The following is a 143,755-nucleotide window of genomic DNA, read 5'->3' on the forward strand; positions in this document are numbered from 1 at the left end:
CTAAGTAAATGGCTCACAATCACAAGCCTAGTAAGTAAAAAAAAAAAAATTCTCACTCTGAGTTTTCTAGCCGCTTGCCCTTATCGCCAGCCCACTGCGTCTCCTATCTTCCTGTGCACGCAGTTTCTGTGCATTGGCCAGAACAGGTCTGTCTTTATCAAAGAAAGAATTATCCACCATGGCTTAAACACACCCCTGGTCCCCGGTGATCCTCTCACTTCACAGAAACGCCAGCCAAACTGTACCCAGATCCTGTGCAGACAGAAAGCGTGTGGAAACAGAACACCACAGGCCAGCGACACACAGATACTTTTTTAAAACGCGTGTTTGTGAATAAACACGTCAACATCTCTTCTTCCAGCAGCCCTAGACTTGCTCCCAGTGAAAACTACAGCTCTGGGAGCATTGAATTTCAGGATCACGAGGCATTGCTCAGGGGCGAATGAAATAAATAGGGAGACATTTTGCTTTCCACACACAAAGGAGAGAAACAGACAAGAGGGCTTGGCCCAGGTGTGCGCGTCTCCATCCTGTGCTCCCTCCACCCACCAAAGTGTCAAAGGGTGTAAATATGTTCAAGAGTCTTGATACATGGAGCAGAATCATGCTGTCAATTATACTTCACTAGGAAGCTGATTCCTGGCATAAGGCACATACCCTATTCTGAAGGTATCTGAAACTTTTCCACAATAAAACATGAATATCTGAGGAAACGTAGTAACATTGTTACCCATGCCCAGCCTAAGGATTAAAACGTTAAGGGTGAAATGCGGTATAGAGGAAAGGTAACTTAGGGGGTCTGGGGGCGTAGCTTACCCATCTCAGGCTTCTGTGCAGAACGCCCCAAACCGAGTCTCCTTTCATACACGCAGCCTGCATCTGGAACAGCTGCAAGAAAAGCGCTACTGACTTCCCTGGTCCAGTATCCAGGGAATAAGAATCCGTGGTATCCATGGTATCCTTGATACCATTGCAGGAGGCATGAGTTTGATCCCTATTTGGGGAACTAAGATATCCCTGCTGTGCAGTGCTGCCAAAAAATAAATTAAAAAAAGAAAAGAAAATCACTGTGTTCAGAAACAAGCCAAGTTACAGATAAAGCAAGGAGATGACGTTTTAAAAATGATAGAAAGGCTGAAAGAGAAGAGATCGTTAATAACTCTAGAGAGTTAAGAAGAACTCTAGAGGATGCAACAGGAAGACGAAACAGGGATAAGAAAGTGAGGAGAAGAGAGAGGAGAGACTAGACTAGAGGAGAGAAATCACGGGCAACTATTTAAAAGCAGAGAGACGACAAACACTTAATGACTTACATTTTGGTAGTGATCACGACCAACGGGCATGCCAATTTAAATAAAAATATCTCAATAACACCTTAATGCTGAAGGCTTGACTGGACGTTAAACAGCAACTCTAATAGTGTCTCTGGATAATCATGGAAATTGAGAATAGGCTGTGGTTCTCAACCTGAAGTGCCCCTCCGAATCTCCTGAAGAGCTTTCATGAAATATAGATACCCAGTCTCCCTCTTAACCATTACACTAGAATCCCCGGGAGTAGACATGAACATTGATAGTCTCTGACAACAAAAGTATCTTTTTTTTTAATTTATCATGGCTTTTTGGCATCAATTTTTATTTTTGGCCATGCTCCATGGCATGTGGGAATTTAATTCTCTGACCAGAAATCAAACCCATGCCCCTTGGGAAGGGAAGTGCACTGTCCTAGCCACTGGACCTCCAGGGAAATCCCAGTATTCTTTTTTTTTTAAATAGATTTCACTTTATTTAAAAATTTTAAATCTGTTTATTATTTATCTGGCTGCATCGGGTCTTAGTTAAGTGGCACGTGGGATCTTTCCTTACTGTGCACAGACTCCCTAGCTGCGGCCCATGAGCTTCATTGCTCCATGGCACGTGGGATCTTAGTTCCCCAACCAGGGATCAAACCCACGTCCCCCAAATTGCAAGGCAGTTTCTTAACCACTGAACCACCAAGGAAGGCCCCCCAGTATTCTCTTTAAGATCCCCAGGTATAGCCAGGGTCGAGGACCACTGACACGTGGCAGTGATCCTTAAAGTCGATGCTGGACGACCAGTGTCACCGTTACCGGGGAACTTCTTAGAATGCAGTCTCAGGCCTCACCCCAGACTTACCGAATCAGAGATGTGGGCACAGGGCCCAGTAATCCAAGTCTTAACAAGACTCTGGGATATGTTAAAGTTTGAGAAAACCACTGTCTATGGGATGCAGTGGGGGCAGGGTTCACCTGCAACTCAGAAGCAGCCACAGCTGTATCCCCAAGTATCCTTCCTGGTGAGCAGAAGTTATGTTCTCATCAGCATTTAATGAGAATTCTTACTACTAAATATTTTTACATGTAATTTTTGGCAGTTTAATAGGCAAAAGAAAAATTGTCTCACGACTGAACATTAGTCCTATGTTCATGGCTAACATAAACCTTACATGTAAAAGTTCAAACTGATTTCTTTGATTTTAGTCTAAAACAGAGTGACTAGCCAGTTACTCTCTAGTGAAGGCAAACGCTCTGAATAGATGCAAGGGGGTAACAGCTCTATGAAGCATAAAGATGGTGTTCTAGTTACCAACTTTCAGCCCAATAATAATGAACATACACAATATCATTTCTTCATAGTCCCTATTTTTTTAAAAAAGAGAAAGGGAACCACTCTCAAAAAAAAAAAAAAAAAAATTAAGGGAGAGAAAACTAAGAGGAAATTCCTCAAATTAAACAAGCTTAAATATTGGCAGTATGTGGACTAACACACACGCAAAATGTGATATATATTTCCTGAAACTGTTAGTCAAGTGGAAGGAATCATGTTTCTGTATTTTCTTAAATAGAATTTGCCAAAGCCTGGGTGGTCCATAAGTTTAAAATAATAACAATTTGTTCTCCAATCTGGCCTCATTTAGCTTCCTTTTTCACTTTAACATCTTGAATTTCTCCCAGTGCTCAGTTTGCAATTCACTCAACGACAACAACAAAAAAAGGCTAAAAGCAAACATACTTAGAAAAAAAAAAAAAAGGCAAAATAAAACAATAGCTTCAAGTTTGGGCTCAACTAACAAATAAATTATTTATACAGAAAAAATATATCTTCTCATTTCAACAGGTTGTTGTTATTCCTGCTTACCTAGACTATTTCCTTCCTCTTTCTATTGTACTCTGCTGTAATAATAATTTTCTTAATGCAAAACTCAGAAGCACTCAATAACCTATCCCTGACTGCCACCCCATGTGGTGCAGACAAGATGTTTAGCAGAGACAGGCCACAGGGAATCAGTTCTCGGAAAGCTACACAAGAGAGGAACGCGATCATCTTCAAAAGTGTGAGGGATCTCTGGGGAGACCAAAGGCCAGCACCAGCTGTGGGTGGAGAGGCGTGCAGAGGCAGAGGAACAGGTGAGCGAGTGCTGTTCGTTTCTGCTCAGCCTCTCCGATTTCGTTTGACCATGGCTCACCCCGTTAGGACTCAGGAGCTACATACACAGCAAGAGCCCACGTGGCGGGGGAGGCTGGACAGCCGCCCTGAGCACCCGCTCCTCCCAGCTGCCTCGCCAGCCTGCATCAGAGATGTTAGATCACATCTGAGGGAACCGTCTTCTCCCTTTAAAACTTCAAAGGAGAACCCTCACCTGCGGAGTGCTTAGTTGGAGAGACGGGCAACAGAGGAGCGGTGGTCTGCAGTTCCAGCATCAAGGACTCTCTCCCTGGGGCTCACCTTCTAACCTCTTCTTAAAGTCAAAAGGAAGCCGTAAACCAGAGCCTGAGCCTTGATGTCTCATTCTGGTCTGATAAGTCTAGGGGAACATGGGTTCGCAACCTAAATAACCAAGGTTAGAACCACTATAAAAGGAAAACTGCAAACTGTACAATGTAGATCATATCAAGCAGAAATGCTAGAATAGGCAGATTAAGAATTTAAAATAAGCAACAACCAATGTTGCCAAAAAGATACTGGTAACATGAAGCAGGGGAAAAGTTAAAAAAAAAAAAAAGAGAGAGAGAGAGCCAAATGGAAGGATTAACTATAAAAAAAGAAATAATACTTAAAGAAAGAATAGTAGACGGGATAAATAGCAAGCTGAATGCAGCTAAACTGCAAAACCAAGAGACCAGACTGAGGAAATCTCCTGGGAGGCAGAAAAAATAGGATAAAGAAACAAATATGTAAATAAAAAGTTAAGCATGGAAGATAGAAAGCAGACAGGCTGATATACTGAAAATAGGAACACAGGAGAGATAGTTAAAAGGAGGGGAGGGGATATTTAAGGAAATAATAAAAATAAATAGCCCTGAAGTAAAGAAAGATGAAAGAACGCAGACGGAAGCAATTGGGTGCCAAATAAGAGAGATTAAGAACTCAGAAACAATATTGGGAAATTTAAGCACATAAAAGATAGAAAATTCTAAGCGCTTCCAGAGGGAAAGAACATCTTCTATGAAGCTACAAGAATCAGATTTCTTAACAGCAATACTAGAGCGAAAGATTTGGAGATTCTCCAGACATTCTGTTGTTGACTTCTAATTTAACTCCACTGTGGTCTGAAACACACTTTATATGATGTGAATCTTTTAAAATGGGTTGAGACTTGTTTTATGGCTCAAATTGTGGTCTATCTTGAATAGACACTTTACCCAAGAAGATATATAGATGGCAGATAAGCACATGAAAAGATGCTCAACACAATTAGTCTTTAGGGAAATGCAAAATAAAACCATAATGAAATGCCTCCACATACGAACCATACCAAGTGTTGCCAAGCATATAGAGAACTGGAAATCTCATGGACTGCTGATTGGTTCAGGAACTTTAGAAAGCAGTTCAGCAGTTTCTTAAAAAGTTCAACATACATCTTCCATCTGACCCAGCCATTCCACCCCAATGTATTATCCAAAGAAAAAGAAAATACATATCCATACAAAGGCTTGTTGAGTGTTCTCAGCAAACTTATTGGTAATAGCCCCAAAGGCAAACAATCCAAATATCCTAATTTAATCCTAATTTAAATTAACAAGGGAGTGGATAAACAAAGTACATTTATAGAACGGAACACTACCCAGCAATACAAAAGAATAAACTATTGATACACAAAATAACATAAATAAACCTCAAAACAAATGCTAAATGAGACAAACAGAACAAGGTCATAGTATTAGATTTATATTAAATCCTAAAAATGCAGCTAATCTACAGTGATAAAAAGCAAGCAAGTGAGACGGGGAAGAAGGGCTGGAAGAAATGACAGCAGGATTACAAAACAGCAGGAGAAAACTTTTGGGGGAGACGAATATACTCGTTATTGTGATATTATCATGATTATAGTAATGATCTCATGACTATATACATGTGCTAAGACTTATTAAAATGTACACTTTGAATACATGCAGTTTCCTGTATGTCTTTGTTGCTGGTTTTCAGTCACTAACGCGTGTCTGACTCTTTGCAACCCCATGCATGGACCGCAGCACACCAGGCCTCCCTGTCCCTCACTGTCTCCCAGCGTTTGCCCAAGTTCATGTCCATTGAATTGGTGATGCTATCCAATCATCTCATTCTCTGTTGCCCCCTTCTCATTTTGCCTTCAATCTTTCCCAGCATCAGGGTCTTTTCCAATGATTTGGCTCTTTGCATCAGGTGGCCAAAGTATTGGAGCTTCAGCTTAAGCATCAGTCCTTCCAATGAGTATTTAAGGTTGATTTCCTTTAGGATTGACTGGTTTGGTCTCCTTGCTGCCCAATGGACTCTAAGAGTCTTCTCCAACACCACAGTTCAAAAGCATTAATTCTTTGGTGCTCAGCCTTCTTTATGGTCCAGCTCTAACATCCATACATGACTACTGGAAAAACCATAACTTCGACTATACAGACCTTTGCTGGCAAAGTGACGTCTTTGCTTTTTAATACTCTGTCTAGTTTTAGGTTTTTTCCAAAGAAGCAATCATCTTCATGGCTGTAGTCACCACCTGCAGTGATTTTGGAGCCCAAGAAGAGAGAATTTGTGACTGTTTCCATTGTTTCCCCATCTATTTGCCATGAAGTGATGGAACCAGATGCCATGATCTTAGATTTTTGTATGTTGAGCTTTAAGCCAGCTATTTCACTCTTTCCTTTCACCTTCATCAAGAGGCTCTGTTGTTCCTCTTCACTTTCTGCCATTAAGTGATATCATCTGCATGTCTGAGGTCATTGATATTTCTCCCATCAATCTTGATTCCAGCTTGTGACTTACCCAGCTTGGTATTCCTCATGATGTACTCTGCATATAAGTTTTAAAAAGGGTGACAACACGTAGCCTTGTTGTACTCCTTTCCCAATATTGAACCAGTCCGTTGGTCAATGTCCATTCTAACTGTTGCTTCTTGACCTGCATACAGGTTTCTCAGGAGACAGGTAAGATGGTCTGGTATTCCCATCTCTTTAGGAATGTTCCACAGTTGGTTGTGATCCACACAGTCAAAGGCTTTAGCATAGTCAATGAAACAGAAGTAGATGTTTTTCTGGAATTCCCTTGCTCTCTCTATGATCCAAAGAATGTTGGCAATTTGATCTCTGGTTTCCCTGCCTTTTCTAAATCCAGCTGTACATCTGGAAGTTCTCGATTCAGGAAATACTGAAGCCTAACTTAAAGGATACTGTGCATTACCTTACTAGCATGGGAAGTGAGTGCAACTGTCTCGTAGTTTGAACATTCTTTAGCACTGTCCTTTGGAATTGGGATGAAAATTGACCTTTTCAGTCCTGTGGCCACTACTGGGTTTTCCAAATTTCCTGACATATTGAGTGCAGCACTTTCACAGCATCATCTTTTAGGATTTTTAAATACCTCAGCTGGAATTCCATCACTTCCACTAACATTGTTGGTAGTAATGCTTCCTAAGGCCCACTTGACTTCACACTCCAGGATGTCTGGCTCTGGGTGAGTGACCACACCATCGTGGTTATCTGGGTCATTAAGAGCTTTTTTATACAGTTCTCTGTGTATTCTTGCCTCCTCTTCTTAATCTCTTCTGCCTCTGTTAGGTCCTTACCTGTCCTTTATCATGCCCATCCTTGTATGATATGCTCCTTTGACATCTCCAATTTTCTTGAAGAGATCTCTAGTCTTTCCCATCCTATTGTTTTCCTCTATTTCTTTGCATTGTTCATGGAAGAAGGCCTTCTTACCTCTCCTTGCTATTTTCTGGAACTCTGTATTCCGTTGGGTGCATCTTTCCCTTTCTCCTAGCTTTTTGCAAGGTGTCCTGTATGTCTACTATACCTCAGTTCAGCTGTTAAAATGAAAAAATAAAAGTTACCAGAAGTTAAAATTTAGTCTGAAAAAAAAGATATATGAAACACAGACCCCAATTTTTTACTTTTAAAAAATGAGCTAAAAGTGGGGGGAGGGGTGAGCTGGAAGACTGGGACTGACCTATATACTCTACTGATACTGTGCATAAAATAGGTAACTAATGAGAACCTCTGTGTAGCTCAGGGAACCCTACTCAGTGCTCTGTGACGACCTAAATAGGAAGGAAATCCAAAACAGAGGGGTATACGTATCCTTATAGCTGATTCACTTTGCTATACAGCAGAAACCAACATAACACTGCAAAACAACTGTACTCCAATAAAAATAAAGAAAAATTTTAAAGGAGCAAAGAAAAGAAAGTTTAAAATAAAAATACATATTTATAGTAATCCAGAACTAAAACCCTAGATAATATCAATCCAGTGGTGGATAGGAGAAGCCAAAGGGAGATGAGTTGACATCCATCAGGTGGAGTCCAGTCAGGACGCAGAAACGCACCGCTGTTGCTAACAGTGAGAGCAGAACATGATCAAGGAGTTGGTAGCCAGGTTGTAAAGAACTGGAAAGTCAAAAAGGGAAACATTACCACGACCCCAAGCCTTCTTTTTCCCAGCAGTGGAATTGTGCCAGTAGCAACAGTTGACCCTGGTTTGCAGGGCTCCCGACATCCCCTGGCCCCCACTCTCCCCACTGCCCCCTGATTCCAACCTCACCTCGACTTCCCAAGAGTAACACCCCCCACTCAGAGCTCTCAGTTCCACTCTGCAGGGCTCCGCCTCCAAATTTCTAGATTTTAATAATTTCCATCTCCTCAAATATTTTCAGAAATATTGGGGAATTATAAACACCACTTGTTGAAGAAATAATTAAGAAATTTTCACTGATTTTTTAAGCAAGATAATAGCAGTGAAGTTATGTTTCCCCCTCAAAAGTCTTTATCTTTTAAAGATTCATACTGAAATATTTACAGTTGAAATAATATTATGTCTGTTATTTTTCTCAAAATAATCTGGCAGGAGGGATTGCTAAGGAGATGCAACTATAGATAAAGTAAGATAAGTAATCACTAATCACTAATTGATTATTATTACAAATGGATGATGCATAGGAGTTTGTTGACATTTGAAATCTTCCACAATGAAGGGTATTTTAAAAAGCTTAAACACAATAGTATTTACATCATGAAAACACATTCAAAAAAGTATGACTATCTAGTGCGTTAGCATGGTTGCCGTTGCTGGGAGTGGGGATAAAAGGAAATAAAAATGAATGAATGAAGCACAAGAGTCTAGCCCAGACCAATGATCAAACTTTGCCATAAACTAAGGATTACAATTGGCTCAACTTTAGTACAATATAAGACAAAACAAAGTCCCAAGTCTTTAGACAGGCATTTTAGGTCTTCTAGATTTGGATTTGACCTACTTTTAAAACATTTTTTATCATTCACCTTCAAAATCTAACATCCCGTCAAAATGGAACGTTCACTTGGATCACGAGCAGCCAGTTCTCTCACATGATGTAGTTCCTAATGCTCCTACTGCCTCCAACTCTGTGTCTGCATCCCAGTCTCTATATAACAATTTGTCACTGGCCCTTCAAAGTCTAGCCCATATAACAGTGCCACTGATGCCTCGCCAGTGACCCTTTCTTCCAATGGAGAAAAATCTACATATAAAACAAAACAGAAACAAAAAACAGCACTTTATCAGAATTTTGCTTAAATAATTATCCTGTTCTAATTTGTACTAGAGGGCTTGGGTTTTTTGTTTGTGTTTTAATTTACTGTAGCTCTAAAGATCCAGTTCTTCACAGTGTAGTATCCTAGGAAACGTACCAGTTGTATTCATCTCTGTATCCCATGCTTAGCCCTGTGTCTCGAATATTGCCAAGTGTCTCCTGAATGATCAGTGAGGGAAGAGGACAGAAAGGGTTGGAGGGAAGAAAAGAAAGGTTGAAATGAATGAATGAACTGTGTTATCTCAAGGAAGAAAACTGATTAAAAAAAAAAAATCCAAACTCACTTAAAACTGTGGGAATGATTTTTTAGGAAAAGTCATCACTTTTGTAACTGTTACTTCTCAGTTGTCCAGAGCTTCCTTTTTTTAAAAGCATGTGAGCACATATATCAAATGGGATAAAAGAAAGAAAGACGCACGGTAAACACGGAAAAACATGTTCAGACGCCGTTTTGTTAGGACACTGTCCCACTTTTATGCCCGAAACAAGGGCAGCAACATGGAAGGCAGATTTCAATCCGTTGCGTTTTGAGGAGAGGTGTGCTTCCCTGGACTTACCCTACCTCCCGAAGCTGATAGACTTAGCAAGAGGCAAAAACAGGCAGGAGGACAAAGAAAACTCAGTCTTCTTACCGGTGGTGGCATAGAGAGCTGCGCAAGACTGAAGGCGGGAGGAGAAGGGACGACAGAGGATGAGATGGTTGGACAGCATCACCGACTCGATGGACATGAGTTTGAGCAAGCTCCAGGAGTTGGTGATGGACAGGGAAGCCTGTCGTGCTGCAGTCCATGGGGTTGCAGAGTCGGACACGACTGAACTGAACTGACAGTCTGGAGCTGTCATCCCCTGCCTTATTTTCGTAGGTCTGTGGCTTTGGACAAGTCATTCAACCTCCGATTCTCTGGGTTCTCTGATTTTACAGTGGGGCATCACTATTGTCGTCCCCATTGTTCTTGCTGACTGTCTTTTCTGAATTTTCTTGTAAATGACTTGATGCCTTTGGGGGGGACAGGAGGCTGCTGCAGCGTTTCCTTGTTAAGAAGGAAGGAGACTAGTCTCTGGAAGGAGGGTGGGCAAAAAGGAGGGATGCAGACCCCAGGTGGCAATGAGGTAAGGAGGCGTGGGCAGGAGCTCCCCTAAACGGCTTGGTGACCACCTGGCTTCCAGCAGAGCTGGGCGCCGGGGACATCTCAACCTCCACAATGGGATGTCACCAAAATTCCGATGACTGCACGTTGCCAGCGACAGCATCCTGGGACTTTCCTCTCTCTGCAGACCTGGGAAGGCTCTGGAGAGGGTCCCTGATGCCGGAGGATGCAGAAGCCGGGGCCCAGACAGACCTGGAGAGAGAGCTGAGTCCGTCCCAGAGACAGGAGAGGGGCGGCTTCTAAGCCTGGTTGTTCGGTGCCTCTTCCAGGGCTCTAGAAACACTAGTGGAAGTGTGAGGGGTGTGGCAGAGGCTGAGGTCAACCAGTCACATTCTGGGGCAAAGAATCATGACAAATTGGATATTAAAAATTAATATCACACTACATATAAAATTAATATTACAATTAATATTCACACACTGCTATCTATAAAATAGGTAACTAATAAGGACCTACTGTATAACACAGGAGAAACTGCTTAGTACTCTGTAGACCGTACATGGGAAAAGAATCTTATAAAAGAGTGGCTGTATGTATACATATAACTGATTCATTTTCCTGTACACCTGAAACTAACACAAATTGTAATCAATTATTCTCCAATACAATTTTTTAATTAATGACATTTCATTTTATACCCCAGGTGATTGAAAGCAAGACTTGCTGCCAAAATCACCATGTACGTCATGCCATATTTTGCCAGTTCTAAGATGCCATTACATTTGACCCTTGACTAAGGATGGGATTAGAGGCACTGACCCTTTTCACAGTTTCACAGTTGAGAACCCATGTATAACTTATAGTGAACTCTCCATACTATTTAAAAGGAGTAACTTTCAATAATAAGGTGATAATTCTTACTCAAAAGGTAGGGTGAGACTACGTATTGTGGTTTTTTTTGGAAAAGCTTTCTAACTGCTTTATTTGACCATTAAAAGTTGCTAAAATTTTATCTATTTAGTCTCCAAGTAAATGTAGATGTACCTTAAACCAATTATTTAACTAACATTTTATTGGAAGCAAAACACTATGGGGTTATATAAATAAGAATTTAAAATGAGATGTAGCCCAGATACTGTAGACGATTAATACTAAAACAGATGTATTAGGACTTCCCTGGAGTAGCAGTAGATAGGAATCTGCTTGCCAATGCAGGGGACACAGGTTTGATCCCTGGTCCAGGAAGATCCCACATGCCTCAGAGCAGCTAAACCTGTGCACCACAGCTGCAGAGCCCAAGCGCTGGATCTAATGAAGCCTGAGTGCCTAGAGCCTGTGCTCAGACAGAAGAGGAGCCACATCAATGAGAAACTCGCACACAGCGACAGAGAGTAGCGCCTGCTTGCTGAACCTAGAGAAAGCCTGCACAAAGCAATGAAGACCCAGCACAGCCAAAAATAAATAAATAAAATAATTTTTTTTTAATCATAAAGAGGATATATGAAATGGTGAGAAGATAATTGCTATCATATGTATAGAAGGAGTCAAACTTTGGTTAATTGGAGGATAGGAGGAAAACAGAACTCTTTTCACAAAACAATTGATATTTTATTATGGCTTACTCCAGGTAATATGAAAATAATAAAATAAGAGTTCCTTAAAATTTATGGTTATAGCAGATATAGAAATATTTCCTTATAGTTGCTATTTACTCTTAAAAGCTATACTATGCGTATGTAATAAAAATAAATGCATTTCCTACTATTACTCATCACTTCTATCAAAGGTTAATAGTTATATTATTCTAGAATCATCAGTATACAAGTTTTTCAGAATCAGTTTATAAATATCTTGTTTTAAACATCACTATCTCATAGGGGTTTTTCTGAGGCCATCTCCCATCTTCACTATGTCCTCCTCTCCTTATTCCTTGCCATAGCACTCTTTTACTGTCATGAGGGTGTTAGCTGCTCAGTTGTGTCTAACTCTTAGTGACCCCAGGGACAACAGCTCCTCTGTTTGTGGAATACTCCAGGCATGAATACTGGGGTTGTCATTCCCTCCTCCAGGGGATCTTCCCAACCCACTGATCAAACTCGAGTCCCCTGCATTGCAGGCAGATTCTTTACTGTCTGAGCCACCAGGGAAGCCCATAATTTAAAGATACGCATTAACTCATACATCTCTTAACACCACTTTCTTTCTACCCAACCTGGCTGTAAATGGAGAGAGAACTACCCTGCCTTTTGTTTACTTCTTTGTCCTAGCACCTAGCACAGTACAGGGCACCCAGTAGACAATTAATAACTACTCATTCGATCTCTTTCTATTTCCCCACCACCCTAACCTTACTCCTTTTCCTGCCTCTTTCCCTTAAAAAAAAAAAAAAATTATTGAAGTACAGTTGATTTACAACATTTTATTTCAAATGTAGAGCAAAGTAATTCAGAATATATTCTTTTTCAGATTCTTTGCACTGGAAAGTGTTGCCATTTCCTTCTCCATTTTCCCATATAGATTATTACAAATTATTGAGTAGAGTTCCATGTGCTATATAGTAGGTCCTTGTTGGTTATCTATCTTACATACAGTGGTGTCACTCCCAAATTCCTACTGTATCCCTCTATCTCGTTTTAGCACTCAACACTTCTGAGCTCCTCCGTTAACCCCTGCAAAGTGTTCACCAACCTCTGGAACTAGGAGACCATCTCTGAGAAGCAGAAGTTAAAGAGAGCTGCCCTTAAGGATGGTGCCACCATCCCAAGACAGGAGAAGGAACATAGAAATGCTACAGAACATGGGGATGGGATGGGGAAAAAAAGACCTTTGACTCCAACACCCACAGGGCCAACAGCTGACTCTGAAGGAGAGCCCTGGGCCCCTTGCCTTTGATCCCCTTTGCCCTGGGAAAGAGCAGGGGTGTCCAGAGAGCTGAAGGGGAGAAGCAAGGCAGTAAATACCTGGATTTGAATTTGAATTCTGCCGTTTACTTGATTAGTTCAGTTCAGTCGCTCAGTCGTGTCCGACTCTTTGCGACCCCATGAATCACAGCATGCCAGGCCTCCCTGTCCATCACCAACCCCCGGAGTTCACTCAGACTCACGTCCATCGAGTCAGTGATGCCATCCAGCCATCTCATCCTCTGTCGTCCCCTTCTCCTCCTGCCCCCAATCCCTCCCAGCATCACAGTCTTTCCCAATGAGTCAACTCTTCCCATGAGGTGGCCAAAGTACTGGAGTTTCAGCTTTAGCATCATTCCTTCCAAAGAACACCCAGGGCTCATCTCCTTCAGAATGGACTGGTTGGATCTCCTTGCAGTCCAAGGGACTCTCAAGAGTCTTCTCCAACACCACAGTTCAAAAGCATCAATTCTTCGGCACTCAGCTTTCTTCACAGTCCAACTCTCACATCCATACATGACCACTGGAAAAACCATAGCCTTGACTAGACGGACCTTTGTTGGCAAAGTAATGTCTCTGCTTTTCAGTATGCTATCTAGGTTGGTCATAACTTTCCTTATTTGATAGGTAACTTTTAAATATGCTTAAATCCTTAAAGATTGCTTTTTCCAACTGCCACGTGGAGTTCATATTGCTGGGCCCCACATGATGGTCATGAGAATTAAATGAAAGGATGCTTAAGAGTTTGAACACAGTCACGCGCACAAACTATGGCCTCAGTGAATGCAGTGTAGCCTCCATAGTTATTGGATCCTGGCCTTGAATTAGATGAATCAGCTTCTTGCATCTTTTCCAGTCTTATAGAATGAATCACCTACCTGGTATCTTCCCAATGAGATACCGTATCTTAAATATGCACAACTATAGCTTTGGTTTGTTTTTATGTTAACAATAGACACTACTCAAAGAGATCCTGTTCTGCTCCTCCTCTGCCTTACATGCAGCCAGTGTGAATACTGAGACACTGCAAGCTTTCTCACAAGGTAAAGGATGTCCATCTTACTCTCTGTGCTTGAGATTGGCTTGGGAGGCCCCTCGAAATACCTCAAATATCGTTTTAGAAATAAGATGGTAAATAGGCCCATATCTTTTATTCATACAGGCACTCCTCTTTTTATTACAGTTTGAAGATGTTGCATTTTTCACAAATTGAAGGTTTGTGGCAACCCCACATCAAGCAAGCCTATTCATGCCATTTCTTCAGTACCATTTGCTCACTTCATGTCTCTACATCTCATTTTTTAAAATTCTTTCAATAGCTTACACTATTTCATTACTATTCTGTTTATTATAATGATTCATGATCAGTGATCTTCAATATTACTACTAAAACCTGCTTAAGGCTCAGATGGTGGTTACCTTTTTTAGAAATAGAGTATTTTTTAACTTAAAACTTTACATTTTTTAAGACATAGCGCTGTTGCTCTTAATAGACTACAGCATAATGTAAATGTAACTTTTATATGCAGTGGGAAACCAAAATATTCATATGACTCACTGTGTTGATATTTGCTTTATTGTGGTGCTCTGAACCAGACCCACTCCTAATCTTTCAGAGGTCTGCCTGTAGTACCTGCAGAGAATCTTCTTCTGTAGAAAATTTTTTTGAGGCCCTTTCATGTAGGTTATGCTGGCACCCCACTCCAGTACTCTTGCCTGGAAAATCCCATGGATGGAGGAGCCTGGTAGGCTGCAGTTCATGGGGTTGCTAAGAGTCGGACGTGACTGAGCGACTTCACTTTCACTTTTCACTTTCATGCACTGGAGAAGGCAATGGCAACCCACTCCAGTGTTCTTGCCTGGAGAATCCCAGGGATGGGGGAGCCTGGTGGGCTGCCGTCTGTGGGGTCACACAGAGTCGGACACCACTGAAGCGACTTAGCAGCAGCAGCAGCAGCCTCATATTATACACCAATTTTTATTCCCTTCCTCTGTGACTCTGGATTGCAATACTAAGGCGATTACTAAACTACAAGCCTCAGAGGAAACAAAACATAATAGTCATTTTTTTTATATATATTTCAACAGTCTTCTTTCTAAATACGGCCAAAAGAAACTCAGCTTTCCTTAATCATGCAATAACATGTTACCTGAATTAATGTTAACAGACTTTAAAAAATTGAAGTAAATATTTGAAGGCTTACGTTGGCATTTCTTTTTACCTTTTAAATAAACTACCATATAATCATCTGAATGTAAAACAGCCCCACAATGATATAAACTAGCCATAACTTGAAAACAAAAAACTCAGAGACCTCAGAACATATTACCCTAGTTAAAATGGGGTGAACTGAATCTCCTTTTTACAACTATAAAATACAAATATGGATAAAAGAGAAAACTCTTGCTTGGAGTTCCATCTTGAAGAAGCACAATGTATGTTTGTTTCTTATGAGGGAAAAAAAACCAGGATTTATAAACAAACGGGCATAATATAATATGGATTAAATTATTTGTTTCTTACAAATGTGACATCTTCAAATGTACCAAATAGCTGAAAAATGGAACTATTTGTACATTTCCCTCTGGTTTTACAGTTTAGGTGCCTCCAACACCCAGGGAAAGGAATTTTCTTTCTTGTGGTCTCAGTGCAGCCAATGCCATTAATTTAAGGCAATGCCATTAATGATCATTTTCAACCCAAGTAAATTAAAAAAAAACCTTGACCCATGTAATGTGTTGAGTCAATTTAATGAAACTCAAATCAAATATTCTTTAATGTTTTGACACTATTTTGACATACTTAAATCTCACCATAAATCTTTCATAAATACTTTAGGTTTTAGCAACCGTTTAAATACTACGCTTCTAAGATCTAGAGATTCATAACAAACTATCAAAGGTAACTAAAGCATCTGTCTTTCAATAGCAATTACAATGATTATCTCATTTTGAAGAAATTTAAGAAGGAAACTATATGCCCTACCTGAAGGAAAAGGGAGGAAAAAAACTCTACTTCAACTAAGAGAGTTCAGCCCTAGCAGGTATGTGCATGCTAAATTGCTTCAGTCGTGTCCAACTCTTTGACCCCATGGACTGTAGCCCCTCAGGCTCTTCTGTCCATGGGATTCTCCAGGCAAGAATACTGGAGTGAGTTGCCATGGCCTCCTCCAGGGGAGCTTCCCGACCCAGGGATGGAACCCACGTCTGTAACGTCTCCTAATACTGGCAGGCGGGTTCTTTCCCACTAGCACCGCCCGGGAAGCCCCGGCAGGAGCAAAGGAACATTCTCTAGAGCTGGCAGCTTCTTTGGCCTGCAAAATCACAGGACTGGTAGTTAAATCATTTGTAAAACTAACCACAAGAAGATCTAGCATACATAAATCATCACAGTAACAATTACTGCTCTCTATTGCTTTCTTCAAAATGGCACCTAAAAATCATCACATCTATTCTCCTGTTTATTGTCTGTCTTCTCCACCTAGAAGGAAAGTTCATGAGAACAGAAATGTGGTCCTTCCCATTCATCCAAAGTCCCCAGTACCATGAGCAGGACCTGCATAGAGTGAGTACCTAGTAAATATTTGTTAAATAACCAAGCACACACATCCGACAGGCAGAACATTGCCTCCATGGTATAACTATGTATCACCTAAACATCTAAAGTTCTTTGCAGCCCAGATCAACACTGGTGCTCATTTCAGAGCTACTTTGTGGGCATATTTAATTCATGTTCTTAAATATTAAAGGATATCTGTAAAAGATTTCTTAGGCATTTGTTTTGCACAGTGAAAAGAAGACAGCACCTAAATTTAACTTCAGTTGGAATCTTACCTTCAAGGACAAATTCTCACACCCGAGGTTTTAGCTCTTGCTATCACCCCTGCAACTTTTTTTTAAACCTTTTACTTTGTATTGGAGTATAGCCAATTAACAATGCTGCGATAGTTTCAGATGGACAGCAAAGGTGACTCAGTCATACATAAACATACATCCATTCTCCCCCAAACGCCCCTCCCATCCAGGCTGCCGCAAAGCACTGAGCAGAGTTCCATGTTGCTTGTTACTGTAGTTCCTTGTTGCTTATCCATTTAAATCTAGCCGTGGGGACACAGGTTTGACCCCTGGTCTTGGAGGATCCCACGTGCTGCAAATATTGAGCCTGTTGTCTAGAGCCGGTGCCCCGCAACAAGAGAGCACATCCCATTGAAAAGGCACCGCAAGGAGGAAGTAGCCCCCACCCACCGCGACCGCCCAAAGCCCACGTGCAGCAGTGAAGAGCCAGCGCAGCCAGAAATAGTTAATTCTCACCCTTGCATTTTACTTACGACTCAGAAAACCTACTGAATTTCCCCCAACACACACATCTGCAACTACAGGACCAAGACCCGCCTGACCTTTCCCTGTACATGAAAATGGCTCGTGAGCTCTCACACAAGTTACATTTGGTTTTCCTCCGCAGGATAAAGGGCCTGGTCTATGTGCTTGAGAGACATCTCTGGACAGAGAAATTTATTTCCTGTACCGTGAGTTTTAGTGAATAGTACTGAAAAGGAGTGGCCTGTTTTATACTCATGGGTTTACTTTAAGGAGCATACTTATTGAATATTTTCCTTTAAAAAGAAATCATTTCTTGAGGGTCTTCTAGCGGTTTCCACGGTACGGTTATCTCTCATCCAGTCTTTCTCCCTATCTTCCTCCAGCAGCACATGACTGAAGGAATTCCTCAAATACCCAAAAGTCCTGGACAAAGAAATTAAAATACACAGAGAGAGAAAACAGAAATGTACAAAAACTAAAGACGTCAAGTTTAAGAGTTTCTTTTGTCTACTCTTGAGTCAGTAAAGATGATTATCTGGTTCTGAAAGTCTCTACCATATGAAATGAAGGCATCACTCTTGGGGCAAGAAAGGTCCTGAATGTTCTGTCAAAAGACCCAGGTTTAAGTGCAAGTTCTATCATTGAACGTTTCTCCAGCTCAGTCTCCCCATCTCTAAAAGGAAGTCATATTACAATTCTACAGGATTATATAATCTGGTGAAAAGGAGGGCTTACATATTAAGACAGCCTACGTCAGCCTGCAGGTGGGAGGTCAGGTGAGGGTACAGTTAGGACAGTCTTTGGGGAATGATGGGCTGAATCTGGGCGGTCAAGCCATCACCTGATGGAGAGAGATGATGATGTCACCAGCTGCCCCTGGCCGGCAGCTTCTCTACGCAGAGAAGAAAGCTATTTCCTGGACCAGCCTTCCTTTTGCATTTGTTCTTGAAAGACAATTGCTTGAGAACATTTTGGTTGTTTTTCTTCCCCTTCTTCTATTTACTTACTTTTGTTTTTTTCCCTGTTGATTGGGGATATTTTGAAAAGGGAGGATAGGAGGAAGCTATCTGCTAAACTTCAAAGCTATCTTCCTTTAAATTAATTTTTATTGAGTATAGTTGATTTACAATGTTGCATCCATTTCTGCTGCACCAAATATACACAGTAGATTTTTATTAGTTGTCTGTTTTGTATCTGGCAGTGTGTATGTATCAGTCCCAATCTCCTACTCTGTCCCTCCCCCTGCTGAACTTCAAGTCTTGAAGCACAGGGTTAGTGCAGAAACATTCGAGAGTCAACGTCCACTGGCAGGTGCTGGCAGAGCTGGAGCAGTGATTAAGTGTTCCCAGCCTGGCCTTATGCTAGTGGTGCCACTTTGGGGCAACATAGGTAACCTCTCAGCCTCAGTATCCTCCTTGTAAAATTGCCCAACTCCACAGGGGGTGATTGAAGAACCAAATGAGATATCAAACATATATGAAAGCTACGCTGTCATACACAAATATGAGTAATTAGTAGTGCTTGTTCTTAGAACTTGGAGAAGGCAGTGGCACCCCACTCCAGTACTCTTGCCTGGAAAATCCCATGGATGGAGGAGCCTGGTAGGCTGCAGACCATGGGGTTGCGAAGAGTCAGACATGACTGAGCGACTTCACTTTCACTTTTCACTTCCATGCATTGGAGAAGGAAATAGCAACCCACTCCAGTGTTCTTGCCTGGAGAATCCCAGGAACGGGGGAGCCTGGTGAGCTGCCATCTATGGGGTCGCACAGAGTCGGACACGACTGAAGCGACTTAGCAGCAGCAGTTCTTAGAACTAGTGGGGCATAGAGAGAAAATGATGACTGAGCAGCTTAAATTTGTAAAACAAAGCAAGGCCATCTACTATAAGTTCTGTGAATCAGGAATCCACACAGTTAAGAACATTCAATAAAATGGTTGATGGGAAGCCCTGATTGCAGGTTAGGTATATGAGACACGCTCATTCCCTCACCCGCTTAACGCCCCCCTTTCTTCTGTCAAAGCACTTGGTAGGCCATAAAGGCCGATTCAAAATGTAGGTATTACTGTTTACTCAGTTTTGTTTTTAGCAGTGTGAGGAATGAACTTGGACTTTGAAGGCAAACGGGCCTGGTATCAAACCCTGGTTTTGCTGTTTCCTTGCTGTTTCTAGGTGTGGCCTTTGAGGATGGAATAATCTGTGAGCCTCAGCCTCCTCTTCTGTGAAATGGGCTCTTACCTACAGAAGTTGTTCCCAAACTTTTTTATGACATTGAAAATTGAAACTGTTAGTCACTCGGTTGCTTCCAGCTCTTTGCAACCCCATGGACTGTAGCCCACCAGGCTCCTCTGTCCAAGGAATTCTCCAGGCAAGAACACTGGAGTGAGTCGCCATTCCCTTCTCCCGGGTGGGGGATGGGGGAAGTCTTCCCGAACCAGGGATCAAACCTGGGTCTTCTGCATTGCAGACAGATTCTTTGCCATCTGAGCCACCAGGCCACCTTGAAAAGGAGAATATTCTTACTGCAAAGGATGCTGCCACCCACAGTGAGATGTGAACGGACCAGGAGGCTCTGATCACCCAGATCAGGTCCTGCTTTATTTGGCTTTTGGGGGAGGAATAAATGTGAAGCAGGGAGGGGCTGCCCATCCCAAGTGGTGCTTCATGACAACTCATTTTGTGAACTCACTGGCCCACGCTGCCACAAGCTGTGACCTGCCCTCCTTGACATCCTTACAACATCCCCACCCGCCACCACGCAGGCAGCTGCTGGGTAGCAAACCGATCTCCACTTTGTCCAGGCTTCTTCTTGGGGAGAAATATGGTAGAAGAAGCCCATGGAGGTTTGACTGAATTACCCTTCCCAAAAACACACTAGAAGAAATCATAAAACCTTAAAAATGAAACTGTCAGAGAGGCAACTTTCAGTGGCCACTGGAGAGCTTTGAATCCCAGTGTTTACAGGCTGTTGTTACTCAAAAGCCCAGTATCTGTCGGCCTTTCCAGAAAAGAAGCATCCAGGGCTTGGAAGATGCTTTGTGAACTCACTGGTCCTTGAATACAATAGCGCTGGTCCTCTGGAAATTCCTCCCCTGCCTTGGCTGATAAAAAAGAAATAACCATTTCAAGAGCCTCTACCTAATACGTGTCAGATGTTTTGCATGTTATTTTCAATCTTTACAATCAATCAGCAAACTATTGCCCAGGGTTAAATGTGGGCAGAGCTGGGATTCCAATTTTCAAACTGAAATTTCTTCCAGAATGCTGTCAGGCTGCAACCAGCAGGCCTCAAAGTCCTGAAGGCCAACTTCGAAACCGAAGAAAGAGCCTAGAGTCAGCAACGGAGACATCAATGGTGTAATGAATGGGGGAGCTCGCACGTGGGAAGCAAGGTCCTGGAGCAACACCCCCCCCCGCCACGTGGCAGTCTTTGATGGGGGTGGAGGGTGGGAGTAGGAAGGGTATGTGTGCTGCGGCGGGCTACCGGTTATAGAGGAATTGGTGTCAGCTTGAGGTGGCTCAGATGGTAAAGCGTCTGCCTACAATGTCAGAGACCGGGGTTCAATCTCTGGGTTGGGAGGATCTCCTGGAGAAGGAAACGGCAACCCACTCCAGTATTCTTGCCTGGAAAATCCCATGGACAGAGGAGACTGGTAGGCTACAGTCCATGGGGTCGCAATGAGTCGGACACGACTGAGCGACTTCACTTTCCTTTCACTTTGACTCATAGATTACCAGGGAAACAAGCAGAGAGGCACACCCCTCCACTGGCCTTCTGATAAACTATCATGATGGAGATGTTCTAATCTAAAGTTAGGACAATCCCTAGCTGGGGAGGCAAGTATGTAGGAAGTCAGTCCTGTGAGTATGGTGTAGGTGGAGTAGGCGCTGGTGGAGCAGGGGTGGACACGAAGCAAGGGAACAGCCGTCCTGGGGACATCCTGGTGCTAGAAGAGTGGTTGAGACGCCACACTTCTGCTGCAAGGGGCAAGGGTTCGATTCCTGGTCTCTAAGATCCCGCATGCTGCACGGTGTGGCCAAAAGCTTTATTTAAAAAAAGAGAAAAGTACCTTTGTATCTTGGGTGGCCAGATCACACATGTACCATACTTCCTGTCTAGTAGGAACAGAGCTTTTAAGGGAGCTAATGAGTTTCCATTCTTTAAAACTGAATTTTCAAGAAATCTAGACAGGGGATTAAGAACACTGCAGTTTAATGTTAATATTGGTACAGGTATATCTCTCATCTCACACAAACAGAAAATAAGATGGTATGGGGAGTAGACCGGAGTTAGAGCAGTTAGAAGCCACGAGGAAACCAGAAACAGGATAAAAGTAAGGGCCCTACCCTCTCCCTCCTACGGTAAGTTCCATAAGGGCATTACAGACCAAGAATGTACTAAGACAGTTGTACATATCTGTGTTCATGGTAACTGCAAATAAAGATACTAACCTTTGTATATACTCAGTTTGTCTCAACTAACCATTCTGATGAACTTAGAAACCCTCGCAAAGATTTAAGGAAAAGCACCCATGCAATGCTCAGGATTAATCCTGAGCCACATAGACCACGGTTTCTCACTGCTGACATTTTGAGCTGGATGATTGTGTGGGGCCGCCCTGTGCACTTATAGGATAAGTTGCATTTTATTTTTTAAAAAACACTTATTTATTTGGCTATTCCAGGTCTTCATTGCTGCATGTGAGAACTTTAGTTAGAGCATGTGGGATCTAAACCCCTGACCAGGGGTTGAAATTGGTCCCCCTGCATTGGGAGCATGAAGTCCTAGCCACTGGACCATCAAGAAGTCTCAGATAAGGTACATCTTAGATGAGTTGATTCTCCCCCACCAAAGGTACCTATTACGTTTTAGCCTAAGTACCTCAATGAATGGCAGGGGTATTGTGCATGGAAAAATACCTTCAGGAAGAAAAATTACATTATTCCTTTTTTTTTTCCTGTTAGGAATTGATCTTATCAAAGCAAAATTGCTCAATATTTAGTACAATTGCCTTTTTCTGTATGTGTAATTATGGTTAGCGCCTTTTCACATCACGTCATCCACAAATGATGGCTTGCTGTGTGACAAAGGTGAATTATCTGATGTCATTTAACCTAGAATGAAGTTTGCATTTATCTGTGTGAACCAGTGTAAGTGAAATGGGAAGAAAAGGGTGTAGACTAACATTACAGATCTTTAAAAGGGTAAATCATGCTTAAAAGGCCTTACACTCCTTTTGACAATGGGCCTACTTTGACCACAACAATTATCCATTCCAGCTATTGTGAAATAGTTTATACTCCATGTGACAAGCACTGTTTTTTGGCTTTGTTTTTGGCTTTGATTTAAACTCAAGGTCCCATAATTTATAACAATAGTTAGAACATTTGGAATAAAAACCACTGGTTAACGTCAACCGTCTCCAATTTCTGAAGGAAGGAAACCGATTTCCAGTAAGAGATCAGCCGACTGCACACTCCTTCCCAGCTTCCTGGCTCTCTCATCCCCATGTTCCTCTTTCTTTCTTACAGGCAAGGGCTCATTTAGAGCTCACCACTGGAGATCATTCTCAGTAAGATCCGCTCTAATGAGGGGATACCCCAAACAAGAGTAGCGGTGCAGCAACCCTGAGAGGGCGGTGGCCCAAATCCTGGAAATCTCTGCCCCCTCCCAAAAATAGTTGGAATAGTTCTCCCACTCATTAGCATATGAAATTACCCGGCCTGTAAAAACTAACCATGCCCCATTTCACAGCCGCATTCACCCTCTGAAATGGCCCACACTCTGTCTGTGGCGTGTGCTTCTCACTGAATCTGAATAAATCCACTTCTTACCTATCACTTTGTCTCTCACTGAATTCTTTCTGCAATGAGACATCAAGAACCTGAGCTTCATTTGGTCCTAAAACCAGGTACCACGGGTTTTGGCTGGGTTTGAGTCCCAGCACATGGGTTCAAGTCCCAGTCTGTGGTAAAAGGTTTCAGTTTCTCATGCCCACATCTTTAACCTCACCCCTGCTAACTCCTATCCACCTTCTTTACACACCCATGCTTTCCCAGCTTAATAGAGGCCTTCCCTTTACTGAGCAGATCTTTTGTAACTCTACATGAAAAAGAACATGTTTATATATATATATATATTCATATAAACTAGGGGTTGGCTTTTAAAAACCAAGTTAAAAGGTTTTTTTTCTTAAAATAACAATTGTGTATCTCAGCATCCTGTGTTAGAAATACTACACAATACAAAAAGATCTGCACTTTTTTCAACTAATTTAGTACTACTGACACCCGAGCTGTTTAGGTTGGAAAGGAAACCACATTTCCTCCAGATTCTCACTGAAACAGGTGAAGAGTGAGGAGATGGGTGGTCTCTGATGATGACACTGCTTTGCTTAGATCCACGCAGAAGGTTACCCCCTGAGCTAGGGTGAAGCCCGGTAGCTTCTTTTGGCTACTGTTCTTCTATCTTAAGGCTTAGGGACCTTCTTCAACATCATCAATTCAAATGCTGAACACGCAGCTGTGGGGAAAAATCCTTTCCACATCATTTGCATCATGTACGCTGAAGTTAACAGCACTGTGTGTTTATTTTCTACCAATAATTAAAAAGGAAGAAAATCTTAAGCTCCTCAGTGGCAGACCAGAGGTCTTTTGGGGAGAGGTGTGTCAAAACAGGAAGGCTGTGGTGGTATCAAGACCCAAGAAGAGTCCCACGGAAGGAAGCCCTCAGCTTCAGGCAGGATTCAAGGTGCAGCAGGAAGTGCACAGGCTTTGAAATTCACACTGCAGCTCAGCTCTGCATAGCAACGACCTGTTCACTGGATCTCTGCAGCTTCATCCAAGAACAAGGAAACAACCAGCGCTGTTCCATAGGCTTCCAGATCAAAGAGCTTGGTATAAGGCAGGCCTAAAGAGGAAGGTGTTGACGACAGAGGATGAGATGGTTAGAAGGCATCACCGACTCGATGGACATGACTTGAGCAAGCTCCGGGAGTTGGTGATGGAAAGGGAGGCCTGGCAGGCTGCAGTCCATAGGGTCACAAACAGTCCAACACGACTGAGCGACTGGACTGAGCTGAAATGGCACCACCCGAGAGACCATCTGGCGGATGCTCAGGCCAAACGGAGCAGTAAGGCCTGGACAGGTCACCTGCAAACGACTTGAGGCTTAGAGGCCCCTAAGTACGGCCCTCTGCTTCCCGCATTGCCTCACTCAAGGCCAGCTGCGGGTTCTCCGCGGAGCTGCTGACTCAGGGGAAACCCAGAGCGATCTGGCTCCAGGGAAACACTATATATTTTTTCTCTTTGCCCGGAGGCCGGAAAACCGAAGAGACTGCAAGGGTAGCGGCTACACCCGCGGCCCCCACCGCCTCTGGGGCGGGAGCGGCGGAGCGCACTCCGACCCCACGCAGGCTCTCCCAGGTTGACCCCGGGGACCGAGCCGGCACGAAGTGCTGAGTCACGGGGAGGCGGTGCCGCGCGCGGGGGCGGGCCGCGGTCACGTGCCGGGGGCCGGACCACAACAACGGCGCGGCGTGCAGCGCCCGCGCCGCCTCCCCGCGCGACCCGCCGGCCCTCGGAGCCTGCGCAGAGCGCCACCCCGCCGCGCCCGGCTCCGGCGCCCGGGTTTTCCCCGCGGCCCTGGGGGCGCGGCTTGCCGCTGGCCCCGGCGCCTGCAGGGCCGGATGAGATGTTCGTAGAGTCACCGGGTTCTGGCCCAGTGGGTCTCTCTCTCTTCTGTAGAACTGACCCTGAATCCGCCTTTGGTGAAGGCTGATTGTGCAGGCTACAAGCGCCTTCCTTTCGTCCTAGCCATCGTTAAAGTCCTGAACGTTCTGTGTGGGGCTGTCCGCTGAGAACCCACTCCCAGAAGTCGAAACCCAACCGTGGTGCAATCTACGGAACAAACTCAAGAAGTAAACCAAAAAATGCAAAACACTAATAGAGGGGAGTGAGTGTTGTTAAATATGGCTTCCCTTGGCCTTTACAAGGCATCCTGGAGGTCAATTAATTTAAGTAATACAAGATATTGAAAATATTACTGTTGCAACATGTAATCAAAATAAAACTACTGAGATATTTATGTCCTTCGTGTGTGTCCTTGAATCTGGTATGTGTCTTACCCTCACAACGCATCTCCAGTCCACTAAATTTTCTTTGGAAATACTTGCTCTGTATTTAGAGTTTACAAAATTAACAGATGAAAAAGTGGATTTCACACTCCCAATCTGTTCCAAATTTACTTAGAAGTTTTCCAGTAGCCACATGGAACATCAATTTAAAATTTTCTATTTTAGTGAATTAAAATCAAAGTAAAATTCAGTTTCTCCAATTAGCCACATTTCAAGTGCTCAGCCACATGTGGCTAATGGCTATTGTACTGAACAATGCCAGGGTATGCATATGTGAGATGAGATTATTAGAATTACAAAATGATCCTTTGGATGCCTGGCTTGGATGAGAAACAGTGACCAATACTATCTCTTCCTCCCCATCCCACACCACTTTCCTTCCATTTACACCAAGCACTTTTTTTAGAGCTAAAGATACAAGAGGCCTGAAATCAACTCTATCCCAGAGGAAGTCACTATCTAGCATGGAAATATTTTTTAAGCAATTCTATCATGATGTGGAGAAGGCAATGGCACCCCACTCCAGTACTCTTGCCTGGAAAATCCCATGGACCGAGGAGCCTGATGGGCTGCAGTCCCTGGGGTCGCTAAGAGTCGGACATGACTGAGTGACTTCACTTTCACTTTTCACTTTCATGCATTGGAGAAGGAAATAGCAATCCACTCCAGTGTTCTTGCCTGGAGAATCCCAGCACCGGGGAGCCTGGTGGACTGCTGTCTATGGGGTCGCACAGAGTCGGACACGACTGAAGTGACTTAGCAGCAGCAGCAGCATCATGATGTAGAAACAGTGATACGTACAAATGCAACCCAAATACAGAGAAGAGTAACTGGGACCCAAGGAATGAATAGGATTGTGTCAAATGGAGAATTCCAACCAGAGAAAAACAACAGAAAGTCAGAACCACACAGGTCTTGTGATTGGTGGGGAGGGTACAAGGAAGATTGGGCTATGGACAAAGTAGAATGAGGCTTGATTTTTATCCCAGCTGTTGAAACAGATGATTGAAACATTATCTTCTGAGCTTCAAATATCCTCACATCCCCACTCACACTACACACACACACACACACACACACACACACACACACACACCCCTACGGACATTACAGCCAGACCTTGGGTTTCCATGTCCCCAGACCCTGAGATGGGCAAGTCCAATATGAAGGGTGGGGAGAAGAGACCCCTATGGTCATTTATCCATTTGATAATCAGTAAGTGTTTGGTTCAGTTCAGTTCAGTTGCTCAGTAGTCTCCCATTCTTTGTGACTCCACGGACTGCAGCATGCCAGGCCTCCCTGCCATCACCAACTCCCGGAGTTTACTCAAACTCATGTCCATTGAGTCGGTGATGCCATCCAACCATCTCATCCTCTGTCGTCCCCTTCTCCTCCCACCTTCAGTCTTTCCCAGCATCAGGGTCTTTTCAAATGAGTCAGTTCTTCGCATCAAGTGACCAAAGTATTGGAGTTTCAGCTTCAGCATCAGTCCTTCCAATGAATATTCAGGACTGATTTCCTTTAGGATGGACTGGTTGGATCTCCTTGGAGTCCAAGGGACTCTCAAGAGTCTTCTCCAACACCACAGTTCAAAAGCATAAATTCTTCAGCACTCAGCTTTCTTTATAGTCCACTCTTACATCCATACGTGACTACTGGAAAAACCTTAGCTTTGACTAGGTGGACCTTTGTCAGCAAAGTAATGTCTCTGCTTTTTAATATGCTGTCTAGGTTGGTCATAACTTTTCTTGCAAGGAGCAAGCATCTTCTTGCAAGGAGCAAGCATCTTTTAATTTCATGGCTGCAGTCACCATCTGCAGTGATTTTGGAGCCCCCCAAAATAAAGTCTCTGTTTCCATTGTTTCCCCATCTATTTGCCATGAAGTGATGGGACCAGATGCCATGATCTTAGTTTTCTGAATATTGAGTTTTAAGTCAACTTTTTCACTCTCCTCTTTCACTTTCATCAAGAGGCTCTTTAGTTCTTCTTCACTTTCTGCCATAAGGGTGGTGTCATCTGCATATCTGAGGTTATTGATATTTCTCCCGGCAATCTTGATTCCAGCTAGTGCTTCATCGAGTCCAACATTTCTCATGATATACTCAACACAGAAGTTAAATAAGCAGGGTGACAATATACAGCCTTGATGTACCCCTTTCGGAATTTGTAACCAGTCTGTTGTTCCATGTCCAGTTCTAACTGTTGCTTCTTGACCTGCATACAGGTTTCTCAGGAGGCAGGTCAGGCGGTCTGGTATTCCCATCTCTTGAAGACTTTTCCACAGTTTGTTGTAATCCACACAGTGCTCACTAAATGTTGGCTGTGGGGTAAGGGAAGCTGGCACAGTAAGCACACACTTTCTGGTCTCAATACGTGTATGACCTAGCTGCTGTCACTTTCAGCCTCATCTGTCATCTTATCGCTCTGTTAACACATTATTTGAACAGTTATTTGGGGGCGAGGTACCTCGTTCCTTCCCTTTCCCATGATCGGGCCAACTCAAGAAGTTTCTAATATCTTCCACCTCCATGGTAAGCTCACAGGAACGTCATTTTAATCGCTTGATGGGTGAATTACAACCCTTTGGTTGCAATGAATGGTTTCTGTGCCATCCAAAGAACCTATGTCATCAAATAGAGACTACACAAATACTTAATTAAATGTTTACGTCTTAAAGCCTATAGACAAATTTTATTGCCACACCATAATGCTCTCACCCTGTTTTTATAAGTGTGAGGCCTTTCTCACCTAAAAAATAATCTGGTGGGTTCTTCATTAGCTCGAATAATCAACTTTCTTCCCCAACTCAGTTTCTCTTTTCGGATTTCAAAAAAATGAATTTCACAGAGATCATTTGCCTAAAGCTAGGCGGACTCCGCCCTAACCACGCCTCCGCACGCCTACCCCGGGCCCCTGAGTCTCCGCAGCGCTCGGCCCCGCCCCTCACCGGCCCCGCCTCTTTCCCCGCCCCTTCCGCAGTCTATAAAATCCGGAGCGGCCTCTCGTTCCCGGGAGCGGCCGGCCGGCGGACGGGAGCACTGGGCATGCTCGGCGGCGCAGGTTTTGGTCACAAGTAGGAAGGAGCTAGTGCACGACACCGGCAAAGAGAAGCGCCAGCCGCCGCCGCCTCGGAGCAGGAGCGGTGCGGGAGCCGGAGTGGGCGAGGGGTCGGGCGGAGGGCCAGCCAGCCAGCCCGGCCTCGGGGTCGCCGCTGCCATCCGCGCGGTGCGCCCGACCCCTGGATCGGTCCCCGGGGCGGCGAGGACCCCGCGCTTGGGAGCCGGAGGGGACCGGACCCTCCCTCCCCGGCTGGGGCCCGAGGGCGCCTCCCCCCCGCCACACCCCACCCCGGGGCTGAGCCGCCGCCGCCTTCGGCGGGCAGCTGAGCGTCCGACCCGCGCCGCGCGCCCCGAGCCCGGAGCGGCCGCCGCCGGCCCCGAGGGCGGAGAGAGGGGGCGGCCATGGGGCTGCTGTCCCAGGGCTCGCCGCTGAGCTGGGAGGAGACCCAGCGCCACGCCGACCACGTGCGGCGGCACGGGATCCTCCAGTTCCTGCACATCTACCACGCCGTCAAGGACCGGCACAAGGACGTGCTCAAGTGGGGCGATGAGGTGAGCGCCCGGCCCCCCGCGCCCCTTTGTTCGGCGAGGCCCCGGCCCCCTCGGTCCGCGCCCTGCGCCGCGCTGCCCCGAGGGTCCCCCCGCGCCCGCGGGCGCCCGGCGCTGTCCAGGGCCCTGCCTGCTCGGAGCCTCTGTCCGGACTTCTCTCTCCCATTCATTCATTTGGGGTTCCTCTTCATTGAGCAAACGCGGAGCAGGCGCTGGGAAGGCGTGAGCGTGCCAGAGTGTGACACCGGGTGCCTGGAGGAGTTTTCAGGCTGGGGTGTCTGCCGCCGCCGCCTATTGACGGCGTCCCCGTCCCGTCTCAAAATGCCACTAACGTGAAAGGGACTAGGTTGGTTTCAGAAGGCCGGTTGCTTTTTGGAATCAGGTCTAAAGGATTTCACTTCGGCCGCACCTCATCCAGGTGCCTTTTAAGCCTCCAGCTTCTCATCAACCACCCCTCGACCACAACTTTATAGGTGTAAATTAAAACAAATTATGGGAACTCGGAGAGCTTCAAAATTAAGATTTGTTAGTGCCTTTCCATGGCCCAGATTTAGCCTGTAAACTTTCCGAATCCATGTGTGCGCTTCCAGGTGAAATGCCTCTAGATTCTCAGTGTTGAACCATTATTGGAAGGATCTGGAAAGCACTGCCTGCTGTTAAGAGTCTTTTCTGCCAGAGCTTTCTGTGCCTTCCTTGGCTTCCTGTTTTTAAGAACCACTTGTATATACCATTCGAATCAAGTGACTTCTCAAAAGGTCCATCTGTTTTTCGTGTTTTATGGTCCATGGCTTGCTCAGGTGTAAATTATTTATCTTCTCGGCAGCGTTATCACTCTTGACCTAAGTGTCAGGGTGCTGCTCCGCCAGCTCCAGGTCTGTCTCCTTGTAAAAAGTTTTTCTATGATCGGAAAATGCCTCTCCCTCTCAGTAGTTGAAGGAATTGTGCTCTTGTAAGCTAGAAAAGTAACTTGACTTGTAACTCATATTTCTACTGTATGGTTTGCCGTACTTTATTGGACAGAAGAGGGGTACAGTATGTATTTGGTGATAATTCTTCAGTTTTAGTCTAAAGCTCCTTGGTTTTGTTTTTAACAACATCCGACATTTTATGTACTTGTATATTGTGTATATTTATGATCTATTCTTGTGTTCCCTCTAGATTTTTTTTTTCTCTCCCACACCTCCCTTTCCTTTTCCCCCAGGAACAAACCAGTGTCCTTAGCAATGAGGACTGTTTAACAGAAACCATGGATTAGAAAAGTTATCTTAGATTTAAGAAATAACCCACTGACCATTGATTATTACTTTAAATCGTGCTTCAGTCATGTCTGGGTAGAGTGTAGGATTTTCACAGAGAAATTCCTGCCTGCCAGTACTGATACTATCAGTCCAGTTGGGAAATGGGCAGCCTGACCCTAGGGGAGACTTGAGGTTGTGTAGACTTCTCAGGTCCTGAAGGGAAAAGCCGCACTCTTCCTCCTCCTGGAATGGCACGGACTGGCCCCTTAGTCTGCCCCAGGTTGGTCCTCTCTTCTCTCCTTGACCTGGGGCATTCAGATGCTGATTCTCCATTGTGGTACCTCTGCGTTTCTGGGCAGAGAGGAGATGTGACTTGGGGGTTGCCGGGGTGGGGCAGGGGAGTGCGGGATCTCATACCTAAGTATTTGCTGGTGTTTGTGTAGCTCTGGCATTATGTAAAGGTCATCACTGTTATGTTACCAAAAATTACTTTTCAAACTGGAGATCATGGTCCATTAGTAGGTTGAGACATAAATGTAGAAGATTTTAGGAATCTTGATGTTTTTAGAGCAGATTTTTTTTGTCCCAAAGGATACATGACCGTTTCGAGGGTGGTTGAATCCACAGATGCTGAATGGAAGGCTAACTGTGGGCCTTGAGCATCTGTGGATTGTGGTGTTTGGTGGGTCCTGGAACCAGCCCCTCATGGATACTGAGGGATGACTGTGTATTCATTTATGTATTGTGTATTTTATGGTCTTTCCTCCTCCGCTAGATTTTTGTCTCTCCAAGACTGTAAAAAATGAAGAGTAGGATGAAGAGTACCGGTTTATCATACATAGCAAGGATATTATGTCAAACCTGAATAATTTGAGTGTGTGGGGGGTGGTATGTTGGGTGCCTGTATTGCAGTAAGTTATTACTCTGGTTGCAGCTAAGGAGTTTGGAAGTCAGGGTCCCACACCGATTGTGGCAGACCTCTGTGTGAGGTGGGGTACTCAGCAGGACAGAAGTTAACACTGATCCTTGCACTTGGTGGGAGCTCCCTGTCACAACCCCTGAGTAACGTCTGCAGGCAGGGTCAGCCCACAAGTGAGCTTGTCTGTATGCAGAAGCCTAGACAACCACCAAGAATCAGGCCGGGCAGATAAAAGTGGGGAAGGGTGTGGTGGGGGCTGTGGCCCCGGAGATGCAGGTTGGCCCCACCAGACAGAAAGGGGTGTTTGGGACATGATACGTTGGGCTGTGTTGGTGTGATACCAAATTCTGCTCTTTCTGGAGGTTTTGGTGTTGTGCTTACAGGACCATGGACTTGGATTAAAAAAAAGATAAAAGGAGTCTAAACCCATGGTTGGAAGGCGAACCTGCCATCTTGGAAATGCCTGGCGCTAGGGCAGGGTTTGGTGGTGTTTATCAGGAAGAACTTGCACTTGGAGCTGCCCTTGTGTTGTATTCCAAGGCCTGCCAATGGCCTGTGTGGTTGTGATGTGAGCCTCAGTTTTCTCCTTTGGAACAAGAGAGAGTTGCTGCTCTTTGAAATCCCCTTGGGCATAGCTCATCTTTAGACTGAAGAGAGAGAAGGCTGGCACCAGTCACTGGCCAAAGGGGTTGTATCGTGCAGGTGTATGTGCTGGCTTTTTGGAGCTCAGAAGTGTTTTCCCGTGAGAACCTTACAACAGGCAGACTCCCAGGTCAGCTTACAGCTACAGGTTTCGCCTTGAGTGTGGCAGGTCCCAGCCCCAGCCACCAGTGATCCCGCTGTTTCTGGAGGGAATCGAAGTTTTAACTCCCAGGTATAGAGAAGATGCATCATGCAGGCCCAGGATGGGGGTCTGGGGAAGTTGAGATGGGTGTTCCTGGGGGCCCTGATGTCCGTTAAGCCTTCTTTTATGCAAAAAAAAAAAAATAAGCACTTCTCTCTCCACAGCCCACACACAACGTTTAGTTTAGGTACAGATTTTGTTTATAACTTGGAGTATGCACGTTAAAAGACAAACCTAGGAAGTTTATAAAAGCTGCACATGTTGCAGTAAACACGACTCCAATATCCCTCCAGCGTCAGCTACCTGCCAGCCTTTTCACCTACTTAGTGGCACAGGCATTATCAGAATTGAAATCTGTCTGACTCCAGGGACCTTTCTTAAACACATTATACCAGGTTTTGGATTATTTACAGTGTATGAGATTTCATCAAATTTCTTCAAACTCTCCTGGTTAGAGAGGTATCAGAAAAACGTTTTAAAGGGAGCATATGTTTTTCTGAGTGTTTTTTTTTTTTGACCCAATATTACAGTGGCTTTCAAAGGAAAGAAGGTCAGTTGTCCTCTAATTAGCAGATATAAGTACATGTGAACTTTTAAGAGGAAAATACATCTTTAATATTTATGAGTGCGTTGGTATCATGCATAAAACCATGAGAAGGATTTATAAAGGGCTGGCATATCACTCATTGAACTTCGAATTACTGTGTAGGTTGAGGATGCTTACATGACTAATTAGAAAATGCATAGCTTGTTAATAAGCTTATAATTTCATAGCAAAAATAACATCCTGAATTATAAATCTAGAATGGACAAAAGCATAGTCATTTGAGTCTAATCGAAGGTTCTGTGTAGCTTTGGACAAGTTGTTTAACCTCTCTTAACCTCAGTTTTGTCATCTATAAAATGGAGAGAGTAATTCCTTCGTTATAGAGTTAGTAAGATTAAATGAGATAATGTTGGTGAAGTGGCTTACAAGTCAGTGCCCAGTCTTTTAAGTAAGACTCATAAATGGTAGCTTAAGATATGTGCTTGGAAATGTTTAAATATCCAAGATACCATTCATTTAAAATGTCTCATTTAGGAACAACGGTTGCCGAGTCCGTGTGTTGGCAGGTCGGACCCCACCCCCTCACCCCAGAGGGGCGCGGAGTGTTGGGGGCTAAATTATTTAAAAAAATAAAATAAAATAAAATGTCTCATTTAAATAGCCATGGTCTTTGGGGAATGAGGCATTCCATTTTTGTAGGTTTTTAACTGAAATTTGCTGTTCACATATAATGGTGTTCCATTAGCTTAGTTAGTCATGGTTTATTGTATTTCTTAACTGCATTTCAGAATTTAAATTGTATTCTTTCTTTATTTTTTTTAATCTCAGTTTTATTTATTTATTTACTTTACAACCAGTATTGTATTGGTTTTGCCATACATTGACTTGACTCTGCCACGGGTGTACATGTGTTCCACATCCTGAACCCACCTCCCTCCCCATCCCATCCCTCTGGGTCATCCCAGTGCACCAGCCCCGAGCACCCTGTCTCATGCATCGAACCTAGACTGGCGATTCATTTCACATATGATAATTTACGTGTTTCAGTGCTATTCTCCCATATCATCCCACCCTTGCCCTCTCCCACAGAGTCCAAAAAACTGTTATATACATCAGTGTCTCTTTTGCTGTCTCACATGCAGGGTTATCGTTACCTTCTTTCTAAATTCCATATATATGCGATAGTATACTGTATTGGTGTTTTTCTTTCTAGCTTACACATTTGAATCAGTTCTAATGAGGTGGATGAAACTGGAGCCTACTATACAGAGTGAAGTAAATTTTTTTTTAATGCATTATTTGACACTGACTTCTTAGAATATGGTTTTGAGCATGAATTCCTCAGAGTCATGCAGAGTCCATCGGCTATCGTGTGTTCTATGCACGTGAAGCGCAGTTGCTGCATCTTTCCCTCTCTCACCATCATCATGGACATTAACAGCCTCTACTGACATTCTAAAGCTCTGCAATGAAATCCAGGGAAAAGAGTGAAACATGGTTGGCGCCTTCTGGTGATTTTTTTTTCCCCCTATAATTACCTTTCTCAACCAAGAGGTTCATTTTTGAAGATTAGAGAACCAGATCACTGACCCTGTGTGTACAGTTGAGGTTTTGAGCTGGATTTGAGCTGCACTGGTCCACTTCATACATGGATTTTTTTTTTTTTTCCCAGTAAATATGTACTAGGTGATCCGGCCCGTAAAGTTAACATGCAGATGTCAGGCTATGGGGAGAGTCGGCATCACTGACCCCCTCCTAGTTCGAGGGTCAATTTCATGTATGTTAGGAACTGAGTTTGTGTGCCTCCTCTGGTGTCCATCTCACTTTGGGATTTTTTCCCCCTTGTTCATTTTGTGTTGTATAGTTTTATGTGGACTTTCTTTTTAAACTAGTTTCATTGAATTATAATTTACATACAATAATACACACCCATTTTAAATGTAGAGCTCAGAGACTTTTAAGAAGTGTATACAGCCAGGTATCTGCTACTGCAGTCAAAATTTTGAAATAAGAAACATGTATATTGTATATAACACTTTCATGCCCTCCAGAAGTTCCCTGTGCCCTTTGCAGACATGTGAGACTCACAACCCCTCAGGTGATTCTGCTGCTTCAGCGCGTCATTGGGAAGCTGCCCTAGAGAATCCCGGCCTTATCTAGATAAAGAAAAGGGAAGTCATTCCAGGCGAGTGAGCAGTGTAATAAAGGAGAGAAGGTGAGCAGCTCTGCGCCTGGTGGTGGCGTCAGCACAGTGAGCGGGCAGGAGGAGCATGCAGAGGGCTTTGGATGCATAGAAGCTTTGCTGTACCTTAAAGGCACGAGGAAAACACAACGGAAGGAAAGATTTATTCCTTCTGTACACCTGGTTCACCTCGAGGATGTTTCCAGACCTCTGAATGAGTTACTAACACCCCATCGTATCCCTGTTGAATTCCTCTCCAGTAAGAGGAATGTCCAGGATAGCATTTCTAGTGGTACCACTTCCAGAGATGTCTAGAAGTGGTGTTAGCAAATGTACTTAACAAGAACTCTGTGGGTAGCTTCATTTTGAAGGAGAAACCTCAGTAAAGTTCAGTGTAAGACCCCATATCTTAAGGAAAGATGGCAGAATATTATTTGCGCCTCTCACACAGAATTTGTGTTTCTGAATGTTTGTTTCGACCCCTGAGGCATTTGAGTGTGTTGTTATATGGGACATTGCTGCTGTTGCATTAACTGGATAGACCATATCCTAATGAGCTTGCTTATTCATAGTCTCTGTTTATACATTTGACCAAATTAGGTGTATTTTAACAGCATTATTTAGATATAGTTGACATAAGCTGCACATATTTAGACTGTTCAGTTTACTAAGTCTTGATACATACATAATGTGTGTATATATAAACACATACACCTGTGAAACCATCACCACCGTCAGCATAAAGAAGATGCATCGTCTCCAGAAGTGTCCTTGTGTCCCTTCATAACTTGCTTTCCATCCGCTTCTGTAGTCAGCTGCTGAGCTGCTTTCTGTCCCCATAGCTCAACTTGCATTTCCTAGTTTTATATTTAGGAAATCACACAGCATGTACTCTTTGGTCTGGCTTCTGTTCTGAGACTCATTTGTGTTGTTGGATGTATCAGTGGCTCAGTCCTTTTCATTCCTGAGTAGTGTTCCACTGTGTGTATACATGACAATTTGTTTATCTTTTCACTGTTGGAATCGTATCCAATTTTTAGCTACCACAAACAAAGCTATGAAAGTAAACATTCAAGTCTTTGTATGGGCTTCTGCCTGCATCTATCTTGTTTATTATGTAGGAGGGATGGACGTTAACTCTTGAAGGAAACTACCAAACTCTTCCGGAGTGATTGTACCGTTGTGCATTCCCATCATCAGAATGTGCTAGTTCCAGTTCAGCCACATTCTTGTCGCCGCTTAATATTAGTCTTAAATTTTAGCCATTCTAATTGACGAGTGGTGGTATTTTATTGTAGTTTTTATTTGCATTTCTCTAAGACCGCTGATGTTGAGTACTTTTCCATGTGCCTATTTGCCATCCCTATTGTTTTTTTTGGTGAAGTGTGTTGAAATAATTTGTCTATTTGAGTTGTTCTCTTATTACTGCATTTTGAGAGGTCTTTGTATTCTGGATGTGGGTCTTATATCAGATACATGCTTTGCACATTTGTGTTCCCAGTCTATTTTCATTCTCTAAATTGTGTCTTTTGAGGAACAGAAGTTGTTGGTTTTGATGAAATCTAATTTGTCCTTTTTTTTTTTTTTTTTTAAGGGTCATGTTTTTGGTCTGGCATCAAGGAAGTCTTTCCTTAGTTTTGCATTTAGGCCTATGAGCCCTTTGGAATTAATTTTTGTGTGTGATGCCGAGTGTGGCCTTTGGAGTTTGGCTGCTTTGCGCAGTGCCCTGGCACCGCCTGTGAAGAGCCCTCTCTCCGCTCCTGAAGCCTTTGCGAGTTCTCACTGGCGGTTGCCTGTGCTTGTATGGTTTCATTTCTGGACTCTGTGCGGTTCATTGCTATTGTTCTTTATGCCAATACCACACTCTTTTTTATTGCTATAATTTATAATAAGTTTTGATACCAAGTAGTGTTAATTCTCCAACTTTGCTCTTTTTCAACTTGTTTTGATTTTTTTCAGGTTCTTTGAATTTCCACATGAATTTAGCACAGCTTGGCAGTTCCTACCCAAAACGAGCCCTGCGGGGATTTTGTCTGTGGTTGCATCAAATTTATTGATCATTTGGGGAGAACTGACATCTTAACAATGATGCTTCCAACCCAGGAACATCTTTTCACTTCTTTGTTTTTCTCTCAGCAGTGTTTTGTGGTTTTCAGTGGACAAGTCTTTCGTGTCTTTTGTCAGATTTATCACTGTTGCATATTTTTTATTGTAAATTGCTTTACTCTTTGAGTTACAATTTCTGATTGTTTGTTGCTAATATATTCCAATAAAATGGATTTTGTGTATTTATATTGTATCCTGCAACCTTGCTAAAACTGTTTTTTGAACATATGGCATACAGTTCTAGTAACTTTTAATGTTTTTGCTAATTCTATCTTTGTCATTTAAGATTCAATTGATTTTTTTTTTTCCTCTTTATTTTCAGTAGGTTCCTCTGCTTCTTTGCATGATTGATAATCTTTGGATGCCAGACGTCATGAATTTTACCTTCTTGGGTGCTTGATATTTGTATTTTCCTAAAAGCTTTGTTCTGAAATATTGTTATTTGGAGATGGTTTGATAGCTCAACCAGTAAAGAATCCACATGCAATGCAGGAGACTTGAGTTCATTCCCTGGGTCAGGAAGATCCCCTGGAGAAGGAAATGGCATCCCACTCTGGTATTCTTGCCTGAAAAATCCAACAGACAGAGGAGCCCGACGGGCCACAGTCCAAAGAGATGCAAAGAGTCGGACACAACTGAGTGACTAAGCACATTTGATCCTTGTAGGTCTTTCTTTTACAATTTGTTGGGTTGAGAAGTCTCAGCTTAGGGCTAGTTATTCCCTTCTGCTGAGGGAAGGCCTTCAGGAGGACTTGCTGCAGTGCCCTGAACTAGGAGTCACTCCGTTCTGGCTTGTGGGAAGGCACCCTGTCCCAGCTTTGGGTCCTCGCCTCTCACGTGTGGGTCAGGTCAGTGCCAAGTCCTTAATGCGGACCCTCTGCAGATCTCCGGGGTTGTCGGCGCAGCTCTCTTCTCATTGGTCCTGGGACCTCTAGTTGATTTGGTTCCCTCAGGCCTTCAGCTCTCCGTCTTCAATTCAGGGAGCCCCCTTCCCCGACAGGCTCTGCTTCACCTCCCCGCCCAGGTCTAGTGCCTCTCTGCAGGCAGGAACCTGGGGCCTTTGTCGGTCTCACTCACTCAAACATTTCCTTTGTATCACAGGTGTACAGTGGGAGGGTACAGTTGATCACTGTTACTCCATCTTGAGCAGAGGTGGGTACAGTTGATCACTGTTACTCCATCTTGAGCAGAGGTGGGTACAGTTGATCACTGTTACTCCATCTTGAGCAGAGGTGGGTACAGTTGATCACTGTTACTCCATCTTGAGCAGAGGTGGGTACAGTTGATCACTGTTACTCCATCTTGAGCAGAGGTGGGTACAGTTGATCACTGTTACTCCATCTTGAGCAGAGGTGGGTACAGTTGATCACTGTTACTCCATCTTGAGCAGAGGTGGGTACAGTTGATCACTGTTACTCCATCTTGAGCAGAGGTGGGAGTCTTTGCTGCATCTTTTTTGTTTTTCCTTCAGCTTTGCTCTCCTTTGTCTATAAATTGTCCAAAAGCTAGCCCTCGTGCTTACATCTCCAGTAACCTCAGTTCAGTTCAGTCACTCAGTTGTGCCCAACTCTTTGCGACCCCATGAATCACAGCACGCCAGGCCTCCCTGTCCATCACCATCTGCCGGAGTTCACTCACACTCACGTCCATCGAGTCGGTAATGCCATCCAGCCATCTCATCCTCTGTCGTCCCCTTCTCCTCCTGCCCCCAATCCCTCCCAGCATCAGGATCTTTTCCAATGAGTCAACTCTTTGCATGAGGTGGCCAAAGTATTGGAGTTTCAGCCTCAGCATCAGTCCTTCCAAAGAACACCCAGGACTAATCTCCTTTAGGATGGACTGGTTGGATCTCCTTGCAGTCCAAGGGACTCTCAAGAGTCTTTTCCAGCATCACAGTTCAAAAGCATCAATTCTTCGGCACTCAGCCTTCTTCACAGTCCAACTCTCACATCCATACATGACCACTGGAAAAACCATAGCCTTGGCTAGATGGACCTTTGTTGGCAAAATAATATCTCTGCTTTTCAATATGCTATCTAGGTTGGTCATAACTTTCCTTCCAAGGAGTAAGCATCTTTTAATTTCATAGCTGCAATCACCATCTGCAGTGATTTTGGAGCTCAAAAAAATAAAGTCTGCCACTGTTTCCACTGTTTCCCCATCTATTTGCCATGAAGTGATGGGACCAGATGCCATGATCTTCGTTTTCTGAATGTTGAGCTTTAAGCCAACTTTTTCACTCTCCTCTTTCACTTTCATCAAGAGGCTTTTTAGTTTCTCTTCACTTTCTGCCATAAGGGTGGTATGATCTGCATATCTGAGGTTATTGATATTTCTCCTGGCAATCTTGATTCCAGCTTGTGCTTCTTCCAGCCCAGCGTTTCTCACGATGTACTCCGCATAGAAGTTAAATAAGCAGGGTGACAATATACAGCCTTGACACACTCCTTTTCCTATTTGGAACCAGTCTGTTGTTCCATGTCCAGCTCTAACTGGTGCTTCCTGACCTGCGTGTATATAGATACAATTCAAAGGAGGAGGGCATGGCAACCCACTTTAGTATCCTCGCCTGGAGAATCCCATGGACAGAGGAGCCTGGTGGGCTGTGGTCCATAAGGTCACAAAGAGTCGGACATGACTAAAGCAACTGACCACAGCACATACAATTTAAAAAAAAAAAAAACCTTTTTGATCTCACTGCATACTTTGTGGCTTCTTAGTTCCCTGACCAGGGATTGAACCTGTGCCCCTACATTGGAAGCAGGGGTCTTAACCACTGGGCCTCCAGGGAAGCCCCTACAATTTCTATCTTTTCAGCTATTTAACTGTTTCAGAAAACAACTCTGCATAACTTACGAAAATCAGGAAATGTGTACAAGAGATGGTAGAATCCATTTCATTTCCTTATCCTGTTACCTTTTTGGGTTTTAGCATTTTTCAAACAACATATTTTACTGGCTCCTGGAAAAAGTAATCTAATTACAAACCCGTTGATATTAGGTTTCTAGAAAGTTTTAATTTCCTTCGTAAACCTCTTTGAGCTTCACAATGGTTCTATTTAAAAAGCAAGATGATATTGCAGAATGTTTCTTTCAGAAAAGCTAAGACTTCAGCTTCACTTCAGTTCAGTTGCTCAGTCGTGTCCGACTCTTTGCGACCCCATGAATCGCAGCACGCCAGGCCTCCCTGTCCATCACCAGCTCCCAGAGTTCACTCAGAGTCACATCCATCGAGTCAGTGATGCCATCCAGCCATCTCATCCTCTGTCGTCCCCTTCTCCTCCTGCCCCCAATCCCTCCCAGCATCAGAGTCTTTTCCAATGAGCTTCACTTAACGTGTGACAAAACACTAATGACTTTATTTCCGTGATGGATGACCTTTATATATTTGTCAAGTGACTGCTGTTTATTACGGACTTCCCGTGGTTGGTCATGGGCTTGAAGAGAGAAACCGAGGAAAGGGAGGCATTCTCTGCCCTGGAAGAGCTCCAGTGGCGTGCCTGTGGGGGGCGGTGGAGGCACAGGGAGGAGGGAGAAGTTTGTTCTCTACATGCAAATCCTGGGAGCCTTAGAGATGGGGGTGGGATGTGGGGCTTCTGGGAGGATCTCAGATGGAGGTGGCAAGGGGGCCAGGGATGGGCGTGTCCAGACGTACAACTGTGAAATTCCTGAAGCTGAGGGTCTCTGCCATGGTGTGGGACCAGAGCAGGGCACGGGGCGTGGGTAGAGGCCGAGGCTGTAGAAGGGCCCCCGCGATGGGCCATGCATTGTACTAGGGTCTGACAATAGGAATGTCAGTCTAGGAATGGTGGTACTCGGAGACGAATCCTGGGTCCCTTCAGAAGTGAACTGAAAGTCGCCCAGTCCTGTTCAACTCTTTTCGACCCCATGGACTATATAGTCCATGCAATTCTCCAGGCCAGAACACTGGAGTGGGTAGCCGTTCCCTTCTCCAGGGGATCTTCCCAACCCAGGGATAGAACCCCGGGTCTCCCTCACTGCAGGCAGATTCTTTACCAGCTGAGCCACCAGGGAAGCCCAGGTCCCTTTGGAGGGGCTGGGAAAATTGCCTGGGAAGGTAACTGGAGGCTGGGAGCTCCCACTGCAGAGGGCGCCTCGTTGCTGCGGAAGGGGAGAGAGTGTCGCCTGGGGTGAGGGCCGGGGGGCTGGTTCCTGGGGAACTGCTTGGGCCTTCTGGGTTGAGACCCTCCAGGTGAAGGAGCCCCATGCTGGTGCAGCAGAGATACTGGGCAGAGGAAGCTGGAGCAACGTCTGGGCGGGCTGTGTGTGTGATGGGGCGGCCGCAGGCCTGCAGACAGGGCTAAAACTGAGGAGGGCGAGGTGCCTGACCCAGAGAGGAAGCCTGGCCAGTGCCCCTGAACCCCGCTGACCCCCACTAGGGACCCGGGCGTGTGTGGGACCCCAAGAAGGACCGCAGGGGCGGTGGGTCACTCTGGGGGCAGGGAGGGCGGCAGGCTTTCAAGGGGATCTGGGGACGGGAACGGAAGTGAGCCCAAATTGGCCGGTTAGGCAGGGACTGGAGGCTTTGGCAGAGACCGATCCCAAACATATTAAGAACTTGGGAAAAGAGCAAGAATTGGTTTCCTGCCAAGATAAATGGCACAAAGCCCATGCGTGTTTTCACAGCTTGTAGGGTCCTTGAAATCTCGATTATGAGTCTCAGAAAGAAACAGAATTGAGCTCAGAAAGCATATGCATTTTGGTCACTGAACTTAGTAGCCAAGGGGATTGTATACTGAAACTGATTTTAAAGGATTGAGTAGTTCAGAACAATGACCCTGAATCGCCGCCTCTTAAAGGCTGAGTTTCTCAGATATTGTTTGAGAAATTAAGGAGTCATAAGCATTAGACGTACATCCAAAAGAACACATCTTCTGTAGGCATCCAGAAAGCTTGGTTACCTGTGTCGGTGTATTTTTGGAGAGTTCCTAGGGCCACGGCTCCACTCTGTTTGGAGAGCTCTCAGTGTTCTTAGATGTTTTTGTCTGCTACGGTTAAGATTTAGTAATTTAACTTATTTCCACAACAAGATTACCAAAGAACCCCCAAACCAGATGTTCGTAATTACGTAGATTTTCACACAAACCCACTGTCTTGTCTCCCATGCCCCAGGCCCGTTTTTCAGTCTTGTGGATTCAGTTAACTTCTTTCTGAACCGTGTGCTGAAGAAGCAGGGTTTTAAAACAAACCCGGAGGCCAGAGCCTCCTCGAACGTTTACATTTTTTTTAATTTAAAAAAGGTTTTTGTTTGAAAGAATATGCTGAGCCCTGGAAGCCTCAGAGCAACCTAGAGAGGTTATTTGGGAGCACTCCCCTCATTTCCCGCTCAAGTGTTCACGTGTTTATACAAGTTGGGCGCTTGGAAGGCGCACCATCCAGCACAGCCTGCAGCAGCACAGCCTGCGGAGCTGCCGCGGCCCAGGCCGCTCTGGCTGGGTGAGAGGGACCCAGCAGTCAGGAATTGCTGGCCTCAGAATGCAAACAGCCGCAGCTAGGAAGCAAGTATGTAGCACAGAGGGCATGCACTTTACTCCTGGAAGCGTGTCCCAAGCCCTCACCCAGAGATCACCCACTTCATATACTGTCCTGCACGCCGGTCATCTCCTTCCTCCGCTCAGGATAAACTACCAAAAACCAGTTGAAGAAGAAGTGAGAAACCAATGCCAAAAGCAGCTTGGAGAAGCAGATCTAGGCGCAGTAGCTGGTGCCTGCTTCCCAGGTCCTTGCTCTGTTATGATCCTCCTTAAAGAAATGAAATTGCCCGGAGTCTGAAGCCTTCGTAAATGGGAGTGTGTTTAGTGTCTTCCTGTTGTAGCACAAGAGGACGTAATCAGCTTTAGGAAGATTTCCACTGATGTATGCATTCAATTTAAGAGATCATGTGCTAGAAGGGGTGAGCCTTGGGTAGCAAGACAATGGATTCGAAAAGAAACTCCCTTCCTGGCAATACAGAGTATGCAATGTCTTGCATTTGAGAGAGAACGAAAAAGAGATGATCCTATACTATGAGAATTTCTGGAAGAGTGCATCTACAGAAACAGTAGTTAAGAGTTGGAAGGGACACGGTTGTTCTTTTCCATATTTTCCAGAGATTAAAACATGTTCCTAATGTCCATGATTATAATATTTGCGAGGAGAGAGGGGAAATTGTGACTGCTCTGGCCAGGCTAACCACCTTCCACAACTTCACCAGGCCCAAGTGTGGGTGGAGCCCTTGGACGTGGGGCCAAGAGGGGTCCTGGTGTTGGGAGCCAGCCAAGGGTCCTCTGAAGAGTGGGCGCTTAACTAGAGCCCCTCCAGAGCCAGCTTCCCAAAGGCCTGCGGCCAGAGCTTGCCAAGCAGATAGCAGAGGAGCTGTCCAGGCCCAGAGAAGCATTAAGGCCAGTGGTCACCTTGGTGCGGCCTGGGGGTGGGGCTGGAGAGGAGGGCTGGGCTGGAGCAGTGCAGGGCTGCGGGGCATGGGTGCTGCCTTCCTCTGAGTTTCAGACCTTGGCAGTGGTTGGGAGGGAAGTGACTTGATCTGTGCCTGCTTTCACAGTGCTAATGGGTGTTGTGCCAGAAGGCTTTCCTTTTACTGAGACCCCGAGTACCGGAAATAAATGCCATGGGTAGCAGCATTAGGGTGAAATTTTCATGATATTCTGCTCTATCTCGAGTCTTTTGGGTAATGTTGATTACAGGCCATTGTGCCCCCCTAAGGACACTTGCAAGACACCGTTCTGCCTCAATGTGTGTGTCCCTGCCCTAAGACTTAGAAAGTAATCACCAGTAATACAGGGGGATACGTGGACTCGCTTCTGCTTTAGGCACTTGACAGGCATGATTCTTTGTAATCCTCACTAGTGACCCCCTGAGGTAGGCGTTATCCTCTTTTTATACAAGAAAAAAATATACAGCTCTTCAGTTCAGTTCCGTCGCTCAGTTGTGTCCGACTCTTTGCGACCCCGTGAATCTCAGCACACCAGGCCTCCCTGTCCATCACCAACTCCCGGAGTCCACCCAAACTCATGTGCATCGAGTCACTGATGCCATCCAGCCATCTCATCCTCTGTCGTCCCCTTCTCCTCCTGCCCCCAATCCCTCCCAGCATCAGAGTCTTTTCCAATGAGTCAACTTTTCGCATGAGGTGGCCAAAGTACTGGAGTTTCAGCTTTAGCATCATTCCTTCCAAAGAAATCCCAGGGCTGATCTCTTTCAGAATGGACTGGTTGGAGCTCCTTGCAGTCCAAGGGACTCTCGAGAGTCTTCTCCAACACCACAGTTCAAAAGCATCAATTCTTGGGCACTCAGCTTTCTTCACAGTCCAACTCTCACATCCATACATGACCACTGGAAAAACCATAGCCTTAACTAGACGGACCTTTTTTGGTTAAGTAACTTAGATTTAAATGAGGTTCCAAGCCAAGAGGAGGCTGGAGGTGGAAGGGAAAGGAGTGGAGTGGGGGTGGGTGATGGAGGAGTGGGCTGCTGTGATGCAGGCCTCGAGCCCCAGGTGCCGGCTGTTCGAGGTGCTGTTGGTTCCCAGATGGCCGGTGATTCCCTCCCAGAGAAATGCCAGTGAGCTTTCAGGTCTGAAATATGGAGAACGTGCAGTCGCTTTCTCTGTCCGCAGGGCGGATGTTAACAGGTTTAGAGATGTGACTGCTGCCTTCTCAGCTAATCTTCTGCTGGGAGCCCAGCCCTGGGAAAAGCGCAGACACAGATGAGCCTCTCTGGGGATCAGGCTGACCTCACCTGAAGGTTATGCCAAGGTGCGGATCTTGGACCCAGGCAGCAGGCCAGCGTCAGCACCCCAAATCAGGAGCTCTGATGTATCTGAGATTGTAACCTTTCCCTGTGAATTCCAGGCTTGGTGGGAAGGGGCTTGGGTTGGCGCATCTCCGTCCCCCAGACTCTGTCTTCAGCAGGTCAGAGCTGCTGGTGGGGCCTGCCGCAGCATCCAGGCACCGCCTCTGTGAGATGCGGTTATGAGAGACCCTCCCTGAGATGGAAGGACTTTCGACTTGGCTCTGGAATCCTGGGGGCTTAGGGGGCCCTCCGAACACAGCAGTGACTTCGGAGCTGGACGTCCTGTTTCAACACCAGCTCTCAGTTTCCTTAGAGAGCATCACCCCTCCCTTTGTCGGGTGGGTTAACCTACCACCAGTTCCTGAGAACGAAACCCCTGAATTTCTCCTATCTCCACGGTGGTCCCTGAACTGGGGCCAAGTTCTTCGCTAAGCACACTCACAGGGGCCCAGAGCCCACCCTCCTGAAGCTCAGAGTTCTCCTGCACCTCGTGGGAGTCCTCCAGGGCCCCTCACTCCTTAAATCCAATAAGTCACCTGTGCCTACTGTCTACAATAAGGGAGAGGATGGTGTTTTTTTTCCCCTTGACTGAGAGGTAACGTCCCCTTTATGAGATTCATCAGTTTTTCCCTTCCTGCCCTTTCCCCAGCTGTGTACTGCAGAGCAGTTGATCCATGGCACCCTCTCTTGTCAGCCACTTGGTGACCAGGACCCTGTTCTCAGGAAAGAGCCAAGGAACTAACTTATCCTCAGAGTCTGGAAGGTTCTAATCTGCAGGTGTTTTGAGATAAATAAGAACTACTTGTATGCTTCCCAGTGGCTCAGATCATAAACAGTCTGCCTGCAATGCAGGAGACCTGGGTTTGACCTGTGGGTTGGGACAATTCCTTGGAGGAGGGCATGGCAACCCACTCTAGTATTTTTGCCTGGAGAATCCCATAGACAGAGGAGCCTGGCAGGCTGCCGTTCATGGGGGAGTTGGACACAACTGAGCGACAAAGTCCAGCAGACAAGAACTATTTATATTTTCAATATTGTTTCTTTAGGAGGAAGTGTCTTCTGGCTTAGGTTTCTAAGTTGCAGAGTACCCCTGTTGATGGCCACAGCAAACATCCCCTTTGATAACTTCACATAATCTGCTGTCTTTTCTGAGTTTAATTTGTAAGAGCAGGCCAGTTGGGTTCTGCTAGTTTGATTCAGAAATAAGGTAGGAGTGCCTTAGTCTGGCCTTTATTTCTTGTTCAGTCGCTCAGTCATATCTGACTCTCTGCAGCCCCATGGACTGCAGCATGCCAGACTTCCCTGTCCTTTACCATCTCCCAGAGTTTACTCAAACTCATGTCCACTGAATCAGTGGTGACATCCAACCATCAGAAAATTAAAACCATATGCCTGACATGTAGTGGCATGGTTAAAAAAAAAAATCAGCCCTTGTCAGTTCAGAGGCCCAGAAGGTAGAGGTCTCACAGCATTTGTAGAACAAGAAAGAGCCAATCTGCATGCAGGATTCCCTTTGAACCAGCAGCAATGCATCAATAAGTGTGTCCAAATATAATTCCAGGAGGTGAGTTCTCCCGAGCTTAAGTCCAGAGCTGTGTAGTACCACTTGCTGCAGTAATCGAATTGTTTGCAATATCCAGTTAGGAACTTGGGAACTGAAATTTTTATTTAATTTTAAATCCAGGAAGTCACACCTGCCTAGTGTCTCCAATAAAGGAGAGGATTCCCCCCCCCCCCCCCGCCCATTTACTGAAAGGTCTCGTTGTCCCCTTTCTGAGATCCATCACAGTTTTCCCTGCTCTCTCCTGAATCTTAAAAGTTTTTTCACCAAGGCCTCTTATCTTAATCTTGGCCTGGGAAGAATTTGTTTTGGTAGTGATTCAAGGAAGTAACTTTACCTAATCGTATAGGAAATTCGTCACTTTGCACAGTGTTATATTTGAGATTAACATTTTATAAATAAAGAGCCTCCTGCTTTGTTAGCTGAAGTCCACGTCTAGGACACGCCAGCGGAAGGCCAGGCCAAGGTCACTTTATTTTGTGTAAACTTCCCTGGTGTGCACCCCGTGTCATCTGTGGTATGAAACGGCATTTCATAGTAGGGAAAAAGTTAAAATATAACAGATATTCTAAGAGTTTGATGTAACTTTATTTTTGGCCCGTGTGTGTTTTTTTTTTTTCCTATTGAAGTATAGTTGATTTACCATGTTGTGTTTCGGGCGTACAGCAGAGTGGTTCAGTTATATGTACATATATATACACACATATATGTACAGACATACACACACATTCATATATGTATGTTTTCTGCAGATTCTTTTCCCTTAGAGGTTATCACAAAATACTGAGTTTAGTTCCCTGATGTAACTTTAGAGTGAGCTACTGAAACGTTTCCTTTTGGGGAAAATAGGGCGGTTTTTAAAAGAACATCTCCACAGTTACAGTCTAAAATATCACCGTTTACAGGTGGTTCCTGGACTTGTGGCGGTCAGCGCAGGTCCATCCGCCGTTTCAAGCGCGGCTGTTTGGATCTTGCCGCACTGGTCTCCGCTGTTTCACTGCAGGTGATTCTGAAGCCAAGTAGCATCACCGTGGCAGGCACGTCCTTGGGTGCTCCAGGCTTGGGTGTCATGCTCGATGTGAAAATGGGTGCCATCCAGCTGGATGGTCAAAAGTGCTCAAAAACATCGGTCATTAATATTTGCTGTGTGAGGGAACCGTCTTCTGGTCTCTCGCTTTAAAGCAGTTTAGGATCTAGAGGCGGGCCTACGTGACATGGTCCCCTGGGGGGTGCGCCCAGTTTATCTGTATCTCTGGGCAGCCCGCCAGGTGATTACACTGCAGTCAGGGTAGCTGTCAGGCGGGGGGCTGTATTTATGAGGACCTCCTCCTTTGCCTGGCCAACCCCTTGCCCCAGGAAGCCTTCTGATCCCCAAGGCGGAACCAGACCCTCCTGTTAGCACAGGCCCAGCTCTGACAGTCATCCTGAGCTGCTGCCCAGACCGTTTAGCTCCCTTGGGTTGTTGACTGTCATTCCAGGCCCTGCGTGAGCTGAGAGCAGGAGTCATCCGCCTGGCTCTGCACCGGCATTGCTCCCAGCACTTGGGGAAGATAGGACTTGAGTCAAAGGACTTGCAGGGCGTGCTGCGGGACACTGCGTTTCGGCACTTGAGGGTCATCGGCCACTTACAGCCTGACCACAGGATGGCTTCGGGTTTGTTCAGGAGATCAGTGTAAGGAGAAAACCAGGTTTCTTAGAAATAACAGGTGGTTCCAGTAGGAGTCAAGAGTACTCCCTGCCTGGGCAGGTGAATGGGAGGAGCTGGCCCTAAATCCTGAATTGTGAATGTCAGTAAGGTGGCTGCAGCCCACTCCTCCTGGGCTAAGTCCCCCCACCCTGCCCTCCTGGGCACAGGTGTATAGCGGTGGAGTCCTCCCAGTGCCGGGGAAGCACTTAGGACCTCATTGTCCCCAAGGACGTGGTGATGGGTTCCCTCTCTTGAGAGGTTGGGCACATGATCTGTTAGATACTTAGAGAGGTGGCCCAGGGACCTTTGTGTAACTTTGTTTCAAAGAGATTTGAACATTCCTTTTTTCTAATGTACACAGAAATTGACAGGAACTTTCTCAAAGTACTGTCTCCCTAAATAGGGAATTGCCTATGGCTGATTCTGAGTCTTAATAGATCTAGATTCTAAATCAAGCACTGTTTTCATCTCTGGGAAGCAGAAATTTAAAACTTAATATTTTATAAAACATCTAGTCTTTCCTCAAATTCTGAGCTTCCTGAAACCTTTACCTTCATGGTAGAGTATCAAAATGCCTTAAAAAAAAAAAAAAAAAAGAATGTTCAAATTTTAAACTAGTTAGTGCTATTGAATGACTTGAATTCTAAAAATGTCAGCATTTTAATATTACGTTAACAGTACTGTTAACTTGAGCTTTAATGCCACAAGTATGTCACTGTCTGTGTTCGGCACTGACTTACATCACCCTCAATTAAAGCTCTTTATTTTTATTGGCCTAATTTCAGGTGAACACACAGCACCTCCTGCTTGTGCAGACCTGCGTTGAATGGCTGGAAGGCTCCCGTGTCCAGGTCCTTCCTAGCAACCCTCTATCGTTAGTAAACCATGTAATAGTCTTTTGAATGTGCCTTTGTCTTTGATTCAGCAGCTCAGAAGTATTAGTGACTTTTATCCTAGTGGGATAGCATTTAGTCTTTTAGCAATAGAAACTTAAAGGATTTTAACTTTATTTGTAGAAAAAGTAGCGCACGTTTTAAGTAGAGCATCTCAAAACCTACTTGGGCGTTTCTGTTGGGCCTGTCCTCCTTGCATTTAAAGAGACAACTGATGGGCACCAAATAGTAGTGCCTTAAATTATTTGCAGGGAGTTGTAATCTGGTCAGAGAACAGATGGCTATTTCTGCTCCTTGCAAATGATATGCTACTCGTGCAAATTTGAATCAGTCACTCTGCCCATTTATAATGCTCCTTGGGTGTCTGCATCTAGAGCCGTGTTGTGTGCCGTGCACGTAGAGAGACACTGCACCACGCCAGCTCGGGTGCTATTTGAAGCTAGCAGGCGGAGCCAGTCCTTAGAATCGTGTTGTGTGCAGAAGGGCCTCGACATCCTGTTTCGTTTTCCCTTTGATTTTGTCTTTTCCTCTCATCCTTTGTATGTAAATAGCAAGTTTAGGATGGGGACAAAAATCCAGAAATAATCAACTCCTTGTGGCTCTGGGTATTTTATATTGGAAACGAAGTCTTCTAATGTGTCACTTTTTGTAACTGAACCAAACTCCCTTACAGTTCTAGATTGGCGCCTAAAGAACGAGTTGTTTATTTGAGGGCTTGTGTGAACTAGATTGGAGAAGGCAATGGCACCCCAACTAGATTGGAGAAGACAATGGAACCCCACTCCAGTACTCTAGCCTGGAAAATCCCATGGACGGAGGAGCCTGGTGGGCTGCAGTCCATGGGGTCGCAAAGAGTTGGACACAACTGAGCAACTTCACTTTCACTTTTCCCTTTCATGCATTGGAGGAGGAAATGGCACCCCACTCCAGTGTTCTTGCCTGGAGAATCCCGGGGACGGGGGAGCCTGGTAGGCTGCCATCTATGGGGTCGAACAGAGTCGGACACGATTGAAGTGACTTAGCAGCAGCAGCAGCATGAACTAGAATTGGAGATAAACGTAAATATATTGGGATGGAGGAAGGGGTAAATAAGTTAACAAAAAGCTGGGAGGCTAAAGAAGCCTTTTGAGCCATAATTGAGAGACATGGAGGAGGTTGTAGGGGATAATTCAGAAAGCCTTAAATTTGAGTTTATAAAATGTTCAGGGAATTCTAGGCCTTCTAACTGAACTTAGATTTTATCCCCAAAATAAGTAAATTTTATCCAGAAGTTTCCCTTCTTCTTGTAAGTATTCTGTGTTTCTGTTTCACTTGCTTAATGAGATCATGGGTGATTATTTTTTAATTAGGGTTTGGTCTGTTAGCATTTTAAATGCCACCCATTTGGCTGATATTTAAAACTCAAACTGAGTCTGAGCTTTCTATTCTCTTGCCCTACCCAAACTTCTGGGCCAAGCGTGATTCTGAAAACAAGATTTCAATTATTTCAAAATCAGGAAACTAACAAAAGTAATTGCAATATAGGTTGTATAAATTGGTACCAACGTTCTTGCTCATTTTGATAAATAGACAGACAGTGGGAACCCAGTCAGCAGGGGAGTATCTCTTCATCTCTGTTTCCGGAAGAAGCATGTTTTCTCGTTAAGAAGATAACTTCACCCCAACAGATGGTGCAAGGCAGATGTGTTGGAACCAGTGATCGAAGGAGGAGGATTCCTTCTACGCGGGACGGGGGGATCTGGGGGGCTCAGAATGCAGCATAGAGCAATGGCAATCTGAGCTGGGCCTAAAGAGGCAAGCTAACCCATCAGTGTAGATCTCCACCTAGAACTGTGTGAGCTCCGCTTCTATGATGTAACATCAGGCCTACTTCATAAAGTGGAGGTATAATCCAGTCTGAGAGATTTGTAGCCAGTATTAGAACCTTTCCCTGCCTCACAGCTTACAGCAGTTCTTTCAGAAGGCTTATCCCTATCCTTATCCAAGATTGAAATCCTCTGTGGTCCTAGCAACAAGTTGTGCTGGGCCTTGAGACCAGGCAGGCTGGGGTTCACATCGCTGCTGACACTCGCTGCCCTGGGCGGTCCACTCAGCCTCTTTGTCCATCTGCAAAGTGGGTGATCGTGCCTACGGGGCGTGGTGGGTAAGACGAGGATCCAGAGGTTCCTAGCAGACCACTGCTCATTGTGCTTGTTTAAAGGTGAAGTTGTTTCTCATACTTACGATATTTTCATATCTCCCCCGTGAGACCTAACAAAGTTTCCTGTTCCATCAGGCTTTAGCTTTTCAGGAGTACTGAATCTGTAGGTGTTACCTGAAAACTTGTAAATGTTGGGAGCAATTCCAGATTCTGCCGCCTGCAGCTTCCTGGCATTTGAACATTGAGTGATTGTACAGGTGCAGATCTCACGTTTCTGGTTCGTGTATGTAAATCAAGCCATCTTACTCATTTTTTTTGAACTAAAGAAATTCGTGATAGAGAACCAAGAGTAGGGACTTGAACTCATCAATAAGACAGCTGTCTCGATCCCCCCAGGCTGCTGTAACAGATACCACAAACTGGGTGGCTTAAGCAACAGACATTTATTTCTCACAGTTCTGGAGGTCAGACAGTCCAGGGTCAAAAATGCTGGTAGTTTTGGTTCTGGGTGAGGGCCCTCTTCCTGGCTTACAGTCAGACGCCTTCTCGCTTTGTCCTCGAGTGGGGGAGAGAACTCATCTTCCTCATCTCTTCTTAGAGGGTCACAAGTCCCATCAAAGGGCCCCACTTTGCTGACCTAGGTACACCCCCACCCCCACAAGGCCTCAGTTCTAAATGCAGTCCAATCGGGGTAAAGGGCCTCAACATATGGTTGGGGGTGCGGGACACCAACATTCAGTCCATAACAGCAACTAATAAAAGTTAAAGTTTATTTCTTGTTGTCATTCAAGCCTGTTGTCAAGCTCTTTCCCAATGGTTACTAACATTTTTACCCTTTTGTATTTTTTAGCTGAAGGGCCAAACAGTCTCTTGAAAGTCTCTGATACGGATGTCTGACTCAGGCACCTTGCAAGGCTGGGGAGGCAGGTCCGTGTGAATTAGGCACAGACCAGAGCCCCCGTCCAGGGGGAGCAGCCCACCCCCGCCCCAGGCCTGCTGCTGGGCTTCCCGGCTTTGGTTTGTTTTTAAGGCTGTGATCTGGATTTACATGCAGAATGTCAGGTGGATAAGGCAGATAATGGGTGCCTTGTTGCTTGCCTCTTTTATGATAAGCCAGACAAAGTAATTCCGGAGAGCCGGCTGCCTCGTGGCACAGGTCTGGGGCCTTGTGCAAAGGGTGCTCTCACATGTTTCCCTGAACGATCCAGCTCCAATCTTTTCACTTACGTATGGACGCTGTGTGTCTTACTTTAACCGTAAAGAGTGGTTCACAACCTTCAGGATTAATACCAGCTCTCATGACTTACAGCACACAATTTCAGGGAAAACAAAAGCAGGTTCTATTTATACTCAGCCCAGAAAAGTCTTACTTTGGTATTTCACTCTTGATTTTTATCAGAATTCCACCAGGTATTGTTATAAATGCACTAGCACACCTTGAATTGTAAATTCTGTGTCGGTTCAGAGTGGGGAAGTGGCCTTAATCTACTCTTGAAAAACCGAAACAAAATTGCCGGGCGTCTTCCCTGGCAGTCCAATGGCAAAGACCCCATGCTCCCAAGCAGGGGCCAGGGTTCGATCCTGGTCAGGGAACTAGATCCCACGTGCCCCAACTAAACGCTCGCATGCGGCAGCTAAAGATCCCACCTGCCACAACTAAGGCCCAGTGCAGCCAAATAACTAATAAATACTAAAAAGTGAAAGTAATGACATGTGTATTTTTAAAAAAGAAATTGCCAAAACTCTTAGGCTAACACTTCCATATCGATGTGTTTGATTATGATTTAACAGTCCACTAGCAGGGCTTACAGTGGGATGATTAAGTAACCTCCCAGTGAGGAAGGGTCATCTACCTTGATGAGTATGCCCAGGTAACCCCTTTCATAAATTTATAGTAAGCCCACTGAGGAAATACATTGTAAAACGCGACTGCTGCTTGGAGCCACGATTTACAGAATCTTATTTTCAAAACTTCTCTCTCAAAGTACCGTTTGTCAGAGTGGGCGTGTTGACCTTTCTAGAAGGGACTACGTCAAACGGGAGAAGACAGACTTGAGTGAGAGCTCTGGTCCTCCTGCCAGACCACTGTTGGCCGCTCTCTCCGGGTGTCGCGTCATACAGCACCATCGTGTAAGCCACGGTGACTCCTGGCTCCCGTGACCCTTCCCAACCTCCCTGCTTCTCTCTCTCTCGAAGGTCACATCAAGCTCGAGTCTGGATGGAGGAGTGTTCATCTTTCTCTCCTTTATTCTCAATAGGTGGAGTACATGTTGGTGTCTTTTGATCATGAAAAGAAAAAAGCCCAACTGGTCCTGTCTGGAGAGGAACTTCTTGAAACTCTGCAAGAAAAGGGGGAAAGGACGAACCCAAAGTAAGCTGATGGACTGGGGGCTTGTTTTTGAGTTTCTGAAACTGTTAGGACCATCGGAGTGACATCTTTCCTCCCATTTACAGGAGACCAGGGATCCCAGCAGTTTAAGGCTCAGGCTCTGGTTCCCAGTTGCCTGGGTTCAAATCTTGCTCCCTCTACTCAATAGCTGAGCACCCTTAGGTGAGGGGCTTAGCTTCTCTGTGCCTCAGTTTCCTCTTCTGTAAATCAGGGGTGCCTCTTAGGGTGCTGACACTCTAAATACATTATTGAGCACTTGGAAGAGTAAATGCCACATAAAGTCTGTTTACTATTTAAATATTTTTTTAAAAAAAATTGGCAACGTGTTCCCAAGATCGCAAACCATGGTGCCAGAGAAAACTTGCAGATGGATTTTGTTTGGCTAGAAAGATATTTTTTTTTTAATATTTCTTTATTTCAGTAGACAGAGGTGAAGGGGGCATGTTCATTTTTCTGCCCACTAAATTTTGGGAGGCTGGGTTTGCGTTTGGAGCCCAGCGTTAAACTGAAGGAGCCTTCAGCCCTCACACCCTTCCCCGCAGAGTGGACGGGCTTGTTTGTCTTGGACAGTGCATGCCCTGCGTGCAGCTCAGTTATTTATAAATATTTTGGACCCAGCACTTGTAACCCTTACACAGTTAACACAGCTATGGAAGATTAACAGGCTCTGGGAACCGTAAAGCATTCTTGGCTTCTTGTATACCCAGTGTTTTGTAAATTTTTGGAAGCCGCTTTTTCAAAACTGAAAAGGGAGCAGCCTGCAGCAGAAGAATAAGAGGGACCTGAAACCTTTTCTCCTTTGCAGCCATCCAACCCTTTGGAGACCAGAATATGGGAGCTACATGATCGAGGGGACACCCGGGCAGCCGTACGGTGGGACCATGTCTGAATTCAACACAGTTGAGGACAACATGAGGAAACGGCGCAAAGAAGCCACATCTCTCCTGGGGGAAAACCAGGCCCTCTGCACGATCACTTCCTTTCCCAGGTTAGTCCCTGTGTCGACGCCCGCAGCTGGCGCTTCAGAGCATCCGGTGTCCGGAGAGCAGCTCACAACCTAGCACTTGACCCCGCAGCTCTCATACTGTGGACGGTTTATCCTCGTCACGCTGCATCTGATAGAATCTGTAACGTCAGAGCTGCAGGCCGAGTCACATGCTGGCCTCCGGTGGTGATGGTGGTGGTGGGGCTGGGGGACTGCGGAAGGACCCGAGGGCCACACACTCCCCAGGCCAAGGGGAGGGAGCATTGTTTAAGGAAGGGCACACGTTGCCCCCTAGATCAGATCAGCGGGTCAGCTTCAGCGCTCCTGGGACGGGCGATGCACACAAAGAACACGGGAGCCGTCGGGTCATGTTTGGATCACGCTGAAACAAGTTAGGATTTCTCGTCAAATCCGCTTATGGCTAAAAGTTCACAAGAGTGAATGTAAAGTCAGTGGAATTCTGTCCTCGGCTTAGAATGAGGTACATAAATATCACACGGTTTTATGTAGGACCTGTACACAAGAATGCAGTTCTACCAAATCGTAAATCTGGTTATCTCTGCGAGAGATCTCTCAGTCATGGCAAAGTATGCTTACCTCCCCAAAGTTCAGAAGCACTTTGAGGATTGGTATCCAAAGCCTGGAACATGCTGAACTATTTTTATACCTTTTTTTCTTTTCCTGATAAATGTCCACTGTGAACACAGGCATTCAGAAGACACACCACCAGTCTTAGGACACTTAAAGGGAATTTTCTTTTTTAAAATCTCCATGGTCACATCGAAATAATCAAGGCCTTAATTGAAGCACCTCATCAAATATTTTAGAGAAGTATCTTTTTCTCACATTATGAAGGGAGGAACGTTGAGCGAGGAATACGTTTTATTCTAAAAATCTAATTTTTTTTTAAAGTTTATCTTTTATGATGGGAGGGTATTTTTGGATTTGTAAGCAAAACAAGAGTAATAATTATTGGTTTGTAAAAGCCTCATCTTAAATGCACAGTTAAGTGATCAGGAAAGTTTTGTTTGGGGATCAAGAGGGAGAAGACGACGGCTTTTTTCAGTGTGAACAGGGGGATTCTCTGTTCATAAACGGGCGCAACTGCAGGGTGGCCCTGTGACCCCGTGCTCACGTGACTGTTGACACGTCAATTACTCAGGCTGACACAACCGGAAGTACAGTTCCTCGGTCCCTGTGGCCTTATTCCGTCTGCTGGTGCTCGCCCGGCGGGGCAGGTGGAGGGCGTCCCCACCCCTGGAGGTGCCATCGGATGGTCATCTAGAGGGAAGACCTGCATGCTGGGCACGCAGATCTGAGTCCCGGCCGCCCACTTGGCGCCCAGCGCACTGGCGCTCACCTCCCCGCTCCAGCCCGATCCTGGTCAGCGGAGAGTGCCCAGGTCTCAGCCTGTCACTCTCTGTGAGGGCTTCTCCTAAGGCTTCAGGCTCGTGGTGGATAACGCAGGCTACTGCAGGAACCCTCCCAAGACCCCATCACATCTGGGACTGTTCCAGATATGATGGGCAAGTTCACTGTTTCACAAGGTGGTTGCGAGCAACTGGTTTTATTAAAGCTGAGACTGAAAATAAAGAAGGCACCAGCTAGTTTTGGCTCCTAGGCCAGAAATTCCCCACCCTGGAGCTGCGCACCCCCAGCAGCCACTCTTCCTCTCCTGGCGCTGCTCTGTGAGTCCTACGCCCACCCCCAGCACACTCAGCAGTGACCTTAAATTTGGGAGAGCTGGTGGCATCACTGCCCGTGATGTGGAATTTGAGCTTTACATTTAGGGATGAACGCAGAGCTTTGTTTCTGTGTTGGAATTAAAGCGCTTCTTAAGTCAACTGAGATAATAGGCTTGGATTTCAGCCTCCGGGGGAAACCTGGGGGCGAACGGGGTCACCTGTGGGGGACCTGCCTGATCCGGAGGGATTCGGGAAGTGCTGGGCAGAGGCAGGAAACAGGAGACCTTTCCCAGGGCACCCACGCTGACAACCAGTACAGGAGCACGCCTCAGACAGAAGCTCCTGGGGGAAACAGCTGAGGCGGCTGCGACATGTGCCCTGCAGACCCTGGGTGGACAGAGGCTTCTGATAAATCAGCCCAAGGCTGCGATCACAAGAGAAGAGCTTGGTGAGCAAGGTTGCAACGGGCTGGTTGCAAGGGGCCCAGGGTTGGCAGAACACCTGGACCCCCCCTGAAAAAGGCAGTGTTGCACTTGTGAGTTTTTAATCCTTGGACACACATTCTATCTCTTTAGTTCTTCAATTTGTTGTAGATTAGGCTGCCCTGGGTTCACGCTGCCCGAGTTCAAACCCAACCCGGTGGAAGGAGGAGCTTCCAAGTCCCTTTTCTTTCCTGATGAAGCCATCAACAAGCACCCGCGCTTCAGGTGAGTGCCTGTGACTCAGCGCCTGGCCTCTGCCCTGGGGGTGCATTATCCCCCCGAGACCCTCCTGTGCGCTTCCTGAACTCCGCAGAAGCCAGCAGACGCGCAGCTGCACCGGCTCACACCCTCCGTCTCCCACGGCTGCACGGCCCTTGCCGCTTGTTTCCAGGCTGGATCTGCCCGTTTTCCTAGTCATCCTAAAGTTGTTCACTTAGCTGCAAATTCATTTCAACCCCAGGTCATTTCAATTCCTGTTTGGAGAAGCTTTCTTGTCGTTATTTTTATCTTTTACCTCCGGTGTCTGTGATGTCCTCACCCTGCTCGTGTATCTTGACTATAAGGTAACATGTCCAATGCCTGTGTGTGTGAGAGGCACGCGCTACCTGCTGCTCTGTAGTTTTGATTCCAGGGTTTCAAGTTGCTTTAGGGCCCCCACTGGTCTGATCTCAGCTTTGTGCTTTTGGGTCTCCCCTGTCATCCTGAACCCAGGCTCCTGACCTAGGGTTAGGGACCTGTGACAGCTCAGTGTTCGTTCCTGTAACACGTCTGCACACCCGCTACGAGTGGAGTCTTTGGGGAAGAGGAAGACCCAGAAGCTTAGTTTCCAACATTAGGGTTAGGGTGTGCCAAGGAGGAGATGGGCAGCTGTAAGAAAAGGTACATTATGTCCAAAGATGGCCGCAGCCGACAGGAGGGTGCTTCTGACCGAGGGGGTCAAAGCCGGCCTCCCGCGAGTGGTGGCGTCATGCCGGGCGGACAGCAGCCCTGCCTGGTGAAACCATAATGCGAGGCACACATGTGATTTTAATAGTAATTTAGTAGCCACGTTAAAAAAGTTAAAAAAAAAAGTGAATGACATTTATAGCTATATCCATCTCAAGGGCCTCCCTGGTGGCTCAGACGGTAAGGACTCTGCCTGTAAGGCGGGAGACCTAGGCTTGACTCTGGGTCCGGAAGGTCCCCTGGAGAAGGGCATGGCTACCCACTCCAGCATTCTTGCCTGGAGAATCCCATAGACAGAGGAGCCTGGTGGGCTACAGTCCATGGGGTCGCAAAGAGTTGGACACGATTGAGTGGCTAATGACACACATACATCCAACTTGCAATCAGTATTTTTAAATTACTAGTAAGTATTACTTTATTTCTTAAACCAAGTCTTAAAAATCTGCCATGTGTTTGCCCTCAGAGGACATCTCTTTTAGGACTGGCCGCATGTTCGGGGCTCACAGCGTCCCTGGGGGCTTCTGGATCAGGTGGTGGGCCGTGAGATGGTGTTAAGCTGCGGGTTGGATGCAGGCAGCAATGAAGTACGGGGTCCCGTGAGGCACAGGGAACATGAGGACCTCAACTTGGCTCAGGTTTTGGACTTAACATGGAAAATATTAGAAGCATAGCGTGAGGCCAGACCACGGCAGACCTTGAACACTTGAGCTTGGTTTGGGGAGTCACCCGGAGCCGGGGATGGGGGCTTGGACAGGAGAGAGGGTGACGTTCTCAGGCAGGAGCCCGCGGGCGAGGCTGCAGGAAACCCCTCAGTCTCGGTGCATGTGATTTTTCTGTAGGGCTGCCTTAGGGGACTTGTCTGAGGGAGGAGCCGTCCCGCGTAGCGCTATGTTATCAAATTCTTCTTCCGCGTGAGGGTTTTTGGGCCGCCCGCTCAGGACGTCTGTTGTCTGTTTCAGCACGCTCACCAGGAACATCCGGCACCGGAGGGGCGAGAAAGTGGTCATCAACGTGCCCAGTGAGTGTGGGCGGGAGGGGCAGCCCCTGCCCCGCTGTTGACGCTGACTCCCTCTCACTCCCTGCTCTCTCCTCTTTCTCTCTCTGTTTTTATTACTGCAGTCTTTAAGGACAAGAACACCCCAGCTCCATTTATAGAGACTTTCCCTGAGGACGAGGAGGCCACGAAGGCCTCTAAGCCCGACCACATTTACATGGACGCCATGGGCTTCGGGATGGGCAACTGCTGCCTACAGGTACCGTGCAAAGACCCAAAGAGGTGCTTCTGCCTCCACTTCTCTCCATTATCTTCTTTTCTTGAGGTGCGCGTGTTTCGTCTTTAAAATTTTGATCAGGTTGAAATATTTTTGTAACTAGTAACATCTTTCTGAAAACCACTGGTTATTGGAAATAACCAGTAAATTCATTGGAAGGTATCTCTGAACAGATTATGCAAAATCTTGAGTTCACTGCGAAGACACAGTTGCTCGTGAACTTAAAATGTGGAATGTTCCAGGGCCACTGTCTCAGTTCTTTCTGTGCCTAATTTTTGCTGCCATCTAGTGATGGTTTAGCTTTGAGATTGTAAACACTGCTCAGATCTGTTTCTGAAAATGAACCCTGGATGCACCCCAGTGAGTTTGTGGTCCAAGGGAAGGGTTGTTTGGACTTTAAGCTTCTATCTTCCTGCAAGGCTGTATAGTGGTATAAAAAGAATCAATATTTAACAGCCCCGGTTTGCCTTGCCCCTGGCTGTTTCACAGGACGTAGAGTAGCCTCGCTTTTAATGACATGATTATACTGCCCTCCCCACCCCACCCCGGGTCTAATCTGATTGCTGGTGCCTATGGCATCGATGCTTCCCCATCCCATAGACGATCTGTGGGGGGACCCCTCAGGCTGCCCGCCAGCCTGCACCCAGGCTTCAGCTGTCATCTCTCGGGTACTTGGCTAACTCCTTTCCCTTCTGGCCTTAGTCTTCTCAACACTTGAAAGAAGAGTTTTTATTAAGGCCCCTTCTAAGTCTGACTCAGCTCATACTCTTTTGTTGTTTTTATTAACAGCAATACTGGTTTCAATCTTTAGTTTGTTTAAAATCATGTTGGGACCTTCCTGGTGGTCCAGGAAAAGACCACCTTAAGGTTAAAGAGCAGGTTAAGAATTCGCCTGCCAGTGCAGGGGGACACAGGTTCGATCCTAGCCCGGGAAGATTCTGCATGCCTCAGGCAGCTGAGCCTGTGCGCCTCGAGCCCACGCTCCACAACACGAGAAGCCGCTGCCGTGAAAAGCCCACGCACAGCAGCCAAAAATAAGTAAATACAAATTAAAAAAATAAAATGTTAGAAGTAGGAGTGGCTCAAAACTAGATATTTCAAACTGAAAATCTCCGATAAAAAGGGGGGCCTTGTTATGACTTACGGAGATTTTTTCCAGTTCCAATTACTTGGCTGGTGGAGCACCGTGAAGCCTGACCCCACGTGGGGTGGCTCTGCTGTGCACACACAGCTGGTGACCCTGTGTCCCACCGTCTCAGGCAGCTTCGCACAGAGGCACGCCTTCCTGCACTTGGATCTCGGATGTGTTCATTTTTCCAACTATGTATAATCAGAATTGAACGTGAGAGTCAGATGTATCCATGCTAAGTGTGTTTAACCGTGGCCGAGGATCCCATTCCCCCACTTTCCCTGACTTGCTGATGTGAGTGGTAGAAAGCGGGTCTGCCAAACAAACCTAGGCCATGAGTTTCCTTCCAGCTGGGCACACTGCATTAAAAAGGAGACCTTTTGACTTTTAACTGCATGTCTGCTTAACTATCTTAATTACAAATATTTCTGAGGAGAGCCATTAAACTCTAGAACTGAACAGTGCGTGGCTTTAAAACTGTAGCAGTGTATTGGGATGCCGGTTGCCTTTTCTCATCAGTTTGCTATTAAACCAAGGTGTTTTGCCGCAGACTGCACTGTCGCCCCATTCCAGAGGGGTCATTCTTTCCCTTGATACAGTGTTTATACAAACAAATGTGTCCTAATGGCAGGTATTTTGCATTTTTATTGCTTGTAGATACAGTTTTCCATCCAGTTTAAGCTTTGTCATGGGTTTAGGGTTGTTTTCTTTTTCTAAATGGCGTATCCAGCCACCCCACTTTCAATACTACTCTTAAAAGTCTTTAGCCCAAATACTGTGAGTAAGTGGAAAATGAGACAGGTTCCACCAATCTCCATAGAAGTCTCTCTGTTATCTTTTAAGTGGAACCCTAGAAACTACCCATTACAGGAAAGCAGGACAAAATGATTTCAAAGTATTGTTTTAAGGCTTTTGAGCAACTCACTATACAGAACAAAATGAATTTTAACCATATTCAAATTTTTGACTCTCGGGGGACTTTTCAGGAATCATTTAATAAGTTCGTGCGTGTTATGATAGGCTCCCTTCCTCCCCCCACCCCCAAGAAAATTCTATGATTTCAACACTGGGTACTAGACAAATTTTAGGTATTTAGTTTTCTAAAATCAATTTTCCTTCTTTTTTTCCCCCTCCTCATTTTCCTGAGGGGAAATTGCTTCTCTTCTTTATATGATACTCTGAAAGGATACCAGAAGCCAAAACCATTCATATATTCATACCTTGTTAAGGTGTTAAGAATTCTTTTTTCCCTTCCCATCATTACGGCAGTGATGTCCTGTTTGGTTTGGCTGTGGCTCTCTCAGTCCTGGGGTAAGGAAGCTAGCTCTTAAATGTACTTAACATAACTAAGCTGTAAGCTGTATCCCTGCTGTAACTTGGTTGCTGAATTCCAGCTGCCAGTTTTCTTAAGCATATTTTTCTAGGGTTGACTTTTCCAGAATTTGCCTGTAAATGTAGCGTGTACTAGACCGTCTAAGAGACACCAATCAAAAAACTGAGAAGAAAGCATGCTTACAGGTCTCTTGGTCACTTCCGTGGCTCAGTAAGCCTGTCGTGTCCTGGTGCTGCAGCTCCCCACCTGCCCAAGGATCACCCGGGCCCAGCCCAGGTCTGCTCTCTCTGGTCTGTGCCCGCCGGTCTCCGGGCCCGCTGTGGCTCTTCTGTGCCTCCTCCACCAGCCTGCAGTTCTTCCTGGGCAGTCGAAGTGTTTTAAACTGCCTTCTCTTCCTGCCTTCTCTACAGTCCTGCCCCCTCCCAAGCTATTACCCATGGTGCCACAGTGGGGAGCTTTGAAGCCCATTATTCACGTCTCCAGATTCTCCTTTTGTACCAAAATGTATATAAGCCCGCAGCCAACCGCACATGGATGGCCAGCCATAGAGGAGAAGTGCCTGGCTGAGCTTCATTGTTAGTATCAGATCAGATCAGTCACTCAGTCGTCTGACTCTTTGCGACCCCGTGAATCGCAGCACGCCAGGCCTCCCTGTCCATCAGCAACTCCCGGAGTTCACTGAGACTCACGTCCATTGAGTCAGTGATGCCATCCAGCCATCTCATCCTCTGTCGTCCCCTTCTCCTGCCCCCAATCCCTCCCAGCATCAGGGTCTTTTCCAGTGAATCAGCTCTTCGCATGAGGTGGCCAAAGTACTGGAGTTTCAGCTTTAGCATCATTCCTTCCAAAGAAATCCCAGGGCTGATCTCCTTCAGAATAGACTAGTTGGATCTCCTTGCATTCCAAGGGAGTCTTAGGTCCTGTTTTTCTTTCCTGACTTCCTAGTCTTAACATCAGAACAGGGTTATTTATATCCCATGCAAACATGATTAAAGCCATATTCTAGACAAGTTCATCCAAGACAGCTTTTAAAACTGGCTTCAGTGATGGGATCATTGGAATGACCTCACATGCCATAAGCAACGACCTTCCTTCTCGGACTGGCTCCTTGGGGAGGATGGTGATGATTTTGTATTATTCTTTAATAATCTGTGATTCTTAAACAGGTAACGTTCCAAGCCTGCAGCATATCTGAGGCCAGATACCTTTACGATCAGTTGGCTACCATCTGCCCAATTGTCGTAAGTAGAAATCACACCTAATTTTAACTACTCTTTTATATCAGATAAAGACTGCATGTGCAAAATTCGCTGACTATGTGCTATTTAAGTGCAGCTAAGACTTCATTTAGAACTGAACTAACACAACTAGTATGCAGACAGAGAGCTCATGGATAAGTGTCTAAGCTGAAGAGTTTAGCAGTGCTTTAGCTAGCGAGGCATTTATGTGTTAAACGTCAAGTTCAAGCATAGCTTTTTCCTTCTCTCATCCCGCCTGCCCTCACCGTCTAGAGAGGATGATTCAAGGAAGCAGAGGCCGGGGCTGGCGTCACTCCCGCCGTCCTTCCCCAGAGCAGGCAGGCGCAGTGCCTGTGGTAGGGCCCGCAGGGTGGTGCACCCTGGCGCTTCTAGACCGGGGGTAGCCGCACAGAGCCTTCTTCAGTGTGCTGGTGACACTTTGACCTTGCAGGTGCTGACTTCTGTTTGTTCCTAGATGGCTTTGAGTGCTGCGTCGCCTTTTTACCGAGGCTACGTGTCAGACATTGATTGTCGCTGGGGCGTGATTTCCGCGTCTGTAGATGATAGAACTCGGGAGGAGAGAGGACTGGAGGTGGGCACGCTTTTCCTTACCAGCCTTTTGAATCCGGCAGGTGACGTGGGGGTCTTGTCGCCACTCACAGTGTTGAAGTCTCCCTTAAACCGTTTTCATCTTGAGTGGGTTAGTCACACACGGGAAGAAGCTGACAGCTTATCAGCCTGTCTTTGGCTTTACGGTGTGTTTGGGGTGAGAATGTGGGAAATGTGATTTGGTTGGGGGGCGGGGGGGCGGTGCCAAGTTAACTTCCATCATTTGTTGAAATCTGTGTTTGTTTTGCCCTCTAAAATTGATAGAACAGTTTTTCTTTATTTTGGAAGTCAGTGCTGATGGCTGTTTTTACCAGAAAGCTTTTTGGCGCTACATGAGTGCTTTGTCTGTGGTGCTTTCTCTGCTGGGGAAAGCGCAATCTGTTGTCAGATTCCTTGGCCCCTTATAAAGGGTGAGTTTTGCCGAAGAAGGGTAGGTTTGTGCCTCTTGTTTGCATGTTGAACTCTGACCCTGCATCTCTCCAACCAAGAGTGCGTCAGAACCGCCTATAGAGCTCTTTAAAAATAGTTACCCAGCCCTGGTGGGTAAAAATAGTTACCCACCCCCAGACCCAGTGAGTAAAAAAAGTCCAGAACTGAGACGCAGATGTGCATATTAGTAAGAGTCCTCACAGGTGATTCTCATGTTCTTGACCAGGGCTGCACTACTGCTGCTCTGGTCTTTATATAATTGTTCATAAAGTGTTGACCATACTAAGTACAAATAAGCTTTAAAGTAGACATTTTAATGGTTTTTTAACGGTTTAAACCAAATTTTTTGGTTTACATTATGAAAGTGAAAGTGTTAGTGGTTTAGTCATGTCCGGCTGTTTGTAGTCCCATGGACTCTATAATATATAAGCCCACTAGGCTCCTCTGTGCCTGGGATTTTCCAGGAAAGAATACATGGTGGGTTTATATTTTTGCTCTCAACATGGGCGTTTTCTAGTCTTAATAATAATGGCGATCCACTTGTTAAAAAAAAAAGAAACATGTATATATATTTAATTGAGATCTGAGAACAGATTAAATTGTCTCCAAAAAAAATTTTTTTTTTTTCCTCTAATACTTTTCAGGGTTAACAGCTATTTTTCAGGATCTCATGTTCAGGTTGGACAGTTTTATGTAATTATTTATAAAGTATATAACCTTTTAATATAATTACTTGGGGTATTAGTTTATTTCCACATCACTTTATATGGCGTTCATTTGTATTTTTTCAATTTTAGCCACTGAAGAACAACCACTATAGGATCAGTAAGTCCCGATACGATTCGATAGACAGTTACTTGTCTGAGTGTGGTGAGAAATACAATGACATTGACCTGACAAAAGACAAAGAAATCTACGAACAGCTGTTGCAGGAAGGTAAGCCTCCATTCCCCTTGTCTAGATTTGACTGTAAGCCTTTAGTTCTTCAAAACTCTCTTAAACTCCTTTGCTTACTCCCATCTGGCTTCTATTTTTAATGTGAGGTCTCTTAACTTTTCTTACGAGGCTGTTTGCCCTAAAGTTTCAAGTCCCAGATACTTGTGAGAGCTTAACTTTTAGCAAAAAGAGCTGACTTTGGAGGTGTGTCCCTCAGATCCCCACGGGTGTCATTTAAGGGGTGAACACAACTCCGACACTCCCCTCGGGTCTGCAGGATAAACTCGGGGCGGCACAAGAATCCTGCACAGTCCAGCGTCTCCTAAGCTCCTAGCTGCCTTTCTTCAACCCCCCGAGCTGTCTGCCGTCCCCGGGGCGTGGAGAGCAGCTCTGGAGTGAGCCTGGTGTGACCTCTCCGCAGGCCTCGACCACCTGCTGGCCCAGCACGTGGCGCATCTCTTCATCAGAGACCCGCTGACTCTGTTTGAAGAGAAAATCCACCTGGATGATGCCAACGAGTCCGACCACTTTGAGGTATCTGCAACAAATGTTTTAAAACATAACACGACTGCTACGTTCAGAGTCGCTGACATGTCACCTCACTTCTGTTAAATGCTCGCTGTTCAGTTTCCTTTGTAGGTCGAAGGGTATAGACAGTAAATAGTCTGCTTCACATGAAGCAGAGTCACTATTAAATGTGAAATCATCTTAGTATCTTCTTGGATATGTGGAAAACTGGTTTTATTCTCTTTTTTTTTTGATTACAGAATATTCAGTCCACAAATTGGCAGACAATGCGATTCAAGCCTCCTCCTCCAAACTCTGACATTGGGTGGAGAGTGGAATTCCGGCCCATGGAGGTAAGCGGCCTGCGGGCAGGAACCGACATGGTCGGACCTATTCCCACCTGACCGCCACCCACCCACCTGTACCCTCCCCAGAGGCTCGGGTTACCCAGACAGCAGCACAGATCGTGTCTGTGTGTGTGTGCACGCGTGCGGCATGCGAGCCCAGTGGCTCGGGAGGACTGCTTTCCGGGAGTAGCCTTTGGGCAGAGGCTTCCGGCCCCAGGTGGGGGCTCAGGAGGTGCATGGGAACCGCTGTGACCCGCAGGGCCCCTCGGGGAGGCACCGCTGGCACAGTGGGTCCCTGACATCTTGGCCCCACGTCCAGGTTCAGCTGACAGACTTCGAGAACTCCGCGTATGTGGTGTTCGTGGTGCTGCTCACCAGGGTGATCCTGTCCTACAAACTGGACTTTCTCATCCCGCTGTCCAAGGTAAGGATGGTGTTCAGCGTCGGGCTGGCCGTGGGTGTCTGGATTATCATCCAGTGCACCTTTCTGTATGATACTTGTTTCAGCTCTGACCTCACTTAGCCCTCTTCCTCCTTAGGAAGAGTGCTCCTCTCCCACCCTGTTTTTTTTCCTTTCAAACCAAAGCTTATACTATAGATTTGAGGACTGTTTTGGTGGAGACGCCTGAAAAAAAAGTGCTGATGGTAGCTCCTTACTCGGCCCATTTGAAGGACATTAAGAGTTTCATTTGAATAACCGCTAATTTCTAGACTTTCGATTTAAGACGGTGGGAGGGGGTGCCCCCCAGTGTGTTTCATCCTGTCAACTCCCAGGCCGGTCACAACCTTCGCGGGAGGAAGGGACCCGTAACTACTCAGTGCAGGGAGGGGGCGGCTCAGCGGTGCTGAGCTGGGGAGGTTTCTGGAGAATGTGGATGTCAGGGCACCATCGGAAAAACAGATCTGAATCCGCTTTAGCCCAACTAAAACCAAGATGGAGCTTTCTGGAAGCCGTTCAAGGCCTTGAAATAGCTCCAGGCTGTGAGGCTGCAATGCTGCAGACCCTGGGGCCATAGCCAAGCAAGCACGGAGGCCTTGGGCTCCCAGCTGGAGGGTCTCAGCACGGAGAGGGGCTGGGAGAGACTGCCAGGCAGAGTGGGGGTCTGCGGGGCTCAGGGCCAGAGCAGAGACAGCGGGACACGCTGCTTGTCCCAGCAAGCATGGGAGGAGGACCAGAGCCGCCGGGCCAGCGCCTGCCCCCGATGCCCCCTTCCTCTGTTGGGGCCACTCCCGTCGGCACGCGCACACGCACCCTGAAGAAGTCTGGCCGTCAGGCTGACCCTGCCTGCCCACTGCGCCTAGGCCCAAGGTGACCTGCAGGACTCTGCGGGCCCCTGTTAGCCTTGTGGGGCACCCCCTGGGGAGATCAGCCCATGTCACGGGTCCCCGAGAGCTGCCAGTCTAAGCCTTTGTTGATGAATGTAAATACACTTGACCCTTGGACAACACAGGCCTTAGGGACTCTGACCCTCACACAGTCAGAAAACTACATGTAACTTACAGTCGGTTCCTCCGTGTCTGAGAATTCGAGCAGCAGCAGATCATGGAGTACTGTGATGTTTACTGCTGGAGAGCATCTTCATCTAGGGGGACATGCGTTGTTCCAGGGTCAGGTATAGATATCTGAAAGGCAGGAGAAACTTGAAAACTTTTAATAGCCTTATAGAGAAGAGCCCATGGGCCCCCAGAGTGTGTTATCCTCAGTAGGACACGGTTAATTTGGAAACTGGAAAGAATATTTTAAGAAATTCTCACTAATGCCCTTGAAGAAATTCTAGAGAAGAGTCGCATCTTAAATAAACAAGCCCTGTGGATCAAAGAACATTTGGAGAGCAGAGGAGTTCTCAGAAACAAAGGACGTGGTGGCCACACTTTTAATACTCAGTATGCTCCCCAGTAAGCAGATGTGGTTGAAGGTCAAAGTCACTGATTTCGGGAACCAAGCTGAGTTCGTCCCTGTAGGACAGCAGAGAAACGGAACTCATGGGAAAAGCAGGAGAGAAATTCTTTGAAAAGTTCAGTGTTTGTCTGTAGTCTACACAGAAGAGATGTGAGATACAATAAAGAACATAAATGAATATAATTTTTCCTGAGTAAGAGTCCATTAAGGATGAGACAGAAATAGGTAAAGAGCAACCAAAATCTAGGAAGAATCTCAAAGTAAAGATCAGTTGTCCAGAAAGGACAGGAAATTAGGCTACTTAGCTTTCTGCCAAAAAGAAGAAAAATCAGTTGGTCTCATTTCTCATCTGCAATTTTAAATGCTGGAAGAGATGGAGAGAAGTCTCCAGAATCCTGAAGGTAAAGAACTGGAACCGTGGATGTCTCTGGCAGCCAAGCTAGTCTTTAAATTCCAAGTGATTATAACAAAAAAGGTGAAGTTAGGGCTCAGAGTCAACCAGAAATCTTACCTAGCAAGGGGCCAGTGGAAGGAGGGGAATAGTAGATGCTTCTTAATGGCTGACATCTAGGGAAAGAATTTCAAAACTGCTTGTCCGTCTAGTCAAGGCTATAGTTTTTCCAGTAGTCATGTATGGATGTGAGAATTAGACTAGAAAGAAAGCTGAGCGCCGAAGAATTGATGCTTTTGAACTGTGGTGTTGGAGAAGACTCTGGTCCCTTGGCCTACAAGGAGATCCAACCTGTCCATCCTAAAGGAGATCAGTCCTGGGTGTTCATTGAAAGGACTGATGCTGAAGTTGAAACTCCAATACTTTGGCCACCTGATGCAAAGAGCTGACTCATTGGAAAAGACCCTGATGCTGGGAAAGATTGAGGGTGGAAGGAGAAGGGGACAACAAAGGATAAGATGGTCGGTTGGCATCACCAACTCAATGGACATGAGTTTGAGTAATCTCCAGGAGTTGGTAATGGACAGGGAAGCCTGGTGTGCTGCGGTTCATGGGGTTGCAAAGAGTCGGACACGACTGAGCGGTTGAACCGAACTGTCTGAAAGTAAGAAGAAACACTTAATGCTTAGAAATAGGATTTGTCGCCTCTAATCTCCTGGCTAAAGGGGGTGGGGAAAGAACAAAGACAACTTCAGAGCCACAGCAGTGGGTCTCTGGCCATGGGCATGGTAAGACAGTATGCCCAAGAGAGCACACAATGGGGAAAATAAGATGAAGACAAATTTGAATAGACTGTGTTCTCCTATTCAAATGCTGAAAGCGGTGATCTAAAATGGCAGTGCAATTTGCATAAGATACACCTAAAACACGGACAGATATAGACAGTAAAGAGCTCCATAATGACCTTTTAAAAAGAAAACAGGAATGGTGAAGTTGTAACAGAGAAATGTGAGAAAGTCTTAAATGAGATACAGAAAGCAGGTTTATCCACTTGCTCATCCAAGATCTTTAGAGCCATGATTCTTTTTTTTTTTAATCTTCCAGAAAGCATAGCTTCTCAAGAGCATAAGCAAATTTAAGGGCACTGTCGTGCAGTGGGTAAGATACTGGTCCGGGTGAACACTCAGTTTGCTTGCACCACTTACCAGCCTTTTCACCTGGACGGTCGGTGTCTTCTCGGCGTGCAGGTGTAGAGTGGGGCCGCTCGGACTGTCCTGAGGCCCCGTCGGGATGGTGGAGTAGACGACTCACAAGAGCGCCCGTCCTGTTACTCAGTAACTGAAGGCCGCATAGTCAGAGGAAGAGAAAAGCCACAGCGGAGGCAAACAGCATGGCTAACGAGCCGGGCTGGGTCGTGTGTGTCGCAGACCTCATACCACACACGCCTTTTGAGTGCCCTGAGGAAGAATATCAAAAATTAATCGAGGGAAATTTTCATTTCTCAAAACTAGACAGAGTACAATAAGTCACATTTCCACCAAAACTCATCAAGAAAATGTTCAGGAAAAATTTAGCCGTTGGAAATTTTAAATTGTTTTCCTAATAGGTTCTAGATTAAATCAAAATTAGAACTGTAGATTGTATAGGAAAATGATGCTGGCAAAGCTGGTCTCAAGGGAAAACCGTAGCTTTAAATGCTTTAACAGAAAGATTAAAAATAAACCCAAGTAGTCAAATTCAGAATCTAAAGAGCAGTAGTAAAATAGACTGAAAAAGGAATTTATAAAAGCAGAAATTACAACTGTTGATCTTTGTGACTTTTTGTCAAGACTAAGAAAAAGACAAGTGTTGATTAGGGTTTAAGCCAGACATAGGAGGATTATTATTTGAACATGTTCCTAGGACTATCTATATTAATCAGAAGGTCATATGTACCTTTTAAAAAAAATAAATAACTGTAGGAATTAATGGGTGCAAAGCTGATCCAGGACTTTGTCTCAGCCGTCCCTTCCAGTGTGACCTCTGACTTGTGTCCGTTTTGTATATTGGAGTGTTCTCTAAGATTTTGTTATGTTGATCGAAATAAATGAAGAATTCACGAAGAGGGAGCTGGGGGCTCCTGAGGAAGTGGGCAGAGCCCCAGGCGGGCAGGCAGCATTGGCGACCTGCCCACTGCCAGGTGGTCGGGTGAGACAGCAAAGCCCTGGGGGCAAGGAGGACAGAGGGCCCCCCACCCCCCAAGGCAGCAGGGCCTCTGCGCTTCCCTTTGCACCTGCAGCTATGAGCTGGGATGGCTCCGTGCCTCCCCGGCACCGTACATTCCCCCCAGGTTTTCCCAGGCAGCCTCCACGCGTGTAAGTTTCACATGGATTTCTAAGGTGCGCATCTGTTCAAGTTGCCCCGTTATTGAAAAGCATGTCCCAGGCTCGGGTTGAGAGAGACGACTCCACGTGACCGTGCAGCCTCTCTGGCCCCAGCCAGCGCTGGGGATGGGAGCGTTCGTCTCAGGTGGGTGCCCACCACAGAGGCCAGTGGCCCCACCCACGTGGGAGCAGGAGTGTCCCCAAATTCGGGAACATTCTGACGTGGCCGCGGTGGTTTTCCTCCTTAGGTTGATGAGAACATGAAGGTCGCCCAGAAGCGAGATGCCGTCCTGCAGGAACTGTTTTATTTCAGGAAAGACATTTGCAAAGGTACCGCCTTTTCTTGCATTTCTGGGGTCCCCGGAGGCAGCACCGGTGGCTAACGTGCCCTGCTCCCCTCCAGCAGGTGGCAATGCCGTGGTGGACGGCTGCGGCAAGGCCGCGGGCAGGGCGGAGCCAGCGGCGGAGGAGTACGCGCTCATGACCATCGACACCATCATCAACGGCAAGGTAGGGCCCGCCTTGGCCTGTGCCCCGCCTACCTGCCCAGAGCCCCCCCAGAGCGCCCCTGCCTGACCGTGCCCTGCTCCTCGCAGGAAGGCGTGTTCCCCGGGCTGATCCCCGTCCTGAACTCCTACCTGGAGAGCATGGAGGTGGACGTGGACACCAGGTGCAGCATTCTGAACTACCTGAAGCTCATCAAGAAGAGGGCGTCCGGTACGGCAGCCTTGGCTTTCCTTTGTTTTTTCAAAAAGAATCTCTTAACATAGGCTTAACATCTTAACATAGGAATCTCTTAACATAACTCAGAACCTCACGGTCTTAAAGTACTCAGTTTTTAAAGCGGTCTTTTATTAGAGTATACAGCATCCTGATCACTGCACTTTCCCAGGTAGTGCCATCTCTGCGGTTACACACCCCTTGTCTTTTGCAGTCTCCTTTGAATCAGCAGCGCTTTTTCTCTTACTGGTTCATAAACTAGTGTTGAATCTTTAACCCGATGGCATTTTAGGCGATGAAATACCGTATGTGGATGTTTGTCATTACTGCCCAACTGTGTGTGCTCTGCAGCACCCCGGACTCTCTACATGAGTCTAAGCAGCTCCAAGGTGAGCCAGCTGAGCACACAGCTTGGACTCGGGCCCTCTAGCCTGGCTCCCTGTAGGGCCGCCCAGGGACCCCTGCTTTCCCAGTTTTGAGATCGGTGGCCAGGGAAGAGGACAGCAGCTTGTGTGTTTCGCCTGAGGCTTCTGTAATGTTTCCAGAGCCAAGAGGATGACCCCCCAAGTGCTGTCTCTGCGGGTTTCTCTCTGAGTGCATCTACACACTATTCTGTGTCCCTCTTGGATCAGGTCGCTCTGGGGAGCACAGAGTCCCCCGTCCAGGGCAGTCTCTGACACCAATACGGGCAGGTTTGGCTGGATGGGAGGACACGGACTGGTCAACGTGTGTTGGCTCCTGTGTCTTAGGGCGGGCGGCGTCCCTGTATGGCTGGCACCTAACAGGTCTCATAGCAGCAGGGCATGTGTGTTCTTGCAGCCTGCCTGCAGCATGAAACCCTTCCCAGGAGGAGTTCTTCAGACGAGGTGAAAAACGTCTTGTTCCCAGCCCCTGTCCTGTGGCTCGGCCCAAACGCCACTCTTGATTCTTCAGGGTTGTGATGTCCAGCTGCTAAATGTCAGGTTTCTAAAGATAAAAGCCAAACCCAACAAATAAAAAAATATTACTAAGTTGTCATTAAAAAAAAAAAATTATTTTCCCCCCTCCAGGAGAATTAATGACAGTTGCCAAATGGATGAGGGAGTTTATCGCAAAGCATCCCGACTACAAGCAGGACAGTGTAATAACTGACCAGATGAACTATAGCCTTCTTCTAAAGTGTAATCAAATCGCAAACGAATCGTGTGAGTGCCCAGAGTTACTCGGACCAGCGTTTAGGAAAGTCAGGTACAGTGGAAGTAAAACCGACTCTTCCACTTAGACACCCTGCAGGACGAGAAGCCCTGCCCCGCGTTCCCGAAGAACTGACGGCTGGACCGGCTGTGTGCATTGTGTGAGGAGCGGGGGGGTCATGGCGCGCTGCACTGGCAGAGGCGGGATTAAGCAGACCTAGAGTTTATACAGTGTACATGTACATACTAAAGTATTTTTATGATTAACAATGTATTTTAATAACATTGTACCTAAGGTTCTCATGAGCTGGCTTGTACATTTTTCAATTCTGACTCTGGAGCAGCTGCTGTCTGAAGCAGTTTTGTAAATGTAACTTACCGGTAACTGTACTATATCTGCATTCCAGAGTTTAAAATGTTTACTGTAAATTTTGGCTTTTTTTTTTTTTTTTAAGGCTTTAACCTGGTACCTGATTCACTGAAAATTCTGTCACTTTACCTTGAAAACAGATTGTCCTGCTCATTTTCTTTGCATCATCTCCTTTGGCATATATGTAAAATCAATTTTGAATCCACCAAAGTGCTTCAGGGGGAAGCTTGGGGTTCTGGCGCCTTATCTGTGACAATTCTCTCCTAATTTGAATAGCTAATCCCTTGGTAACCCTGTCCCAGGCTTTCCCTACTAAAACAAAACCCACTGAACTGATGGTACTTTTTATCCACATTTGCTAATTTTGGTGTTAAGTTTAAAGACGACTCTGGAAGAAGAAAGACTCTGAGTTCACATGTAGTGATTATTGGGGTTTTTTTTTTTTTTTTTTTTAAGGACAAAAATAGGGAGAATCGTTTTTCTCCTTGTACATAACAAAACTAATATCAAAAATGCCACCAGCTCTTCTCTTGTGGCCCCTGTTTTTTTTCTGATTGCTGCTGTCTACTTAAATTTTCAAATCAAATGCAGCTGCTGAAGTTTTTGTTTTGTTACTTTTCCTCTGGTTTCCAATAAGCATATTACAGACATTCTTCGAAAAGCCATTCATTCTAGATTTTACCCAAGGAATATTTTGCATAGCTGCTCTGCAAAAATCATGATATGCACTAAGTTTTGTGAATCAGGACCCTAAATGTTTAATTGTAAATAATTTAAGTTGCACACAATTGTTAGAGCTTTTTTGTTGACATTTTTCTCTGATTAATTAAATGTCTTAACTACTTCTGAAATAACTATGTATAGTAGATTATGCAAACCTTTACAGGCATAAATATTTAAACTGTCATGTTCATTTTAAGAAATTGCCATAAAGCTTCAGCTAAGCCTGTTCATGTATAAATATTAGAGTTTGTGCTATATTTCTTACGTGCATTTTGGAGGATAAAAGAATGCCTGTTTTTCCTTTGCAATTTGCTTATGTAAATTCAGGTTGTAAAAAGGCAGTAAAACGTTTGTGGTATAAGGAAATAAAAGAATGGAATTGGCATTGTGAAAGCTCTCGAAAGTGAGTTCTACAACTAATCGGATGGTGGTGGATTGTTTTTTTAATTAGCCCAAATACGCCAGAAAATGATTTCTTCATCATGCTCCATCCTCAGCGCTTTCTAGGAAGAAGCACAGTGATGAGAACAGATGCCTGACCTCCCCAGGAGCCCTCAGCCCTGTGGGGAGGGGAGCAGTGACCGCCGGACATGAATTTTCCTTTTATCCCAAACCATCACCGTGCTGAGTCAGTGATCACATAGTGAATTACATGCAAGTAACTCAGGTGCTGTGTGCACAGTGGTGAATCCACTCAGACTGGATCAGCAGGCCCGGCAGACAGCCATTGCCCACACATCCCTCACCTACCCAACCCCTAGTTCATCTGGCCCGTCCACTTTTCTCAGCTTCACCTGCTGGTCTGCTTTTATCTATCTGAATGATCCCAGGGCAGGATCACTGTCAAATGAATCTGCACACACGTCTGAAGTGCAGCCCTGGCTCAGTGGGCCTGGGATGGGGGCCCACAGGCAACGCTGATGCTGCTGGTCTGTGGACCATGTTGGGTAACAAGGACTTAGATGACTCCTGTACCTCAGACACACATCCGTTCTAAGTCGCAGCTGATACTGATCTTTCATGTGTATATGAACATCAAATAGCACTGTCTCTGTCCAAGACAAAGCATCACCTTTTCCTCCTGAACACAGCTGAGGGTTCAGGCTTTGGTAGCAAAACAGTAAACAGTGAGATAAGCAAGGAGTGCCTTGTCCTTGGTGGAAATAGCATTGGCTGAGCCCAGACACTCACTCAGAACACAACTGGCCCTTTCTTGACCTATCAAGTCTCCTGGATTTACAAGAGGTTTCCAAACAAACAAAACCTGTGAAGGAGGCTTCCCTGGTGGCTCAGTGGCGACGAATCCACCTGCCAGTGCAGGAGACACGGGTTTTTTGATCCAGGAAGATCCCACATGCCACAGGACAGCTAAGCCTTCGGGCCACAACTGAACTCACCGCCCTGGGGCCTGTGCTCTGCAGCAAGAGACTCCACCACTGTGAGAAGCCCACGCCACAATTATGGAGTAGCCCCCGCTTGCCACAACTAGAGAAAAGCTTGTGCAGCACTGGAGACCCAGCACTGGAAAAAAATACAGAAAAGTTTACAAACAAACCCCTGGCAGGCTTGTGTTGTTAACACTCGAAGCTTTTGAGGCAGGGGTCTTAAGTTCCATCCCTGGTCAGGGAACTAAGATCCGTGTGCCTCATGGCCCGGCCTGGCCCCAGGGTGCTTCTGTCTGCTGCCCGGCCCCTGGCTGTTGGTGAGCCATTCTGTCTCAGTGGAGGGAGCCAGCCTGGGCTGCCTCCTGAACTAGCACCTGCACAAAAAGTGCAAAGTGTGGAAACCCAGGATGAGGCCACATCTCAGGAGGTTCCTTGGGGACCCTGCAGAGAGAAAATGTAACAGCATCCTTCAAGCCCTGGTGGTGTCAGATGTAGGGAAAGGGACCTGGGCTATGGGCCTGGGATTCCAGGGCGTCAAGGTTCCCTGCTGGGGAATGGGCCCTTCTCGGAACTGGGCATGGGCTGGTTAACAGCAGGTTCTTAAGGGTGCTGCTAATAAATTTTCCGTTTCGATTAAGGCTCCCTGCTCCTGCGTTCCCTGAAGATAAGCCACTGAGATCTACCAGCTGTTCTCTCCTCTTTATGCTTTTGTGTAAATATTTAACATTCCCTGTAAGTGCTTCTGAACATATAGGCCAAGTGATATTTAGGAAAGTGTAAATTAGAAGGGAACCAATGTCTGGACTGGACGTGAGGAGGCCTTAGCAGGTGACCTTGGCTGGGAAAGATGCACTCCTCAGACTAAGTCTATACATGAGCAAGTTCTGTTCATGTTCTGACCACGTTCGTAAGTCCAACAAAGTTAGCCTAGCACAATCAGCTATATAGTACTGTACAGTAATAGGTTTATAATACTTATCACACAAATAATACCTGAAAAAACAAACAAAAGATAAAACATTTTTAATCTTACAGTTCAGTTCTTTGAAAAGTACAGCAGTAGAGGACAACAGCTGGCATGCACACACGGGCTGGCATCAAGTGAGCAGGCAGGAAGAGTTACCAACGAGGAGGGAGAGAAGGTGGGAGACGGCAGAGCTGAAGGGTCAACAGTAGGAGACAGGACGAGCTGCAATTTCACTAAAGCCTGACCATGATGGAAGGCAGGTTTGCATCTTTGAAAGTTCAAAACTTAAAGGTGTGTACGTAGGGGACTTGCTGTATTTGCATTATGGTATTATTTGTGTTTATGGTAAATGGAGGCAAATTGCCTGGCTAGTCCCTAAAAGCCCCTTTCATTCTTAACATTTTGTGAAATGAAACATTACAAAGTATGTGCATGCGTGCTAAGTCACTTCAGTCATGTCTGACACTGTGCAACCCTATGGACTGTAGCCTTCCAGACTCCTCTGTCCATGGGATTCTCCAGGCAGGAATACTAGAGTGGGTTGCCATGCTCTCCTCTAAGAGATCTTCCAACCCAGGGATCGACCTTGTGCCTCTTACATCTCCTGCATTGGCAGGGGGTTCTTTACCACTAGCACCACCTGGGAAACCCATGAAGTATGGAAGATACAGTAAGAGCAATCGTGCCTTCAGGCTTTATTTCAAACCACATTGCAAAGCTGTGGTCATCAGCATGGATTTAGTATAAAAACTGACCAATGGAACACAATAGAGAGCCCAGAAATAAATTCACATATATTTGGTCAGTTCGGTTCAGTCGCTCAGTTGTGTCTGACTCTGCGACCCCGTGGACTGCAGCACACCAGGCTTCCCTGTCCATCACCAATTCCCAGAGCTTGCTCAAACTCATGTCCATCGAGTTGGTGATGCCATCCAACCATCTCATCCTCTGTCATCCCCTTCTTCTCCCGCCTTCAATCTTTCCCAGCATCAGGGTCTTTTCCGATGAGTCAGTTCTTCACATCAGGTGGCCAAAGTATTGGAGCTTCAGCTTCAGCATGAGTCCTTCCAATGAATATTCAGGACTGATTTCCTTTAGGATTGACTGGTTTGATCTTGCAGTCCAAGGGACTCTTAAGAGTCTTCTCTGACACCACAGTTCAAAAGCATCAATTCTTCAACACTCAGCTTTCTTTATGGTCCAACTCTCATATCCATACATGACTACTGGAAAAAACATAGCTGTGACTATACGGACCTTTGTCAGCAAAGTAATGTCTCTGCTTTTTAATATGCTGTCTAGGTTGGTCATCGCTTTTCTTCCAAGGAGCAAGTGTCTTTTAATTTCATGGCTGCAGTCAATTAGTTTAAAACAAAAGAGCCAATACACGATGGGGAAAGGACAATACCTTCAGTAAATGGTGTAAGGAAAACTGGACAGCCACATGCAAAAGAATGAAATGAGACAACTATCAATAATAACACCATACACAAAAATTAACTCAAAATGGGTTGAAGACTTGAATGCAAGACCTGAAACCACAGACTCCTAGAAGTCAACGTAGGTGTTAAGCTTCTCGATACAGGTCTTGATGACTTTTTAAAATCTGATCCCAAAAGCAATAAAAATAAACAAGTAGAACTACATCAAAGTAAAAAATTCTTGCAAAGCAAAGGAAACCTACCAAAAATGCAACCTACCGAATGGGAGAAAATACTTGGAAATCATGTATCTGATAAAGGGGTTAATATCCAAAATATATTTAAAAATCCATACAACTCAATGTGTGTGTGTGTGTGTGTTAGTCGCTCAGTCGTGTCCGACTCTTTGTGACCCCATGGACTGGAGCCCACCAGGCTCCTTTGTCCGTGGGATTCTCCAGGCAAGAATACTGGAGTGGGCTGCTGTTTCCTTCTCCAAAAAGGCTGATGAAAGAATGTAAAATAAGCACACTGCACGTATTAATAAACTCTGTTTTTCTTTTGTTAAAAAAAAAATGTAAAATGAAGATGATAACTGTACTTGGCAGCACAGTCGCAATAAAGCATCACTGGGATCTGAGGAAGTATTATACAACTCAATATGGGGGGGGAAATCCCATTAAAAATGGGCAGCGGACATTTTCCACGGTGCACATTTACCCAGTGCTGCCCTGAAAGATGCCCTGGGTACCCCGTCTCACCAGCACCTCCCTCCTAACACCAAGGGCATTCGGCCTGACAGAGGGAGCTGGGAAGCCTGACCATCTGCAACTTCATCCTCTAAAAGAAGTCCCATGACCCCCTCGGCACACCCCGGCCCCGCCAGCCGCCGAGCTCCCAAGAACCAGAGGGCATCCGCCCTGCTCCTGGGCTCCCCGGCTCCAGAGGGCCAGGACGCCGGGGCCGTGGAGGGCGCGGTCGGGGGGCTGCGTCTCTCCCGTTAGTGCTCCGGATGTCCGCTCGCACCACCTCCCCAGCGACAGCTCGGGGGTCTCTCCTTCGCGCTCTGAAGTCCCCTGGCACCTTCGCCACTTCGCTCACCTCTGTCCGCAGCGGGCGAGGCTACGCAAGCTTCTCCAGCCGGTGTCCGGATCTGGGCCCGGTGGCCAGCAGGGGGCGCGCGACAGTGTTGCTGCTGCACCTGCTGCTGCTAAGTCGCTTCAGTCGTGTCTGACTCTCTGCGACCCCACAGACGGCAGCCCACCAGGCTCCCCCGGCCCTGGGATTCTTCAGGCAAGAATACTGGAGTGGGTTGCCATTTCCTTCTCCAATGCATGAAAGTGAAAAGTGAAAGTGAAGTCGCTCAGTCGTGTCCGACTCTTAGCGACCCCATGGACTGCAGCCCACCAGGCTCCTCCGTCCATGGGATTTTCCAGGCAAGAGTACTGGAGCAGAAAAAGGTTTTTTTGTTGTTACTGTTGTAGTTTGTTGGGTTTTTGTTTGTTTGTTGTCCCCAGAGCATCTTTAAGCATCTTCCTGGTGGTCCAGCGGCTAAGATTCCGAGCCCCCAATGCAGGGGGCCTGGCTTACATCCCTGGTCAGGGAACTGGATTCACATGCCACAGCTAAGACCTGGCACAACCAAATAAATTAATAAATAAGAATACTTTTTAAAAGTTCCTAGTGGAGGACATCGCTAAAATCTCACTGGAAAGCATTCTACTAAGCCTGCTGAGGGCTGATGCAGCCTGTAAATGACAGTCTTCTGTGGAGGATATGCGTCTCCCTTGGTAAGAAGAAATGCGACCTGTTGATCCATTTCCTGTTATTAATATTTTTCCTTAAATAAAGGAACCACCGACCTGCTTCTCACTTTAGTTTCCAGCTTAGTGCTGATAGCTTCTGAAAACTACAGAGAATATATTAAACTACTTGGACAAGAGAGAGACATTCTATATGCTAACTAGCTTGCGATAATGAAGAACCCATTTTTCCAGAGGTATTGCAACTTTCCAGGCTTTCTACAAATGAGTCCTATTCTGTGACAGTTTGTGGGACTCAAAGCATCCTGTAATGATACAAACTTCCACCTGCTTGTTGTTCGGTGAAGGTCTGTGCGTGTGATGTCACTTGTTTGCTCCCGAGTGTTGATTTATTGCCCACAGAAGCAAGCATATGGTCTCATACATCGAGAGCAGAGACTAGAACTTCTACCCTGAGAACCACTTTATTCCAGAAACCAAATTAACTGCATTTTCCTCAGGAGATAAGCTCTTTCTTGAGACTTCTCTTACATAGTCGGAGCCGAGCAGGATTGCTTCCCCTCCTGCTTTCAGTGAAGAAGTTCAGCCTCAAGATCACCGTAGGGATGATGGTGTGGTGACAGTTACTGCATTGTTTTACCTGAATTGTCCTTATATTTGATTAGTATTGAAGAAAAGTTGAGATTTACAACATTTAAAGCAGTACATCTTGGTTACGCGTAAATGTATACATCCCATCCTTTTTGAAAAGAAATTTGTATGAGTTTATAAACTCTGTGTCGGATTTACATGAATGAGTTTTCGTAGTGCCCTCTTTCACGGGGCTTTGGTATGTTTGCGACATTGAGTTACTTTTCCTCGGCATTCCTTCTATCCTGCCATCTCAGGTGGACCTTTGTTAGGCTTTCCACACTGTCACAACTGGTGAATTCTGAGTAAATTATGACTTTCTGTTTGTCGAATTAGATGTGATAGTTTCCTGGGGGCAACTGCACAACCGCTGCTGGTGCTGCTAAGTCGCTTCAGTCGTGTCCAACTCTGTGCGACCCCATAGATGGCAGCCCACCAGGCTCCCCCGTCCCTGGGATTCTCCAGGCAAGAACACTGGAGTGGGTTGCCATTTCCTTCTCCAATGCAGGAAAGTGAAAAGTGAAAGTGAAGTCGCTCAGTCATGTCCGACTCCTAGCGACCCCATGGACTGCAGCCCACCAGGCTCCTCCGTCCATGGGATTTTCCAGGCAAGAGTACTGGAGTGGGGTGCCATTGCCTTCTCCACTAGCAGTACTGAATTATCACTGGGGTCCTGGGGACAGCTTCTCAAGTCCAGGAACAATAGTGACTGCTCCTCAAGCTCTACCTGTCCAAGAAAATTTTTGAACTTTCCACAGGCAAAGAAATCTTTTTTCCCAAAGTAAGTGAGGCACCATTTGATTCTCTTTTGCAGTGTTCAAACTTGCACTACATTATGCTGAAAAATCTGGAATAATAAGTGAGACCAATGGACTGGGTTTAGGAATGTTCAAGTCATTTTTATCTTCAATAAAAAGGAGACTTGGACAAGAGCTCTAGTGTCATTAGAAAAGATCCAAGCCAAGTTTGTTGTTTCCAGAGGAAAGCAACAGTGAAGATGAGGGGAAACTTTTGGAGGAACTAGAATTGCAACACTGCAACTGCCTCAGTTTGTATAAAACGCTGTCATTCACTAAAATGAGCCTCTCATAGATTCACATTTCCATTGAGATGAAGTGAAAAAATTGTTTTAATCTAAGGACCCTGTATGGATGTGAGAGTTGGACTATGAAGAAAGCTGAGTGCCAAAGAATTGATGCTTTTGAACTGTGGTGTTGGAGAAGACTCTTGAGAGTCCCTTGGACTGCAAGGAGATCCAATCAGTCCATTCTGAAGGAGATCAGCTCTGGGATTTCTTTGGAAGGAATGATGCTGAAGCTGAAACTCCAGAACTTTGGCCACCTCATGCGAAGAGTTGACTCATTGGAAAAGACTCTGATGCTGGGAGGGATTGGGGGCAGGAGGAGAAGGGGACGACAGAGGATGAGATGGCTGGATGGCATCACTGACTCGATGGACGTGAGTCTGAATGAACTCCGGGAGTTGGTGATGGACAGGGAGGCTGGCGTGCTGTGATTCATGGGGTCTCAAAAAGTCGGACACGACTGAGCTACTGAACTGAACTGAAGGAACCTGTTCTCTTCAGAAATTGAATGTAAATTGTTGTGAAATAATAGCTGATCTTGTGGGGTTTGGAATCACATTTAACTTGGTTGAGTGTGGAGAGTATCACTCATCAGATTTGCATCCTGGCAAAAGTCATTCTTCTCCACCATTTTATTCTGTCCATCTTCTGGTAATTCAATCACTGAGATGATGTGAGAATTCAATAAAATGATGATACAGAAAGCCAGCTCAAAAATTCCTCAATAAATTCTAGTCATTTTAAAAAATATATTTATTTATTTGGCTACATTGGGTCTCAGTTGTGGCAAGCGGAATCTTTAGTTATGACATGTGACTTCTTAGTTGCGGCATGTGGGATCTAGTTCCCTCAACAGGGATCAAACCTGAGCCCCCTGAATTGGGAGCATGGAGTCTTAGCCACTGGACCATCAGGAAAGTACCAGTTCTAGTCATTTTTATGGCAGCATGGTGAGTTTCCTGTCACTAGATACATTAAAGCATGTAAAGATGGACTGTTCATCAGAATTGTGGTAGAAAAAGAATTAATGCAGAACTTTAGATAGACAGCTTTCCTTTAAAGTCCATTCTGAATCACAGATACTGCATATATTAATATAAGATGTAATCATTAATCTAAAAGTAGAATGATATATTTAAATCATATGATTGCATTAAAGGAGGTAATTCATAGTTTTTTTCATAGGGTTCTGTTTACTGAACACTCTACAATGTGTTCTGAGCAACATGCTTGTATCTTTCCTTCGGGTAAAGCAAGAGAAGGGGACATGTCCCCAGTAGAAAGAGGAGAGTCAAAAATGGGAACCAGGAGGAAGGGATTAATCACTTTTTCACATAAAATACTGATTATTCTAAAGCAGAGTTGCTGGTTTGAGACCTATCTCTGAGCCCCTGCAGGATGAGATTAGGACATGGACCCTGTTACACTATTAGTTACACAGTCTGCAAAGGTACCTTCAAGACCCTCCGTTGCACACAGATCGCTCTCTATAAGCGGCTTTCTCTTATGTGTATTCTAGAGGTGCCACTGACGGTAGAGGCAGCGCTGGGAGATGATCCTGAAAAACTTAGGTGACCATCACTGACCAGCAGAGCTGGCTCACGATAGGGCCCCAATTAAAATGCTACAACTACAAACGGATCAAACTTATAAAGCACAAAATTAAAACAATCCTAAGGTTTCAAAAGAGGAACTGCATACTGAATATCTGACCAGCAACTGATGATGTTATCCGCGGATGAATCTGATTGGCTTTCCCAAACTGAGCCGACCCAATCCAGGAATAGAGCAATGAGTTCCTAGGTTGGTAATATTTGAGATGTGGGTGGAGGGGGGCCTTAGTCCTCACCGAGATCTTTCTGCTCCCCTGCACTTTGCCTTCTTCTGTTCTCCTGCATGGTGTGCCTTTGGTTCCCCCCAGGCTCCTGGACAGTAATTCTGCCAGTGATACTGATGGTGCTGAGCCCTCTCCTGGCTTGGGCTGGGAACACCCGAAGTAAGTGCACACCTTGGATGGTGAGCTGCTGTGGAGGGAGGGAGAGGGAGGGAGTTAGCTTTACCTCTGTGTCCAGGCCACATCCCTCAAAAATCAGCATCCTCTCCAGTGACTACTTATCTTTATCATGAGTGCTTGCATGCAGGCTCAGTCACTTCAGTCGTGTCTAACTCTCTGCAACCCCATGGACTTCAGCCCGCCAGGCTCCTCTATCCGTGAGATATTCTCCAAGCAGGAGTACTGGAGTGGGTTGCCATGCCGTCCTCCAGGGGATCTTCCCAACCCAAGGATCGAACTCAAGTCTCCTGCATTTCCTGCATCGCAGGTGGATTCTTTATCCATTGAGCCACCTGGGAAGCCCTATCTTTATCATATGAATCCTCGATTCCTTCTGCAAACAAAAGGCGCCTGGATACTTGCCCTCTTTAGGAGACCTGCCCAAGGAGCCTTCATATACGTGTATATTTCTTCTCAACTCTCTTCTAATAAAACCTCTCCAGTCTCGCATCCCATTCCCTCAGGTTTTTGAGAGGATTTAGAAGTGATTTCCAAAATAATTCAAAATGTTTATGCTGCTGCTGCTAAGTCGTTTCAGTCGTGTCTGACTCTATGCGACCCCATAGACAGCACCCCACCAGGCTCCCCGGTCCCTGGGACTCTCCAGGCAAGAGCACTGGAGTGGGCTGCCATTTCCTTCTCCAATGCGTGAAACTGAAAACTGAAAGTGAAGTCGCTCAGTCGTGTCCGACTCCTAGCGACCCCATGGACTGCAGCCCACCAGGCTCCTCAGTCCATGGGATTTCCCAGGCAAGAGCACTGGAGTGGGGTGCCATTGCCCTCTCCAAAATGATTATGAGTAATTTCAAAATAATTCCCGTCCGTGATTCCGTTTATTCTATTAAGCTATGCCAGAAAATGGGAACGATCCTCTGAAAACGTTAAGGGGATGCAAAAGGAATTAGAAAGACCTCTTCTGGAAGACCCTTCTTGTGTCCTCCAAAGGATCTGTGACCCTGCTTCTTCTTCCCAGTATGTGAGGATGTTCTATGTGAGGATGTTCCAAGTGGCCTCCCCACTGTCTCCTCTTTTTTTCAATTGAAGTATCGTTGATTTACAATATTGGGTCAGCTTCTGGTGTACAGCACAGCAACTCAGTTATACATACGTATACATGATACATATGTGCTGGGCTCTCCTGGCGGCTCAGACGGTAAAGAATCTGCCTGCAGTGCAAGAGATCTTGCTTCGATCCCCTGGGTCAGGAAGATCCCCTGGAGAAGGGAATAGCAACCCACTCCAGTATTCCTGCTTAGAGAATTCCATGGACAGAGAAGCCTGGCAGGCTTCAGTCCATGGGGTTTCAAAGAGTCGGACACAACAGAGCAACTAACACTTTCACTTTTTCATAGTTGATTTACAATATTGAGTTGGTTTCAGGTATACAGCACAGCAATTCAGTTACATATATATGTAGTATGTATATTCTTTTATATATATAGTATATATATTCTTATAGTATAATATAGAGTATGTATATTCTTTTTCAGATTCTTTTCCCCTTTAGGTTATTACAAAATATTAAGTAGCATCCTCTGTGCTATACAGTAGGTCCTTATTGGTTATCTATTGTCTCCTTTTCTTTCTCCCTAAACCCCATGGTTTATAAGGCCTGTGTCCCTGGACTGGAGGTTCTCTGGCACAAGTTGGGGTTAGTTTTCTCTTGTTTCTCCCGCGGTATAAAGCACTCTGGAACTAAAGTGGGAATCCTCAGTACTCGGAATGACCCTGTAGTTAAGGAGCATCTAAGGGGCATTCTGTGATGCCTTAAAGAACTCAAGAAGAACTGAAAACCTGGCACAGGCCAGTGCTTATCATGACTATTTTGAACCTTTCTAGCCTCTCAGTTTCTGCTACATCACCTCTTGATCTGGCCTGAACCCACAAGAAGAGATTCAACTAATATAGAATGAGAGTGTGTGTCTTCAGTCGCTCCGTTGCGATCCTATAGACCATAGCCCACTAGGCTCCTCTGTCCAAGGGGTTCTCCAGGCGAGAATACTGGAGTGGATTGCCATGCCCTCTTCCAGGGGATCTTCCCAACCAGGAATCAAACCTGCGTCTCTTACGTGTCTTGCATTGGCAGGTGGGTTCTTTACCACTAGTGCCACCTGGGAATCCTGGTATAGAACAGACCATATTAAATTATATTTTTATAAATTCAAAATAGTCACATATCAGCCATTTCATATGGTTCAAACCATATACCCTGAGCAGGATACTGAGAATGTCAAGGCTGTTTCCATCCCACGGGGCTGAAAGCCAATAAGGAAGTCAAGGGAACTCATTACCTCTTGGAGTCTTGAGCCCAATTTTCATATGTTCATTCCTCATGCCAACAGTTTTCCATAATCAGCCATCTCCCTCCATTTTTCTGTATCCTTTCCCCAACCATGTTATCACCATTACTGAAAATTCCCAAAGTTTGCACAAACCTTCAGCACTATAACAGACCCATTGGATGAGATGAAACTTCATAAAATGTTGCCTGTCTCTTAAAATCACCTGTGAATGTTTCTTTACAGTAGAAAGAAGAGAAAGAGGAAGTTAGTCTTAATTTCTCACAGGATATAGAAGAGACATAAGGTATAGAGTCTTCCCCAGTGGTCCGGTGGTTAAGACTCCACCTTGCACTGCAGGGGGCACAGGTTCGACCCTGGGGAATTAAGGTGTCATGATTTCAAAACTGTGTTGGAGTGGGAGCCCCTTCCTGCTTTCCAGAAGCCCCACAAAGATTAGTTCCCCAAACCATAAATGACAAATACTTTTTTGAGCAACTATTAAGTACTAGGCTCAGTGAATTCTATTTGAATAATACAGAGAAGTCCATTATGATTGTGGAAGTTACCTAATGACAAGAAAGACAACAACCCAATAAACACTGAACCAAGAAAAACATTTGAAACAGTAGTAAATGCTGTTTATATGTGTATATTATATGTGATGAGTGACTGTTAGCGTGTCCGACTCTTTGTGACACTATGGACTGTAGCCCACCAGGCTCCTCTGTCCATGGAATTCTCCAGGCAAGAATACTGGAGTGGGTCGCCATTCCCTTCTCCAGGGGATATTCCAGACCCTGGAGGGATCAAACACAGGTCTGCTGCATTGCAGGCAGATTCTTTACTGTCTGAGCCACATATTTTATATATATATATATATATATATATATAGTATTCACCTGACTTCAGTGCAAGTGTCTAGGGGGCTTTTCCTGAGAAAGTGACATCCAATAAATGATGAGAAGAAAACAATCATGAGAAAGATCTGAGGGACAAATACTCCAGGGACCAAGGGAAAGGTAGAAATGTGGGAAGATGTTTGCCGTGTTCAAGGGACAGAAAGAAGGTTCGAGCAGCTGAAAGAGATAAAGCAGGTGGGGGAGTAGAATAAGGTGAGGTTGGAGAGAAAGTCAGGAGCCAAATCACGTTAGGCCCCAATGGCTATGATGAGAAATTTGACTTTTATTTATAGAGATACGTGAAGCTACTAAGGGAAGTTACAAAGTAAGTCCATTTGTATATTTTTTTAAATATTTATTTATTTATTTGGCTGCCCTGGATCTTAGTTGTGGCACACGGGATCTTCGATCTTTGTTGTGCTATGCAGATCTGTAGTTGTAGCATGCACGATCTTTTTTTTTTTTAGTGGCAGCATGTGGGATTTTAGTTGTGGCACATGGGATCTAGTTCTCTAACCAAGGAGTGAACACTGGCCCTGTGCATGGGAAGCTCAAAGTCTTAGCCACTAAACTACTGCCCTGTATTTATTTTTTTTTAAATAATTCTAGCTACCACATGGCGATTAGATTGCAGGGGTTCATGCATCCCAATGTTGCACCCCACAGAACATGCATCCCAATGTTCATTCACTGCAGCATTATTTACAATACCCAAAATGTGGAAGCAACTTGTGTCCATTGACAGATGAATGGATAAAAATGTGGTACATATACAATGGAATATGACTCAGTCATAAAAAAGAATGAAATTCTACAATTTGCAACAATATGGATGGACCTAGAGAGTATTAAGATTAGTGGAATAAGTCAGACAGAAAATGTCAAATACTCTGTTATCACTTATAAGTGGAATCTAAAACATAAAGCAAACAAATGTATATGACAAAACAGAAACAGAGACACAAAGTGTGAACTAGTGGCTACCAGTGGGGAACCGGAAGGCAGGAAGAATGAGACAAGGGTATGGTATTAAGAGATTCAAAGTACTATGTATAAAATAAATAAGCAACAAAGACTTATAGTACAGCACAGAATATAGCCATTATCTTGTAATAACTTTAAATGGAGTATAATCTATAAAAGTATTGAATCACTGTGTTGTACACCTGGAACTGATATAATATTGTAAATCAATGATACTGCAATTTAAGAAAAGACCCAAAAATTAAAAACCATATACACTCGTATGGTATGTATGTGTATATTTGTATCTCTGTATCTTTACACACAATGAAGCTACAGAACCATGGGTAACCAATAAGAGCCCTGAGATCCAGCTGACCCTTTCCGTCAGCAGGTCAGAATTGCCAAATGAATCTTGCCACCAAATGTTTAGAAAATCTGGCTTTCTGAGCTGTCCAGACTTGGAAAAGGAATGGTGGACCAGTCCTGGGCTTGCGATTTTAATCTCCTATAACCCATCAATAGTTTTCATCACATTTAGCATAAAGTCAAAATCCTAATATTGCCTACAAGCACCTGGTTCCATGTAACTTCTCCAGTCTCATCTTTTAGCCTCCTTTTTCTCACTTTTTTTGTGCTTCAGTGAACTGTCTTCTTGAGGAAGTCCATCAGTTCTTTCAGCTTTTCCACACTTCTACTTCTTTTCCACATTTCTACTTAAAATGTGTCTCTCTTTTTCCCCTACACACACACACTCTTCCTCGAGCTCCCAGCCACTTCCCTAAGTGTCTTCAGAGACCATGCCTCTGAGCTCTAACCTAACTTAGGTCCTCCCATCATTCACAGATCCCCACCCTGGTATCCTGACATTTCTCATTCCTGTATAAATGTGTGCATTTGGCTTCCGTCCATCACTTTCACTAAATTTCAAGCTCCACGAATAGAGGGACGGTGCCCGTTTCCCGATTCCTGGCATCTCAGGGGCAGCGAGGGTTTGGCAGGCGGGCAGTCCTGACCAAGCACTCACAAGAGCAAGGGGGCGGCCGTGTTGTGGCAGAGGTCGTGCGGAGACTCAGCGCTAGTGTCTCTGCGGTGGAGGGTCCCAGGAGGAGGTGGTGGTGGGGACCCCGACCAGGCCACACTTGGCGACGGCCAGGCGAGCCTGGTGGCCAAGTGGAGACCGATTGGCTCAGGGGCAGAGCTCGTCTTCCCTGCGCGGCTGGCGGGGGAGGACGGACCCGGGCTCCGAGGGCCCGGGGGAGCCCTTGGGGGTCCCCGCTGCCCCGCGGCGCCGGGCGCCCGGTCACCAGGGCACTCCCCTCCCCACAGCATTCTTCATGGTGCAGGGCAAGTCCGAGTGTCACTTCTCCAACGGCACGCAGCAGGTGCGCTTCCTAGACAGGTACATCTACAACCGCGAGGAGCAGGTGCAGTTCGACAGCCTCGTGGGCGAGTACCGGGCGCGGACCGAGATGGGGCGGCCGGCGGCCGAGCGCTGGAACCGCTGGCCCCAGGCCCTGCAGCGGGCCCGCGCCGCCGTGCACGCCTTCTGCGCCAGCAACTACGAGTTCTTTGCAAGCCGCACGGTGCAGAGGAGAGGTGAGACGGGGTGGGGGTGAGAGGTCAGTGCAGGGGAGGGGAGTGTGAGAGCGACCGAGACAGAGACGGAGAGACAGAGACGGAGACAGAGAGACAGAGGTGGAGATAGAGAGACAGAGAGAGACGGAGATAGACAGAGACACAGAGACCGAGAGAGACAGAGAGAGAGAGAGACAGGGACACAGAGAGACAGAGAGAGACGGAGATAGAGAGACAGGTGGAGATAGAGAGACAGAGACACAGAGAGAGATAGAGAGACAGAGAGAGACGGAGATAGACAGAGACACAGAGACCGAGAGAGACAGAGACACAGAGAGACGGGGACACAGAGAGACAGAGAGAGACGGAAATAGAGAGACAGGTGGAGATAGAGAGACAGACACAGAGAGAGATAGAGAGACAGAGAGACACAGAGAGAAAGAGACAGAGACACAGACAGAGATGGAAACAGAGAGACACAGAGAGACAGAGATGGAGAGAGAGAGACAGAGACAGACAGGCAGAGACACAGAGAGACCGAGAGAGACAGAGATAGAGACAGAGACAGAGAGACACAGAGAGAGATGGAGAGACAGAGATGGAGAGACAGAGACAGAGAGACACAGAGAGAGATGGAGAGACAGAGATGGAGAGACAGAGACAGAGAGACACAGAGAGAGATGCAGAGACAGAGACAGAGAGACACAGAGAGAGATGGAGAGACAGAGACAGAGAGACACAGAGAGAGATGGAGAGACAGAGACAGAGAGACACAGAGAGACAGAGATGGAGAGAGAGAGACAGAGACAGACAGGCAGAGACACAGAGAGACCGAGAGAGACAGAGATAGAGAGACACAGAGAGAGATGGAGAGACAGAGACAGAGAGACACAGAGAGACAGAGATGGAGAGAGACACAAACAGACAGGCAGAGACAGAGACACAGACAGAGAGACAGAGAGAGAGACGGAGCTAGACTGAGTCCAGTGAGTGAGTAAGATTGGGGAGGACAGTGCAGGCTACGAGGGTCCCCGTGTGAGAGCCTGCTGTCAGAAAGCTAGTGTGCGATTTTGTCAGTATGCGGTGGGCGGAGAGAGGGTATGTGGTGGGGAGTGGACCGGGGTCTGAGACGGGGAGAGAGGGGCGAGGTGGGAAGACAGATGTGGGGGACGGGGGTCTGGGCCTCCTGCCGCCCAGGGAGGGCTGGGGCGAGGGTGGAGGGGAAGGCTGGCTGAAGTGGGGGCAGAGATTCGGGAAGGGGCCTCGAGGTGTCCGTGGTTTGAGGGAGCTGAGGAATGTAAAGGACTGTGAGACTGTGAGAAGAGCTCCATCTACTCTGGGCACACCCCTCACTGCTGAACGCTCCGCAGTAAGTGTGCTGGCGTCTGTGTGCAGGAGTGTTGCGTTGAGAATAAATTAGTGGGGGCACTAATTTCTAGGGGTGCAGTGGAGAGGAACCTCCCACACCCCTCTGACCTTTCTGAAGCTGCTTTTAGTTCTAAATTTCTGACTACTTTTTTGCTTTCTTGGTATGTACATGTTTACATATTTGAAATGATTGTGAAGCCAACTTTTGGATATAATTTTGTTATTTAATATTAACATACTAATATTACCATGTTTATAATGCTAATAGTACTTAGGTAGTTACATATTAACCCTTTGTATGGTTGTAAACAATTTATCTGGCACTCCCCATTGTAAATTTTATTTTCCATATTGCCATTTAGTTGGAAATTTATATCTTATTGTTTTTAACTTATATTTCTTTTATTTCTAAAGTTCTCTTTTATCACTTTTTTTTTTTTTTTTTTTTGCCAGTTGTAACGACTGCTCCAAACACTATCTATTAATCTGTTATTGCTGGGGTCCATGTGTTTTTCTCAGTAATTTTATGGCTTCTCTATGCAGTAAGATTATTAACATTTTGAGTCAACATTTTCTCCAGTTTGCAGTTTCTATTAGATTCTGTTTAATATTTTCCATGTTAAGAGTTTAACAGTTTTTATTTACTGAAATAGAAACAGCAAAATTGTGACTAATGGTTTACCGTCGATCTTAAATCTACTATTTTGTGGTTCTGTACAAATGCATCCCCCACTTCTCCTTTCTTTTAAAATAATTGTATTTACCTAGGGCCTGATAGTGTTAGAGAAGGAAATGGCAACCCACTCCAGTACTCTCGCCTGGAAAATTCCATGGACTGAGGAGCCTGGTAGGCTACAGTCCACGGGGTCGCAAAGAGTCGGACACGAATGAGCAGCTTCACTTTCACTTTGATAGTGTTAGAGGTTGTTTCAGATATTGAGTCCCAGGCCATACTCTGATCACAAATGTCAGTTTAGGAGAGAGAATTCTAAAATGATAACAATTCCAAACATTGTTGTCTTCAGTCACTCTGCTGCTGCTGCTGCTAAGTCACTTCAGTCGTGTCCAACTCTGTGCGACCCCATAGACGGCGGCCCATCAGGCTCCCCCATCCCTGGGATTCTCCAGGCAAGAACACTGGAGTGGGTTGCCATTTCCTTCTCCAATGCATGAAAGGGAAAAGTGAAAGTGAAGTCTCTCAGTTGTGTCCGACTCTTTGCGACCCCATGGTCTGCAGCCTACCAGGCTCCTCCATCTATGGGATTTTCCAGGCAAGAGTACTGGAGTGGGGTGCCATTGCCTTCTCCATTCAGTCACTCAGTCATGTCCAACTCTTTGTGACCCTCTGGACTGCTGCACACCAGGCTTCTCTGTCCTTCACCATCTCCCAGAGTTTGCTCAAACTCATGTCCATTGACTCAATGATGCTGTCCAACCATCTCATCCTCTGTCACCTCCTTCTCCTGGCTTCAGTCTTTCCCAGCATCAGCATCTTTTCCAACAAGCCAACTGTTCACATCAGGTGGCCAAAGTATTGGAGCTTCAGCTTCGGCATCAGTCCTTCCAATGAGAATTCATGGTTGATTTCTTTTAGGATGGACTGGTTTGATCTCCTTGCTCTCCAAGGAGTCTCAAGAGTCTTTTTTAGCACCACAGTTTGGAGCTGTTTCTCTGCTCTTCCTCAGTAGCATACTGGACACCTTCTGACCTGGGGGGCTCATCTTTCAGTGTCATTCTTTCTGACTTTTCATACTGTTCATGGGGTTCTCAAGGCAAGAATGCTTAACTGGTTTGCCATTCCCTTCTCCAGTGGACCATGTTTTGTCAGGACTCCACCATGGCCCATCTGTCTTGGGTGGCCTTGCACGGCATGGCTCACAGTTTCATTGGCTTACACAGGCTGAAATCCATGTGATCATTTTGGTTAGTTTTCTGAGTTTATAGTTTTTATTCTGTCTGAGCTCTGATGCATGGTGATAAGAGGCTTGTGCAAGCTCCCTGATGGAAGAGACTGGCTGTGGGGAAAACTGGGTCTTGCTCTGATGGGTAGGGTCATGCTCAGTAAGTCTTTAATCCAGTTTACTGCTAATGGCTGGGGCTGTGCTCGCTCCCTGAGGCAGCCCAGTCCTGGACTCTGCAGTCTCTGAGCTAGGGCTATCGGCTCCAAGGATAGGCCTAATGGACGTAAGCCTCCTCCAAGTGGTCGTAAGCCACACACCACTCCTCCCGGGACTGCTGCTGCCAGAGCCCCTGCCCCCGTGGGAGGCCACTGCTGACCTGTGCCTCTGCAGGAGACCGGGCAGGGCTGGCTCAGTGTCTTGTGGGGTCACTGCTCCTTTCCCTGGGTCCTGGTGTGGACAAGTTTTGTTTGTACCCTCCAAGAGCCTCTGATTGAGCCCCTCCTACCATCTCGTTGTGGCTTCTCCTTTGTCCTTGGACATGGGGTATCTTTTCTTTGGTGGGTTCCAACATCCTGCTGTCAGTAGCCTTGTTCAGCCGCTAGTTGCGATTTTGGTGTTCTCGCAGGAAAAGATGAGCTCACGCCCTTCTACTCTGCCATCTGTATAATGTCAGACAGCTGTAATCAGGTCAGACTACTATAATAAACTATCATAAACTGTTTTATGTTAAAAATGACATAAGTGTATTTCTCACAGCTTTAGAGAAGAATAAGTCGAAAATCAAGGCACAGGCGGATTCAGTGTCTGGTGAGATCCCACTGTGACTTTTTTTGAAAAAAGGGAGACAAAGGGAGAGATTCATCAGCTGAGTATAAAGCTATAGCAACTTTTAAAATGATGAACTCTCCTTGTTGCTTTTCCTTTGCAGGACTTATGTTTTCCTTGAGACGCCCCTCGTGGAGAATGACCTCTGTGGTCCGTCTCTGCTGCTCAGGGGAAGAACAGGTTCCATGCAGCTCTACATCTCTACCAACCCCACTGCTGCTCTCTCATTTATCCTGAAGATTTGAATCATATTCTCTTTCATAGCAAAAAAAAAAAATTCAATGAGTAACTAACATATATTGAGCACTAAGTTCCAGCCTTTTTTTGGCCACTCCACACAACCTGTGGGACTTTAGTTCCTCGATCAGGGGTTGAACCAGCCCCTTGGCAGGGAGAGTGCAGAGTCCTAACCACTGGACCACCAGGGAATTCCTCCAGCCGTTTCTTAACATAGCTTAGGTCTATCAAGTCTTTTTGTTTTTAAATATGATGGTCAATATTTTTTATTTAAGTATAGTTGATTTACAATGTTGTGTTAATCTCTGCTGTACAGCAAAGTGATTCAGTTACAAACATTCTTCTTTTAATACTCTTTTCCATTATGCTTTATCATAGGATACTGAATCTAGTTCTCTGTGCTATACAGTGGGACCATGTTGTTTATCTGTTCTGTATATAATAACTTTCATCTACCAACCCCAGACTCCCGCTCCATCCCTCCCCCAAGCACATCCCCCTTGGCAACTACAGGTCTGTTCTCTGCGACCATGTGTCTGTTTTGTAAATAAGTTCATTGTGTCGTATTTTAGATTCCACATATAAGTGACAGCATGTGATATCTGTCCTTCTCTTTCTGACTGACTTGACTTAGTATGATCATCTCTAGGGGCATCTGTGTTGTTGTAAATGGCATTATTTTGCTCTTTTTTATGGCTGAGTAGTAGTCCATCTTGGAGAAGGCAATGGCACCCCACTCCAGTACTCTTGCCTGGAAAATCCCATGGACGGAGGAGCCTGGTAGGCTGCAGTCCATGGGGTCGCTACAAGTCAGACACGACTGAGCGACTTCACTTTCACTTTTCACTTTCCTGCATTGGAGAAGGAAATGGCAACCCACTCAGTGTTCTTGCCTGGAGAATCCCAGGGATGGGGGAGCCTGGTGGGCTGCCATCTATGGGGTCGCACAGAGTCGGACATGACTGAGGTGACTTAGCAGCAGTAGTCCATCTTTTTTTTTTTAATATAAATTTATTTATTTTAATTGGAGGCTAATTACTTTACAATATTGTATTGGTTTTGCCATACATTGACTTGAATCCGCCATGGGTGTACATGTGTTCCCCATCCTGAACCCCCCTCCCACCTCCTTCCCCATCCCATCTCTCTGGGTCATCCCAGTGTACCAGCCCCAAGCATCCTGTATCATGCATTGAATCTGGACTGGTGATTCATTTCACATATGATAATATACATGTTTCAATGCCATTCTCCCAAATCATCCCACCCTCGCCCTCTCCCACGGAATCCAAAAGACTGTTCTATACATCTGTGTCTCTTTTGCTATCTTGCATACAGGGTTATCATTACCATCTTTTTAAATTCCATATATATTCATTAGTATACTGTATTGGTGTTTTTCTTTCTGGCTTACTTCACTCTGTATAATGGGCTCCAGTTTCATCCACCTCATTAGAACTGATTCAAATGTATTCTTTTTAATGGCTGAGTAATACTCCATTGTGTATATGTACCACAGCTTTCTTATCCATTCGTCTGCTGATGGACATCTAGGTTGTTTCCATGTCCTGGCTATTATAAACAGCGCTGCAATGAACATTGGGGTACACGTGTCTCTTTCACTTCTGGTTTCCTCACTGTGTATGCCCAGCAGTGGGATTGCTGGATCATATGGCAGTTTTATTTCCAGTTTTTTAAGGAATCTCCACACTGTTCTCCATAGTGGCTGTACTAGTTTGCATTCCCAACAACAGTGTAAGAGGGTTCCCTTTTCTCCACACCGTCTCCAGCATTTATTGCTTGTAGACTTTGGATAGCAGCCATTCTGACTGGCGTGAAATGGTACCTCATTGTGGTTTTCATTTGCATTTCTCTGATAACGAGTGATGTTGAGCATCTCTTCATGTGTTTTTTAGCCATCTGTATGTCTTCTTTGGAGAACTGTCTGTTTAGTTCTTTGGTCCATTTTTTGATTGGGTCATTTATTTTTCTGGAATTGAACTGTAGGAGTTGCTTGTATATTTTTGAGATTAATTCTTTGTCCATTGCTTCATTTGCTATTATTTTCTCCCATTCTGAAGGCTATCTTTTCACCTTGCTTATAGTTTCATTTGTTGTGCAGAAGCTTTTAATTTTAATTAGGTCCCATTTGTTTATTTTTGCTTTTATTTCCAATATTCTGGGAGGTGGGTCATAGAGGATCCTGCTGTGATTTATGTCAGAGAATGTTTTGCCTAGGTTCTCCTCTAGGAGTTTTATAGTTTCTGGTCATACATTTAGATCTTTAATCCATTTTGAGTTTATTTTTGTGTATGGTGTTAGAAAGTGTTCTAGTTTCATTCTTTTACAAGTGGTTGACCAGTTTCCCCAGCACCACCTGTTAAAGAGATTGTCTTTTCTCCATTGTATATTCTTGCCTCCTTTGTCAAAGATAAGGTGTCCATAAATGTTTGGATTTATCCTGGGCTTTCTATTTTGTTCCATTAAACTATATTTCTGTCTTTGGGCCGGTACCACACCGTCTTGATGACTGTGGCTTTGTAATAGAGCCTGAAGTCAGGCAGGTTGATTCCTCCAGTTCCATTCTTCTTTCTCAAGATTGCTTTGGCTATTTGAGGTTTTTTGTATTTCCATACAAGTTGTGAAATTATTTGTTCTAGCTCTGTGAAAAATACCATTGGTAGCTTGATAGGGATTGCATTGAATCTATAGATTGCTTTGGATAGTATACTCATTTTCACTATATTGATTCTTCTGATCCGCGAACATGGTATATTTCTCCATCTATTAGTGTCCTCTTTGATTTCTTTCGCCAGTGTTTTATAGTTTTCTATATATCAGATCAGATCAGATCAGTCGCTCAGTCGTGTCCGACTCTTTGCGACCCCATGAATCGCAGCACACCAGGCCTCCCTGTCCATCACCAACTCCCTGAGTTCACTCAGACTCACGTCCATCAAGTCTGTGATGCCATCCAGCCATCTCATCCTCTGTCGTCCCCTTCTCCTCCTGCCCCCAATCCCTCCCAGCATCAGGGCCTTTTCCAATGAATCAACTCTTCGCATGAGGTGGCCAAAGTACTGGAGTTTCAGCTTTAGCATCATTCCTTCCAAAGAAATCCCAGGGCAGATCTTCAGAATGGACTGGTTGGATCTCCTTGCAGTCCAAGGGACTCTCAAGAGTCTTCTCCAACACCACAGTTCAAAAGCATCAATTCTTCGGCACTCAGCTTTCTTCACGGTCCAACTCTCATATCCATACATGACCACAGGAAAAACCATAGCCTTGACTAGATGAATCTTTGTTGGCAAAGTAATGTCTCTGCTTTTGAATATGCTATCTAGGTTGGTCATAACTTTTCTTCCAAGGAGTAAGCGTCTTTTAATTTCCTGGCTGCAGTCACCATCTGTAGTGATTTTGGAGCCCAGAAAAATAAAGTCTGACGCTGTTTCCACTGTTTCCCCATCTATTTCCCATGAAGTGGTGGGACCAGATGCCATGATCTTTGTTTTCTGAATGTTGAGCTTTAAGCCAACTTTTTCACTCTCCTCTTTCACTTTCATCAAGAGGCTTTTGAGTTCCTCTTCACTTTCTGCCATAAGGGTGGTGTCATCTGCATATCTGAGGTTATTGATATTTCTCCCGGCAATCTTGATTCCAGCTTGTGTTTCTTCCAGCCCAGCATTTCTCATGATGTACTCTGCATATAAGTTAAATAAACAGGGTGACAATATACAGCCTTGATGAACTCCTTTTCCTATTTGGAACCAGTATGTTGTTCCATGTCCAGTTCTAACTGTTGCTTCCTGACCTGCATACAAATCTCTCAAGAGGCAGATCAGGTGGTCTGGTATTCCCATCTCTTTCAGAATTTTCCACAGTTTATTGTGATCCACACAGTCAAAGGCTTTGGCATAGTCAATAAAGCAGAAATAGATGTTTTTCTGGAACTCTCTTGCTTTTTCAATGATCCAGCAGATGTTGGCAATTTGATCTCTGGTTCCTCTGCCTTTTCTAAAACCAGCTTGAACATCAGGAAGTTCACGGTTCACATATTGCTGAAGCCTGGCTTGGAGAATTTTGAGCATTACTTTACTAGCCTGTGAGATGAGTGCAATTGTGCAGTAGTTTGAGCATTCTTTGGCATTGCCTTTCTTTGGGGTTGGAATGAAAACTGACCTTTTCCAGTCCTGTGGCCACTGCTGAGTTTTCCAATTTTGCTGGCATATTGAGTGCAGCACTTTCCCAGCATCATCTTTCAGGATTTGGAATAGCTCAACTGGAATTCCATCACCTCCACTAGCTTTGTTCGTAGTGATGCTTTCTAAGGCCCACTTGACTTCACATTCCAGGATGGCCCATCTTATATATGACTCATCTAACTCAAAGAGGTAAGTTTGTTTCATTATCCTCCTTAGAGATAAGAAAGTTGAAGCACAAAGTAATTTAAAAGCTCTTCCAGAATTAACCAGATAGAAGCAGAGCCTGGATTTGAACCCAGGGAGCCTAGTTACAGAAATCACGCTTTTAATAAATATAACCTGTGTCCTGCAAAAAGTGTAAATACTGCAGTTCAACAATAAGTAACTCCTTCAAGTTATGAAAAGAAACCCCACAATTTTCCTCAACATCTCTCAACTCTAATAGGGGTTGGAGGTTTTAGGGTTAAATTCAAGCAAGATTCATGGCACCATGTCCTCTGAAGCCACATGGGAAGCCTGGCCTATCCGAGGCTTCAGTCTGGTCAGGAGACTTAGTCTGTCTCCCACACTAACCCCCACTGCGTTTTCTCTCCTAGTTCAGCCTACCGTGACTGTGTATCCTGTAAAGAGTCGGCCCCTATGGCACCACAACCTCCTGGTCTGCTCTGTGAATGGTTTCTACCCAGGCCACATTGAGGTCAGGTGGTTCCGGAATGGCCAGGAAAAGGAGGCCGGGGTGGTCTCCACAGGCCTGATACCTAATGGAGACTGGACCTTCCAGATCATGGTGATGCTTGAAATAGTTCCTCAGGGTGGAGAGGTCTATGCCTGCCACGTGGAGCACCCCAGCCGTATGAGCCCTGTCACAGTGGAATGGAGTGAGGAGCTCTCTGATCTCATAAGTTTCTCAGCCACCACGGAGGGGGCCCGCTTACCCCCGAGTGTCAGGATTCTCCTCTCCCCACACAAGTGTCCATGGGCTCCATGTTCTCTTCTCCTTCAGCTGAGGTTGTTGGGGTTGCCCTGTGATGTCCTGTGGTGGAGATCCTCCTAGAGTTTGCAGATATCCCATGATGGTTTCTGTAAATGCCTGGGCCCCCTTGGGAGCCAGTTCTGCCCAACAAGCAGAGAAGATGACATCTCTCTCTGAGCCTCCTGTGACCTCCCAGGTCATGGTCACTCTTCAGTCCTGGGCACCAGTCCCCTGTGTCAAGTTGGGCTTGTGCTTTAGACACTCTTACCCTGAGTTGTTCACTGTGATCTGAGAAGGGGCACACCCGCTCCAAGGACCAAGTTCAGTCCCAGTTCTGCCTTTTATTAGCTCTGTCAGCCAAGACAGACTTCCCCACCTCATCCAGTCCCAGGCACACATCCATCAGATGTTGAAGATGTGTGGCCTTCTATCAGGGCTGGGATACTTAAATGAGTCACTGCCCAAACCTTGTAGCAACTCAGCTTGAATTTTCATCTCTTTTCTAGGAATGGCCAATTATTTCAGTTTTTTCAGAGCAGGCTTCTTCCCCCCCCCCCCAATTTCAATTAGAGAAGTTGGATTTGGGATAAAAATCACTCAGAAACTGGCTTCTTTTCTCAGGGGCACAGGACAAATCTTCACAAGAAAAGATGCTGAGTGGAATCGGGGCCTGTGTTCTGGGTCTGCTCTTCCTTGGGATGGGGCTGCTCTTCTACATCAGGAGGTAAGGGACCTGTTGGCAGCTGAGACAGCCCGCAGATTGTTTGGAGGAAGAAATATGGCTTTACTCAATTAAGTTCTCTGAATACAACATTTGCCTAGTTGGTCTCAACTTCCCTAGAAATCCAGAAAGTACCTATGGGTAAAATATAAGAGGTGATGGCCTGTAGAGATAAAAGAAGGGTTAGCATGCATGGAGATCTCAGATGGAAATCCTGGAGCAAATGCAAGAAGAGACACTAAGACTGATGAAATGATGCTGGATTTGTGTGATGGAAGCTTCCTAGGTCATATGCGTTCCAGGGTCTGCTCCCCTCTCCACCCTGGTATTCCGTGATGCAAGAAATCTCAGGGGGTGGTCAGGGGCTGAGACAACTGTATCCTGGGAATGTGCCTCCTCCCTCTCCTTTCCTAGGAGACACTGGGCTTCAGCCAAGGTCATGCCTGTTCATCCTCTTTTAGAGAGAGATTTGATCTCCCAGTAACAGTGGTGGTGATGACAAGCGAGGCGACAGACAAAATGAGAAAGACTGAGATCTGATTAGGCAGTTTGCAGTAAAGCTTTGCACAGTTAATAAGAGAACAGACTTGTGTTTGCCAAGGGGGAGGGGGTGGAGAAGAGAGAGATTGGGAGTCTGGGATTGGCAGATGCAAACTATTATATACAGGATGGATAAACACCAAGGTCCTACTGTACAGCACAGGAAACTCTATATCCAGAGATAAACCGTAATGGAAAAGAACATTTTTTAAATGTATGTGTGTGGGGTTTTCCCTGGTGCTTCAGTGGTTAAGCTACCTCCCAATGCAGGGGACACAGGTTCAATCCAGGGTTGGGGAACTAAGATGCCACATGCCACAGGGCTAATAAGCCTGTATGCCACAGCTACTGTGTCGATGCACCCTAGAGCCTGTGCTCTGCAACAGGAGAAACCACCACAGTGAGAAGCCTACCAGCCACAACTAGAGAAAGCCCGTGCCCAGCAACGAAGATCCAGTGCAACCATAAATAAATGAAAAGTAAAATTTTAATGTGTATATGTGTATAACTGGGTCACTTTGCTGTACAGCAGAAATGAAAACAGCACTGTAAATCAACTATATTTCAATAAAATTAACAAATAAAGACTGCCAGGCCAGCAGCCACCAAAGGGACATCTCTTCGATTAAAACTCTAAAAATAATGAAATAAGAGGCCCATGGCCTGAGGTAGCTGTGGTTCAGGGAAGCATAAGACTGATTTCCGCCTTCTTACTGCAGAGGTCTCAGGGGAGGCCCCCAGGAAGAGGGGAAGAAGCAGCGTGAAGCGGTGGTATGGAAACAGCCCTCTCCTCTGTCCCCTGCAGGTCTCCTGAGCTGGAGCAGAGACCGTGACACTTGGACGAGAACCTTCTGTCCCAGCTTTTTCGCAGCTTGAAAAGATTTCCTACTTCAGACCATGGGCCTCTTATTTTATTACTTTTAGAGCTTTTAATCGAAGAGATGCCCCTCTGGTGGCTGCTGGCCTGGCAGTCTTTATTTGTTAATTTTATTGAAATATGGTTGATTTGCAGTGTTGTTTTCATTTCTGCTGTACAGCGTTCATTCCTCAAAACGAGAGTACTTTCTCAGGATCTAATTTGCTCTGGGTTGAATGACCCTGCAGAAAAAGTGCTGGGTGGCTTCTTCGGCCCCTACTCTGCACCCAGAAGTCTCCAAGATTGATCCCAGTACCTTATCTTCATTCTTTCCCGGTCCTCTTTGTTCTCTGCCCCTGCTGCCTCCATCCGTCCACATTTCTTTATATGTATTTTTTTAAATACAAGGGAGTGGAATCTTCGTACAGGTTAGACAAGGCATGGTGTGTATTCATGATAGCATTAAGTCGGAAGTCAGTTTCAACTGCTCATTGATCTCATTCCTCTAATTAAGTTCCTTTAAGGTTAGACAGGAACAGAAATGGGCAAAAGGGGAAGGAGCCAAAGAGCTACTTTTCAAAAGCAACAAATTTGAGTAAGGTGACACATAGAAGCAGAAAATTGCAACTCTGTAATCAGAACAGAGTTTTTAACATTTTCTTATAGCATAAAGATTAAAGAGGAGAAAGGCAGAAAAATAACTATAGCTACTTCAACTTGGGAATAAGCACAACACAAAAGGCGCTCTTTTGAGATAAAAAATACAAAAAGGGAAGGGAAAAAGTACAGAAGCCGAATAGGTAAATGAAGATAAAATGCCATCAGCAGGAAAAAAGACTATTTTATCTATGATATGTTTTATACGAACTTCATGGTGGCCACAAAACATAAATCTAGAGCAGAGATATAAAACATTTTTTAAAAAAAGGGAATTGAAGAAGACATACTGTAAAGCCACCAAGTTAAAATGGCAGATAGAAACACAAGGGAAAAGGAAGCAATAGAGATCAGAAAACAAAAGATAAAATAACAGTATTGTGTCCTCATCTATCAATAATCACCCTAAATGAAAATAGGTTGAATCAGCCAATCAAAACACACCACTGGTAACCACTTCTCTGTTCATTGTATCTAAGCATTTATTTTTGTTCGATATGTTTTATTTATTTTGTTTTGCTTGTTTTTGCATTCCACATATTATGAGTAAAGTCATACAATATATATCTTTCTCTATCTGACTTATTTTACTTGGCATCATACCCTCAAGGTCCATCCATGTGGTTGCAAATGGAAAGACTTCACCTTTTATACGGCTGACAGCACTCCACTGTATAAATATATATGTATACACCACATACCACGTCTTGTTTTAATCCATTCATCTGTGGGTGGGCACTTAGGTTGTTTCCATATTTTGCTATTGCAAATATTACTGTGATAAACACGTGGATGCATATATCTTTCTGAGTTAGTGTTTGCATAGTCTTTGGAGGAGGGTGAGATGGGTAAAGGGCATCAACTGTATGAAGGTGAATGGAAACTAAATTTCTGGCATGCTCTAGTGTACACAGAAGTAGAAATATAAGGTTTTAATGTAAAACTTATATAGTGCTATAAATTAATGTTCATTTCAGTTCAGTTGCTCAGTCATGTCCGATTCTTTGTGACCCCATGGACTGCAGCACACCAGGCTTCCCTGTCCATCAGCAACTCCCGGAGCTTACTCAAACTCATGTCCATAGAGTCGGTGATGCCATCCAACCATCCCATCCTCTGTTATCCCCCTCTCCTCCTAAATTAATGTTACCTCAATAAAAAATAAATTTAAAACAAGGAAAAAAATCTATAATTTACTAAAACATTAAATTGTACATGTAGAAAGAATGAAATTGTGGTAAGCTAATTACACCTCAGAAGATTTGTTAGAATAATCTTTTTTTTTAAGAAAGAGTCTACCTAAGCAAGACAGAAGACCTAGAAGACATAAATAAAAATATGTCTTTGAATAAAAATTAAAAATATATTTGCATGGATAAAATAAGTTTTAAAGAAATAAAGCTCAGGAAAACTTTGTAACACATAAGGCTGACAATTGGATTAACTTTCTTATCATCTAAAATTGCCAACAAATCTATAAATAAATAAAAATAAACAACAGAAAATTGGTCAAAGATCTAGACTATTTACAGATGATAATATATCAAAGGCCATTTTTTATAATCTTGAATGGCAAATAACCCAATAGCCTGCATACCAGAGACATTTGTGATTGTTCTGTTACTTGAATAGTCCAGCGGTTTTGTTTTTGTTTTTCAATGTTTACAATTATCCAGTTTTAGAAAAGAGAGACTTTAATGCCTGGTTACTTGTTTTATGCTGTAATCTAGTTTATTTTATGTAAAATGTATATTGAATGCTTTCCTTTTTTATACCTGCCTTAAATAATTTGGCAATCAGAATTAAAAAGGTTTTTTTTATATATTAAAAAAAAGATATTTACTGAAACACACCAATAATCAAAAACATGTAAATTCAGATAGCGATATGATGAAATATTTCTCCCCCAAATTGGCAAATGTTGTAGTCTGGTTTTGTAAATAAAGGATTTAGAAGATTCTGTGAGAATGGATTCTCTCATATATTATTAGTAACATCATGAACTTGGTTGTATCTATGGCTCAGATGGTAAAGAATATGCCTGCAATGCAGGAGTCCTGGGTTCAATCTCTGGATCAGGAAGATACCCTGGAGAAGGGAATGGCAACCCACTCTAGAAATCTTGCCTGGAAAATTCCATGGACAGAGGGATTTGGCAGCCTACAGTCCCTGGGGTCGCAAAAAGTCAGACACAGCTGAGCAGTTAACACAGTCATTAAAATTAAGAGTGCAAATGTTGCGTGATTGACAACAACAATAAAATCCACATCTATATCTGCTATGTTCTGAATGTTTGTGCCTCTACAAAATATGTCTATTGAAACCTGATCCTTAATGTGATGGTATTAGGAAGTGGAGCCTTTGGGGGTGATTAGGTCTTGAAAGTTGAGCCCCTATCAGTTCAGTTCAGTTCAGTTGCTCAGTTGTGTCCGACTATTTACAACCCCATGAATTGCATCACGCCAGGCCTCCCTGTCCATCACCAACTCCCGGAGTTCACTCAAACTCATGTCCATCAAGTCAGTGATGCCATCCAGCCATCTCATCCTCTGTCGTCCCCTTCTCCTCCTGCCCCCAATCCCTCCCAGCATCAGAGTCTTTTCCAGTGAGTCAACTCTTTGCATGAGGTGGCCAAAGTACTGGAGTTTCTGCTTCAGCATCATTCCTTCCAAAGAATACCCAGGACTTATTTCCTTCAGAATGGACTGGTTTGATCTCCTTGCCATTCAAGGGACTCTCAAGAGTCTTCTCCAACACCACAGTTCAAAAGCATCAATTCTTTGGTGCTCAGCTTTCTTCACAGTCCAACTCTCATATCCATACATGACTACTGGAAAAACCATAGCCTTGACTAGACGGACCTTTGTTGGCAAGGTAATGTCTCTGCTTTTGAATATGCTATCTAGATTGGTCATAACTTTTCTTCCAAGGAGTGTCTTTTAATTTCCTGGCTGCAATCACCATCTGCAGTGATTTTGGAGCCCAAAAAAATAGAGTCTGACACTGTTTCCACTGTTTCCCCATCTATTTCCCATGAAGTGATGGGACCAGATGCCATGATCTTTGTTTTCTGAATATTGAGCTTTAAGCCAACTTTTTCACTCTCCTCTTTCACTTTCATCAAGAGGCTTTTGAGTTCCTCTTCACTTTCTGCCATAAGGGTGGTGTCATCTGCATAACTGAGGTTATTGATATTTCTCCCGGCAGTCTTGATTCCAGCTTGTGCTTCTTCCAGCCCAGCGTTTCTCATGATGTACTCTGCATATAAGTTAAATAAGCAGGGTGACAATATACAGCCTTGACGTACTCCTTTTCCTATTTGGAACCAGTCTGTTGTTCCATGTCCAGTTCTAACTGTTGCTTCCTGACCTGCATATAGGTTTCTCAAGAGGCAGGTCAGGTGGTCTGGTATTCCCATCTCTTTCAGAATTTTCCAGAGTTTGTTGTGGTCCACACAGTCAAAGGCTTTGGCATAGTCAATAAAGCAGAAATCGATGTTTTTCTGGAATTCTCTTGCTTTTTCCATGATCCAGCAGATGTTGGCAATTTGATCTCTGGATCCTCTGCCTATGACATTAATGCCCTTATAAAGGACCAAAGAGACCAGGGTCTTCCCTTCCCACCACCATATGAGGCTACAAGTGAGATGTTGGCAGTTTACAAACTCAGAAGAGGTTTCTCACCAGCACTTGACCTTGCTGGCACCCTGAACTCAGATTTCCCAGCCTCCAGAACTGTGAGATATAAAATTCTGCTATTTATAAGCTACCCCACTTATAGTATTTGGTTCTGGTGGCCTGAAGGAACTAAGACAATATCTGTCTTAAAGGAACAATCCTACGTGAGCCTAAAGAAACCTCTACTCGAATGTTTGTTGCACCAGGGTTTGGAGTAATAAAATTATTTCAAAATTCTAAGAGAGAAACTTATAATCATGTCTTGATTATAAATATTCTGTATGTTAAAAATTATAAAATATGTTAAATACTGGTGTATACCCCTTTGGGTAGTCAGATAATCCCAGATTTCCATCCTAGTTAAAAACATTCTAAATAAATTCTCACATATGTGCCCAAGATGACATATTAAAAATGCCATTGAAGAGAAAAGAACAAGTCTTAATTTTCAGAGAAAGAACAGATGAATTGTGGTATAGCCATGCAAAGGGATAATATGCCAAGTGTTAAGTGGATGAAGGTAGGACTAGCCAGCCTGGATAGCAAAAAAAAAAAAAAAAAATCATAAAGTACAAAAGCCCCAGAATACCCAAAGCAACCCGGAGAAAGAACAAAACCAGAGGTATCACACTTCCTGATTTCAAACTATAGTAAAAAGTTATAGTAATAAAAATAGTATAGCCTGACATTAAAATGGACACACAGACCATTGAGACAGAATAGAGAGCCTGGAATTAAACCCTTGGATGTACAGTCAACTAATATTTGACAAGGGAGCCAAAAATATCCGACGGAGAAAGAATAGTGTCTTTAAGAAAACATGCTGTGTAAACTGGAGTAACACACCAAGAAAAGTAGAAGAAAGGAAATGATGTCAGTAAGAGAGGGAATAAGTAGAATGGAGAATAGATATATAGAGACTTCCCTGGTGGTCCAGTGGTTAAGACTCCAAGCTTCCAATGCAGGGGCACGGGTTCAGTCCCAGGTCATGGAACTAAGATCCTACATGCCATCTGGTGTGGCAAAAAAAAAAAAAATTGATTCTTGTTTGATAGCAATAAAGGATTTGCAGTTAATTTTAAAAGAAAATAGATGTATAATAAAGAAAATCACAAAACTAGAGTTTTCTTTCTTTTTTTGATGATCCACCTGCAAGACTGACAAGGAAGAAAAATCCAACTTGCAAATTATTACCATCTATAATGAAAAGATGCCATTCCTACAGATTCTACAAATATTAAAAAGATGCTAACAGAATATAAAGGATTTTGTGCCAGGAGATTGGACATTTTAGATGAAATTCTTTGAAAACCCCAATATTTCATGACCTAGTTCTGTGTAAGTCATTACACTACTCCTTCCATTTTCAGTTATGTTTGAAATGTTCCATAATAAAAAAATTAATAAATAAAAATAAAATTTCCACAGCTACTTTCAAAAAAATTACCCTAAAACTTCTACAGCTATTTGGACTTCCCTGATGGTACAGTGAATAAGAATCTGCCTGCCAATGCAGGGGCCATGGGTTCAATCCGTGCTCCAGAAAGACTTCATGTGCCTCAGAGCAACCAAGCCCTAGTGCCACAAGTACTGACCTGGCGCTCTAGAGACCGAGCTTCACAAAAAGAGAAGCCAGGACAATGAGAGGCCTGCGTGCACAGCTAGAGGATGGCCCCAGCTCCGTGCAGCTGGAGAAAGCCCACACACAGTGACAAAGACCCAAGCAACCAAAAATTAATTGATTAGTTATTTTTAAACTACAGCCATGTAGTGATTTTTTCACAGTCCTAGAGTTGACTGAACGTAGTAGGTGGTTTTCACAGAAGGTCCCTCATGTGGCTGCAGTCAGGTGGCAGCTGGGGCAGGGGTCTCCTGAGGCTCCCTTGGGATGTGGAGACAGCCTCTCTCTCAGCAGATCCAGCGCCTCTAACGTGGCCCATGTGGTCCCACCAGCAATGAAGACAAGTTCTCACCTGGTGGCTCAGCACTTCCGAGAGGAAAGTAAATGCCCCAAGACTTCTCCAGATGTAGTCTCAGAAGACGTGTGGTGTCCTCTCCACCACATTCTCATGGTCTGAGCTCAGCGCCGGTCCAGATGTAAGGGGAGGTGGCCATTTCCCTTTGTTTTCTGCGGGTTTTCACTTCTCTGATTAGACTTATCCTTTGGCTAAAGTTTTTCCACAGACAAACAGCAGGCTGAGGACATAGGGAGGAGGGGACAAGGACCACCCTCCACTTCAAAAACCTACCAAGTGTTTCAATCTTTCTGGAACTTATTTTATTAATGGTTAGAGTGTGCATTTGAATGTTAAGTCGCTTCAGTCATGTCTGACTCTTTGTGAGCCTATGCACTGTTGCCCACCAGGGCTCCTCTGTCCGTGGAATTCTCCAGGCAAGAATCCTGGAATGATTTGCCATTTCCTTCTCCAGGGGATCTTCCCTACCCAGGGATTGAACCCACATCTCTTGCATCTCCTGCATTGGTCGGTGGGTTCTTACCACTAGTGCCATGGGGGAAGCCCAATGATTAGAGTAAGTGCCATGGTAAATTTTCTCAAAGAGACATTCAAATGACCTAGTCATGTTTATTGAAAAGACCATCTTCCTCCCATTGCTCTGCAGTGCCACCATAGACCAGAGCATTTTCTTTGAGAGAGGATCTGGTTCTAGAATTTCTATTTTATTCTGTTTTCCTATTCATCTTCACCCAAGCAAACATCACACTATGTTGATTAATATACCACAATTAGCATAGCCAATACAGCACAACATAATCTAACAAGGCTTTTGTTATGTTGTACTAATTTTCTACCAGGTTTGTTCTTACTTTTGAACATTTCCTAGGTGATTCTAGGCTATAAAATATATGTTCAAATTTTAAATTTAGTTTTACAATCTTCACACATACACATCCAGTCCCATCACTTCATGGCAAATAGATGGGGAAACAATGGAAACAGTGACAGACTTTATTGTCTTGGGCTCCAAAATCATTGCAGATGGTGACTGCAGCCATGAAATTAAAAGTGACTTGCTCCTTGGAAGAAAAGCTATGACAAACCTAGACAGCATATTAAAAAGCAGAGACATTACTTTGCCAACAAAGGTCTGTATAGTCAAAGCTATGGTTTTTTCAGTAGTCATGAACAGATGTGAGAGTTGGTCCATAAAGATGGCTGAGTGCTGAAGAACTGATGCTTTTGAACTATGGTGTTGGAGAAGACTCTTGCAAGTCTGTTGAACTGCAAGGAGATGAAACCAGTCAATCCTAAAGGAAATCAAGCCTGAATATTCATTGGAAGGACTGATGCTGAAGTTGAAGCTCCAATACTTTGGCCACCTGATGCGAAGAGCTGACTCATTTGAAAAGATCTTGATGCTGGGAAAGATTGAGGGCAGGAAGAGAAGGGGACAACAGAGGATGAGCTGGTTGGATGGCATCACTGACTCAATGAACATGAGTCTGAGCAAACTCCAGGACATGGTGAAGGACAGGGAAGCCTGGCATGCTGCAGTCCATGGGGTTGCAAAAAGTTGGACATGACTGAGTGACTGAACGACTGAACAACAACAGCTCATAAACACACCTTCACATACACAGAGACCAAAGGAAAAAGCAGAAGAAACAATCAAGCAAACAAAAATCCTTACCTTGATTTTCAGTGAAAATTTAATCGAATGTAGATTAATTTAGAGGTAACTAGCATTTAAAATACTTACCCTTACCATCTCTGATCTTTATTGTCATCAATTACATGGGTTCACTGACTTGTCCCAATGATGTTTTGTAGTTTTCAGTATAGAAGTCTTACTCATATCTTGTTAGGTTTATTCCTAGATATTTGATATTTGGGATTGCTACTCTGAATGATATCATTGTCTCAGTTTTGATCTTCATTTCTGGTACAACATAATAGAGTTGGTTTCCTATATATTGGCCTTTTATCCAACAAAACTATTAAATCTGTTAGTTTGTCTACTATTTTTATTTTCAAAGTGTAGGAATAAATTAAGAGTAAATAATGACAATTTTACCTCCATTGCAACCCTTATAGCTTTATTTTTCTCTTCACTTTTCATTGTCTACCATCTCTAGTATTCCAGATATCAAGAAGAAGATTTTAAATATTTTGCCATTGAGTCTGACGGGTGCAGCAGAGTAGTCTTCTTAGATTGAGAAAATTTCTCTTGAGTACTCATTCTTTAACAAGAGGTTTAAATTTTTAAAAATGAAGAACAGAGATTGAATTCTGTTTAATAATTCTATCTATAAAAACTATTTTATAATTCTGTCCACATGGTCAATATGCCTTTCTCCTCCTTTAGTTAACACATTAACGGAAGTCCTCATCAGCGTAATAAAACAAGAAAAAGGAGTCAGTGCTGTGTTATATTGTGAGATCTGACATTTGAACTGCAGCCAAGACCTCCTCAAGCCTCACAGGGCCCCAGACTGTGAGTTCCTTCTCTACTTTCACTAGGCTTGTCTCTCTACCCAGCTACTTCCCGTCAACCTGAACAGCTGAACTGCCCTTGCTTCTCAGTCTAAGGTTTCACATCCCGATGAGCTAATGAAACTATTCTGACAAACCAAAAACATCCTTCCATAAAATCCAGGGGGACCCCATTATCTGGTTACTGCAAAGGTTGTCTTCCATAGCTCCTACTTATTCACTGTGTTCCTGAGTGCAGCCTCCATGTGCCCCTATGGAGGGAGTCGTATCCTCAGGCTGAGTCTACATAATAAACTGCTATCAATTCATCTGTCCATTTGGATGTTGTGTGTTCAGCCATCTCATACTATTAAAGGTGGGGGACCCTCCTTCATGTACAGAACGAAGAGGAAGTGATCATAACACACGCATATCAGAAATAAATTGTGTGTGCATGTGTGTCTGTGCATGTGTCTGTGTATGTTAGTCACTCAATTGTGTCCAAGTCTTTGCAACCCCGCGGACTATAGTCTTCCAGGCTCCTCTGTCCATGAGAAATCTACAGGCAGGAATACTGGAGTGAATTGCTACGCCCTTCTCCAGGGGATCTTCCCGACCCAGAGATCAAACCCATGTCTCCTGCACTCCAGGCAGATTCTTTACTGTCTGAGCCACCAGGGAAACCCCTAAATAAAATTATACCTATCCTCATTTGATATAATGGCCCACACAAAAATTTCCAAAGAATGCCCAACCCTTCATAAAAAGTTCTATATAACTAATAATGGATTTTATCAAAAGTGCAATTTCAAAATCAATTTAAAAAATCAACATGTATGTCTATATATGGCAATGAAGACATAAAACAAAAGTTAAAAATAAAATATTTACAATAAGACCAGAAAGAGAGACTTAAGTATAACTAACAGAACATGTGAAGAACTTGTACACTGAAAGGCTGATGAAAGAAGTCAAAGATATAAATAAATGGAAAGTGTAACCATATCTATCAGCTGGAAACCTGAACACAGGAAAGATGTCAATTCTTTCCCAAGTTGATATCCTGGTTTAATGTAATTTTAGTCCAAGCCCCAGCAAAATCTTTAATAGTTGTAGAAAACTTATTCTGAAATATTTATGAAAAAACATATGAATTAGGATAGATAAAACAAATCGAATGAAGAAAAATAAACATGTGAGACATTTATTTCCAAGTATAAATGATGTTTAACCAAATTTAAAACTATTTTATAGCTAGAGTGATCCAAACTAATGGCTATTTTGGAAGGATGGGTACTTAGATCAATGAAACAATATAAAATCCAAGAATAGATCTACAGCAGCTCACTTCTGACAAAGGAGGTGAAAAATCTCTGAAAACTATAAGAGGTTCAGTAAATAAATGAAAAGATATACCAAACTGATGAAATTAGAAGAATTAATAGTGTTTAAATGTCCATCCTACTAAAGTAATCAACAGAATCAATGCAATCCCTATCAAAATTCCAATGGCATTTTTCACAGAATTATAACAAATATTCCTAAAATTTGTAAGGAAGTACAGAAGATGCTGATTAGCTAAAGCAGACTTCAGAAACAACAACAAAGCTAGAGGCATCAAGCACCCTAATTTCAAACTATATTGCAAAGCTATAGTAATCCATCTATTTCCCATGAAGTGATGGGACCAGATGCCATGATCTTCGTTTTCTGAATGTTGTGCTTTAAGCCAACTTTTACACTCTCCTCTTTCACTTTCATCAAGAGGCTTTTGAGTTCCTCTTCACTTTCTGTCATAAGGGTGGTGTCATCTGCATATCTGAGGTTATTGATATTTCTCCCAGCAATCTTGATTCCAGCTTGTGCTTCTTCCAGCCCAGCGTTTCTCATGATGTACTCCGCATATAAGTTAAATAAGCAGGGTGACAATATACAGCCTTGACGTACTCCTTCTCCTGTTTGGAACCAGTCTGTTGTTCCATGTCCAGTTCTAACTGTTGCTTCATGACCTGCATACAGGTTTCTCAAGAGGCAGGTCAGGTGGTCTGGTATTGGAAACAGTGTCAGACTTTATTTTTTGGGCTCCAAAATCACTGCAGATGGTGACTGCAGCCAGGAAATTAAAAGACGCTTACTCCTTGGAAGGAAAGTTATGACCAACCTAGATAGCATATTGAAAAGCAGAGACATTACTTTGCCAACAAAGGTCCGTCTAGTCAAGGCTATGGTTTTTCCTGTGGTCATGTATGGATGCGAGAGTTGGACTGTGAAGAAAGCTGAGCGCCAAAAGAATTGATGCTTTTGAACTGTGGTGTTGGAGAAGACTCTTGAGAGTCCCTTGGACTGCAAGGAGATCCAACCAGTCCATTCTGAAGGAGATCAGCCCTGGGTGTTCTTTGGAAGGAATGATGCTAAAGCTGAAACTCCAGTATTTTGGCCACCTGATGTGAAGAGCTGACTCATTGGAAAAGACTCTGATGCTGGGAGGGATTGGGGGCAGGAGGAGAAGGGGACGACAGAGGATGAGATGGCTGGATGGCATCACTGACTCAATGGATGTGAGTTTGAGTGAACTCCAGGAGATGGTGATGCTGGGAGACAGGGAGGCCTGGCGTGCTGCGATCCATGGGGTTACAAAGAGTCGGACACAACTGAACAACTGAACTGAACTGAACTGAACTGATAGTAATCCAAACAGTATGCTATTGGCATAAAAATAGACATATGGAACAATGAAACAGAAATTAAACCTACACATATAGTCAATGAATTTATTTTTTTTTTAAGTCAAGACTATACAATGGGGAAAGGACAGACTCTAATAAATTATTGGGATATTGGGGAAATTGGAAAGTTGCATGCAAAGCAATAAAAGTTGATCACTAACTTAGACCATACAAAAAATTAACTCAAAATGGGTTAAATACTTGACTAAAGATCTGAAGTCATAAAACTCCTAGTTGTTGTTGTTCAGTCCCTAAGTCTTATCCAGCTCTTTGTGACACCATGGACTGCAGCACACCAGGATCCTCTGTCCTTCACTATCTCCTGGAATTTGCTCAAATTCATGTCTATTGACTTGGTGATGCTATCTAACCATCTCATTCTCTGCTGCCCTCTTCTTTTGCCTTCAGTCTTTCCCAGAATCAGGGTATTTTTTTTTTCTCCAATGAGTCAGCTCTTCTCATCAAGTGGCCAAAGTATTGGAGCTTCAGCTTCAATGTCAGCCCTTCCAATGAATATTTAGGGTTGATTACCTTTATGAATGACTGGATTGATCTCCTTGCAATCCAAGGGAATCTCAAGAGTCTTCTCCAGTACCACAGTTTGAAAACATCAATTCTTAGGCTCTCAGCCTTCTTTGTGGTCCAACTCTCACATCCATACATGACGACTGGAAAAACATAGCTTTGACTATATGGACCTTTGTTGGCAAAATGATGTCTCTGCTTTTTAAAACACTGTCTATGTTTGTCATAACTTTCCTTTTGAGTAGCAAGTATGTTTTCATTTCATGACTGCAGTCATTTTGGAGAGACTTTGAAGCCACAGTGATTTTGGAGTCCAAGAAAAAAAAATCTGTCTCTTTTTCTCCTTCTATTGGCCACGAAGTGATGGGACCAGATGCCATGATCTTAGTTGTTTTAAAAGTTGAGTTTCAAGTCAGCTTTCCCCTCTCCTCTTTCACCCTCATCAAGAGGCTCTTTAGGTCTTCTTCACTTTCTGCCATTAAAGTGGTATAATCTGCATATCTGAGGCTGTTGATATTTCTCCCAGCAATCTTGATTCCAGCTTGTGATTCATCCAGTACAGCATTTCACATGATGCACTCTGCACAGAAGTTAAATGAGTGGATTGACAATATACAACCTTGTTTTCCTTTCCCAGTTTTGAACCAGTGGCGTTGTTCCATGTCTGGTTCTAACTGTTATTTCTTGACCCGCATTCAGGTTTCTCAGGAGACATGTAAGGTGGTCTGGTATTCCCACCTCTTTAAGAATTTTCCACAGTTCATTGTGATCCACACAGTCAAAGGCATTAGCATAGTCAGTGAACCAGAAGTAGATGTTCTTCTGGAATCCCCTTGCTTTTTCCATGATCCAATGAACACTGGCAATTTGATCTCTGGTTCCTCTGCCTTTCCTAAATCCTGCTTGTACATCTGGAAGTTCTTGATTCATGTACTGCTGAAGGCTAGCTTGAAGGATTTTGAGCATAACCTTGTGAAATGAGTGCAATTGTATGATAGTTCGAACATTCTATCATTGCTCTTATTTGGGTTTGGAGTGAAAACTGACCTTTTCCAATCCTGTGGCCACTGCTGAGTCTTCCAAATTTGCTGACATATTGAATGCAGCACTTCAACAGCATCACCATTTAGGATTTTAAAGAGCTCGGCTGGAACTCCATCACCTCCACTAGCTTTGTTCATAGTAGTGCTTCCGAAGGCCCACTTGACTTCATACTGCAAAATGTCTGGTTCGAGGTGAGTGACCACTCCATCATGGTTATCCAGGTCATTAAATCTTTTTTCGTATAGCTCTTCCATGTGTACTTGCTGGTTCTTCTTCATCTTTTCTGCTTCTTTTAGGTCCTTACCATTTCTGTCCTCATACTCATCCTTGCATGAACTATTCCCTTGATAATTCCAATTTTCTTGAAGAGATCCCTCGTCTTTCCCATTCTATTGTTTTCCTCTATTTCTTTGCTTTGTTCACTTAAGAAGACCTTCTTAACAATTTGATGTATGGCAGAAACTAACACAATGGTGTAAAGCAATTATCCTTCAATTAAATATAAATTTAAAAAAAGTTTAAAGGCCTTGTCTCTCCTTGCTATTCTCTGGAACTCTGAACTCAGTTGGATTATCTTGCCCTTTCTCCCTTGCCTTTCACTTCTCTTCTTTCCTCAGCTATTTGTAAAGCCTCCTCGATCACCTCTTTGCCTTCTTGCATTTCTTTTTCTTTGGGATGGTTTTGGTCACTGCCTCCTGTACCATGCTATGAACTTCCATCCATAGTTCTTCAGGCACTCTGTCTGCTAGATCTAATCCCTTGAATCTAATTATCACCTCTACTGTAAAATCACAAGGAATTTGATTTAGGTCATACACAAATGGCCTAGTGGATTTCTGCCGGGAGCCAGCATGTGAGTCCCCACCCATGACAAGGTCATGTGAGAGAGGTCTGGTGGGCAAGGCGAGCCAGAACTCGAGGGGTGCCTCTCTGGGCCTGCCTGAGTGTCTACCCCAAAACCTGAGCCTCTGTTTTACTGCTTCATGACTTTCACCAACTCCTCTGACAGTCACGAGGGGCTATCCCCAACCACTCTTATCTGTAAGGAAAGCAACTTAAAGCTCTAGTTAACAAGTCTCCAGGGTATAATAAGGTGTGTTCCAATTGTGATCCCCTCAGAAAGCCTTCTAACCTGCCTAATAGGTTTCCAGACTCCTATAGCTACGCCTGTGATTGTTTGCAGACTCCCAACCATGTGAGGCACAAGGAGACTTAGTTATTCTAACAGTGCAGAGCCTCTCGGGGAGTTAGAAATTGTTAAAAATAGAACTAATAGAAGATTTCTTTGTTGAGTTAATGCCTGCTGCCAAGTTTCCATATTCCTTGCCCACTGTGTCCCTGGGAGTATATTGATTGATATTGTTGGTATATAAGAAATATAAGCAGAAGCTTTAATGTTAATAATAACCCTAGACCCTTGAGCTAATAAATTCTTCCCTTAATTACCCCCACGACACTCTTGCCCTATAGGAATGCAACTCTGTTTAGTGCTTTAGGGGAGTGGTACTAAACTCTAAGAAAAGTCACCTTTGGAGAAAATAAGTTTTTCTGGTTGACTAATTCTTATCAGAAGAAAAATGTTAGCAGGTCTCCTGACCAGATGATGTAAATCACCCAAAGCCTTTGTATTTGCGATAATGATTCAGGTCTGCTGACCTTACATGACTTTGCATCCCCCATTATCTTCTATGGACAACTTGAGGTATAAAAGTCCCTGCTAAAAATAAAGCTACGGACCCTGCTCACTAAGCTCCGTCTCCCCGTGTCGTTCTTTCTCGTCTCCTTTTCTTTCCTTTTGTCTCTACTCTTTCTTCAGGCCAAAGTAATTGGAGCGTGGGGGTATATTGATTTCCCATGTAAACCAATTATAATTAGGCCTCTGATTCTCTCCACTGACGCTATCCCTTTAAATCACCGAAGCCGTCATCCTGAGGGAATCCCTGGATCCAACCGGGGCTGGACTCCGGTAGTTTTCACTACTTTCTTCAATTTAAGCCTGAATTTTGCAATAAGGAGCTCATGATCTGAGCCACAGTCAGCTCCTGCTCTTGTTTTTGCTGACTGTATAGAGCTTCTCCATCTTCAGCTGCAAAAAACATAATCAATCTGATTTCAGTATAAAATTCCTGGACAATAACTAAAGGGAACATAATTTATACCTGTCTTGGCGATGATTTTTAAGATTTGAACCAAAAACAAAGGCAAAAAATCTAAAAATAAACAAGTGGAACTATTTCAAACTAAAAATTCTCTGCACAGCTAAGGAAATCATCAATAAAAGGAAACACAACCTCCTAAATAGAGGAAAGTATTTGCAAATGATATGTCTGATGAGAGGTTAATATCCAAAATATATAAAGAGCCTTTATAGCTTAATTTTTAAAATTTCATTAAAAATGGGTCAGAGGATCTGAATAAATATTTTTACAGAGAAGACGTACAGATACCCAACAGGTACATGAAAAGGTACTCAACATCACTAATTATCAAAGGAATTTAAATCAAGCCACAATATGATATCATATCACCTCAGGCAATGGCACCCCACTCCAGTACTCTTGCCTGGAAAATCCCATGGACGGAGGAGCCTGGTAGGCTGCAGTCCATGGGGTCGTGAAGCATCGGACATGACTGAGCGACTTCACTTTCACTTTTCATTTTCATGCATTGGAGAAGGAAATGGCAACCCACTCCAGTGTTCTTGCCTGGAGAATCCCAGGGACGGGGGAGCCTGGTGGGCTGCCGTCTCTGGGGTCACACAGAGTCGGACACGACTGAAGTGACTTAGCAGCAGCAGCAGCAGCAGCACACCTATTAGAATGGCTTTTATCAAAAAGACAACGAATAACAATGGTTGGCAAGAATGTGGAGAAAAGTGAACACTTGTGCACTGTTGGTGGGAGTGTAAATTTGTGCAACCACTATGAAAAACCCTATGGAATTTGCTGAAAAAATTAAAAAGAGAACTACCTTATGACCCCCCAATTCCACTTCTTGGTATTTGTATAAAGAAAATGAAAAAACTAAATTAAAAAGATATATGCACCCCCATGTTCATTGCAGTACTATTTATAACAGCCAAGATACGGAAGCAACCTAAGTGCCTGTCAATGGATGCATGGATAAAGAAAATGTAATATAGAAACATCCACTTCTGCTTTATTGACTACACCAAAGCCTTTGACTGTGTGGATCACAACAAACGGTGGAAAATTCTCAAAGAGATGGGATTACCAGACCACCTTACCTGCCTCCTGATAAATCTGTATGCAGGTCAACAAGCAACAGTTAGAAATGGACATAGAACAACAGACTGGTTCCAAATAGGAAAAGGAGTACATCAAGGCTGTATATTGTCATCCTGCTTATTTAACTTATATGCAGAGTACATCATGCAAAATGCTGGGCTGGATGAATCATGAGCTGGAATCAAGATTGCCGGGAGAAATATCAATAACCTCATATATGCAGATGACACCACCCTTATGGCAGAAAGCGAAGAAGAACTAAAGAGTCTCTTGATGAAAGTGAAAGAAGAGAATGAAAAGTTGGCTTAAAGCTCAATGTTCAGAAAACGAAAATCATGGCATCCAATCCCATCACTTCATGGCAAATAGATGGGGAAACAATGGAAACAGTGGCAGACTTTATTTTGGGGGCACTCCAAAATCATTGCAGGTGGTTACTGCAGCCATGAAATTAAAAGACACTTGCTCCTTGGAAGAAGAGCTATGAGCAACCTAAACAGCATATTAAAAAGCAGAGACGTTACTTTGCCAAAAAAAGGTCCATATCATCAAAGCTAAGATTTTTCTGGTAGTCATGTATGGATGTGAGTTGGACCATAAAGAAAGCTGAGTGCTGAAGAGTTGATGCTCTTGAACTATGGTGTTGGAGAAGACTCTTGAGCGTCCCTTGGAGTGCAAGGAGATACAACCAGTTCATCCTAAAGAAAATCAGTCCTGACTATTCATTGGAAGGACTGATGCTGAAGTTGAAACTCCAATACTTTGGCCACCTGATGTGAAGAGCTGACTTCTTGGAAAAGACCCTGATGCTGGGAAAGATTGAAGGTGGGAGGAGTAGGGGACAACAGAGGATGAAATGGTTGGATGGCATCACTGACTTGATGGACATGAGTTTGAGTAAGTTCCGGAAGTTGGTGATGGACAGGGAAGCCTGGGGTGCTGCAGTCCTTGGGGTCACAATGAGCTGGACATGACTGAGTGACTGATATGAACTGAATAAAGAAAGATAAGACAGCAGAGATAGATACACATACAAGAAAATATTACTCAGTCACCAAAAAGAAAAACAAAAGAAATCTTGCCATTTGAGACAAGAATGGTCCTTGAAAATATTATGCTAAGTAAAACAGGTCAAATAAAGAAAAACAAATGTTGTGTGATTTCGTTTATGTGTGGAATCTGGAAAAACAAACCAGAGAAGGCAATGGCACCCCACTCCAGTACTCTTGCCTGGCAAATCCCATGGACGGAGGAGCCTGGTGGGCTGCAGTCCATGGGGTCGCTAGGAGTCGGACACAACTGAGTGACTTCACTTTCACTTTTCACTTTCCTGCATTGGAGAAGGAAATGGCAATCCACTCCAGTGTTCTTGCCTGGAGAATCCCAGGGATGGGGGAGCCTGGTGGGCTGCCGTCTCTGGGGTCACACAGAGTCGGACACGACTGAAGCAACTTAGCAGCAGCAGCAGCAGAAAAACAAACAAAAATGAGTTCATAGATACAAAGAACACATTTCTTGTTGCCAAAGACAACAAGGTGTGGTGGGCAAAATAGGAGCAGAGGATCAAAAGACAGAAACCTTCAGCTATAAAGTTAAAAAGCCATGGAGATGTAATGTATAGCATGGTGACTATAGTTAATAATACTGTATTGTATATCAGAAAGTTGTGGAGAGAGTAGGTCTTAACAGTTCTGATCACAAGGAAAACAGTGTTTTGATCATGTATGGTGAGGGAATTTAACTGCTCGTTTTGGTGATCGTTTTACAATATATACAGATATTGAATCCTTACTTTGTACACTTGAAATTAATAAATTTTAAAAACTAGAGAGTATCCTTTGAGAAAAAAAATTTCATTTTAGTCAGTGTCCAAATGAAAAACTACCATCCGAGGCACAAAAACATCTAGGAAGTGGTTAAATGTGTGATGGATGGATGAGACAGACGGGCAAGCAGAAAGTCATAGTAACAGATCTTCCTACAACCTTCCCTGACAACCGCGCATGCACACACACACACACACACACGCACACGCACACACCCCTATTGTCTATTACCTTGTAGCAGGACTTTGCCTGGGTTTCCTGTGCTGTTTCTGTGGTCTCTTACTGTTTGGTGGTGTTCTGATCTTATGTATAAAAAATTCAGCCTCTTAAGTGAATGAAAAAAAATAAAAAATGAAAATAAACATAGGTGAAATCTAGTATTACTGAAAAAAACAGTATTTTGTCTGCTGCTAGCATCTCAAGAGATTTCTGCAAAATAGAAAGTAGGTTAGAATGATATGATGAAAATCCGGTTTTCTAACACAGAAAGTGGGAGGCTTCCTGGTAAACGGGTAGATTCTGAGTAGACCCAGAAATATCTCCTAGTCCATAAAGGCACATGTTAAAGGAGACAGTGGAGCGTGAGACCACAGGTAGTTTCGAATACACACACCAGCAATTCTAGAGTTGACTCTGCACAGGTGTGGAGCCCCGCGTTAGACCTCAGAGCCTACAACTAACGGGGACAATTCTCTTTGACATGTACCTTGTTCACAAATTTCAGTTTAAAACAGATCATAAAATGCACACCAAGCAGAAAAATATTAGGGTAGGAAAAAAAAGGTGGGGCGTTTATTGACTCCTACTAGTAAAGATCTTTTTGAGGAGAAGTTTAATCCAAAGTGTAGGAGGTAAGCTCCATGAAACTGGAATTTTCTGTCAGAGTGTTTCTCCTTTCATTTATACAATGGAAGTTCCTTCTGCTCCCTTTTGAATCTGTGCCCTTGTGTGCAAGTTGCTCGGTCGTGTTCAACTTTTTGCGACCCCGTGGGCTGTATGCCCATGGAATTCTCCAGGCCAGAAGACTGGAGTTGGTAGCCTTTCCCTTCTCCAGGGGATCTTCCCAACCCAGGGATCGAACCCAGGTCTCCCGCATTGCAGGCGGATTCTTTACCAGGGAAGCCACAAGCTTCTTTCTTTAGGATCTCTCAAAACCGTTCAAATTTTCTTGCTACAAGCTTTACTCTTTGATGATTCCTCCTATGTATGATATCCTTCTGCTCCCTTTCGAATCTATGCCCTTAGATAATTCAAAACAAGGGAGTTTTCCAGGCTTCTTACAGGTCTCTTCCTAAAAATGCTTCAGCTGGCAACTGAGGTGTCAGCTCAGGGAATTTCTCTGATGGGCTGAGACACGATAGAGCAGGGTGAGGCGTGGACTGCTCCAACATGATTTCTTCCAGCAGTTCTCTTTAGACCACCTTCCGGGAGAGGCACCACTTGGAACAGCCACTCCTGAGGATACCCTTGGAGGAGGAGGAGGATGAAGAAAGCTCTGATTCTGAGGGCTCTCACTCTGGCCACCATGATGAGCCCCTATGGAGGTGAAGACATCGTGGGTGAGTGTACAGTTGAGGGGTGTGGGTTTACAATTGTGAAGAATTTTTTAAATTTTTATTTTATATTGGAGTATGGTGGCTCAGATGGTAAAGAATCTGCCTGCAATGCAGGAGACCCAGGTTTGATCCCTGGATTGGGAAGATCCCCTGGAGAAGGGAATGGCTACCCACTTCAGTATTCTTGCCTGAAGAATTCCATGGGCAGAGGAGCCTGGTGGGCTGCAGTCCCTGAGGTCACAAAAAAGTCCGACATGACTTAGCAACTAAACAACTATATATATATATATATATATATATATACACACACACACACACACATCTTCTTTATCCATTCATCTGTCAGTGGACATTTAGGTTGTTTCCATGTCTTGGCTCTTATAAATAGCGTTGCTATGAAATAAAGGTGCATTTATCTTTTTGCATTATAGTTCTTTCTGGATATATGCCCAGGAGTGGGATTGCTGGACCATATGGCAACTCTATTTTCAGATATGCATTCTAAATAACAAAGAGTTGTGTGTATGTGTATGTGTGTGAAAGTCGCTCAGTTGTGTCCAACTCTTTGAGACCCCATGGACTAAAAAGCAATATAATGCCAAAGTATAGCATGATTTATTATAAGTATAACTTCAAATTTGATTGTTTGCTTCAGAAATTTGGGTAATGTTGGTGGAAAACCTAGGAACTTAAAATAGGTTAGTCTCAGCTTGTCAACCCAAACTACCAGTCCTGTCACCTCCAGCCAACAAAGCTCTAAAAAGAGGATAAAAACAGATTAATTTTAGTTAATCAGCCCCCTCAGCTCCTCCATTCTGTATTCACAACACCTTCTTGAAGGTGGCTTATTCCACTAAATTTCAGTCTCCTGTCCAAAACTTTGTCCTACTGTGTCATGGGCATTGACAATGGTTATTGAAACCCAAAGGGTGTGGGGGGTCAAGGAAAAGAGAAGAGGAATGGAATGGAATCTTCAGAACATTTCCTAATCGTGATTCATGAAGTCAACAAATATTTAGCGAGGTATCAAGCACTCCTCTGGGCATAAAGCAAGATTTCTGGGAATGCCCTGGTGGTCCAGGGATCAGGACTCCACGCTTCTACTGACGGGGGCACGGGTTCAATCCGTGGTCAGGGAACTAAGATCTCTCATGCTATGTGGCACAGACAAAGAACAACAACAAGTAAAGATTCCTATCCACGGGAAACTCATGTTCTTATAATCAGACAGATAACTTTAAAAAAAAACACATTTCATAAGTAAATAAATTCCATAGTGTGGTAAGAATGAGATAGGTGCTATGAGAAGTAAGAGATTAGGTGATTAGAAATAAAATTATGTAATCATTATCTAGGGCTTCCCCAGTGGCTCAGGGGTAAAGAATCCAGCTGCAATGCAGGAGACACAGATTTGATCCCTGGCTCAGGAAGGTCCCCTGGAGGAAAGCATGGCAACCCATTCCAGTAGTCTTGCCAGGAGAATCCCGTGGACAGAGGAGCCTGGTGGGCTACAGTTCAGAGGGTCGCAAACAGCAAGACATGACTGAAGAGAGTGAGCACGCACACAAGCATTCATCATTAACTTATTTACTGCAATCTTACTATGTGCCATGAACCCTTCAAGTTACTAGGGATACAGAGTGAATAAGACAGCGTCTCAGCACCTCATGGCGTGTACATCACCATCCCTAACCCTAGGATAGAAAAGACAGAAATAGGAAGTGGTATCGGCCCAGGCCAAATATGAACCTACACTCCTACACGGACCATTTCTCATGTGTTTTTGTTTAATCCAATTCTTTCCCCGCCCCTGTATCCTGCGTCCCTGTTCTTATCTTTCTGCTTTGGCGTGGCCACGCACCAGCTGACCACGTGGGCACTTACGGCACAAATGTCTACCAGACGTACGGCGCCTCTGGCCAGTTCACGTTTGAATTTGATGGAGACGAGCTCTTCTACGTGGACCTGGGGAAAAAGGAGACTGTCTGGCGGCTGCCCGAGTTTAGCAATATCACCAAATTTGAAGTTCAGAGCGCCCTGAGAAACATTGTTATGTCAAAAAGAAATTTGGACATCTTGATAAAAAATTCCAGCTTTACACCTGCCACCAGTGGTAAGTGTGGCCTCTCTTCACGGCATCTACCTCGTGTTCCTGGTCTCTTTTTCCTCCCCCGGGTAGCTAGTCTCCCCCTCCCCGACACTCTAAATTGCTCCCCCTTTCTATTTCATTTCCTGGCAAATACCCAGTCCTCGGCTACAGGTTTAATCTTGAAATATCCCTCCCCTGAGTTCCAAGAACCCACTCCTTGCAGTAGTTCTAAAAGAGGATATTCTCAAGCTCTTGGCCTAAGTAGCCAAGTAGTACCTCAGCCCTTGTCTCCTTTGAAGAAATAATTCAGCAAAGAGACCAAGCTTGTGAAATCGAGACAGTGTTTATTAAAAACAAGGTACTTGTGGAAGAACTCATAAAAGAACTCAGAGTTTGGAATTTGGTTTTTTTTAACATTTTTTAATGGGCCTCAAAATCCTGTGACGGATTTTTTATCAAGCTGTTTCCATTAGAAAGTACTGATTTTAAGAACTAATAACTGAAAACTGCCACACACAAAGCAAATGGTCCGTAAAAGATTCTCCTTTCCTTCTGAAGTTTTTACAATGTATTGTTATTATTAACCAGTCTTTTACTATTAAACGTAAATGGCGAATCACTCCAAATAGACTGAGTTGCACACAGTAGCGAGGATTTAGCTTGCTTATATGGGGGCAGTTTTCTGGGCTGTCTCGGGCCAGTCATCTCGCTTGTGCCCATTTTTCACCTGACTCAGGGTTCTTCCTGATGGGCATGCATCTGTCAGCCAAGGTGGATTCCGGCGCCAAGGTTTCTGGGGGGTTGGCAGGACATCTTCTGGGCTGGCATCTCCTTCCTCCTTTGTCCTCCCTAGACTGAAGGCCTCTTCTGCACATGCATCAGGCTGGGAAATCCCCTTGACCACGAGAACGAGGAAGCTGTGGTCACTTTGTCTTTCACCTAATCAGGGCCCCATGCTCCTGCTGGTATCGTGTCTTGAAGCGTCAGCAGGAGACCAGTTGCAGCTGCTCAGCCCGTGGCCCATCTGTCTCCTAGCTCTCACACACCGACCCACTCTGCCCTGTGGATTCCCAGCGAGAAGAACGTGTTCTAAGCTTCATAGTGACCCTAAAGAAGAAGACAGTTCAGAAGAGAATTCGCAGCACAGTTCAGAGGACAGTTCGGCATCTGTAGATAAAGATGTCAGCACCAGTTCTGAAGTCACTGTAGAAAGCACTAATCTTCCTCATTCAGAAGGTGGAAGAGCCAAGGTCTAAGTTTTGGACGGTCCTATCAGTAAAATAATAATGATGATGATCAATATATAATATAAGAAACAAGTGAAAATAAAGGGAGGTTATGGCTGACTGTAAAGTGAGTCTGAAGGACATAGGAAATAATACACTAACAGCTGGGGAGATTGTGCTTGGGGTGGGGAAGCCTCCCCTAAACTGATTAAGGAGCAGAAGGCACAGTTGTCAGAAATTCCAATCCATCTTTGGTCTTCATTGTAGAAATCCCTGAAGTGGCTGTGTTTCCCAAATCCTCCGTGGTCCTGGGGATTCCCAATACCCTCATCTGTCAAGTGGACAACATCTTTCCTCCTGTGATCAACATCACTTGGTTTTACAACGGACACTTTGTTGCAGAAGGGATCGCTGAGACCACCTTCTACCCCAAGAGTGACCACTCTTTCCTCAAGTTCAGTTACCTCACCTTTCTTCCCTCCAGTGAAGACTTCTATGACTGCAGAGTGGAGCACTGGGGCCTGGAAGAGCCCCTCGTCAAGCACTGGGGTACGTGCATTCCCAAACCCACACCCTTCTCCACATCCAATCCACCTGCAGACAGTGTCCTTCCGAATCCGGCCTCCGGACTCTGAGACTGAATCAAATCCTGGAGACAGGGTTTTGGGTGAAGTAGAAAGAACAGCTTTATTTCTTTGCCAGGCAAAGGGGGCCCCAGTGGACTACAGTTCTCAAAACTGTGTGTCCCCACCCGGAGGGGGTAGCAAGGAGTTTTATAGTAATGGCGTGATAAAGAGGGTATGACCAGCTCCTGAACATTCTTCTCATGTTGACAGCCAGTCTGGGGTCAGTGTGTCGTGGGCAGCATATAGTTAATTTCTCCACCGGTTGGAGATTTCAACAACTGCCAAACAGCTCAAAGACAGTGCTGTGTGTATCCCTTGATGGGGAACCAGGACCCTGCCCCAAGACCACTACAGTTTCTTAACTGCTCCTCCCGTGTCTCCACATCCCCTCCCTTCCCTGAATAACATCTGTTTGAGCCTGCCTCTTGAACTCAGAGAGGTCATGGAGGCTGAATGAAGCCCGTTTCCTGCAAACAAGAAATGGGGAGACACAAAAAGGCTTTTGTGCACAGGAGCATCACAAGACCCTGCTCAGTATCACTTTGACCCTGTAAGTCTTTTTGTTCTCAGAGCCTGAGATTCCAACCCCTACATCAGAGCTGACAGAGACTGTGGTCTGTGCCCTGGGGCTGGCCATGGGCCTCATGGGCATCGTGGTGGGCACTGTCCTCATCCTCCGAGTCCGGTGCTTGGGTGCTGCCTCCAGACGTCGAAGGGCCATGTGAGTCATGGCCTGAAAGATGGGAAGGTAAGGATCAGATCTAGAAAGATGGCACTTCAGGCAGGGAAGGCAAGGGTGGAAAATTGGCATCCAAGATACATACATGTGTTGGAACAACTGTGGGCAAATTGGAGATGGGTTGACATTGGGACAGAGTTACTGCCAAAATCTTGGTTTTCTCTGCCCACCGATGCTGAATAAAAAATACAGAGACAGAGTTTAGAGAGATAGAAAGATGGCTTTAGTCGGCTGCAGGAAGAACACAGCAGAACATAGCAGGCTAGTGCCCTGCGCGATGGGGAATTGGAGGGGACCATATAGCTGGGGCTCACAGTCTGAGGTCTGTGATCAGGAACAAAGTAGTGGGAGTCTTGCATTCTTCTTTATTGTTTCAAAATAATCAGAACTGGCTTCAAGAAACTGGATAATTGGGTCAGTTTGTCTCTGATTTATAATATTGCAGCCCTCTTTCTGCAATGCAAAATGCTACAAGGGGTGGTCTGCAAAGGGAGCGCTGGGAAGGTAAGCGCCAGGTGCAGGATGGAATTTGCATAGGGTTAACGGGCAGTGGGTACCGGATATAATTTACATAGTGTCAGGTTCCTTCTGTGAGATACAGGCTACAGTTTAGTAACAGTGAAAGGAAAGCCAGGAGTGATTAACTCTTTCAGGTCTGTTTATGCTTCTTCTCTCATCTGTTCACTGTTCCCTTTACTTGTTCTCAGGAGAGGAAAGTCTTCATTTCTGTTTTCGCTGCAGCATCAGGAGCCCAGGACCATCAGCCTCATGCTGTTTGGTGTTTCAGGTGATCAGTCTTTACAAGAAAAAAAGGCCTGGTTCAGACTCCAGTTCCCTGTCTTGACCTTGACTGAGACGTGCTCCTTGTTCCACTTCATCACAGAGCTCCTTCCACGCCCTCCTGCCCTCCCTGCCGGGGTGGACTTTATGGAGGAATTTTCCTTCGAAGATCACTGACCCTTATGAATTCTCCCAACTTAGTCTTTGATTCATTGACTACCTGTCACAGAGAGACCTGGATTGTTCCACCCAGCCGCCTAGTTCTTGGTCACCCTAATCCAACATCTGTTCCAAACAAATAAGTAAATCTTGCACCAAGAGATTGTCTTGCTAAGTGAAGTAAGTCAGAAAGAGAAAGACAAATGTCATATGATATCACTTACATGTGGAATCTAAAATATGACAGAAGTGAACCTACCTATGAAACAGAAGCAGGATCAGGAACATAGCAAATGGACTGGTGGTTGCCAAGGGAGGAGGGGGATGGGAGAAAGCTGGACTTGGAGTTTGGGATTAGCAGATGCAAACTGGTCCATGTAGAATGGATAAACAACAGGGTCCTCCTGTGTAGCACAGGGACCTATATTCAGTGTCCTGTGATAAACCATAATGGAAAACGACCACAAGAATATATACAGATGTATGTATGTATAACTGAGTCATTTTGCTGTATAGCAGTAATTAAGACAACATTGTAATTCAACTATACTTCAATAAAAAGAAATGTTTAAAGAAGACAAATCTCTTTCCAAGGTATTTTTGTTCAGTGTGTCCATTTTCTCTGTTCCTAGGGCTAACTCCTGTATAAGCATGGAAGCCCCTGTGTTGGAAGGCTCATGGAAATCTCAGCTCCATGGAACCTGTTTCTCAAATCATGTTAATACCACGCAGCCAAAGTGTGAAAATGATGTTCTTAAATGGGGACCTTTTTTCCTCCCTAAACTTCCTCTTTGCTCTCTCTCTCTTCTTACATTAAGTATCAATGAACATAAAGCAAAATTTCTCCCCTCAGTGCAAAGTGTTTATATCTAACATGCAAAAAAGTGTGTGTGAGGGGGGGAATGGTGCCAGTGTTCAAGAGTTTAATTTTAAAAGAGAAGTCTAAGTCTGTGCAGGAGACCAGACATTGAAATAAAATCTTTTAAACATCAAAACTGGATTTTGAGAGTGCAAAGTCAGAAACATGGATCCGTGAAGGAGGCAGAATGATGTAAATCTCTCCTCCCCATTTTCATCCTGATGAGACAAAAAGTCTCCAGGTAGGAATGAGACAGAGCGTAGAAGTGAGAATGATAGAATAAGATAATGCTTTCTGTATCTCAGAAAACGCCCCGCACTTTCTCTTATCTGGGTTAATATCAAGGAGAAAGGAGAGACTGGCTAACAGGCCCAGAGCAGGGGCAACCTCGCTGCCCTGTAGGTACCCCCATTTAGCAATACTGTAAGTACAATGTAAATGCACTCCACCCTCAAGTTCATAAATTATGTAGTTTTTTTTATTTTTAATGTATTTTATTTTCAGTTGTGCTGCACAGCATGGGAGATCTAAGTTCTCTGACCAAGGATTGAACCCATGACCCTTACAGTGGAAGTGAGAGTCTTAACCATTGGACACCCCGGGAAGTCCCAAAATTAGGTTTATTAACATACTATCTTTAATTGGTGTTATTCTATTTTATGAGACTTTGTAAATAGACTGAGATTTCAGTAATGTATTAAGACCACCCTATTTCAAATTTTTATGCAATATAATCCTTTAGTAACCACAAAATGGGCTGTTGAGAGTGCCGGGGTCCAGCCCCAGTGGATCCAAGGAATTCGAAGGGGAGACGGCGTCGGCGATCAGGAAACCATAGCTTAATTAAGTGTTAATTAGAGATATAAAGAGTGGTTAAATAGGAATAGCTCAGTGAAAAAATTCAGTGGAGAAAAGAGGCTGAATAACTTGGTTTACGTGGAAAACCAATAAAACTCCAAGACAAGGAGTTTGCACCACCTATGTAGGCCACAGGCATCCTCCCATTGTCCCGAAGGAGAGGAGACACTAAGGCCTCCCCGGTCAGATCTTAGAAGCCCAGGGAAAATTAGTAGGCTTGGCGAGCCTCCACGCTCCAGATGGGAATTCAGCCAGAAGGTGAGAGAAAGAACGACATGGGGAGATGAAGCTTCGGTGAGCAAGGCCCGCACTTTATTTTGCAAAGTAGTTTTTATACCTTAAGTTGTGCATAGAGGATAACGGGGGAAGGGGTAGAGTCATGCAAGGTCAGCAGTCCTTGATCCTTATCGAAGCCAGGCTTTCTTACTGCAAACTTATCATATGCAAAAGTTTAGGTGATTTACATCATCTTCTGGCCAGGAGGCCTGTTAACATTTTATGACCCTGTCTTCAGAAAACTTATTTTTCTCTAAAGGTGATTATTCTAAAGTCAGGTGCCACCCTCCAAAAGCATTAGATAAAGTTGCATTCCTACAGGGCAAAAGAAAAGAATTAACTCAAGGGTCCAAGGTTACAAACATTAAAGCTACTACTCACATTCCTATACACCAACTATATTAATCAATACACTCCCAGGGACACAGTAGGTAAGGGATATGGAAACTTAGCAGCAAACATTGGCCCGATAAATGAAAACCCTTCATCAATATAATTTCTAATCAACCCACTATACTATACTAATAATCTTCTAACTGCTCAAAGGAATCTATATTTAGAAAGTTCAGAACATCTCGTGCCTCTCATGGTTGGGAGGCTGTGAACGATCACATGTGGCTGGAAGAACCTGTTCAGGCAGGCTAGAGAACTTCCAAAGGAGTTTGTGAACTAAAACACTCTTGTCACGCCCAGGAACTTTATTAACTGGAGCCGTAAGTTAACTCTTTTTCAGAGAGAGAGATGGTAGTGGGGGACAGCCCCCCGTAAAGTCAGAGGTGTAGGTGAGAGCACAAAGCAGTGAAGTAGACAGACTCTGGTTTTGGGGGTAGATGCTCGAGAATTTCCAGGGGGACTCCTGAGTCTCGATCCCGCCTTTGCGTATGCCAAGCCTCCTTCCTCATGACCTTTGCCATGGGCGGAGGTCCTCACACTGGCTCCCGGCAGAGAGGATCCACGAGGTAATACATATAAAACACTTAGCCTAATGGGTGTCACATGGAAAGCATCCATTATGTTACCTCTGAGTGTAATTCATATTATCTGGAACCAAACTCCAATCTCAATGTCCAAACTCCAGGGGTCACACTGAGTCCTTACTGAGCATTCTTTTTGCTTAAACTACTTAATTTTATATACATCTGTACACCAATTCCAGGCATGAGGCATTCTTAACTTTCTTGTTTCTTGCCCTTTCTCTTTCTTTCGCTTTCTATTTCATTATGGTTCAGTTCAGTTCAATTCAGTCGCTCAGTCGCGTCCGATTAAGGTAAAAGAGGCATAACTAACATTTACCATTTTAACCATTTTGAGGCTGTGGTTCAGGAGTGTTAAATACATTTGCATTGTGTTGTGCAACCGTTACCATCAACCATTACTTTTTCATCTTCCTAAACTGAAACTCTGTAACTACTAAATGATGCCTCTATTTCCACCTCCCTTCCGGTCCTGATAACCACCATTCTACTTTTTTTTTTATTAATTTTGTGTGTGTATGTGTGTGTGTGGCTGTGCTGGGTCTCCACTGCTGTGCAAGGGCCTTCCTTAGTTGCAGAGAGTGGGGTCTGCTCTCTAGTTGAGTGTACGGGCTTCTCATTGCGGTGGCTTCTCCTGTTGCTAAGTCCGGCTCTAGGTGACCAGGCTCAGTGGTTGTGGCTCATCAGCTTAGTTCCCCCGCAACGTGTGGGATCTTCCCTGACCAGAGATCAAACACATCTCTTGCATTGGCAGGCATATTCTTAGTCCCTGGACCACCAGGGATTCTACTTTTTATCTCTATAAATTTGACTATTCAAGATCCTTCACATAAATGTGATCATACAGTATTTGTCCTTTTGTGACTGGCTCGTTTTAATTTAGCATAATATTTTCAAGGCTCAGCCATGTTGTAGCCTTTGTCCATTTTTCCTCCCTTTTTAAGGTTAAATAATATTCCACTGGGCTTCCAAGGTGGCTCAGTGGTAAAGAATCCACTTGTGAAAGCAGGAGACACAAGAGACACAGGTTTGATCCCTGGGTTGGGAAGATCCCCTGGAAAAAGAAATGGTAACCCGCTCCAGTATTCTTGCCTGGAAAATTCCATGGACAGAGGGGCCTGGAGGGTTACAGTCCATGGGGTTGCAAAGAGTTGGACATGACTGAGCAACTGAGCTCACACAGTATTCCGTTGTGTCCGTACACTCCATTTTGTTTATCCAGTCATCCATCAACAAACGTTTGAATTGTTTCCACCTTTGGATACTGTGAATAATACTTCTGTGGACATTGCTGTTTTAGTCCCTGCTTTCCATTCTTTGGAGATATAATAGAGAGTTCCAATTGCTAGACCATATGGTAATCGTATGTTTAATTTTCTGAGGACACACCATACTGATTTCCACAATGGCTGCACCATTCTACATTCCTGTCAACAATGTACATGGGTTCCTATTTCTCCACATTCATGACAACACTTGTTATTTTCTGAGTTTTTGATAATAACCATCCTAATGGATGTGCATATAACTACACACAAGAAAATGGTGATTCTCATAAACAAAATATTTATTAAAAGAAACAAACAGAACCAATAAATAAAGTTATTTTGTATTTATATTAAATTCAAAGTCATGCGTGCATAAGAAAAATAAGATAATTTTCAAAAAATTGAGAGTAATATTTTCCTCTTAAAGGAAAAGATAGTAAAAAAAGGTGCACACAAGATGCTCCTAGGAAGCTGGTTGTGTTTTGGTTTATAAACTGCATGAACTGCATGGTTTGTTGTTGATGAAGTTCTGCACACAGGTTTATGAAACTCTCTACAGAAGTTACATGTCACTCTAAAAGAAATGTTAGCATTATTATATCTCCTATTATAAAAATATTATTCTCAAGTCATGAGCTAAAGAATTGTGTGCATAGCTTTCCTAGATATAAATCCAGTTCAGGAAATATAAATCCAATTTACTTCAGGAAATGTGCTCTTTAAGGAAAATGATGTGTTTACACTTAAGAGCAGAGAAGGCAATGGCACCCCACTTCAGTACTCTTGCCTGGAAAATCCCATGGACAGAGGAGCCTGGTGGGCTGCAGTCCATGGGGTCGCTAGGAGTCGGACATGACTGAGCGACTTCACTTTCACTTTTCACTTTTCACTTTCATGCATTGGAGAAGGAAATGGCAACCCACTCCAGTGTTCTTGCCTGGAGGATCCCAGGGACAGGGGGGCCTCGTGGGCTGCTGTCTGTGGGGTCGCACAGAGTCGGACATGACTGAAGTGACTTAGCAGCACACTTAAGAGACATGAAGACCTTTTAAACTAACAGAAATTTAAGATCCAATTCCCAAGGATGTGGATCAATAAGGAAAATAATTGGAAGGATCGTGATGACTTTTACCTATCCTATCGTCATTAAAGCACCCCCAGGCTCAGTTCAAGGTAAAAAGGTTACATGAAGTGTATATTGTTGGACACAATAGAGGAAAATAGTCAACATCTTCTGTTGGATGATGGGACTCCTTCTTGGGAAAGTTCTTCTGGTGGCAAAGTCTCAAAAGGAATATCACCAGTGATGTTTTATGTCAAGCGACAGATGCAGGCTTAGGAAAGACCTGTCAACAAAGGACCGTCTAGTCAAGGCTATGGTATTTCCAGTGGTCATGTATGGATGTGAGAGTTGGACTATAAAGAAAGCTGAGCTCCAAAGAATTGATGCTTTTGAACTATGGTGTTGGAGAAGACTCTTCAGAGTCCCTTGGACTACAAGGAGATCCAACCAGTCCATCCTAAAGGAGATCAGTCCTGGGTGTTCATCGGTAGGACTGATGTTGAAGCTGAAATTCCAATACTTTGGCCACCTGATGCAGAGCTGACTCATTTGAAAAGACCCCGATGCTGGGAAAGATTGAAGACAGGAAGAGAAGGGGATGACAGAGGATGAGATGGTTGGATGGCATCACCGACTCAATGGACATGAGTTTGGGTGGACTTCGGGAGTTGGTGATGGACAGGGAGGCCTGATGTGCTGCAGTTCATGGGGTCACAAAGAGCCGGACACGACTGAGCAACTGAACTGAGAACTGAGAAACTAGAAGTGGTCACTTCACATGTACCTCAGAAAGCAAGATAAGAAGGAAGAAGAAAGCACTTCAGGGAAAAATAAAAACCCAAAGAATAAAAATAAAACAGAGGGTAGGGGAGTGAATCACTGGTACAGCCAGATACTGGAAGAGTTGCAGGAAGGGAGACCCAACCCCCTCCAGGGCCCGAGACTGGACAGTTGTCTTAACACTCGGAAATGAGCTGTCCCAGGAGACACAGAGCTGACAGAGCAAGAGACTTTATAAAGGGGTGCCTGGCTGAGAGCAGGAGGGTTGGGGAGCTCCGGAGGACTGCTCCACCCCCTGGTTTGCAGTCCTGGGTTTTACGGTGACAGGTTAGTTTCCCGGTTGTCTCTGGCCAATCGTTTTGACTCAGGGTCCTTCCTGGTGGCTCACACGTCACTCAGCCGAGATGAATTCCAAAGCGAAGGATTCTGGGAAGTTGGTAGCACATACAGTGGGCAGGTGTCTCCTTCCCACTTTGGGCCTTTCCCAGATTCTCCCAGTTGGTTTTCGGTGGCCACACCTTGTTCCTTATCGGGAGACCCTTTTGTGAGACAACTCATGTAAGTGGTTATCATTGTGTCTGGCCAAGGCAGGTGGTTTTGGTCAATGGTTTCCTAAACAGAAGTGGCAAAACAGAGAATTAAAAATAATGAATGAGGGACTTCCCTTGTGGTCCAGTGGCTAAGTCTTGGTGTTCCCAATGTAGGGGGCCCAGGTTCCATCCTTTGTCAGGGAACTAGAGATCCCACATGGAGGAACTAAGACCTGACCCTATCAAAAAATTATATAAATTGTTGTAATATAATGAGTGAGGCTTGTGTGCCCTGCAGAAGACCTTTGATTTGGATTTCACTCATGTAGATATACACTGGAAAAAAGTGAATACTGACATGTAATTAGGGGTACTTCATCAGAACCATTTTCTTTTGAATTTTACATTGTCAAAAAAAAAAAAAAAAAAAAGAATTGTCTGGATCTCAACAAATTACTTTTTTAATGTGTTGTAAGATTGTGAAGGAAAATGTTTACTGATAAAGGCACACAGAAAGAGCTGATAATTACTCCTATACTCTTAAACTCAGTTTGGGAGCTCTGTTAACAACAAAAATGGAGCTGATGGCTATTGGATTAGCAAGGTATAGCAGTGATTTTAAGAACCTCATAAGCAAAACTTAGTAGATTAATATACTGTCGCTTTAAATTTACAGGGAACTAAATCTTACTGGACATCCGTTACTGGTTTTGAGATGAGAAATTGTAATTGGAATGCAATGAAGTGTGCTTCGAGGTAAACAATGATAGGTCTGCATTTTATTTATTTAGTATTATTATTTTTGACCATGCCACAAAGGCTTGTGGAATCTTAGTTCCCATTTTCCCTGACTGAGGTGGAACCTGGGCTATGAGCTGTGAAAGCACTGGATCCTAAGCACGAGCCCACCAGGGAATTCTCTAGGTCCATATTCTTGATGAAACATGAAAAACACAGCACAGATTGGGTTTCTCTGGTAGCTCAGCTGGTAAAGAATCCACCTGCAATGCAGGAGACTCTCAGTCGATTCATGGGTCAGGAAGATACCCTGGAGAATGGATAGGCTACCCACTACAGTATTCTTGGGCTTCCCTAGTGGCTCAGATGGTAAAGAATCTGTGTGAAATGCAGAGGACCTACGTTCGAACCCTGGGTTGGGAAGAGTCCCTGGAGGAAGGCATGGCAACCCACTCCAGTATTCTTGCCTGGAGAATCCCATGGACAGAGGAGCCTGGTGGGTTACAGTCCATGGGGTCACAAAGAGTCAGAAACAACTGAGCAACTAAGCATATATATATGGGTTTCCGTGATGGCTCAGTGGTAAAGAATCCTCCTGCCAAGCAGGAGACACAGGTTCGATCCAATGGGTCAGAAAGACCCTCTGAAGAAAGAAATGGCAACTCCAAATACCAACTCCAGTATTCTTGCCTGGAAAATCCCATGGATGGAGGAGCCTGGCAGTTTAGAGTCCATGAGGGTCACAAAAAGTCAGACACAACTTAGTGACTAAAAAATAACAACAAATTTACATTTAACCTGGCTCTTGACAATAATTGCACAAAGCATTTGTCTTAAATCAAGTTCTCCTAAAAGCAGTCTAAGACAAGGGCTTTTGTAATTTTTCAGTGTGGTGACTCATCATATCCATTTGTTCACAACCTCATCATTTTTGCTGATGCATGCATGCATATCCCATTGCTCAGTGGTGTCCAACTCTTTGCAACCCCATGGACAGAAGCACAGCAGGCTCCCCTGTCCTTCAACTATCCCCTGGTGTTTGCTCAAACTCATGTCCATTGAGTCAGTGATATATCCAAACATCTTATCCTCTGTCACTCCCTTCACCTCCTGCCCTCAATCTTTCTAAGTATCAGGGTCTTTTCCAAGGAGTTGGCTGTTCGCATTAGGTGGCTAAAGTACTGGAGCTTCAGCATCAGTCCCTTATTAGGGTTGACTTCCTTTAGGATTGACTGGTTTGCTGTCCAAGGGACTCTCAAGAGTCTTTTCCAGCACCACAGTTTGAAAGCATCAATTCTTAGGTGCTCAGCCATCTTTATGGTCCAACTATCACATCCATACATGACTACTGGAAAAACCGTAACTCTGACTACATGGGTGTATGTCAGCAAAGTGATGTCTCTGCTTTTTAATACACTGTCCAGGGTCGTCTTAATTTCTGTCCATGGGATTACTCAGACAAGAATACTGGAGTGGGTTGCCATTTCCTCATCCAGGGGATCTTTCCGACCCAGCCATTGAACCTGCGTCTCCGGTGTCTCCTGCATTGGCAAGCAGATTCTTTGTTGCTGAGCCTCCTGGGAAGCCCTTTTCTGGAGATACACGTCTGGTAAATCCCTAGTCACCCCCACATGTCTCATCTGAAGGAGCACTGTGCTAGAGTTACTACCGTCACAGCTCCCTGGGGTTGAGGTAGACCTCCAAAACTTCACAAACAAGAAATTGTACAGTCTGTGCTCTCTTTTGCCTGGCTTCTTTCATCCACCGTGAGGCTTGTTGTTGCCTGTGAGTTTCATCCATGTTGCCTGTATGAATAATTCGCTCCTTGTTATTCTCTGAAGAAAGGAAATTTGTTGATTTCTGATTTTGCTGAGAGACTTAGTTATTTTCTGTTTGGGGCTAATATAAATAACAAATAGTGGCTCTGAACATTTTTAATAAGTCATTTTATGGACATATGTTTATATTTCTTTAGGTAAGGATTTACAAGCAACATTGTTGTGTCATAGAATAAGTCTATCTTTCCAAGAAATAGCCAGACTTTTAAAGCACTGGTTGTACGCAAAAGGTGAGCATTTGGGTTACAAGACATCTTGACATTAGATAGTCTCCATTTTGTTGTTTTTTTCTTTTTTTTTTAATTTAGCCGTTTGTGTATGTGTAGTGATATCAATGAATTTAACTTGCTTTTCTATATAGAGTTCTATTTTACCACTTCAAGTAAAATGTTTTACAGCCATAAAGAGATGAAGAATGTGATTTTCTGGAATGAGAGGACAGAAATTGAGTGAAAGCAGAGGGAGGGACAGACCCCCTGTGGAAGAGTTACCCAGATTACTCTGTGCTTTTCTGGAAACTCCCGGCCCACAGCAGACTGAAAGGGAAAGTGCGGTAATGCTGGCTTCTCCTCAGTGAAACCAAAGCCGTGTTTGCAAGATACGACCATTCTCAGGCCAGTTGTCAGTCACTAAAAGAAGGAAGCCATAAAAATAGCTTAAAAAAGTGCATAAAGAGGCGGACAAATCAGTGATTTCTCATTGAGAATCACACCTAAATGAACTGGTTGTGAGTTTGAGACCCAAGATTGACTAGACGTTGTTGTTGTTCTAAGTAGAAAACATCTACTGAACCCAAAAGTGGTTGATCTGCACATCACCTATTGTGTAACAATATAAGTTCAGTTCCGTTCAGTTCAGTCACTCAGTTGTGTCCGACTCTTTGCGACCCCATGAATTGCAGCACGCCAGGCCTCCCTGTCCATCACCAACTCCCGGAGTTCACTCAGACTCACGTCCATCGAGTCAGTGATGCCATCCAGCCATCTCATCCTCTGTCGTCCCCTTCTCCTCCTGCCCCCAATCCCTCCCAGCATCAGGGTCTTTTCCAATGAGTCAACTCTTCGCATGAGGTGGCCAAAGTACTGGAGTTTCAGCTTTAGCATCATTCCTTCCAAAGAAATCCCAGGGCTGATCTCCTTTAGAATGGCCTGGTTGGATCTCCTTGCTGTCCAAGGGACTCTCAAGAGTCTTCTCCAACACCACAGTTCAAAAGCATCAATTCTTCGGTGCTCAGCTTTCTTCACAGTCCAACTTTCACATCCATACATGACCACTGGAAAAACCATAGTCTTGACTAGATGGACCTTTGTTGGCAAAGTAACAATATCATCCCCCCTTATTTTTTATTGTAGAGGGTTCTATCTGGAGATAACTGATATTACTAAGAGAAATAAAGTATTTTTAAGGATTTGCTGTCCCATGTGTAGTGGATTTTCAAACAATGTACCTCTTGACTTCTAATGCTTCTGTGCTGTGCTATAGACAGAAAACACATTCATGGATAATCTTTTTTTCTTCATTCTTTTTTAAAAACTTTTTTTTGTATTAGACTATATAGTTGATTTACAATGTTCTGTGAGTTTCAGGTGTATAGCAAATTGATTCCATTATAAATATACACATATCTATTCTTTTTCAAATTCTTTTTGCATTCATGTTATTACAAAATATTGTGTAGAATTCCCTGTGCTACATGATAGGTCCTTGTTAGTTATCTATTTTATGTATAATAGTGTGTACATGTTCATTTCAAGCTCCTAATTCATCACTCCCACCCACCTTTCCCCTTTGATAACCATAAGTTTGTTTTCTATGTGAGTCTGCTTCTGTTTTGTAAATAAGTTCATTTGTATCATTTTTTTCTGAGATTCCATCTATAATCATATCATATGATTTTTAAAAAATATTGGGAGTATAGTTGATTTACAATATCATGTTAGTTTCTGCTATACAGCAAAGTGATCCAGTTATACATATACATCCATCCATCCTTTTTTAGATTCTTTTCCCACATAGGCCATTCCAGAGTCCAGAGCAGAGTTCCTGTGCTATACAGCAGGTCCTTCTTAGTTACCTATTTTATATACAGCAGTGTGTGTGTGTCAGTCTCCATCTCTCAATTTATCCCTCACTTCTCCCCCTGGTAACCATAAATCTGTTTTCTACATCTGTGAGTCTGTTTCTGTTTTATGAATGAGTTCATTTGTACCACTTTTTTAGATTCCACATACAAGTGATTTGTTGTTCGGTCACTAAGTCATGTCTGACTCTTTGCAACCCCATGGACTGCAGCACACTAGGCTTCCCTGTCCTTCACCAACTCCTGGAGTTTTTTCAAACTCATGTCCATTGAGTAGGTGATGTCGTCCAACCATCTTATCCTCTGTCACCCCCTTCTCCTCCTGCCCTCAGGCTTTCCCAGCATCAGTGTGTTTTCCAGTGAGTCGGCTCTTTGCATCAGGTGGCCAGAGTATTGGAGCTTCAGCTTCAGCATCAGCCCTTCCAATGAATATTCAGGCTCGATTTCCTTTAGAATTGACTGGTTGGATCTCCTTACAGTCCAAGGGACTCTCATGAGTCTTCTCCAACACCACAGTTTGAAAGCATCAGTTCTTCAGCACTCAGCTTTCTTTATAGTCCAACTCTCACATCCATAGGAGAAGGCAATGGCACCCAACTCCAGTACTCTTGCCTGGAGAATCCCATGGACGGAGGAGCCTGGTAGGCTCCTAAGAGTTAGCGACCCCCCTAAGAGTGGGGTTGCTAAGAGTTGGACACGACTGAGCGACTTCACTTTAGCTTTTCACTTTCATGAATTGGAGAAGGAAATGGCAACCCACTCCAGTGTTCTTGCCTGGAGAATCCCAGGGACGGGGGAGCCTGGTAGGCTGCCATCTATGGGGTCACACAGAGTCTGACACGACTAAAGCAACTTAGCAGCAGCAGCAGCAGCTCACATCCATAAATGACTACTGGAAAAACCATAGCTTTGACTATATGGACCTTTGTCAGCAAAGTGATGTCTCTTGTTTGCATCATATAACACAAGTGATATCATATGATATTTATCTTTCTCTGGGTGACTTACCTCACTTAGTATAATCATACCCAGGTCCACATTCCTGGATGATCTTAAGTGTCATCTGGCTTTGGCTGATCAGAGGCATTCTAGAGAAGCTTGGACATGCTAACGGCTTTCTTTCCTGAAAAGACACCACTGTGGGTGCGCTTTGTTTTTTGGCCACAGAATTAGGAGATATTGTCACTTCATGGCGTAAAGAGACAGGTGTCACAGTGGCTTCCTGTAGTCAGGACCTTCTGTAATGTGATGCTTCTGACTCAAGCTAGCTTCCCAGGTTGCCTGATTTGGTTCCACCTCGTGTCTTGCTGATTCTCTGAGCCATACTAAGCCTTCTAATAAACTCCATTCTGCTTAAAAGCATTTAAAGTAAATTTTGTTCCTCTGGGCTCTTCTTGTACAAACAGGCTATGTTTATTACTTGAACAGCTGGAGGTGTGGGGAGGGAAACTCCTTAGGCCAAATCAATGCCCGCTTCTGCCATAAATAAATGATAGTGCTGAGCGCCTACTATAGTGGAGCCTTACATTTAGGAATGCATGTTCACAATCACAACCCACTCCAGGGTTCTTGCCTGGAGAATCCCAGGGACGGGGGAGCCTCATGGGCTGCCGTCTATGGGGTCGCACACAGTCGGACACGACTTAGCAGCAGCAGCATTCACAATTACTGTCTATGTCAGTGCTAATTTATTACCTTCATCAGAAGTAGACCTTGGCATCTCCACCTAAGGGCCAAGACCCTGCTTCTAAGTCTTTCCACCAATTCATCATCTTCATGGGCATTTTCTTTCAGGGTACCAAGTCCCAATGGATGACATATTGACTTCTTATTCATTTCTAGAGAGCCAGAACACTGGAGTTAGATGTACTCTGAATCATATAAAAATGTCAACTTTTGAGTACTGAAGAGGTTCTCTTGGAGAAGCCATCACTTTTTAACATGTTATCTGAGCTTAACAGAAATTAGATAAACACCATTTCCTCTTGTGTCTGGCACTAATAGCCCCAAAAGAGATACTTTGAATGAGAACTTCAAAACAGATGGATGATATGGGTTCAGGAACAAAACAAGTATAGCAGCTTGTAATGACATCTATTCACTAGTTTACTGGATATCTCTTTCAAAGAAGTAGAGAAAGAAAGAAGCTATAAAGGTCAGAAAGGAAGAGACAAACCTATTATTTTTAATACATTTTACCTGTGTACAAAAACTGTGTTTAGGGGCAATCAAAAAATTTTTCAAGATCACTTACAAGAGGGGCCCCCCACAGCAGTCCAGTGGGCTAATGGTCTAGGGGCTTTCACGGTAAAGGGTGTGGGTTCAGCCTCTGGTTGGGCAAGTTCTGCATGCTGCTAGGGAATCAAAAAAAGTCACTTTTGAGGTTTATAAGAATTAAGCATGATTGCTGACTTTAAGATCTTGTATGATGTAGCAATTCTGTTCCTGTAGAGAACACAGTATGGAGACAACTTTTAAATCCCCTCAAACAGTACCATTTCCTGTTCATCAAAGAGAAATATGGGAAACACCAAAGTGACATGGGATGATAATGATGTAATCCTGCTGTATGAAGGCCTCTGTGTGTGTCGGTGTGCAAAAGTAGCCAAGACAATTCTGGAAAGAAAATCTAGAGTGGAAGAGGGAAGACATTCCAGATACCAAAGCACATGATAAAATTATAGTCATTAGAAGTGTGGTATTGGCACAAGAGTACAAATATACACCAAATATACACCCAAATAGAAAAGATTCCAGAGACAGATGAAGCCCTGAACCAGAGATCTCCATGAAGCCAACCATAAATATGTACCACGTGCCTATTCTGTATCAGGGACTATACTGGTGTTGACAGGAAAGTGTGCACACCCTAAAAGGTGGGAATTATATGTTCTTCAGCAGCCTTGCTGATCTGAATTTTTTAAGATTGATTTCTTAGAGCATCCAGTATAACCCAAACAGATGAAGTGGAACAGTAGAAAGGCATATGATGAACTCAGAAATATGAACAAAGACCAAGTCACAGAGGATTTTGTTAGCCAACTGAGGAATCTAGATTTAATTTTAAGTACTGTAGGAAAACACTTGAGATATTTAGGCCTTATGTAGATGTGATGTGATTTAGCTTTTCAGAATATTTCTTATTGCTCTGTGGAAAGTAAATTGTAGGAATAGAGAAAGGAGTAGAGAAATGAGTGGGAGGCTGTTTCAATAATTCTGAAATGACAGTGTCTTAAACAGGAAAGAATCAAATCTCTTCAATCCAATCCATCAAAAGCATAAATATAGATTATCTTTAAGAGGCCTACTTTCTGCTCATGGCCAAAAATCCAACATAACTAAGTTGAATAGTTTAAAAATTAAAGTACCTGCTCCATAAAGACATTGTTAGAAGTAAAATTAGACAAAAAGGGAACACTCAGGGTGAGATGTGACTACTGCCTAGGAGGAGCCAGGGAAAATCTGTGTGAGGGGGTAGAATGACCACTTAGGAACCTTACAAATGTGATGTAATTCTTTCCTAATAAAGGTCTAAATGCCTCTCATTTGAAAGTTTTTCACTAGAATGTAACCTGGGAAGATGGATCAGAGGAATCTGTCTCTTTGTCATCCTTTCCTGCTCATTCACAGGAGGAAAGGATAGATAAACTGAGGACCTGGGGCTGCAGTTGAAATACTTGAAGTCGTAGCAAAAAGAGAGATAAGCTACAGTAATTGAGCCTGCATTTCAGGATCTCGATTCATCAAGAATTCAGTTTTATCAGTAGTTACTGCCTAACAGATTCCCCCATTAGGGTTTCATAATACACCACACAAAATGATAAATTATTGCAAAAATTCCCAGAAAAACTACAAAGTCACAGTCATCAAGACAGTATGGTTCTGGTACAAAGACAGAAATATAGATCAATGGAACAAAATAGAAAGCCCAGAGATAAATCCACACACCTATGGACACCTTATCTTTGACAAAGGAGGCAAGAATATACAGTGGAGAAAAGACAATCTCTTTAACAAGTGGTGCTGGGAAAACTGGTCAACCACTTGTGAAAGAATGAAACTAGAACACTTTCTAACACCATACACAAAAATAAACTCAAAATGTTTTAAAGATCTAAACATACGACCAGAAAATATAAAACTCCTAGAGGAGAACATAGGCAAAACACTCTCCGACATAAATCATAGCAGGACCCTCTATGACCCACCTCCCAGAATATTGGAAAAAAAGCAAAAATAAATAAATGGGACCTAATTAAAATTAAAAGCTTCTGCACAACAAAGGAAACTATAAGCAAGGTGAAAAGATAGCCTTCAGAATGGGAGAAAATAATAGCAAATGAAGCAATGGGCAAAGAATTAATCTCAAAAATATACAAGCAACTCCTACAGCTCAATTCCAGAAAAATAAACGACCCAATCAAAGAATGGCCCAAAGAACTAAACAGACATTTCTCCAAAGAAGACATACAGATGGCTAACAAACACATGAAAAGATGCTCAACATCACTCATTATCAAAAAAATGCAAATCAAAACCACAATGAGGTACCATCTCACGCTGGTCAGAATGGCTGCTATCCAAAAGTCTACAAGCAATAAATGCTGGAGAGGGCGTGCAGAAAAGGGAACCTTCTTACACTGTTGGTGGGAATGCAAACTAGTACAGCCACTATGGAGAACAGTGTGGAGATTCCTTAAAAAACTGGAAATAGAACTGCCATATGACCCAGCAATCCCACTACTGGGCATACACACCGAGGAAACCAGAATTGAAAGAGACACGTGTACCCCAATGTTCATCGCAGCACTGTTTATAATAGCCAGGACATGGAAGCAACCTAGATGTCCATCAGCAGACGAATGGATAAGAAAGCTGTGGTACATATACATGATGGAATATTATTCAGCCATTAAAAAGAATACATTTGAATCAGTTCTAATGAGGTGGATGAAACTGGAGCCCATTATACAGAGTGAAGTAAGCCAGAAAGAAAAACACCAATACAGTATACCAACGCACATACATGGAATTTAGAAAGATGGTAACAATAACCCCGTATGCAAGACAGCAAAAGAGACACAGATGTATAGAACAGTCTTTTGGACTCTGTGGGAGAGGGTGAGGGTGGGATGATTCTGGAGAATGGCATTGAAACATGTATAATATCATATGTGAAATGAATCGCCAGTCCAGGTTTCATGCATGAGACAGGGTGCTCAGGGCTGGTGCACTGGGATGACCCAGAGGGATGGGATGGGGAAGGAGGTGGGAAGAGGGTTCAGGATGGGGAACACGTGTACACCCATGGCAGATTCATGTCAATGTATGGCAAAACCAATACAATATTGTAAAGTAACTAGCCTCCAATTAAAATAAATAAATTTATACTTAAAAAATAAAGAAAGGTTATGAAAAAACAAGAAAGAAGTGAGAGAAAAAAAAATTCCCAGCGGAAAAAAAAAAAGAATTAGGGATTTTGCATTGAGTGGAATAACTGCATAAGTTCGAATATGAAGTTGTCTTCTATGAAATTCTGCATCTTTTCTAATGCACTATTAAAAACACACACATAAGCTTAAAAGTTAAAAATTTCTAAATGTTATGTTAAATCTATCTAAAGATTGTTCGTTTTATAGCAGAAGAATGTCAATGAAAGCTTACTATGTAGAGTAGATGAATAATTCTTCAGAATGGTAGACCGAGATAGTATCCTTAATTTATTTCCAAATCATTAAAAAAAAAAAAAAAAGCCTTGGGTAAATTAAAAAAAAAGAATTTTACATGCCTAAGATAGTCCTCAGCATCCAGAGTGCCCACACAAAGCCACATGCCCCTTTAAACCCACCAAAATGAAGAGGACTTCTAAAGTGTGTGACACAGAAGAGCCCCATCCTGGGCCATCTCACAGAGGAGCCAGGTAGGACCGGGGCAGCGTAGACCCTCCTCAGGAGCAGAGCCAGGGTTCAGCCAGATTCTGTGACCTGTGATGCTCCTCCGCCAGCTCAGTGAGTTGGACGCACTCTGAACCTTTCACTCATTTGATGATTATAGTCTTGTTGTGGTTATGCTATCATTTCTTCCTGTATTAATAGGGGGTGAACTTATCATTTCACCACAGCTTTTGGACCACTAAGAGCCCTATCCATGGTAGAAAAAGAAGTTTACATCATCAGAGATCCTAGATTTGGAGGTCAATGTGATCTGGTATTTCTCCCTTTAGAATAGGAAAGTAAAGCATTGGTTGTATACGGACTACATAAATTCTACATAGAGGAAACAGCTTCTGAATTTTTTTTTTCAAACAGAAAAGCAGAGACAGAGAAACTTCAGGTATCAAAGTTTTGCATAATGGATGGTGGTGGTGAAAGTGTTGCTTATCCATCCAGTCTTACTCTTTTCCACCCTTGGTTTGGGAAAGGAAAAAAAGTCTCCATCTATGACAGAGAATTGAGTTCAAGCCCAAAGCCTGGTCAGTCAGAGTCCCTCATACCTAGACTTCATCTAGATCATTAAATTGAACTCAACATAATGGTCTTTTGTCGTTTGGGTGATGGGCTGAAAATTTGAGATGGCTGTATTACTAGCCATGTGGAAAATGCTTGATTCCCATAGGAGAAAATAAGAGACACAAACAGGGAAGAGCAGAACTCAAGAGACGTACACAGAGCATGAGCCAGAGAAAGCAATGAACCCGTATCCCAAAACAGAAGTGGAGGCAGAGAGAAGCAGAGAGACAAACAATATCAAGAGAGAATGTACACAGAAAGATAACGGGCAGAGAGAATGACAGAAAGAGAAAGACTGACAGTCAGGCATGTGAGCCAGCAGAGTGAGGCATGCAGAGGTGGACGGGAGAGATTCTGAGAGGCGGGCGCAGCAAGTGAAGAAACGCACGCGTGAGGCAGAGAGAAAGAAGAGGTAGCAACAGAGAAAGAGAAACACTCAAAGCAGAAACATGGATAGAAGAAACAAAGCACTCACAGAGACAGAAAGACAGGAAAACCCATGAGTAGATTAACAGGGAGAGAAAGCGTCCTTCAGACAGACGGCAAGAGAGAAAGGGAGAGAAAGAAAGAGGAAAACAGAGATATAGATGGAGAGAGCTACAGAGAGGTACGCTGAGAGGAGAGACTGAGGCAGAAGGCAGGGAGAGGGCCCAGAGATGGGCTAAGAGAGAAGGGGGACGGTCTCACTGACGCCCTGGGATCCAGGCATTTTTCTGAAGTCAAATCCGAACACGAACTTTTCAATTACATGAAACCCCCAAATGAATGTTTTCCGTTAGGCTGATTTTAGGAGAGTTTTCATCATATGCACTGGAAAAAAATACTTGCTAATAAAAGCTTCCACTGTTGATTATACATTCCGATAGTTTGGATTCAATGAGCAATAATTTTATTGATCTTTTGCCCCAGGGAGACAGTGCACTTGACAGAAGATACTTGCTATCAGTTTGATTCATCACATTGGGCATTGGGTCCATGAAGGGACCAAACCGTTTCACTTACACAAATATATAAAAACCTGTCAGACTGTAGTAGAAGCCAGAAAAGTCTGCTGCACACAAT

The 143,755-nt window shown here is 44.4% G+C and overlaps 3 protein-coding genes across 4 annotated transcripts; all 3 read left to right on the forward strand.

Annotated features, from left to right (window-relative positions):
* The first annotated feature begins 28,519 nt into the window (after positions 1–28,519).
* On the forward strand, positions 28,520–73,381 carry GCLC (glutamate-cysteine ligase catalytic subunit). Of its 2 annotated transcripts, none has more exons than XM_027525366.1 (16): positions 28,520–29,115; positions 53,296–53,408; positions 54,232–54,414; positions 56,690–56,803; positions 58,483–58,541; positions 58,643–58,776; positions 62,423–62,497; positions 62,970–63,086; positions 64,330–64,468; positions 64,890–65,002; positions 65,236–65,328; positions 65,642–65,746; positions 70,225–70,306; positions 70,380–70,486; positions 70,573–70,693; positions 71,746–73,381. In XM_027525366.1, exons 1-16 carry the CDS (start codon positions 28,966–28,968, stop codon positions 71,955–71,957), a joined length of 1,917 nt encoding a protein of 638 aa, XP_027381167.1. In that variant the 5' UTR covers positions 28,520–28,965; the 3' UTR covers positions 71,958–73,381. The 2 variants fall into 2 exon arrangements, with proteins under 2 accessions (XP_027381167.1, XP_027381168.1); XM_027525367.1 differs by having other exon boundaries at positions 70,383–70,486.
* An 8,614-nt stretch (positions 73,382–81,995) lies between these two features.
* LOC113882026 (DLA class II histocompatibility antigen, DR-1 beta chain-like) lies at positions 81,996–101,299 on the forward strand. Its single transcript, XM_027525195.1, has 5 exons — positions 81,996–82,207; positions 87,738–88,007; positions 97,116–97,397; positions 98,114–98,216; positions 99,559–101,299. The coding sequence occupies exons 1-5, from the start codon at positions 82,108–82,110 to the stop codon at positions 99,584–99,586; spliced, it is 783 nt and encodes a 260-aa protein (XP_027380996.1). The 5' UTR covers positions 81,996–82,107; the 3' UTR covers positions 99,587–101,299.
* A 17,821-nt stretch (positions 101,300–119,120) lies between these two features.
* LOC113881562 (SLA class II histocompatibility antigen, DQ haplotype D alpha chain-like) lies at positions 119,121–125,502 on the forward strand. The gene is made up of 5 exons (XM_027524582.1): positions 119,121–119,304; positions 121,166–121,414; positions 122,884–123,165; positions 123,813–123,990; positions 124,689–125,502. The coding sequence occupies exons 1-4, from the start codon at positions 119,229–119,231 to the stop codon at positions 123,965–123,967; spliced, it is 762 nt and encodes a 253-aa protein (XP_027380383.1). The 5' UTR covers positions 119,121–119,228; the 3' UTR covers positions 123,968–123,990; positions 124,689–125,502.
* Positions 125,503–143,755: the final 18,253 nt, after the last annotated feature.

Source organism: Bos indicus x Bos taurus, chromosome 23 (genome assembly GCF_003369695.1).
Source record: "Bos indicus x Bos taurus breed Angus x Brahman F1 hybrid chromosome 23, Bos_hybrid_MaternalHap_v2.0, whole genome shotgun sequence".
NCBI lineage: Eukaryota > Metazoa > Chordata > Mammalia > Artiodactyla > Bovidae > Bos > Bos indicus x Bos taurus.

Coding starts and splice junctions, on each gene's coding strand:
- LOC113881562 (XM_027524582.1), top strand. CDS start 119,229: ATGAAGAAAGCTCTGATTCTGAGGGCTCTCACTCTGGCCACCATGATG. Junction 119,305..121,165: donor TGGAGGTGAAGACATCGTGG/GTGAGTGTACAG, acceptor GCCACGCACCAG/CTGACCACGTGGGCACTTAC. Junction 121,415..122,883: donor CTTTACACCTGCCACCAGTG/GTAAGTGTGGCC, acceptor TCTTCATTGTAG/AAATCCCTGAAGTGGCTGTG.
- LOC113882026 (XM_027525195.1), top strand. CDS start 82,108: ATGGTGTGCCTTTGGTTCCCCCCAGGCTCCTGGACAGTAATTCTGCCA. Junction 82,208..87,737: donor TTGGGCTGGGAACACCCGAA/GTAAGTGCACAC, acceptor CCCTCCCCACAG/CATTCTTCATGGTGCAGGGC. Junction 97,398..98,113: donor CCCTGTCACAGTGGAATGGA/GTGAGGAGCTCT, acceptor TTCTTTTCTCAG/GGGCACAGGACAAATCTTCA.
- GCLC (XM_027525366.1), top strand. CDS start 28,966: ATGGGGCTGCTGTCCCAGGGCTCGCCGCTGAGCTGGGAGGAGACCCAG. Junction 65,747..70,224: donor TTCTCATCCCGCTGTCCAAG/GTAAGGATGGTG, acceptor TTTCCTCCTTAG/GTTGATGAGAACATGAAGGT. Junction 70,487..70,572: donor ACACCATCATCAACGGCAAG/GTAGGGCCCGCC, acceptor TGCTCCTCGCAG/GAAGGCGTGTTCCCCGGGCT.